We start from the raw sequence: 134,012 nt of genomic DNA on the forward strand, positions 1-134,012 counted from the left end.
AAGAGTAGTCCCCAGTGTGGTGGAGTTCCAGCTCTAAATCTCCACCTCTTCCACATCCTGACAATCTTGGCTGATTTATTCCCCTTTGGTTTTATGATCTGAGGCTTCTCACATTGCTAATACATTACTCATTTTAGCTGTATAGACAGCAGGGTCAAACAAATGACCTATTGGAGCTCAGAAGTGACTGACGGCCATGTAGACCTGACTTCACTCAGAGAGGTCACCTGCTATCTTGCTTTCTTGAGTAAATTTATAACTTTGAAAATTCCAATTTCCACCTCAGTCAACCCCCCCACCCCCAACCCCCAGCACCCACCCTCTGCCTCACCACCACCTCCCCTTGCCCCCACCCTGGAGGCTGGCTAAATTATACTGCCTACTAATTGAACATGCTGCTCCTACAGCTCAGTAATGAGTCAGAGGGATTTGGCTGTGTCTGCTCTTCTGGCTTACCCCTCTCATAAACATTCAGAGTGACAAACTTTTTCTTTGGCTTGGGGTCATAAAGAGGAAAAAAAAAAACTTTAAATTTTTTTTCCAACTTAAGACTTCAGTGAAATATTTTCCACCATCCTCAGCAAGACATAATACTTCTTGTCATGAATAAGTTAATGAGAAAAATATGGATGCCCCCCAGTCTCTCAGGGACCTGCTAGGCATTTTGCCCCTCTGAGGACCAGAAGGGCTCTAAGTCTTTTGGGCTTTCTGAGAAGTCTCTGGTTTGGGTCTGGTCCCAAGGTACTGGAGATTAGTTTGTCTTTCTCTTCAGTGGTCTGCTGTTGCAGTTATCATAAACTTAGACACCCCTCCCCACTGAACTACCCTTAGAACCCCCTGGGAGCTGTCAAATGGGTGAATGGCCCATAGTATGCATGGCCAAGTGTCAACTACCAATTACTTCAATATGGCCCTTTTCATATTTTATTTCATCTCTAGGTCAAAAATGTGCTTACTTAAAGAAGAGCATCCAGACTGTTACCTAGGTATTTAGCTGGTTCTCTACCATCTGGCCACAACCTGCCTTGGCAACCTTATTTTCCACAACCCCTTTCCAGCTCTAAGCAAACAGTACTACCGCTATTGCCTGAACTCTCTTCCTGCCTAAAATGCTCTTCCCTTCAACCAATCTAAATCCTTTCCCTTTAGAGTGAGTTGGGACAACAGGTTACTCATTTGGTGCTTTTCACACTGATATTCTTTAAATATTTACTCAGCGTTTTTTTAGTGTGTGATGGAGGGAGAAGTTAGTTTTTTATTAATAAAAATAATGTAAGGAAACAGATTCACTCTCTAATTCCTTTCCAAGAGCTCAACAGTTCTGAAAAGTCAACAAAAGCTTTCTGTCTTTTAAGTCGTTTTTGTTCTTTCTTTGGCTTTCTTTTATAACTTCCCAAGTCACATAACTTTTTTGGAGGCATATTATGAAGCTTAAAATACAGGTTATTAAAACGATCACTCTCTTCTGGTAGATGATCCCCAGCAAACATTATTTGGGTCAGGAAGTTCATTTGATTATTTGTTCTTTTGATTATAACTAGTTTTAGGTGGTTATTCTGTGGTGGTTTGTGGAGACTAAAGCAACTCCATCTTGGATGCTAATCCATCATGTTGACTTCTGATTAATCCCAGTTCTGTGCATGCCTCGAAGATTTCTATTTCATCTACTGCTCCTTGCATAAGAGGATGTACTTCCTGTAAATCCTGCCTTTGGCTCAAAACAACCTAGATATTATTGTACTTGCCATAAATCCTGTCCTCAGGTGAACTCCCTATGGTATATAAGCCCTGGGTCTGCCAGGTAATAGTTCAGCGACCCACTATCTCCTCTTGTGGCTGTCCAAGACATGGCTTCTGTTTGTAAGTCCTTATTAAATGTTTCTTTCTAAGAAATTGGATTTGTCAGCCTCTTTCTTCAGCCTCTCAGCTTCCTTTAGGGGTAGGTTTGCATATGTCTACTCACAGCAGAACGTGGTTGTACTTCCATGTTTTTATCACAAAACATTCAATGGGAATAGATCAGCACGTTACCTAATATCATACTAACTGCGTCATGTACATGTTAGGACCATACCTTCTTAGGTGGGAGCAGAATCAATTTACATTTTACCAATTTAGTAAGAATGTGAGTGGGCAAAACTGAGTTAAGGGCACCATGTTTATAATTCACTCCAAGGTTTTTTCAGGCTCCTCATGGGACCTTTATAAGTGAGAATCCTTTCTTGGCCTTTGGCTCTGCTAGATGCGCATTGCTCCTAATCTGCATACTTCTTGACAGTCTCACCTCCATTATCTCCCTCACCTTTATGTTCCTACACAAGACTCCAGTATCTTCCACAACTAGAACTTTGCTACTCAAAGTGTGGGCCACAGACTAGTGGCATTAGTATCACCTAGGAGCTTGTGAGAAATACAGACTCTTGGGCCCTGCCACAGAACTTCTGAATCAGAGGTGATTTGTATGCACATTAAAGTTAAAAATCTCTGTTTGGATGAACGGAAGCAGGATGGCGCACTTCCAGGTTCTTCTTCACCAACTTTTCCCGTGCGTGCGAAAATGCAGCCAGCGCCCGGGAAGGTGCAGACCAACCGGGCATGCGCCAGGTGACGTCAATCCGAAGAGACCAAGATTTACCTGGTAGCACCTGCGGAACGCCCCCCGACATGCCCGTGCCCCGCCTATTGCCCTCCCACTCCTAGAAAAGCCGCTCTGGGCCAGCGCGCCACACGGCCTTCCTCAGTCCCTCACTCCTGTCAGGACTGCAGGAACTCCGTCCGAGATCTTCACCGGGTGACTTTCTTGGCCTCCTTTGCCGGAGGCCGACAGACCTCTCCCTACCCACCTACTTCCCTGAAGCTAGGTGACCAAAATAAATGTGCAGTTTTGCTCTTACCCTTGCCTACTCGCTGGTTCTTTTGTGCCCGCTCTGGTGGTCTTAGAAAAACAAATCAATCTCTAAACTAGAACATGCTGTACAATCTGATATGCTTTCTTGTCATTTCTCTTGTGTAACTTGTAGATTTTAGAGAGAAGTCATCAAGTCTTCTGATTCTTTTGTCTTTCCCACAGCACTAAACTGGGCACACACACACACAAAAAAGTGTTAGGGACACTTTCATTGCAAGACCGATCAATTTTTTTAGTCAAATCTAGCCCTGGAATAACAGAAACAAGAGGAAATATTCATTTCTTAGCTCTTGCTGTGCTTCAAACTTTACAAGTTCAAGTTTGAATTTTTTTTTCCAGGAAATAAAAGAGCTATTTTTCCTTCAAGGCCTGTGATTTCTATGATTCTGTAATTGAGCCCCAAAGGCTGTTTTTAATTTGACCTCAAGTGCAATTCACGAAGACAACTTTGACAATACTTATTCCCCTTTGGGTGAAAATACTTCCATTGGAAATCCAGAAACTGACCTATTGAGTAAAATGTTTCTTAATTCACTGTAAAAAGTGTATTTAGAAAAGCAAATAGTCTATGACAGAACATAGAATTGTCCACTATTATGAAATCTGATGAAGAAGAAAAAGTAAACTGACCCCTTCAGAATATTTTAAAATAATAAAACCAATAACACTCAACTTCCTTGGTGGATCTGTCTGCAGCATGTATCAAATGTAACCATGCAAACAGCCTAATCTGCTATCTACCTTCAGAAATCTGGACTTTCAGGGTAAGATTTCAGTTCTAGTTGCATGAGAGCCTCATGGCCTCCTGGGATACTAGAGTTAAGGATCAAGACAAAGAGGAAAGAAAGCTGATAAGCCCCCTTTGGGATTATGTATAAGGAGTTAGGAGTTGTTACTCGGAACTCACTCCAGGGAGGGACAGAGCTGAAAAGTATATGGCTTTCAGATATTTGTCAGTCGTTACAGAAATGCTCTCTGGACTTGAGAGTTTGATGGTGGAGTGATAAGGGCGACTTTTGAAGACCTAAAAAGAGTTGTGGTTAAATCATCCAGGCTGGATAAAAACTATGATAATTTTAGGGGAAAATATTTCCCTTCTTTGAGGGTAAAACAAAACAGAGACCTGCTCCTAAGAGTCGTCCTCAACATGGGTGGGAAGGTGAGCTGGAGCTTTGGAATAAGGATGAAGGCAGCCAATAAGGAGGTCTATGAGTCACTTATGAAAGGGACTGTCATCTGGGGCATGGGTCCCTAATGATACTGGGTGGACTCATCACAGATTCCAATGCCCCAGTAACCCCAAACTTTGCCCAGAGACTGATAAGAAATGATGAACTAAGGGTAATGAACATCCATTCATTCATGAGAGCATCCATTCATTCATGGAAAAAACATACATTCAGCAATGAAAACAAACATTCATTCATGAGATGCCTGCTACACACCAGGCATTGTGCTAGGTGCTAGGGATAGAGAAAAGAATAAGACACCGTCTTTGCCTTTGAAAAGCTCCCAGTCTGGTGGGGGAACCCAGAAAACAAATATCTAGAAGCTAGTGAGCAAGTACTAGTGTAGAAGCATATCCAAGGGATTATGGCACTCCAGGAATGGGATTTTAATTTCTTAGGGAATCATCAGGAAATACTTTCTGATTAATGGTCCCAATTCGTCATCTCTCCATACAGCTATGCCTTTTGTCAGGTGACCTTGCTGTTCTTCCCACAGAGTGTATATTTCCCCCAGTTTGGTTTAGACTTGCCCATGTGACATGTCTTACCCATGCAATGTTAGTGAATATAACTTAAAATGCGGTTGCATGTCTGGACTTGCACTATTGTGCTTCAGATACTGCCATGAGAATAATATGCCCCAACTAACCACAGGTCGCAGGAAGAAGATGAGACACACTTGGAGCTCACTTGAGCCAGCTTAGCTCTTCTGTTGACTGTTAGCCCTCCCTGCCCCAACCTAAAAGACACATGAACAAGCCCAGAAGAAGAGGTAAAGAAAGGGAAGATGAGTTAGGCACATGCAATTATTAAACACTCACTCCATGCAAGGCACTATGTCTCAGGGTCCTAAGCATGAGCACAGTAAGAATAGGACACTAGATCAGAGTATGGCTTATTAATAACAGTATTCACCATAGCTACCATTATTGCCTGCTTCCTTTGGATCAGTCTCTGACACAGTTTGGATGTTATTTTCCTCCAAATCTCATGTTGCAATGTGACCTCCAATGTTGGAGGCAGGCCTAGTGGGAGGCGTTTGGGTCATGGGGGCAAATCCCTTATGAATGGCTTGGTGCTGGTCCCTTGGTAATCAGTGAGTTTTCACTCTATGAGTTCGTGTAAGATCTGATTATTTAAAAGAGCCTGACACCTTCTCCATATCTGTCTTGCATGCTCTCATCACAAGACACATTGGCTCTCCTTTGCCTTCTGCCATGACTGTAAGCTTCTTGAGGTCTCACCACAAGCAGATGCCAGTATCATGCTGCTTGTACAGGCTGCAGAACCATGAACCAAATAAACCTCTTTTCTTTATAAATTACACAGCCTCAGGTATTCCTTTATAACAGTGAAAGCAGACTAACACAGTCCCTCTGCCCAAAATTTGGTATTTTCTCATTTAGCTCTCACAACAACTCTTCAGTAAAGACCACTATCGTCCCTACTTTATAGATGAGAGATCTGATGCTTAGCACATTTTGTGACTTGCCTGGAGTCACACAAAAAACATAATAGCAGGAATTTGAACCCGACTTTCTAACTCCAAAGCCCCAACTATTAACTACTTGGCTACAGACAAATGAGGACGAAGGCCCAAGCTTGTACTTTGCCCAGGCCTCAATATGTCTGTTGGTCCCTGCCAGCCTTGTCCCCACTTGTGTGTGGCCTGGAATCAATGGAGGCTTGGCCTGAAGTGGGAACTCTGTCACCAATAGTGAGGAGGACTGAATGTAGCCTCTTTTTCTATGAGTAGACATGCCAGAGGGAGATCATTATGTGCCAGGCGGTATTCTAAGCATTGTATGTATGTTAACAAATGCCATCTTACCTGTTAACAACTACTCTTTGAGACAGATACAACTATTATTATACCCATTAGTGTTCTCACTTTGTCAATTGGGGTGCCTCAATTATTTTGTTCATTCCAAGTATTGTTATTGATTCCCTAATGTGTGGCTGGCCCTGCCTTGAGCACAGGGCACTGTATAAATAAGACAGATGGAGCCTTTCATGGGGCTTACAGTCAAACATACTTTCTGCCAACCCCATAAGCCTGGTCCCATTTTCTAAGCTCATTCATCATTAACACTACTGCTTGGGAGCCTCATCACCTCCCTGCTCTACTTTTGGACACACCTAAGTTTGCTATGCCCATTTAGATTTAGAGATTTGCCCTGATATACTTTCCCTGGAGAGAGGCACATTTGCTGGCCCCAGAGAGTTTTGTTTCCAGTTCCCACTTCAGCCCTTTTTTGCTTGCTCTTTCCTCATGACCAGGAGTTCCCAAAATACTCTGGGGTGGGGCCCTCTGCAGAGATAGCAGAAGCACACTTTATCGTACTTCCTTTGAAAGTGGTGCTCCTCTTTTACACTATTGGTGGGACTGTAAACTAGTTCAACCATTGTGGAAGACAGTGTAGCCATTCCTCAAGGATCTAGAACTAGAAATACCATTTGACCCAGCCATCCCATTACTAGGTATATATCCGAGGGATTATAAATCATGCTGCTATAAAGACACATGCACACATATGTTTATTGAGGCACTATTCACAATATCAAAGACTTGGAACCAAGCCAAATGTCCACCAGTGATAGACTGGATTAAGAAAATGTGGCACATATACACCATGGAATACTATGCAGCCATAAAAAAGGGATGAGTTCATGTCCTTTGTAGGGACATGGATGAAGCTGGAAACCATCATTCTGAGCAAACTATGGCAAGGACAGAAAACCAAACACCGCATGTTCTCACTCATAGGTGGGAATTGAACAATGAGAACACTTGGACACAGGGTGGGGAACATCACACACCAGGACCTGTTGTGGGGTGGTGGGAGGGGAGAGGGATAGCATTAAGAGATACACCTAATGTAAATGACGAGTTAATGTGTGCAGCACACCAACATGGCACATGTATACATATGTAACAAACCTGCACGTTGTGCACATGTACCCTAGAACTTAAAGTATTTTAAAAAAGCAAGTAACTAATACACATAATTTCTAAAATTATGTAAACTTACTAGTAATCAAATAAAAGTAAATTAAATTAAACATTAAACATATTTTTTAAATATTGAAAAAAAAGAAAGTGGTGTTCCTGAGTGGAACATTCTGCTCCATTTTATTAGTTGAATTCAGCCCTGGAATAAGAGAAAGAAGAGGAAATATTCCTTTCTTAGCTCTTGGTGTGGCTCAATCTTTACAAGTTCAAGTTTGACTTTTTTTTTTTTTTTTTTTTTTTTTTTTACAGGAAGCAAAAGAGCTATTTTTCCTTCAAGGCCTATGATTTCTATGATTCTGTAATTGAGCCCCAAAGGCGGTTCTTAATTTGACCTCAAGCGCAATTCATAAAGACAACTTTGACAATAGTAATTCCCTTTTGGGCAAAAATACTTCCATTGGAAATTCAGAAAGTGACCTACGGAGTAAAATGTTTCTTAATTTACTGTAAAAAGTAATGTTGCACCCAGATTGTATCCGTGTGGGAGGACAAGTTTCCCCCACTTTGAGTTAGCCCACATTCACCATACAGATGGAAGCAAAATAGATTTCTGTTCCACAGGAGAGAAAGTCACTGGCCCCCACCAAATGCCATTTGGAGTGCAAGAAATATGTACATAGACGTATTCTCAGAGGAATCACAATGTATTTAATGTGCCCTCTAGACTAAATTCCCTTAAAGCAGCTGAATTGTGAGGACTTTGTAATGGTGTCCCTTTTGGAAATGGCTGCCTGTCTCTGATTCACAAGACTCCTCAGAATATTTATACGAGTATGGGCTTTCTCAGAGTCCTCGGGAGCCAGGGCTCCAGGTCACATTAACAGAAAAATGTGGCCTGAGCCACAGACTGCTGAATCTAGCTGTTTTCATGAGGAATAATTTAATATTCAAATAAGCAGTAATTAAAGAGCAGCTCTTCCTCGGGCTCTTCACCCTGTCCTCCCTGACCCATCTCGCTGCTAGAGGCAAGCCATGAATCCTGCAATTGTGAGACTGAGTGACCGACTTCATTGCCAGCGCAGTTAAGCCAGGCAACAGAGAAGAAAGTACAATACGGCTCACTGGTTCATAATACCTCATAAATCAAATCGATTTTTCCCATAGTCAAATGGTTATGCCACGTTCCGGTTTCTAGTTAGATTTACGAGTATGTTCTCCTCATGAGAGACATACCATGATGGACTAATTGGCACAGAACACAAAGAAACAAAGAGCACTTAGGAACTAAACTATAAGGAGCATGTTGACCCCAGTCAGGCTTTCTTCCCTGACAAGTTAGTTCTTTTGATTCCCATTTGGGGATGGCTCAGGTCACTAATAGCTTCTCAGTGCCCTCATGAAATCAAGGGAGGGAGAAGGCGCCCAAGTTGTTGGAGCTATCTTCCATGTGATTTTCTTCTTGGAAAGTGGTTTTGGCTGACTCAAGAAAAGTTATTCTGGCCTTCATTGAACAGCCTGGGCCAATCAAGAGAACACAGTCAGTGAGAAGAGAAAATAAGAACATAGAGCAGTGTGGCTTTTAAGCATGAGCTGAGGATTGCTTGCGTAGTGATCCTGTAGGCTAGTCAGTGTCTTCCTCACCTCCGGGAGAGCCCAGTTCTTGCTTCACACAAGTGCTGTGGGGAGCACTGGAACGACACCCAATAGCCTACCTGCCAGGATGAGTCAGTACTAATCCTCATTCTACTTAGAGTTCCCCAGGGATTTTGTGAAGTCAGAGATGTAAAAATGGTTTGGGGGGAGAGGCAGTATAAAAGTAATTTGGAGAAAATAGATACTTGTCTCTCTGAGTTTCTTGAGTGTACATCAAATGCAATCACTACCAACTTGGAGAATTTCTTTAAAACAAGAAGAAAAAGGAAGAGGTTTAGATGCATTTAGTGACATATCAGCATTTGCTCAGGCTTTTATAATCTTGTGTGTCTTATCCTATGTGTTTTACCAAATGCCTTTTGCTTTGTGCTTTTGGCTCCAATTAAAAAAAAAGAAATACAGAAAGCCTGATTTAACCCGATCCTGGGAAGCAATTAATAATGCATTAGGATTGTGACACATTTTGGATTTACAGCAAGGCCACCATCAATCATACGGCTGTACATTTTTGCTAAAGGCTTTTGCAGAGTGAGGCATTCTAATTTAACCAATTTACTACTTTAGGGTTAGTCAGGTAACTGCCTATGCAAAATTTTCACAAAGAGAAGGTTTTGAAGACCTTTGGATAGTCTTCTAGGATGTATCATATATCATGCAGTACACAATAGAATATGACCTGAAACAGTACAGATGACTCAGGGGCAGGGGATTTAAACCCTGGGACAAAGTATAGACTCCTTCCTTCCATTCTTTCTCTACCTTCTAACCACAGCATTTTTATTAACTTAAAATGAGGCTAAAGTAAGCCTCAAACAGCCTTGAAGTAGATTAAAACCAGAAAAGATGGCTGCCTCTTGGAGGGATGTGCCCTGGGGAAGGGCCAGTATCACCAACCTGGCCTTGGGCATGAGTCATGAGGAGATGGCACAATTGCCTGTGCCTCCAACTATTTTTAGCCCCAGCTGATAGAGCTTCCTCCTTCTGCTCCCCTCTGACGTCCCCTGAGTCATTCTAGTGCAAGGGGTCCCAGGCCATTGTCCCCACTGCTCTAGGACTCTCTGTTCAGGCTTCTCTCATAATCAGAGAAATCTTTCCTAAAATCACTTTAAAAATAGGGAAGTTCTTCTATTGGAGTCTATCTTTTTATGGGTGATTTATGCACCTGAAATAGACTCATGTGACCCCAATACCCTTAGAGAAATTAATCACTTAAAACATTATCTTGTTGTTTGTATGTGCAGGGGATATACAACAAGAAAAGTCTGGAAGAACTCATCTGTTTTCCTCCATCTCTAACTTCTGCGTGGCCACCGAAAGGACAAGGTCTAACTGGTTTGTAACTTTTACTGAGCCCACATGACCCCAACTGGATTGAACATTTTCCAGAGGCATACAATAGAAAGAACGATATGTTCATCTGGAAGATTAACAGCTCTGTTTATGCAGTGTTTCTGCGAGAAAGGAGTGTTTGCTCCACTGCATCTCTGTAAATTACCCTCACGTCACAGAAAATAAGCAAATGTTAATGTAGCTGGATGCGTATTTTTTCCTTGTTGTTACATAATCTAGAAAATGCAAAACACCGGAATATAGGGATGTTGCAGGCAAGTCAAAGGAATTTTACAGGATCCCTGAGGGAGTTGTGTATACCTCATAAACAACAGGATGACGAGTCTTTTATTAGAACCAGGGTCTGTGCTCACTGGGCCAGAGAGATGATTGGCTGCCTTGCTGATCCATATCGTCCATGTTTACTCCTACTAGGCTGGAATGCTTCTAGAAGCCAAGATGTGCCTGTAACTTTTCATTAGTTGGTGATATTCTCCAAACCCTCACACATGCATTTTAACTGTTTGTTTTCTTATTTGTTGATCATAATCTTAAGAGAGTTCCTTCTTCCTCTTTTCACTAGAAAATAACCTCCCTTGAGATTTTTTCATTGTCCAAGCTCAGATTCTCCTCTTCTTGGTAAGATAAGCCTGGTGTCAAATGGTGCTAGTTCTCTTCAGCTGCATCTGGCTAACCTGTCAGTCTCTCAAAGGCAGCTCCTGAAACCCATGGCCCTTGCTAGATCTGCCATGCTCCTTGAACAAATGTAGGTTGGAGATTAAGACAGAGGACCAGAGACTCTTGGCATTCCTTCTTCGCTCAGCCACCACATCCCAGGATCTTCCTGGGTAAGTAATTTAAACATTTTGTTCTTCAATTCCTCCACTACCATAGAATTATAATCATAATAGTTACTTGAGAATGAAGTCTTTTGTGATCTTGAAATGAAATCAACCATTGTTAAGTGCAAAGCCATATAAAGTCTCCAACACTTTAGTGACTTTATATTCAGTAAATAGTCTTGGTCAAAATACTCCTAAGAAAAGAAAATATGGATTAAACTGTACCATTAAGGGAACTTTAACATGTTTTTCCCAATTCAAGAAACAAAACTGTCATTGAGGCTAATCTGAATAGTCTCTTCTGCCAAGGTGTCTTGCTTTGGATGAAGGATGCTGGGAGAGGGAAAGGCTGTTGCAAATGACCAAGATGGTCATTTCCACTGTGCAGTTAAAATTTGTACCTTTCATCAGCATCATAAGACAAGGCAAAAAATATAAATAAATAAAATTTGTGCCTTTCAGTGTATGTACATCTGACCTTACACACACAGAAAGAACTAAAAAAAAGTGAGGGTGAGGAATGGGTTAAAGCACAGATTTTAAAAAAATGGCACTTGATTAGTAGTTGTTGATGTTGAGTCAGAGGTTGATTATACTACTTTGTTTATCTTGTATATATTTAAAATGTTCTATAATAAAACACTTGTATAAAAAGATTTTTAAAAGGATGGTCATTTTCATCTTCATGAGTGAAAACTCCTAAAGCGTACACAGAGGATGCACAGGTAGGTCTAAATGAAAAGTGGTGGTGTGGCCAGGCGCAGTGGCTCACGCCTGTAATCCCAGCACTGTGGGAGGTCGAGGAGGGTGGATCACCTTAAGTCAGGAATTCGAGACCAGCCTGGCCAACATGGCGAAATCTCATCTCTACTAAAAATACAAAAAAACTAGCCAGCCGTGGTAGTGGGCATCTGTTATCTCAGCTACTTGGGAGGCTGAGGTAGGAGAATTGCTTGAACTGGGAGGCAGAGGTTGCAGTGAGCTGAGACTGCGCCATTGCACTACAGTCTGGGTGACAGAGTGAGACTCTGTCTCAATAAATAAATAAATAAATAAATAAATAGAAAAGTGATGTTGTACAGCCATTATGGAAAACAGCGTGTTAGCTCTGAAAAAAAATTAAAAGTAGAATTACCTTATGGTCTAACAATTCCACTTCTGGGTATATAACCAAAAGGATTGAAAGGAGGGTCCTAAAGAAAAGTTTATATACTCATGTTCATAGCAACTTTATTCACAATAGCCAAAATGCGGAAGCAACCCAGGTGTTCATTAACGGATGAATGAATAAGCAAAATGTGATGTGACCGTACATTATCATTCAGGGTCATAAAAGAGGGCAATTTTGACACATCCTACAATGTGGGTGAACATTGAGGACATTATGTTAAGTAAAATAAGTCAGACACAAAAGGACAAATACTGTATGATTCCACCTTTCTGAGGTACCTACAATAGTCAGAGTCATAGAGACACAAAATAGAGTGGTGGTCAGAGGCTGGGAAAGGGAGAAATGAGGAGTTGTTAAAGGAGTATAGAGTGTCCATTTTGCAAGATGAAAAGAGTTCTGGAGGTTGGTTGCAGAACAAAGTGAATGTTCTTTTTTTTTTTTTTTTTTTTTTTTTTTTGTGAGACGGAGTGTCACTCTGTCACCCAGGCTGGAGTGCAGTGACCGGATCTCAGCTCACTGCAAGCTCCGCCTCCCGGGTTTACGCCATTCTCCTGCCTCAGCCTCCTGAGCAGCTGGGACTACAGGCGCCCGCCACCTCGCCCGGCTAGTTTTTTGTATTTTTAGTAGAGATGGGGTTTCACCGTGTTAGCCAGGATGGTCTCGATCTCCTGACCTCGCGATCCGCCCGTCTCGGCCTCCCAAAGTGCTGGGATTACAGGCTTGAGCCACCGCGCCCGGCCTAAAGTGAATGTTCTTAATGTTGCTGAACTGTACACTTGAAATAGTTAAGGTGATAAATTTTATGTTGTGTTTATTTCACCACAACATTTATTTTTAATTGAAAAAATGAAAACCATTAGAAATAAATGGAAAGTCATGGTATCAGGGGAGCCTTGGGATTTTCCAGGCCACAGTGCGCATTAAGCACACATCCCGCACAGTCCAAGGCACTGCTCTTTCTCTGGTCTCAGAGCAACATACTAAGGGTTAAAGGCAATTCTTACAAACTGCAGGGAATTTGAGAATTGACCACAGAAGGTGTTTTTGACAGGACAGGCAATCCAGCTTCATCTCAGAAATTCTTGAACGTTCTTAGGTGCCATCCCATGTGATAACCCAGAGTTATCCTCTTCTAATGGAGAAGAAAAAAAGGGAAGTCTTCACTCTAAGAACTGAAGGGATAGACAGTTGACTCTGCTAACGTGCGTGCTAACTATGTGAAGATTGCAGGCCCTGCTGGAAGCCTCAACAGTGCCAGAAAGGGCACTTTGTTTTTTTCACAACTTTATGAGGAGAAGGCACCCAAACAGATGGCTTCCTACTCCGATGGTTGCTAGAGTGAGCTTCTGATTTGTCTTTGGAGAGGCTGAAATGAAATGGAATTCCTTGAAGATCCTCATAAAAAGCAGAAAGTAATATTTTATTACCCTCTTTCCGGACAATTTCCTTTGTTTCCCCCAAAGAGAATCAACTCTGGGGTTGGCTGACAGGTCCTCAGCATTCCCCCACCCACCCCCCAAAAAGCACATAAAGAAATTCTACTAACTTCTCCTAATTAAAAGGAAAATCATACCAAAAGATTTCCAAGTAGGCTGAGCTCTATAAGATGCCCTGGGAGGGGAGTGGGGGTAAAGGTGGGCGGTTCTAATTTCTGTCATTACCACCTTTCTGGGTCCTGGAGGCGGATGACTCTGTAATAGTGTGACACAAACATCAAACAAAACCTTTCCCATGGTTCCTCTAAACACAGTCAAGACAAACTGGAACTCTTGCAAAAGCTTTATATAATTCTAAGGAAAAACAAAAGGAAATAAACACAGATAGTGGTACGAGGTTCACAAAACAGTTTTTTGACCCTAGTTCGGGCCGTGTGTTTCCAGAGCTTTTAGGCCATATTGCTTTTCATGTGCTGTGTTAGAATTTGTGTCCTCAAGCCAAAATTGTCAAGCTCCTGTTTGACTGTTTCTTTTGTTTCCCTTCAACTGTTAAGTTCTGGGGTACATGTGCAGGATGTGCAGATATGTTACATAGGTAAATGTATACCACAGTGATTTGCTACACAAATCAACCCATCACCCAGGAATTAAGCCCAGCATTCGTTAGCTATTCTTCCTGGGGCTCTCCCTTCCCCAGCCCTGGCCACCTGACAGGCCCGTGTGTGTCGTACCCTCCATGTGTCCATGTGTTCTCATCATTCAGCTCCCACTTATAAGTGACAACATGCAGTGTTTGGTTTTCTGTTCCTTTGTTAGCTTGCTGAGAATAATGGCTTCCAGCTCTACTCATGTCCCTGCAAAGGACATGATCTTCTTCCTTTTCATGGCTGCATAGTATTCCATGGTTTCTGTGTTTCTGTTGCATGTGGCTGGTGCCATCATGAAGCCCTGCCACCCAGGGCCTTGGCTAACCTATAAGACATCTGTGTGTGAACTTGACAAAGGTGCCCCCTCTGGACAGATGCAACCCTGTAGGTTCTTGTCTTGAGGAGCAAGGGGCAGCATGGATTTCAGCTTCTACTTACTCCCTCAGCCAGGCACTCTTGTGCAGTGAACAACTTTTCCAATTATATTTGGTGGCCTTCCCCATCACCCAAGACTTTTCAAGATAACTTGATCTTTGTATAATGAAGATCATGCGTACCAAGTTTCCTCTACCTACCTAGGAACTTAGCATTCAGACCTGGCTTCTGATCTAAAGAAATTCTTCTTGTCTAAGTAACTGCCACTGGAAATGACATCCCAGGATTCCACACCTTATAAAGACCTCTTTGCCAGCCTACCAATATGTCTTAGTACAGTGACTATATCATTTATACAATAACCACATTTTTGGAGTCATAAAGGGATTGTTCCTACATTAAGGAGATTTTTTTAAAAAAACAAGTTTAAAGGTCATTGGATAAGAAATAGTTGAACTCAGTTTAGACTTCTAAAGCGCAGATGCCCTTCCAACAACCTGGCTCTTCAGCTGAACAGCATTCACAGTGAGTCGATATGGAGTCCTCATGTTGATTGCCATCCAATCCTGCAAAAGCTCAGAAATATGTTTTTTTGAGCAAAGCAGATAAGCTTTGTGTCTAGGATCAACATACTGATTTTCAGCAAAACATACATCCTGCTGGGTCTTGCTGTACTCACTCTCCACACACTTTGCATAGACTATCTTACAAAAGCAAAGTGTTGTTTCTTTGTAGAAAAGCACACGCTATGCTCTCACTGTGTTTGTGTTGGTGTGTATGTGGTGCTTGGGGTCATCTCTCCTTGCCCAGGCTCTCCTGGAGCTAAAATGGACACTGAGGGACAAAAGAAGCCCGTAATTTAAACTACTTGATCAACGACATAGACAAGGAGTTCTACATTTGCAAACAGGCTGTGCTGTAAAATATTCTCCTATAGAAGCAATGTCATTAGACTGTTCAGGTTTCTAGAGTAGTCTACATCTTCCTCCGGCCGCCAAGAAAACCCCAGCACCCATAATGTACATTTTAATTGGAATTATGTTGGAATATTTTTAGCAGAAAATTTTTAGTGGGAATATTATTAGCATAAATAATCTACAGTTAGTTGGAAACAAAGCTTTTGCAAAGTGTTAAGAAAAAAATTTAAATACATGTTTTTAATGACTTAGAATGCTGAGGTTTGGAGTGAATGCAGGCTTGGAAGCATTTGAAAAAGTAAAGGGTGATTAGGAGTCTTCCACGTTTGCTTAAAGGGCTGTAGAAGTTAATTATAATGATTTTCTCTTTTTTTTTTTTTCTTCACCTTCTGTCTCCCTCATATTGATGCATGACTGGTGTGAAGTGGGTAGAGAGAGAAAAAGGAGGAGAGGGATGGGAAGAATAAAGAGATTATGTGAAGTAACAGAAAAAGACAAAGGAAAGAGAAACAAAGAAGAAGAGTAAGGTGGCTCAAGGTGGAATGAACTGAAATGTACACAGTCTCAAAAACAAGAAAGGAGGTGGCGGGAAAACACTGTTGGCCCTGGTGTAGTATCTGTTACATCAGACCCTCCTTCATGCCAACTCACTGCACTTACTAATCAGAGCAGTCACAGGGGGCGAGCAAGCAAAGGGAAAAGAAAGGAATAACTAACTGATTGTTTACACCTACATGGCTTTCTTGAGTTAGGAGTTTATGGCTGGGGAATCCATTTTTTCCCCTAAACAAGTCAATTGACTGAAAATACAGAGGACAGCAGTTTATCGGTACTAGTTGACATTTATTAAACTCTGATCATGAGCCAAACACTCAGCTAAGTGTGGAACACATTGTTTCCTTGTTTCTTGTGATCACTCTGAGCTTGGTGTTACCACTCTCCTCAGTTAGCAGAAAAGTAAATTAAGGCACAGAGAAAACACAGAGCTGGTTGCAAAGTTACAGAGCTTGTAAATGAAGGAATTGAGTTCAAAGCAGGGAGTCTCAGTCCAAAGTCATATTATACAGTCCACATGGAAATGCTAGATGGCTAATGATGGTTTGTAATCAAAGTGATAAAATAAATTAACACATTTAAAACCGCAACAGTGCTTTTGCAACTCCAACTGCTTAGCTATGTTTTTTGGCGGAGGCAGCTTGAGGATGGTAATTCAAGGTCCATCTCTCACTCTTTTTCTCCCTCCCTCCCTGCTTCGATCAATAAATACCTATTAACCCCCTTTCTCTGTGTTAAGCCCTGTGCTAAGCACCAGGGATATAATGGTGAAAGGGCTCCTGGACCTGCTCTCAAGGAGCTCCCAAAGCAGTAAACAGACTCTTAAAACAGAATTGTTATCTGGACAGGAACCTCAGAGTTGAAGGAAAGGAACCTCACTTAGCTTTGGCGTTGGGGATGAAGGAAGACTTCTATACTTCTATACTTCTGAAGGATGAGAAGGGCTGAGCTGAATGAAGACGGATAGGAAAATGTGTTTGAGGTAGACGAGCCAGTGTGAGCAAAAAACCCAGAGGGCTGATCTATCACTTTTCTTCTGAAACAGAAACTGACCAGTTTCATTTCTTTCAGGTGCTTGTCCCATGCGAGTGGAGTGCTTGGGGTTGGAGGAGAAAAGGGTTACACTTGGCGCACTGGAACCAGCTTCACATTTCTTCCTAATTCTGTCTGCAGTGAGGTCAGGCTGGTAGTTTGAAATTGACTAGGGTGGGAGTATTTATACCATGAAAATTGGCAGCCCTTACAGATCAGGGTTTCGAATTTCCTGGAGAGCTGGTTGTTAAGCATTTACTAACATACTACCGGACACTGGTTCCAGAGACCATAGTACTGCAAATATATGCCTGTGATGTGGCTTTAATTCTGCTTCTCACCTAGAACTGAACATATTTTTCCTGATATTCAGTATCACTCACAGGCAGCTGCTCTTGAGCTGAAAGTGGGATGGAGATCAGCAACAGGATGCCACTGCAATAGTTTCTTCACCCAGGTCTTCTTTGACTGCGAATCTTGCCATGTTCACACATGCTAACATCCTGTGAGTTTTCCCACATTCACAGCTTTTAAAGTCAAACATATGTTAAAAAATAAACTGACACTGTTTCCCTCAGACATTAATACTCGTTAACACGCACCTAGATTCCCACAACTTCATTTTCACACCTGTAATTTGATTTACATGAATAACTAAATCTTTGCTTATATCTACATGAAGTTATCTAGAAGAAACTACCATTTCACTTTCAGAAGCAGATTCCTGTGGCATAGACATCAGCAGTCTACTCAAAATATTATCAGAGATGAATAATACATTCAAGATCTATCTTGCCACAGTGACCTAGTTTCCATGGCAAAGGTCATGGGCTATGATTGTATAGGAAATAAGGACTGGACCAGGGGTAAACCAGGTTTAGCATATGATACTTTGTCATTTCCAGTCATTTGACCTCCTCCCTGTTCCCCCTTTATTGATCAAGTACGGATTTATATGCCCAGAGCAGACTGGGCAAATTCCCTTGTGCCCTGTGGATGGTGTCTCTCTGTGTTCCTGGAAAGAAAGACAGCAAAGATAGATCAAGTCATATCCACATGGTGGGTGGAGCAGGTTAGAATAGAATTGTCTCCATCTGAGAGGTAGAGGAGAAAATTCAACCTAGTACATGGAATGCTGGGAGTTTGTTTCTTTTTCACATTCAATACAGATTTGGATTTTTAAATTTTATCCATATGCTTTTTCAGCAAGAAGAGGAACTTAAGCTTTTTCTTCTGGAATGTATACCAAATATGCTGGAGAATTGCACGAATATCTATACTATTTATTTTTCCTATAGATTTGGATGTTAATGCTTTGATACCTAGGCACTAAAACCATTTCTCAAAACTAATTGGAATGAATTAGTTCCTTTGTAAGAGCCCATCAAGGAACGAAAAGATGAAACAGAGAAATGTGGTTGCATTACCCAACTAATCTAGTAGGACAAGACTCCCTCTTCCAAATCTACTGTTTTTAATCCAAATTAATTTTTTTTTGATCTGTAGTCAACAAGCCACTATTAAAACTAATATAGAGTTGGAGTTAATATCAGTAAATAAAATAGAAGGATTTTTTTTTTTTTGAGACAGGGCTGCTGTTGCCCAGGCTGCTAGAGTGCAGTGGTATGATTTTGGCTCACTGTAGCCTCAATTCCCTGGGCTTAGATGATCCTGTCACCTCAGCTATCCCCATGTCCCAGTAGTTGGGACTACAGGCACATGTCACCATGCCTGGCTAATCTTTGTATTCTTTGTAGAGACAGGGTTTTGCTATGTTGCCAAGGCTGGGATTTTTTTTTTTAAAGAAAATGTTGAAACGTTTACATAAATTAACATTTTTTAACTATAAGTTCTGGGATACATGTGCAGAACGTGCATGTTTGTTACATAGGTATACACGTGCCATGGTGGTTTGCTGCACCTATCAACCTGTCATCTACATTATTTATTTCTCCTAATGCTATGCCTCCTCTATCACCCAACCCCCCGACAGGCCTCAGTGTGTGATGTTCCCCTCCTTGTGTCCATGTGTTCTCATTGTTCATCTCTTCAAAAAAATCAATGAATCCAGGAGCTGTTTTTGTTTGTTTGTTTGTTTGTTTTTTGAAAAGATTAACAAAATGGATGGCTAGCCAGAAAAATAAGGAAGAAATGAGAGAAGAATCAAATAGACACAATAAAAAATGACAAAGGGGATATCACCACAGATCCCACAGAAATATAAACTACCATCAGAGGATACTACAAACACCTCTACAGAATTAACTAGAAAGTCTAGAAGAAATGGATAAATTCCTGGACACATACACCCTCCCAAGACTAAACCAGGAAAACCAGGAAGAAGTCGAATCCCTGAATAGACCAATAACAAGTTCTGAAATTGAGGCAGTAATTAATAGCCTACCAACCAAAAAAAGCTTAGGACCAGATGGATTCACAGCCGAATTCTACCAGAGTCACAAAGAGGAGTTGCTACCATTCCTTCTGAAACTATTCCAAACAATACAAAAAGAGGGACTCCTCCCTAACTCATTTTATGAGGCCAGCATCATCCTGATACTGAAACCTGGCAGAGACACACAAAAAAAGAGCATTTCAGGCCAATATCCCTGATGAACATCGATGTGAAAATCCTCAAAAAAATACTGGCAAACTGAATCCAGCAACACATCAAAAAGATTATCCACCACGATCAAGGCGGCTTCATACCTGGGATGCAAGGCTGGTTTGACATATGCAAATCAATAAACGTAATCCATCACATAAACAGAACCAACGATGGAAACCACATGATTATCTTACTAGATGTAGAAAAAGCCTTCAATAAAATTCAACACCCCTTTATGCCAAAAACTCTCAATAAACTAGGTATTGATGACAAGTCCACAGCCAATGTCATACTGAATGTGCAAAAACTGGAAGCATTCCCTTTGGAAACTGGCACAAGACAAGGATGCCCTCTCCCACTACTCCTATTCAACACAGTGCTGGAAGTTCTGGCCAGGGCAATCAGACAAGAGAAAGAAATAAAGGGTATTCAGATAGGAAGAGAAGAAGTCAAATTGTCCCTATTTGCAGATGACATGATTGTATATTTAGAAAACCCCTTGTCTCAACCCAAAATCTTCTTAAGCTGATAAGCAACTTCAGCAAAGTCTCAGAATACAAAATCAATGTGCAAAAATCACAAACATTCCTATACACCAATAATAGACAAACAGAAAAGCCAAATCATGAGTGAATTCACATTTACAATTGCTACAAAGAGAATAAAATACCTAGGAATACAACTCACAAGGGGTGTGAAGGACCTCTTCAAGGAGAAGTACAAACCACTGCTCAAGGAAATAAAGAGAGGACACAAACAAATGGAAAAACATTCCATGCTCATGGATAGGAAGAATCAATATTGTGAAAATGACCATACTGCCCAAAGTAATTGATAGATTCAATGCTATCCCCATCATACTACTATTGACTTTCTTCACAGAATTAGAAAAAACTACTTTAAATTTCATATGGAACCAAAAAGGAGCCCATATAGCCAAGACAATCCTAAGCAAAAAGAACAAAGCTGGAGGCACCACACACCTGACTTCAAACTATATTGCAAGGCTACAGTAATCAAAACAGCGTGGTACTGGTACCAAAACAGATATATAGACCAATGGAGCAGAACAGAGGCCTCAGAATAATGCCACACATCTACAACCATCTGCTCTTTGACAAACCTGACAAAAACAAGCAATGGGGAAAGGATTCCCTATTTAATACATGGTGTTGGGAAAACTGGCTAGCCATACGCAGGAAACTGAAATTGGACCCCTTCCATACACCTTATACAAAAATTAACACAAGATGGATTAAAGACTTATATGTAAAATCTAACACCATAAAAACCCTATAAGAAAACCTAGGCAATACCACTCAGGACATAGGCATGGGCAAAGACTTTTTTTTTTTTTTTTTTTTTGAGACGGAATCTCACTCTCTCGCCCAGGCTGGAGTGCAGTGGTGCAATCTCGGCTCACTGCAAGCTCCGCCTCCTGGGTTCACACCATTCTCCTGCTTCAGCTTCCCGAGTAGCTGGGACTACAGGCACCCACCACCACGCCTGGCTAATTTTTTTGTGTTTTTAGTAGAGACGGGGTTTCACGGTGTTAGCCAGGATGGTCTCGATCTCCTGACCTCGTGATCTGCCCGCCTCGGCCTCCCAAAGTGCTGGGATTACAGGCGTGAGCCACCATGCCCAGCAGGCAAAGACTTTATGAGTAAAACACCAAAAGCAATGGCAACAAAAGCCAAAATTGAGAAATGGGATCTAATTAAACTAAAGAACTTCTGCACAGCAAAAGAAACTATCATCAGAGTGAACAGGCAACCTACAGAATGGGAGAAAATTTTTGTAATCTATTCATTTGACAAAGGGCTGATATCCAGAATCTACAAGGAACTTAAATAAATTCACAAGAAAAAACAAGCAACCCCATCAAAAAGTGGGTGAAGTATATGAACAGACTCTTCTCAAAAGAAGACATTTATGCGGCCAACAAACACATGAAAAAAACCTCATCATCACTGGTCATTAGAGAAATGCAAATCAAAATCACAATGAAATACCATCTCATGCCAGTCAGAATGGTGATCATTAAAAAGTCAGGAAACAACAGATGCTGGAAAGGATGTGGAGAAATAAGAATGCTTTTACATTGTTGGTGGGAGTGTAAATTAGTTCAACCATTGTGGAAGACAGTGTGGTGATTCCTCAAGTATCTAGAACCAGAAATACCATTTACCCAGCAATCCCATTACTGAGATTTTGGGTATTATCCAAATACCTAAAGAATTATAAGTCATTCTACTATAAAGACACATGTACACGTATGTTTATTGCAGCACTGTTCAATAGCTAAGATGTGGAACCAATCCAAATGCCCATCAATGATAGACCAGATAAAGAAAATGTGGTACATATACACCATGGAATACTATGCAGTTATTAAAAAGGATGAGTTCATGTCCTTTGGAGGGACATGGATGAAGTTGGAAACCATCATTCTCAGCAAACTAACACAGGAACAGAAAACCGAATACCGCATGTTCTCACTAAATTAGCTTTCTAAAAATGCCAATTGCTTGATTCCCACCCCCCAACACATACTTTTTTTTCCATTTAGAAGGCAGTGTAGAGGTGTTGAAAAAGCATAAACCTATGCTCAATTCCCAGCTTCACTACTTTCTGATCATGAGTCATTAAGCATTTCACCGAACCTCTCTATGCCTGCTTTTTTATTTGTAGAATTGGGGTAATAATATCTATTGTCTAGAATTAGTGCAAGGATTCAGGGAGATAATGTATGTACAGTATCTTATCTATAATCACATCTATTAATATATATTTAAAGTTTCTTTTTCAGTGTCCAGGTTGGAAGTTCTAATTTGTAGTAAGGACATTTTTTAAAAATCATGGTTTAAGACCTTATGAATCCCAGCACTCAAGGAAGGCGGATCACGAGGTCTGGATATCAAGACCATCCTGGCTAACACGGTGAAACTCCGTCTCTAATAAAAATGCAGAACATTAGCCAGGTATGCTGGCATGCACCTGTAGTCCCAGCTATTCGGGAGACTGAGGCAAGGAGAACTGCTTGAACCCTGAAGGCGGAGGTTGCAGTGAGCTGAGATCATGCCACTGCACTCCACCCTGGGCGACAGAGCAAAACTCTGTCTCAAAAAAAAAAAAAAAAAAAAAAAAAAGAGACCTTATGGGATGAAGTGGGATGAAGGAGGTAGTGGGAGTAGAGTCCTCTTACCCAATATTCAAGCCCATTTTCTTTTGCTATGCTGTTCATTGGAAGAGTGTGGCCATGTTTTTAGAGATTTATTTTTTTATTTTTTGAAATCTCTCTATTCAAAATATTTTGTATTTTTCCAACAGTTTCTTCTTTTCTTCTTTCCTCTTTTTCTTCCTTCCTTCCTTTCTTTCTTCCTTCCTTTCTCTCTTCCTTCTTAAGGTGACAAAGAATATATTAGAGGTATGAGCCTCTCATCTATCCTAACATTTAACTACTAGTATCTTTTCAAATTCTCTGTAATGTAACTCTGCATGTTACACTTGAAAGTCATAACGAAAAACAACCTCCAGAAATTGAAGTTATCTTTTCCCATTAACCACCCATAGCTAGACCTGATTATATCATTGATTTCAACTGAGCTTTAGAATTTATACCCTCCTAGGATGGCTTGTGCCTTGCAGAAGAGATTCTAGGTGATCAGCTATGTATTTGTAGAATCTTATTTTATGTGAAGCAGATTTTTTTTTTTTTTTTTTTTTGAGACGGAGTCTCGCTCTGTCACCCAGGCTGGAGTGCAGTGGCCGGATCTCAGCTCACTGCAAGCTCCGCCTCCCAAGTTTAAATCATTCTCCTGCCTCAGCCTCCCGAGTAGCTGGGACTACAGGAGCCCGCCACTTCGCCTGGCTAATTTTTTGTATTTTTTAGTAGAGACGGGGTTTCACTGGGTTAGCCAGGATGGTCTCGATCTCCTGACCTCGTGATCCGCCTGTCTTGGCCTCCCAAAGTGCTGGGATTACAGGCTTGAGCCACTGCGCCCGGCCGTGAAGCAGATTTTTAAATAAAAGCATAAACATTTCCATAACTGGAAACATTGTCAATACAAAGTAGTTCTCCAAAATCCACTCAGCAACCATCAGGGATCCTGTCCCATCACATCTTCTTTCTCAAAATTAAATTTAAAATGAATGAAGAGGCAGTTTGGCAAGAGGCCCAGCACCCTTTACTTGCGTCAACTATCCCCCACTCCCCATCAGTTGCTTACAATCTGTCCTCTTGGACACCTGAAGGCCACTCCTGGTGTCAGTCAGCTTGCTGCTGCATAGCTGCCATCCCTCCTGGACTCCTCAAAGCCTCCAAGGGGCCCTGGTCCCCTCTGTCTGCCAGCTGTTGTTGGTTGTGTACCAGTGAAATCTTGCTGGCCCTAGGCTACTGTGACCTATTGGAAGAGCACACTCCCCCAGCCAGCCAGATGAGGTTCAGTCATCCAGCTCCCTCACAGAACTATAAATCCCACTCCTCTTCCCAGTCCTGGGGAACTCTGTCTCAGAGATAGAGGCATGTCCTCCTCACTCCTTGAAACAAAAAGAAGTGGTCATGTTGTAACTTCTACCTCATTGTGCTCCTCTGCTTCTATGGGTTGGGGGGAGGGAAGGTGACAGGGTCTTATCTGTTGCCTAGGCTAGAGTGTGGTGGCATGATCACAGCTTACTGCAGCCTCGACTTCCAGGACTCAAGTGATCCTCCCACCTCAGCCTCCTGAGTAGCCAGGACCACGGGCATGTGCCACTACACTTTTAAAAAGTTTAAAAAACAATTTTATTTTAGAGACACGGTCTCACTATGTTGTCTAGGCTGGTCTCGAACTCCTGGGCTCAAGTGATCTGCCTACCTTGACCTCCCAATAGTACTAAGATTATAGGTGTGAGCCACGGCACCCAGCCCTCCTCTGCTGTTCACTGGAATGATACCAACTCAGCAACGGGGCTCTTGGCTTTATGTAGGTAAGAAGATATTAACAGTTATGCACATCTCTAGTAAGAAATTGAAAATGCCTTTACAATAAGTATAGTTAGTTAGTTAGCATTTTTATCAGTCAAGGTCCTTGAGGAAACAGATGTGACCACTGTTACAGATGGCACACTCAAGGGGTGATTGATGAGAAAAAAATCCTTTTATAGAATTGTGGACAGGGTTAATGGAACCACCAAGGTTGGTGATGCATGCCAGGGACTAACAAAAGTAGGAATCCATTACCACCCAAGGTTTAAAGGGGCAGGGAGAAGCCACCATTACTGGAACCCAGAGAGAGCTCTTGCTGTGGGAGAGGGATTACCATAAAGTCCATAAAGGAGACTGTGACTTGTAGGAAGGTAGGGTGGGGCTGGGATGCATTTCCTGACTACTCTCCTCTAGCCCTCAATTTCCTGTGAGTGCTGCCCCTTGGCACAACTCAATCAGAAACCAGAGTTCTGGTGAGCCCAGGTGCCGCATTACCACAGAGGTCAACCCAGGGCACAGAGAAGGAATGAGAAAGGAGAAACACGGAGCTGGAAGAGCAAACTGAGAAAATAGTCAGCAGAACATCTTTTAATGCAATAGAAAACATGAAATGGATGAATCAACTGAGTAAGTATTAAGCGAAATAAAGGCTGGATCCTGGTCAGTAGAAAAGGTAGAGAAAGAAATGAATTAAGGAGTAAGGGATCCTCTCTTCCTGGCTGCTTCCCAGCATGGAATCCTACAAGTTGCAGAAAACTAAGCCCTCCTTTCATTATACATATATAAGAAGACATGCTTCTCCAAATAACCTCATCTTCCAATCCACAATTTGAAATGCAGATGAAGCAACATACTTCAGGCCTTCAGATGCTTAAAACCAAGCAATCAATTTTCAAATGTAAAGATGATTGTTTTCCGCTTTCTTGCTTTGCTGCTGGGGAAGAGAAGGAAGTGTTTGGCTTCTCTTCTGCTGCATGACAAGTCACTCTAAAACTTGGTATAAAGCAACAATTTATCATTTCTAATGATTATCCGGGTTCATGAGGCTCAGCTCAGGCCACCTTATTCTCCACATCATATAATTGAGGTCACACATGTAGCTGAACTCATCTGGGAGCTTGCTTGGGTGAGAAACACCCAAGGTGGCCTCTCACCCTCTAGGATTTCTCTGCCTGTGGCCTCTCACCACTCAGTAGCTAACATAAACTTCTTTATACCGTGGCAAGAGACTTCCAATGACTTCTCTAAGAGAACATGTCCCCCAGTGTGCAAGCATTTACTAGGTCTCTGCTTGCATCACACTTGCTAATGTCCTGTTGGCCAAAGCAGGTCACATAGTGCCTGGTCAAACTCAGAATCCTTTTGGGAGGGAACTACAAGAAGGCGTAAATATAGGGAAATTCAGGGACCACCAGTGTGCCAATCCACCACCAAATAGTAAAATAATCTGGTCTCTGAAGAACAGGAGGGGTCATCACCAAAGTGAAATGGCACAGAAAGGAATCCAGATATCAAAACTTGCTAAGATCATCCTGTTACCTTAGTTTTATGAAGGCAAATCCATGTTATGCTCAGAAGTTTGTTGCTGCGTGTGGGCATGGAGTAATAATGCAGAACTCTATCCAGGAGAGTCATTACCAGAAAGGTATTGTTACCTGAAAGGGGTCCGGATCCAGACCCCAAGAGAGAGTTCTTGGATCTCACCCAAGAAAGAATTTAGGGCACATCCATAGAGTAAAGTGTCTGATTTCAAGCTATACCAGAAGGCCATAGTCACCAAAACAGCATGGTACTGGTATAAAAATAGGCATGTAGACCAATGGAACAGAATAGTGAACCCAGAAATAAAACTAAATACTTACAGCCAACTGATTTTCGATAAAATAAACCAAAACATAAAATGGGGAAAGGACACCCTAATCAACAAATGGTGCTGGGATAATTGGCAAGCCACATGTAGGAGAATGAAACTGGATCCTCATCTCTCACCTTATAAAAAATATCAACTCAAGAGGGATCAAGGACTTAAATCTAAGACCTGAAACTATAAAAATCCTAGAAGATAACATTGGAAAAACCCTTCTAGATATCGGCTTAGGTAAGGATTTTATGATCAAGAACCCAAAAGCAAATGAAGTAAAACAAAGATAAATAGCTGGGACTTAATCAAACTAAAGTGCATTTGCATGGCAAAAGGAACAGTCAGCAGAGTAAGCAGACAACCCACAGAGTGTGAGAAAATCTTCACAATCTGTATATCTGACCAAGGACTAATCTCCAGAATCTATAATGAACTCAAACAAATTAACGAGAAAAAAACAAATACTCCCATCAAAAAGTAGGCAAAGGACATGAATAGACAGTCTCAAAAGAAGATACACAAATGGCCAACAAACATATGAAAAAATGCCCAACATCACTAATGATCAGGGAAATGCAAATCAAAACCACAATACAGTACCACCTTACTCCTGCAGGAATGGCAATAATAAAAAAATCAAAAAAGTAATAGATGTTGACGTGGATGCAGTGAACAAGGAACACTTCTACACTGCTGGGGGGAATGTAAACTAGTACAGCCACTATGGAAAACAGTGTGGAGATACCTTAAAGAACTAAAAGTAGAACTACCATTTTGATCCAGCAATCCCACTGGGTATCTACCCAGAGGAAAAGAAGTCATTATACAAGAAAGATACTTGCACACACATGTTTACAGCAGCACAATTCGCAGTTGCAAAAATGTGGAACCAACCTGCACGCCCATCAGTTGACAACTGGATAAAGAAATTGTGGTATACATTAACGATGGAATACTACCCAGCCATAAAAACAATGAATGAATGGCATTTGCAGGGACCTGGATGAGACTGGAGACTACTATTCTAAGCGAAGTAACTCAGAAATGGAAAACCAAACATTGTATGTTCTCACTCATAAGTGGGAGCTAAGCTATAAGGATACAAAGGCATAGAATGACACAATGAACTTTGGGGACTCAGGGGGAAAGTGTGGGAAGATGGTGAGGGATAAAAGACTACAAATTGGGTGGAATGTATAGCTCGGGTGATGGGTGCACCACAATCTCACAAATCACCACTAAAGAATCTACTCATGTAACCAAACACCACCTGTTCCTCAATAACCTATGGAAATAAAACATTTAAAACAAAAAAGAAAATAAAGGAATAAAAGAATGGCTACTCCATAGACAGAGCAACCCTAAGGGCTGCTGGTTGCCCATTTTTATGGTTATTTCTTGAAGATGTGCTAAATAAAGGGTGAATTATTCATGCCTCCCCTTTCTAGACAACATAGGGTAACTTCTTGACGTTGCTGTGACGTTTGTATATTGTCATGGCACTGGTGGGAATGTAGCAGTGAGGATGACCAGAGGTCACTCTCATGACCGTCTTGGTTTTGGTGGGTTTTAGATGGCTTCTTTGCTGCGACCTGTTTTATCAGCAAGGTCTTTATGACCTGTATCTTGTGCTGACCTCCTATCTCATCCTGTGACTTAGAATGCCTGACTGTCTGGGAATGCAGCCTAGTAGGCTTCAGTCTTATTTTACCCAGCTCCCTACTCAACATGGAGTTGCTGTGGTTCAAATGCCGCTGACAGTATCAGGGTTGTAGGCTTGCATTTTAGGTTTGAGGAAAGGGAAAGAGGGGTGGGAGTGGGGAGGGGTGGCCTGAGGAAATGGAAAAATAGAGCTTGAGGTCATTTTGCACAGACTCAGGGTTCAATACAGAACTAGTGCCTAGCCTTTCACCTCTTGCCTTGGGCCCAGGAAAATGGAGATTAATGGAAATCAGTTATGCTAAATTTGACAAAATTGAAGGCTTTTATTTAAGAAGTAGGAATCTCCTGAACAGTTTATAATCCTGAGGATTGTGAGTGGATGGGTCCCCAGAAAACAATCCCCCTATTTGTGATGCAATGTCTCTTCCCCTCCCAATCAGGTTAAGGTTAGTGGCTGTGGGTTTTCCTCAGATTTCTCTCAGCTCTGAGTAGGTTCCTGGGTGTGGATGTGGCATGTCAGTCTCATACTGACTCCAACTGCAAACCTTAGTGGGGTCTTAGATGTACAGTAGATAATCCAAGTGCATGCTGCTATAAAGGTATTCTGTCTGCTTGTGAGAGAAAGTGTACTCCGGAGCCCACTTCGGGGACCCTGGTTCTTTCCTCAGTGTCCCCTTCTGTCTTAACATGTCCCAACATGATCTATACTTTCTATTTGCCCTGGAATATCAGATGTGGAGGAAAAAGTGTAAACACGAAAACCATAGCTATGAAGGAAGCAGATTGAAAATCTTCAGATAAGTATCAGGTTTTAAGCATCCAAATGAAGGTTAAATCAAAATAATCCTTTTTTAGGCATTGCCTTTGAGGCCAATTTATGAGCTGCATAAGGAAATCAGTCTTTTTATTTCATGCTTACAAAAACCAAGACTAAAAACAGCATTACCGATCTTGATCACTAACCTTATTTTTTTGAATGACTTTTAACTCTTTTCATTATTCAAATGGAAAGAATGTGACATAGGCACTTAAGGCAACTCTGAAAACTAATTTAAAATATTAATTTGAAAAGTAGTTTGAGTAGAGGTGGCATTATTAGAATAGTTAGAGCCTTATAAATTGCCTAGCTCAATAAGAACACCATATATTTATGTTGTAAGTTCTAGTATGTTTGTATAAATAATTTTTTTCTTTATCTCGAAGTATATTTTATTAAATGACTAAAAGAGCTATGTCAGCCAACCTCTAAACTGACGCAAAATGATCTCTATCTTCTTATATTTACATCCTTGAGTGGGGCTGGACTTAGTGACTTCCTTCTCAGAATACAACAAAGGTAATGGAATATCACTTCTGAGATCAGGTTACAAAAAATCTGACTTCCTTTTTGCTTGTGATCTCTTATACACTTCCTTTCTGTCAGAGACCTTGCTCTTGGAGAAGCCAGCTGCCAGGTTGTAAGTTGCCTTCTGGAGAGGCCCATTTGGCAAGAAACTGAGAGAAGCCTCTCATTAATGGCCAGTGATTACTGGAGCCCCTCAATCCAATAATCTGTGAGAACCCGAATTCTGTCAACAACCATGTGAGTGAGCTTGGAAGCAGACTTTCTTTAGTAGAGCCTTCAGATGAAACGGCAGCCCTGGCCCACACCTTGAATGCAGCCTTGTGAGACATCCTGAGTCAGAAGATCCAGCTAAACCACACCCAGATTTCTGACCCACAGAAAGTATGAGATAATAAATGTTGCTTTAAGCCACTAACTTTTGGGGGTTTTGTTACACAATAGTAGATAATTAACACAAGGTCACTAGTATGACATAAGAGTAGATAATTAACACAAGATCACAGATATGGTATGATCAAGGAAAGAGGCATTTATTTCTACTGTCATCTGCCTATGAAGAACATTATTCCAATATATCCATATAAAATTTAAAATAATAAGATTTTACATAGTTAAGGATTCTAAAATGTGAATGATTAAATCTCGAAAAGGAACTGACTAATCAATGGGAAAGTTTCTTCCAAGACAGTTCTAGTAGAAGTGAGTATGATGGTCACCCACAATACCCATTGTTAGTATCATAGAATGTTAAAATTAATCTTTGGAGTGAATATTGACTTTGATTGCATATTTCCCTTTTTAAATCTCCATTTCCTCTTGAAAGGGAAAGTTGTTTTTTACTGATTTTATCTCATAACATTAAAAGTATTAATTTTCATAAGCAAAATATACTGGAATGGCTTACAGAGAGGGTAGTAATTAAAGCAATTACATAAACAGAATCACATCTCTGCTCAAGTCTTATTTCATGCATGAGCTCATTTCATATCCTTTGAAGACAGCTGCTTTTCCAGGAGTAGCTCTAAACCTGCGTCACTATTGAGAGACGACCAGGTTGGCCAATGGCCAGTAGCTTGTTGATAGGAGACTTTCTCCCCTTTTCTGGCCAGCAAGATCATCTGACTGAAACTGTCTTGTCTGAAAGTGAGGCAGCTGTGGGAAGTCATAGCTATAATTCAGCCTGGAAACAGCTCAGGATGTTTTTTTGCAGATTTGGTGAATGACTGTCCACAGAAGGGAGGTCTCACAATCTGAAGGAGGTGTATTTCTTGGGTTAAGATGTGGAAGAAAGATACAAGTTCAGCTTCTTCTCTCCCATCTTTTCTTTCACTAATGGCTCCTTAAATAAACTGACTTGTTAACGACATAGTGATTTCCCTGAGGGTCTTAGATTTTGTCAAAAACACCCAATTTATAAACCTAAGCCAAGTAAGTTTACATTATGGGGGTGTATGTGTTGGCAGATTATACGTAAAAAAATTGAAATTACAGCCATGAGTTCTCCTTGTACAGTCCACAGCTAAAGTTCAGATTATGCCAATATTTCCATTATAACCCATAATTCTAAGAGTCAAAATGAGAACAAGGAAGAGAATACCCCACAGGGGTCTGAGTATCTCTGAGAAGGGTAGCTTGGTGATTTTCCTGACTCAGACTTGGATGCAAATCTACAAGCAAGTCAGAATAAAGATCAGATTTCAAGAGGACTCAATAGATCTTGAATGAGAGATGAAATTCCTGATTTCTGTTGACGCAAGTCTGGTAATTTGCATTTCTGGCAGTCCACCACCCTGCCAGGCCTTCTGGGACTGTCACTGAGGAAACTTCCACAGTTTTCTATTGAATCTCTTGTATGAGAACTTTTGAGAAGAACTAAGAAATCTATTTTACTGGGGAACTTAAAGACTGCTATGGAATTATTTGGGGCTTCATCAGGGTGAGTAGAATGTCTCAAGACAGCTCTCTGCTGTCCTGAATGTTGATGAATGAGGGTCCTCAACAAATGCCCATCTGATTCAGACCACTGATGCGAACTCTGTGCTGTCTTGAAGTGACTGGCCAACAGCAGGGTGCTTCCTCTCAGACAACCAGCAGCCCCTTCTCAAAGAGCTGTAGCTCTGCTTTGCTGGTAAAGTTCAATGATGATGTATGGATTTACTGCCCTATATGAAGACAGGAGGGGAACATACCACTCAGAGCTGAAGAGTTTAGAGATTATAGGCTATGCTCAATGGCCAGTGGGATAGCACATTGGACTTATGTTCCTAATTCTTAATTCCTTTCTTGCAGTAGAATTATACTACCACATCCTTTGCCATGTGACTTTGCAGTACTTCTCAAGAGAGTAAGCAGATTATATACCCTGATCCACTGACTTTGGCCTTGGTCATGTGACTTGGTTCAGCCAAGGAAATGTAGATAGAAGTGAAAGGGTGTCAGTTCCCAGCTGAAGCCTCAAGAGACATTGTGTATTTCCTCTCACTCCTTTCTTTTGTATTTCTGCCATCAGCCATGAGAATAACATGCTTGGGTAGTTTCTGGTCCCAGATTGAAAAGAAATATGGAGCAAATCTGAACCCAAGTTGAAGTTTGGAGATGAGGTCAGCTGAGCCCAACTGAGTTACAGCTGATCTTCAGATCCTTGAGGTAGAAATAAATGTTCATTGTTATAAACCACCAAGTTTTGAAGTTATTATGGAGAATTATTTCAGCAGAATCCTGACTTATACACCTAGGACCTTCCATCTTCCCATGTTCAGATAATAGGGTTTTCATTCTAGCTGAAAAAGACATTATTTATCATTTACCTCTATCCCTTCATGAGTGTACCAAAGCCCTGGCAGTGAAGTGACAAACCCCTGAGGTACACGTGTTAGATGGCAGAGTCAGGGCCTGGCCCCAAATTTCTATATCTCCATGTCATGATGGAGCAAAAATCCTTACTTTGCTTAGAAAATGCTTTTCCAATCAAGTAATAATGTTCTATATCTGTCTAAACACTAGATATACAGTGTAATAAAATCTAGCCAAGATGATCTATGGATAGATCAAGCTGAGGAACCAAAATGATTATATACTAGTTTTAGAAATTCTTCCCAGGACATTTTCTCATCAGCCTAGACACTATATATATACATTAAACATAAGGCAGGTGTCTAGTTCTTGAATTCCAATGCTGGATGGGCGAGACAGGAAGAAAAACATTCTATTAGAGATTGGATGTTGATCTGGTCTATCCCATAGTCACCCCTTTTATAGCTTCAGTTGCAAAAATAACTGTTAACTCTTTATATCTGTTTTAATGCAGACTTCAAGGGTAAGTTGAAGGCTGTTTTATCACCATTTCCCTAAAGAACTTCTAGAGTAGGCAGGGTTCAATGGAATAAACGTGGTTTTCCTTGTAGGTGGCAGGTTGACACAGATGATCTTTTGCAATTCTTAATGCAATGTCATTAAGAAAACATGTATTACTATTAGGTAATTTGATGTTTCTTCGTTTAAGTAAGTACATGGGCAAAATTCCTAACTGTTTTTAAACACCATCTCTTTACCATAAACGTATCATCGTATAACTTTTTTATTGCTTGACATTTTCCTACAGAGTTTAAAAGAGTTTGGGAAAACAATCCAAAGGACACTCACTTCTTACTCATAAAGATGGCTTAAGGTACCCTTCACAAGGAACTGTGACAATGAGGGGCCTTACAAACTCAGGCTGTAGTTCTCTGAAAAGGACTTGAAGTGGGAGACTGAGTTCCGTTTTCTTGGCTCCATGTCCAGCAGCTTCTCTCCACCTGCCTGTGGAATAGGCAATAAGTGCACCATGGTGGTGGCACATTACAAATTGCAAAAATTTGACTATCTCTCCCTGCCGCACCCCACCAGCATCCCCCAGTCTGGAACTCGGCCCCAAAACTCCATGCTGATGTTGTGAGTGGTTGCCTACCTTTTACTGCATGCACTTCCTCCTAGATGTTCTACAGAGGCCCTGAAAAGTGCAGACATTCTATCCTATGGATGCATCGGTCAGGGTTCTAGCAAAAAACAGTTGACACGCTCAATAAAAGAATAATTAAAGGAGGATTTATTGACAAAAGTTAGCATAGGAGAAACACAAAGGAGAGTGCAGGTATCTGTAACTTGTAGCAACCAACTTGTTACCACTCAGGCTTGACGGCTTGAGAGGAGGGAATGGTTGCTGGAATAGGGAAGGAGCTGGTGAGTCTTTGAGTTGTCATAGAGCCTGCCACCCGGAAAAGGTGGTTGAGGGATGCCTCTAGCCTGAGGCAAAACAGCAAGAAGGGAGCCAGAGGCATAAATACCCAGATCCCAATTTCCTCTGCCTAACTGATCTTCTGCAGATGCTTTTTATGGGTCTTTGTATGCATTGTATAAAGAATAGGAATAAATAGAGGACCCTGGGAGCCACTCCCTTTGCCATTCTTCTTCATTGTTTCCTTACAGTTCTTTCAAATAGGCAGCCCCAGTGCCACACTCTCCATGCAAAAGGAAATTGAGTATAACAAGAAGATTAAAGGCTTGTTTGTTTTTTTAAAAAAGATTCCGGATGGCCATATTCTTTCCTTCATGCAAGCCAAGGGAACATTTCTCAACACTTACCCCTATGCCAACCACAAAGTCCTAAATCTAATTTTCCCCTGAATCCAATTTTTAAAGAAGAGCATATCCAAATGTTACTTAGAAAGTACCACCAAGGTGTCAGCCTGTGGGGTGGCTGGATCACAGACCTTCAGCTTCTCATATCCTTTAATATCTTGTGAGTAGGCCTTAAAGCAAGTAGGAAAAGAGTTTTTTTTAATTTGAAAAATAGGCACAAATGCCAATGCTATCGTAGAATTTGAAAGTTAACAATAGATGACTAATGTACATATGTATTGCTTTAAAAGATAAAACATTTTAAATGAAAATTAACACTTAAATAAAAAATATTCCTGCTTTTTGTATATGATATTGATGGTCTGGCTCTTTAACCTAAGTTAGCCAGCCCAAGAATTGGGATTCTTCAGCAAATAAGCAATCCGGGGTGGTATAACTAGAACTATGTGCAGAGTCTTTTACTGCACACGGGGTGCTTTCTGTTTAATGATTACTCTCCACTGATAGCAGAACTCTCAAGATCACAGGGTATCTTTACTGGCAATGAAGGAAGAAAAGTATTCAGTTTCCCAGAGGATTGTTATACATAGAATTTAAGGAGAAATAAAATGGTGGGTATGTTTTGTATATTATTTGTAATATACAAATAATTAATATAGTCACTTTCAGTTGCGAATGGACATTTTTAGATGATGTCTTAGTCTGTTTGGGCTGTTGTAACAATGTACCATAGACTGGGTGGCTTAGACAGTAGACATATATTCCTCACAGTTCTTTAGGCTGGGAAGTCCAAGATGAAGTGCCAGCTGATTTTGTTCCTGGTACAAGCCCTATTCTGGTTGCAGATAACCATCTTCTCATTATATCCTCACCTAGTGGAAAGATGATGTGTGCTTTTGGGGGGAGTCTCTTTTATAGGGGCATTAATTCCATTTATGAGGGCTTTACCATCATGACTTAATCACCTCCAAAAGGCCCCACCTCCTAAGACCATCATCTGGGAAATTAGAGCTTCAACATATGAACCGGGGGTCAGGGGACCTCAAACATTCAGTCTGTAGCCTATGGAAAATGAAAGGGAAAAAGTACAAATCAAGTTACTCTGCTTAATAACACCTTGTGTATTAAAAAAAAAAAATTCTCCCTGGAAATTTGATGGCTTTTACTGATTAGGCTTTCTTAAATTATTGGGACAGAGTTTCTAAAGTTAAGACAACAAATGAGTGCCTTCAGCTGTCTCAAAATTGGCCTGTGGACAAGGTTAGAAGTAGGTATGCATTTATAAACATATAATCAGATAAGAAGCAGATAGCATGTTTCCTTCATTCAAGAAGCACATTCCTAGGAAGAACTAGGGCACCACATCCCATACGTACTCAGAGAAACAGCTGTGACAATTAAGACTGAGCCAGGCAGAAATGCTTTTGGTGAGGAGTCAGCACCTGGCAATTTACCAGTCTCGGGCTCAGGTTAGAGACCATAATCATTCAAACACATGCCTTGGTTGGTTTCTTGTCCACAAGAATCATGGGCAATAAGATGGCTGGGTGTTATACAAGTGAGATTTCAAATACAGACATTCCTCTAAACTTCAGCTTCAGAGAAGTTGATCCTGCCCTCTGTTCATTCCAGAAAAATGATTCCCCAATAATTATTTGATAGGACTCAGCAAAGCAGCCAGAAGTTTTGACAGGGAGAGATATGAGTGCATTAATATGAAAAATCATGTAGAGACAATATTTAGATAGTTTATAGACTATTTCGGTGTTTCCATTTCTACCTTATTGTTTTGAAATGAATATTTAGCCCAGGAATTTCACAGCATGGTTATGTACTCCCCTACCTTCCCCCCTACCCCCCACCCCCAAGGTTTTTCTCTCACAGACCTGAAGCTCTTGGCAGAAGATCTTCTGAAAATTTGCTTCTGGGAATAATCAAGAGATGTACTTCAGGTACTACCCATATGAAGATTCCCAAAACTGTCTCAGGTTATAATACCAGCCCTCAGACTTCCGTATTTTACAACTCCATGTTATTATTAAGGGCTTTCAGAAAAGTAAAGGAAGCTTGGACTGCAATTTATCAGAAGGTGGCCTTCCTGTCAACAGGGGACCTGCTTGCTACATCTGAAGTTGGGTCATAGGCTGTACAGGACCAGTCTCTGCCCACTCATTCCCCGAGGAATTTTGGAATTATTTGTAACTAAGTAATATGCTTTTCTTGGATAAGGAATCAACTAATTGCTTATTTTCCTTTGCGTTTTGCAAATCTGACTAACGTTGACTCAGGTAGAATATTATAAAGTTATTTATGCTGTGGGTGATAATTACTTGCAAACATACTTATAGTTAGAGTAAAGCTTCAACAAGTTTCTACAACTCAATTATCTAGCCCCGGGTAATGGCTTCTCCTCCTTCTTTTAAAAAATGTTATTAATTGTTCTTAGTTTACTGTTAATAAAGATGGTTTCCTGAGTCTTACCTCTTCAGCTCATTACACAGATCATCAATGTGGAAAATAGAGACAAGGGTAATTTATATTTCTTTGTGAAATGTAAATCTGTGATGGCTTGAATCTTGTCTTTGGAATGATTTATGTGTAGAATACATTGAATAGCACAACATTTGGTAGGAAGGTAATTAAAGAAAATAGTCATTATCTCACCAAGCTCAATAGCTACTTGCTGCTTGCTTTAGATACTCAGTGAAACTTAAAAGTCTGGCAGTTCTTTATTTAAAAAGCTAAAGTTTCTAGAAAAAGAAAATCATCTACAATTTGTGAATGGATTTATTAGTGATTTTTTTTTTTTTTTTTGCCAGTATATGACAGCTACTATTGAACATGCTACAAATTACCTTTGGAAAAGGTACAAACTTTAATCTTGTCTTTTCAAATGTTAATACTAATTAATTAACTTTTCTTTGGGTAATAGAAAACTAGATTTCCCCACCCAAGTTTTGTCCTGTTTCTCAAAATATTTTAAAATTGAGCTTTACCACCAGTAAACGACTGGTGGTAAACAGGTTTATTTGGGAGGTATGTATTACTTGAAACAGTATTTCCAGGGAAAATTACTTGGGAATATATGTGAACATATATTTGACTGTTGAACAGTCAAACCTTTTTTAGGGGGAAAAAGTTTCCACAGGAAACTACCTCTGTAGTAATATAACCTACAGCACACATTTTTTTGTACAATGCTACCCATCGATATTGATTTTCATCTACCTTTTTCCCCACCAACAGGACTTGAAATAGTCTTTCCTAGGAAAATTACTTGGGAATCTATGTGAACAGTCAAACCTATGACATTTTTAAGTTTTATGAAATCTAAATTCACATTCCTTAGATAGAAACCTTAGGGCTTCTTAACATTAATGTTATGCCAGATTTCTTCAGTGTCAAACAAAAACAAAAATATAACTGGAATAAAAAGTGCAGGGTGTGTATGTGTGTTGGTGGGGAGAGAAGGGGGTTAAGGAAACCATTTTGGTGGGAAGGAAAAAGATATTAGAGCTGTTAGCTCTCTTCCTGGCCATGGCAAATCATATATTCCCCAAAGATGTCTGAAACAGTATCTCCCATCTCACACACTCTTCTACAACGTGGTTTTGACACTCCTTCTATCATGGAGGGGTGGCCATGTCCCCTCTCTGTGAAACTCGGTGTGCTTTGTGGCACTATTCAACTGATAAACTACGACAGAGGTCACATGATGAGACTTCTGCGGTTAGTTCATAAAAGGCCACTCAACTTTCCACCTTGCTTACTGTAACGCTAATGCTTGCCATCCTGGGTCTCCCCGTAAACAGTCTAGTCTCCATGCTTTTAGGAAGTCCCACATGGAGGGACTATGTGGAGAGGCCCTGTGACTTCATGAAGAGTGAGAAAAATGGCCATCCAGGTTCTGGTTGCTCCAGTCCCCCACCTATTCCAGCTCTAGTTACTACCTGACTGCAACTGCAGCAAGAAATGTTATGCCAGAACCACCCCAATAGAGCCCTTCCTAAATTCCTGACTTGCAAAAGCTTGGAAAGATAATACAGTGATTGCTGCTTTTATAAAACCAGAATTTTGGGGTGATTTGCTATGCAGCAATAATAACTTGCACACTGACACACTGGCTCGGGATGAGGCACTGAATGGAGTGGGGATGGAGGTGGGGGTGAGGGAGGTTCATCTCTCTGTCTTCCCTATTTTCACCATATTTCCTCAGGGCTCTTCTGCCTCCACACCTAGTTACTGGCCATCGGTTCCCATAAAGGAAAAGAATTCCTAAATTCTGGCATTTTAAAATTAAAAAGGCCCTGCCCTACACTGGCTGGGAGCCTCTTCTCCTAGGTGTAAGGCTGAAGTGATAATATCTCTGTAATCCTCCATGAGGCCTCAAGTTGCAAACAGCCTAAGAGAAGCAGTTGAAGTATGCACATTGTAGTGAGCAGCAGGGGCAACTCAACACAATTTCCTTGAGAAAAAAAAAGCAGCCCCTGCCTTCAAAAGGCTCATGGTCTTATTAGGAGAAATAGATGTGTATATCATTAGTTGCCTTGAGGGGGAGTACTAGATGGGAGTATGTACAAAGTACCATGGGAACATAGAGGAGTTGGGTACAAGACAGCTTGACTGTGTCCTGTCCTGGCCTAGGCAGGTTGCCACAGTTCTCTCTCTTTCCTCCTCCTCCTCCTCCTCCTCCTCTAGCCACTAATCAAATTGCTTGTTCTCTAATACGGAGATCCTCTTCAGAATCTCCAAAAAATTTCAGAGATCTAATATAGAGGCTATGTCTTATTCTCAAGTAATCGGGGCAAATGATGATCAAACATATATTTAGTGCACCAAATAGTCATTTCTCAGCTAAGATCAACTCATTTCTGATTTTTTTTTTCTTTTTTAATCTCCTTTCTCACCACAGGCCAGTCCTATTTCCTGGTGCAGGCAACAATAAATGGTTGTTGAACTGAATTAATCTTAGAGGTAACTAGTGTATTTCCAGAGTTTCATGATCCCTTAGCCATAAAAGACAAGAATATGATTATGAAAATAAGGTTAGAGCTCTCACATCTTAGTTTATATAGAAGGAAATGCAGCAGATGTGACTGATGATGGTAGGGAGAATGGGAGAGAATGTGCTTTGAAAATTAAAATATATTCCAAACTTTTGGGCTAAGAAAGTTAAATACAAATCAGGCCTTTTCGTGCTAAACTTTGTTTGCACTGGGTAAAGTGCAACTTCCTGTTTTGAAGATTAAGTTTTAGTAGGTTCATCAGGTCTCTTGGGGACTCACTCATCTCCTATCAACATAACATTTGAACCATTTTAAATGTAAATTAGGGAAAATATGGATTGGATTTCATTTGCAACACAACCTAAATAAAAGAAAGAAAAAAATAGATTTGGAAGTTATTGCAACCATTTGAGATCTCCACATCCTGGTCAATTTCCATTCTCCTCAACCAGCAGGAGGCCCGCCAGGCCCAGCAGCTGAGCCTTCATTCCTCTGTCAGGACAATGGGCATCAGTTTGACCTCTTGGAATCACTAAAAACAAACACTGAGTTGTGGTTCATCTCCCTGAATTCATTGGGGAGATGCTTCCATGAAACAGTGAAAGAGTTCAAGAACAGAATACTCAGAAAGAACGACAATTCTTTCTTTGGAGTGTAATTAAGAACACTGAGGCATCTAACAAACAACCATTTTCTTGTGCAGTGTTCTCACACTTAAGCATGCACCAAAATCCCCTGGAGGGCTTATTAAAACAGGGACGACTGAGCCCCACGACCAGATTATTTGAGTCCATAGGTCTGAGCTGCGGCCTGAGAATTGGCATTTCTAACAAGCTCCCGGTTGATGCAGATGCTGCTGGTCTGAGGACCACACTGAGAACCACCATTTTGGTGGACAGACACACAATTATAGTCCTTCTTCAAGGGGGGTAGGAAAGCTGCATGTTTTGTATTCATTTATTCACTGACTGATTCAACAGACTGGGCACACAGCCACTCCATACCCACATAATGGGTCGGATATGATTGGTTTACAATGAATGTGCCAAGGTTTCTTAAAACAATTATTTTGGCTTACTCAAGATGACATACCTTCACCCATTCTTGTTTATGCTATAGTAATTTTCTTTTTTCTTTCTTTCTTTATTTTATTTTATTTTTTTTTTTTTTGCCTTTTTAAGAGACTTTTATTTGAGCGGCTCTTACAAAGATTGTTGCAATATGAATGTCATTTGTTTGATAGAAATATCAAGTTGTCTTGTCAAACACACTGAAGTAACCCAAAAATATATTTCAGAGCTTACAGAGCTTAAAAAGAGCAAAGATTATATGCAACCAGACAAAACCTATTTCTGCATTTCCTGTTTCTTTCTCAGACTGCTTTGCTTACCAGACTCTCACTAAACATCTTCAGGAAATGTAGGGATCATTTTGTTTGGAATTTTAAGACACACCAGAACACATAGTATTTATGAAGAAACTTTTACAGATAAATTAATTGAAAAGATACTACCAAGAAATATTATAATTTTGAAATCCCCCTTTCTTGCCAATTGATCAGAATGCAAGATGAGATGCTAACCAAACAGCCCTTTAGCTGTCTTGTATTCCCATACAGTAAATGTGTATTTCAGAAACCTGCTCAACCATTAGCCAAATATCAACATTAGTGAAATGTGAAATGTAACTGCTGTGTAAAAAGTTAGGCTTCTGAAACATTAAAAACATTACATCCTTGGTCTGCCTTTTTACAGAAAGCACATTTGTTCTCCTAGAGCTATTCCTATAGTTCATTAATTTTCTACACGAACATTTTAAAAGGTAGAACAAGAGAACAGTTTTTTATACAGTGGGATTTGCTCTTTAGGGAGAATGAGCACGCTGCATTCCAGTTAACATTTTTGTTTTTTCAAGGTAACAGGAATTGTGTACAAATGACAGTAGATTCTTGCCTCTTTATTTTTATCTAAATAAAAGATAAGATGAATTCTCAAGAAAGAAGAAAAGTTATATACATAAGGGACTATATCTTCCTTCATCGTCTACTTGGAACCAGTAGTTGTGTTGCTGTCATAGAATCAGGAAACAGGTTGTAGTAAGTTGGAAGAGGTACATATGCTGCTGTTATCATTTTACCAGCAAACCACCTACCATGCAATGCATTGACTGCAACAATAGCTGTAGCAATTGATGGGCACTTCACATACACATTGCCCTGAGCTGAATTTCTGTCCACATAAATATTATTAACTCCTCCATGTTTATTACATTCTTCAATCACATCGTCTTTACTCTCTGTATCCCACCCAACTTCTTCTGTTTGAGGGTTAAACATGTTAGAGAGTTGGAAACACTGTGTTGCAAGTGGCTGAACAGAGGCAGCTGCAGCTAAAGTTGAAGCTTCGGTCTGCTGGGAAAGTCTTGTTTGCAAATCTATAACAAAAGAGAATTCTGCCACAGCACCAAATGCCAAAGAGCCACTCATTTGTAGAGCTTGCTGTGCTGCTGATGGAATCTGCAAACCTGTATCCTCTGCAAGTCTTGCCATTAACTGAAGACGACCAGTTGTTCCCAAATCAATTCTAGTCCCTTCCAGTTTGTCACTGTCCAAAAATGAACTAGTACTCGAAGCATCAGCATGTTCTGTAACATGACCAATTTTCATTGGCCTTCCTGCTAGTTCGAATCCATTAAATTGTTACAAAGTGTTTTTGGCACATTCTGAATCAGAAAAGGTAGTAAATCCATATTCCTTGGATTGACCAGTTTCACTGTTTATCATCAGCTGGATACTTTGAATCCTTCCGAAAGGCTCAAGGATTCCACGAAGCGTATCTTCAGTTATGTTAAAGTGTAATGAGTCCACATAAAGCCTCTTAGGCCCAGCACTTCCCTTTTGTACATTGTTTGCCATGGCTGCAGCTCTGTTTTTTTCTGCCTGTGATGCCTGTACTATTGACTGGCACTCCTAAAACTTGTTGGCCAGTTAATCCTATTGCTAGAGGCACTGAGCTAACATCCACGAACTCCACGTAAGCAATTCCTTTGGAACGTCTTGAATTTCTATCAGAAATCATCCTCACGTCTCGAGCCTTTCCTACTGTAGAGAAAAACTCTTCCAAATCCTTTGGTCGAATTCCTGCCGCCAGAGGCATACAGAAGACTATCCTTGCATCTCTTTCCTCAGGAGTTAGATTATCAATAGGTTCCCTCACAGGGCTCTTGTCTTTTCTGAATGGACTTTTGCTTCGGAAACGTCGTCTGCTTAATTTGATACTATGAGGCAACCCAATCTTTCCTCAGATGGCACTGTTAAACTTTGGTCCGGAATAAGGACTTCTGTAGCGGCCTCTAAATCTTCGATCTCTACTTCTGGAACGGCTCCGTCGCCTCTCTGCTTCGATTTCGCTTCCTTTCATGGCTTTTGCTCTTTTTCCTTTCTCTATCTCTACTTCACTTCCGTTCTTTACTTTTGCTTCTCTTTCGTTCACGACTACGACTTCTGCTCTTGCTTTTTTTCCCTCTTTTTGCTACGTTCTTCATGGCCGTTGGCCCTGCTCAACTGGTTCTCAGCCTTCTTGTAAGGAACCTCAAGCATTGCTTCAACATCAGTATCGTCTGCCATTTTCTCTAAACGCCTGTGCCGGCTTTCGGGCGCCTGCGGTGCTCGTGTTCGGGAAGAGACTGCGGCTGCTGCCACCGCCCCCGTCGCCTCTGCTGTTGTTACTGTTAAGTCCCTACGCCCAGGCCGCGGGACTGCCCAACCCGAATATCGGGCTGCGAGGATGGCTACGCCCGAGTGAATCTCAAAAAAACAATGGAATTAGAGAAGCCCACGTGGGACCAGGCGCGGTGGCTGGTGGCTCACGCCTGTAATCCCAGCACTTTGAGAGGCCGAGGCGGGCGGATCACGAGGTCAGGAGTTAGAGACCAGCCTAGCCAATATGATGAAACCCCGTCTCTACCAAAAAATGAAAAAATTAGCCGGGCGTGGTGGCGGGCGCCTGTAGTCCCAGCTACTCGGGAGGTTGAGGCAGGAGAATTGCTGGAATCCGGGAGGCGGAGCTTGCAGTGAGCCGAGATTGCGCCACTGCACTGCAGCCTGGGCGACAAAGCAAGACTCCGTCTCAAAAAAAAAAAAAAAAAAAAAAAAAGAAAAGAAAAGAAAAGAAAAGAAAAGAGAAGCCCACGCGGGAAGAGCAGGACTGCAGCTTTGGCAGCTCAGGATCCACCCCTGTGACAGCGTCGGCAAGCTCCCTGGAATGGCTACCCCTGCTTCACGCTATAGTAATTTTCTTCGCACATTCTTTCTTCAGAGAAAGTTCAGAGGTAAACGTCAGCTAGATTAAATTAAATTTAACATCAGCTAAATTAAATCATCATGCATTAATGGACTCCCAATCAATCAAACCCTACTGCATTTAATGCAACAGTTTTGTATGTTTGAATTTAATTATCTGATGTGAGAGCGCTTTGCTAGTGCTGAATTCTAGTGGTTAAATAATTTTCTCATGAATTCTTATTTACACTCTTAAATGGTCAGCATTAAAATGCAACCAAGGGTCAGTTATTCAAGAGATTACCTTCAAACCAAGAAAAGGCAATGTAGGACTCTACTGTAACAAAAGTATGCTTCTGTCAACACAGAGAGATCACACCAATTCTCATTAAACAGTTACTGCACAGGATAACATAAAATTATAAGGATGAAAAGATTCTTCCTTCTCAGATCTGTACCTTTCCAATCATTTTGACACTCTGGACAGGAGATCTCATATCCACCTACTTTTTTCACGTGTTCAGTCCATAAACACAAGCTTATAGGACAATTGGCTGCCACTCTCTGTGAAAAAAAATCTCATATTTGATACTGATGCTTTGAGAAGGCTTCAGCAATTGAGGTTCGTGTAAAATGTGAAATGTGAGGAGGCAGCCGGAAGTAGTAAAAGGAGCATGGGATATGGAGTCAAGAAGGTTTGAACTGTACCTTTGCAACTAACTTTCTTTACTGACCTTCTCCAACTTTTCACTTCATCTTCTTTAAGAGTAGAAAAAAGAAGAATAGCAATCGTAAGGGCACTTCTTGTGAAGTTTGGAAAAAAATTTAAGCAAAAACTACAGCAAATTATGAAAATTCTATTACAAATTATAATTATTTATAGGATTAAATTTTGTTACACGTGTTAGACCTTGTCAATGAACGTGTTGCTTCTATTATTTTTGATTGAAGATTTTGGACTGTACCTAGCCATATACTGTATTCATATAGGTCTTCTTGGTTTTATTTTCAATGATTACTGTTTGACCATGAAACAAGGTAAATCTCATGTGACCTATACCCAGAAACAACTCCTTGGCCCTAACCTCATTAGAACCATGATTTATGGGATATGTCATCCCAGGTTATATCCAAATGGACCTCAGAGAAGACAACAGGTTACATCTGTTGGCACAACTTACACTAAACAGAAAATTGATGTTATCTATTGATTGGGACCTCCATTCATATGTTTTGGTCTGCTAGGGCTGCCATAAAGCATAACAGACTAGGTGGCTTAAACAACAGAAATCTGTTTTTCCACAGTTCTGGAGGCTGAAAGTCTGAGATCAAATTATTGACAGGGTTGTTTTCTCCTAAGGTCTCTCTCTTTGGCTTGAAGATGGCTACTTTCTCCCTGTGTTCTCATAGGGTCGTTCCTCTGTACATATCTATGTCTAAATCTTCTCTTCTTATAACAGTCCTATTGGATTAAGCACAACCCTAATGACTTTATTTTAGCTTAATTACCATTTTCAAGAACGTATCTCCAAATACAGTCACTTTTTGAGGGACTAGGGGTTAGGATGTCAACATATGAATTTTTGGGGGGACATAATTCAGCCCATGATCCTATATGTACACCTATTACTTCTTATTTATGTTATGGGATGAAGATAAAAATATTCTTATGTGAGTCCTTTTTATACTTAAATGAAGATAGTGTTTTCCAGGCTGAGGTGGGCGGAGGTCAGGAGATCGAGACCATCCTGGCTAATACAGTGAAATCCCATCTCTACTAAAAATACAAAAAATTAGCCAGGTGTGGTGGTGGGCGCCTGCAGTCCCGGCTACTGGGGAGGCTGAGGCAGGAGAATGGCGTGAACCCAGGAGGCGGAGCTTGGAGTGAGCCGAGTGAGCCGAGATCGCACCACTGCACTCCAGCCTGGGCGACAGAGCAAGACTCCATCTCAAAAAAAAAAAAAAAAAAAAAAAAAAAAAAAAAAAAAAAAAAAAAAAGATTGTGTTTTCCATGTATTCTGCAAGTGGTTTTGACCACCAGAGGGCTCCTGTATTTATGCATTGTCATTATAATACAATGACACTTTCAAGATTAAATATAAAGTTGATCATGAAAGTTAAATTCTTGGTATCTGTGTATCTTCAGTGAATCAATCTTTAAGCATCCCAATGCCTAACCTGATGATGATAATGATGATGATGATGACTGCATTTATTGAGTAGCAACTGTGAACCACCCCTGTACCAGGTGCTTTGCATATATGATCTAATTTAATATTCTGAACTTTTCTGTTACAGTCAATGTTTTGTATTATTTCAGTATTATAAATAAAGTATCTATGACTTGGAGAGGTTAAACAACACACAGCTAGCAAGAGGCTAAGTGGAAATTTGAAACACTAGCATCATCGTTAGCACTAGTTTCATCATATAGCCTTTAGAAGACAGTTCCTAATCAGCTTCAAGGGGTTCGTGACCCTCCTGAAATACTACACAAAATATGCAAGTATGTGTACAGTGCAGAGACGAAACATCCAAATTTGTTGTTTTGTTGAGAAGCTCAGCTCCACTCTGAAGTCTAGGAAATGTAGATAGCATGGCAGTCAAGGTTGCTCTAACCTACCCTCCATCTTTTTGTTTTCATTGCTTGATTCATAGTCCCTACAATCCCTCCCCTAAAAGGTTCTCTAATGGATAGATGACTTCTATTACCCCTTTAGTTTTATCAGTTGTTTTGTCCTGAACGTATCTGGCTGAGTTTTCCCTCCATATTATCTAAGACTCCTAGTTGCAAATAACAGAAACACAACTTGCGCCTGGGAAAGGCAGGAGGGGAGCTGGCCCCAGGAACACCCTAGAACCAAGGACTTCAACTCTAGCAGGACCATGATTCATCTTCCACTATAGACGAGCTTTTTCTATCTGATGGTAGCTTGGTGTAAATGTTTTAGGCTTATGTCCTCACAGTCTTGGTGCCAGAGAAGGAAAGAGAGCTCTTCCCTGTCAGCTCTATTTAGAAAAGTCCAGGGAAATGACTGATTAGCCTGGCTAGGAGCATGCGCCCATCCCTTGAGTAATCACTGTTCACAGGAAAGTGGCACTATGGATGTCCAGGTCTCAGTTACATGCTCTCATCTCTGATTAGGTGGGTGGGATAGCATTAAGGGCAGCTCCCTGAAATCACATGGATGAAGTTAGGGAGGAGCAGCCTCCCGAGGAAGAAACATGCTATTACCAGAAAAAGAGGGAAGAGGTGATGGGCCCACGAACTCATCAAAGATCCACCATAGCAATGACTTTAACCACCACAGGCAACCCTTTCTCCTTCCTGCCTCAGAAAAGAGCACAGCAGAGCTGGTGGTTTGCAAGAACCTGAACCTAGAATTAAGTTCCAAGTTGACCTTGGCACCTACATTCTCAGAATTTTTTATTTTGTTTTTTATATAGAATTTTTTATATTGTTATACCTGGCAAAATTGAGCACTATTATGCATTTTAGCATTTTGTTTATTTTGGTACTCCAAAGTGCAGTTGCTAATGATATAGAACACTTTTTGTCCTACGATCTCTCTAAACATACAAACATCTGTTATATATTGATGCAAGTGACTGGTATGGATGGACTTATTTTGTTATTGGTGCATTCTTGAGTCCCTGAAGGTCGCATGTACGCATGCCCATTGAGACCCACTTCTCCAGCTGGTGATTGTGGGTACTTTGCAACAAATCCCTGGACATAAACATTCTTTGGGAAAGAAGTTAGAGGAAAGAGGGGAGACCTCAATGTGGGGTTCTCCTTCTCTTTGTCTTCCAGATCTAAAGTTCTCTCTATTCCTTCTCCTCTTTCCACATCTAGTTTATAATTTCAGATCTTAGCATCTCCTCTGGGAAGTCTTCTTGGGCCCTCTGGGCCTGTATTAGGTCCTCTCCACTATACTTCTGCGGGTAGTGGAGACACTAGAGAAAGGGGTTGGAGAGGAGCTGCTAGAGCTTTCGGTTTTAACTTTGATTGATGCCTCTTGCCTTCCCATATGCTTTTGGTCAAGGTAGCCTTCACTTCAGTTTCTATAAAGACAGAATTAGGTAAACAATAAGGCAACTTTTCTTCAATGTTTACTGTAAGTATACATGAGACAATATTTGTGATTTCATAGGGTGCTAGGCTGTGTGCATGAGGCTCTCAACAAATGCTAACAGGAAATACATGCAGTGGTAGAATAACACAGAAGAATAACCACTTATGAAAAGTTATCATATGTCAACATTGTACTAAGTGCTTTATATGCATTATCTCAGTTGAACCTCATAGCAACCCTAAATGATATACATTATTGTTTTCATTTTACAGACAAAGTAACTGAATGCTCCACATCATTCAGCTAGTAAGTTGCACAGCCAGGACCTGAACTCAGACCTCACTGATTCTAAAACCTTAGCACATAGCAAACTGTTAAGACTTCTAAATAAATTCAAGAACAGTACAGCCTCATTATAAAGCTCTTCACTGTCCTCTGTATTTAGTTACATTTGGAATCTACTCGGCTTGGCCTTCTCCTCTGTGTATTTTGTGATCATTGGAAAATATTTCCCAGTTTAACCCAGGATGCTTATTATTTGGGCCTTTTCTTTTCGCTCTCAGTAGAATTAAAACTCAAGTCTATTGTATCATTATTTACTATCTCATCTTTTCTGCTACAAGTCTTCCAAACACATTCTTGGATGTGTGAGGAAAATAATTAGGTCCAGGCAGACTACAAACTAGCTTGGTTTACAAAAATTTTAAGAACATTACCTTGGATTGGGCACATACACGTGACATGCCATATTCAGTCTGATGATGATCTTCTATGGGAAATGACTGAGTCCACCCTGCCCTGCTACACTTTGTCCTATACCATCCTAGCTGGTCCATGCTCTAGTTTTCAGGGCTGAGAATTAAGTCTCTCCTTTTCCCCGGGGTTCTGAGCTGGTGATCACCCAGCCTTGTCTGCCCCATGCTTGCATCTCCAAAGAAAAAGGGTCAGAAACACTTTACTTTTTAATTTCTTTTTAAAGTGATGGATGCTACATTTCTAATGGCAGCTTTCATCCTTTATGAAAGTACTGAACCACTGAAGTACCGTGATTTCAATAGCAGCTATGTATTTCATTCACAAGATGATCTTTGCCTAAGTCAAAAAGCTTGAATAATTCCCCCCATCTTATTTTCATGATGTTTAAGTTTTGGCTTCCAAGAACTTCAGACAAAATACACAGACAGGGTGGCATATCGTATGGCAAAATGAGCCCCAGGTCATGTATGCCAGAAGTCTGAGAAGAAAAAAGTCAAATGAAAACAAGTGTGTTGGGCCAAATAATAAGAAATAAACAGAAGTGAAGTCAAATCACAAACCAAGCCAGAAAAGAAACAGAAACCCCATTAAGAAAACACACTTAAGGAAATCAACAAAATGCATAGCCAAAGGAACATCAAGAAGGTTGTTCCCAGATGGCCATCTCTCCTGGACAGTCTCCCCTTGGGGATGGAAAATCTTCGGCAGGCAGCCAGACTAGGTGGCTTGAACCCAGAGGAGGGCACTACCCATGCAAGGATCTGGGTCTTGTTGACCTTTGGCAGCTTTTAGTAAGCAGAAGTCAAGGGATTGTTTCCTCAAAGCCCAACTCTTCTTAGGCCGGGCTCAGTCCTGAGGCTCCAAAGTGAAGGGCTGGGGAAATGGGGTATGGGGCAGAGAAATAAGGAGCCTCCTCATTTCCCAGAGAAACCAAGATACCGAGGAGGAAAAACAGTTCGTGTAAAGACCATGTACTTTGTAGTTCCACAAGGCTGGGTCTGAGTCCTACTCCTCACTCATTCTGTGACCTGGGCTGATTCATTTTCCTTCTCCGAATCTCACTTTTCTCATCTGTGAAAGGGGAATGATAAGAGCACTTATCTAGCAAGGTTACAGTGGAAAGAAACGAGATAATATATGTAAAATGCTTAGAATTGTGCTCAGAATGGTATGTTAATGATTTTTAGGAGAACAAGAAAGGGATATGGGGTTAACCAGGGAGTATCAGAAGTTCTACAAGCAATAAGGGAATAGTGGCTTGCCCAGGAATCTCTGCCCTTGTGAACATTTTAGTCACGGTTTTCTTATTCAGACTTTCTTATGAGTGCTACATCTCTCTGACGAGTAAGTCCTTTGGGACCTCCCGGAGAACGAATTTGCCATTCCTAGATACCCTCAGAATTGTCTGGGACAAATTCCCTGTGCAAAGATCAGGTGTGGTGTGAGTTCTCTGTGACTGACCCCAAAGATCCTGGCATCTCTGGAATTTCCTGGGTATCAGGAATTGGGTCCAGGGAACCAGCCACCCAGCATGGCTGGCTGCAAAACAAATACATGCACCAAAGAGAGAATGGAAAACAGCCACCACTCCTGTGGGGTTTCCCTGAGCTTATCTGAACCTTCATGGTCTCTAATGGCTGAATCAACATGCAGCACATGAATATAGGAAAAATAAAGATAAGGTAAAGAAAATAAATATTCACTCTGCCTTAATCTCAGTCAATTTCCAAAGGGTCTATTTGCATTATCTATCTGTCTCAATTGTCTAATGACAGAGGGGACACAGTTCCCTCAAACTGGGTGACTCCATCATTGGTGGAATATCAGAGGTTTTTTCCATAACATTTTTTCTTCCCTTCCTTTTATAGCAACATGGTTGTTATCTTAGCCAAGTTTAGTCTATTCTCTGTCAAGTAGGAATATTACTGCAGGGTGTATGAACAGTTTGGAATCCAAGTTTTTAAAGTTCCACACTGCAGATCCACCTTTTTTGTCTTAGAAGTTGTTGGATAATCAAAAATTATTTTATATTGCACACAATGTGGGTCATATGGACATTTAGCTTCCAGCTATAGCATTCCTAGTAGCTCTTCATGGTAAAATTGTTAGGTAAGTGAATTTTTTTGACCCGTTTATACCTTCTTTTTGGTGTTTATTCCCTATCTAAAGCTTACCTCTTCCTCAGAGCCCCCAAACAGACCCCCCACACTTGCACCCCCTAGCTCAACTAGCCTTTCTCTACCCAACTTCTTTGTACACTCAACAAAAATATGTGGGACCTGAGTTCCAGTCCCTCAATTCCAGGAGGGGTCTTGTTTAGCAAAGTGACAACTAACTAATTTGATCAATGAATCACTGCTAGCATGTGAATATCCATAATGGATACGTGCATAATCTCTCTTGGGGAATAGATTTCCATTTTAACAAGAGTTTTCTGAGGTCTTAATGTCTTAAGTTAACCCAAAGGAGTGGAGAGATGTTTGTATATACATTTGGGGTGCTGACTATTGCCTTCACGATGCTGATTGTTTGCAACCATCAAACATCATAATGTATCTTGAAAAAACATCAGTTAAATCCTTGAATTGGGACAGTGCATGTGGACAGCATCAATGGTAGCCTGGCTATGCTACAGAAATACTCCAGAAGTTTTTGTCTTTTCAAAGATTTGTTGCTGCTATACTGTTGCTGCTATAAGGGTGACCTTGGGGATATCAGCAGAGTCACTATTAGAATCGACAAATTCAACGCTGCCTTTGTCATCAGCTAGCTTTGTGGTCCTGGGAGAGTCTCTTAACCTTTCTGGGCCTTGGTTTCCTCCTTTTAGACTTGGAAGAGTTGGACTAAATAATCTCTAACATCCTAATAAACTTGAAAGTTCTGTAATTTTAAAATCCATCGGTGAAGCCTGCTAGGGTGTTGACTAAGTGTTGAACACTGACGTATTCTCAGTGGGGTTACTTTAGGGCATTTTTATAATATCTCACTGGAGACATTGTTTTCTGTCTGCAGATTGCTATCTTGCCACAGAGGGTTCTTTTGCATTGCTCCAAGTGCTGAGTTACAAACCCATAAACAGTGTCTTAGCAGTTTTATCTCTCCAAGAACAATTGGATGGCCAGTGAGTATTTCTTCTACATGTCTTCAGTGTACTTATTTTAGCGGTACTTGATTCCAATCTGAAGTTTTGGGTTAGAGTATTTGTCTCTATACTTATTTTGGTCAGCAATTTTGTCTCTCCAGTTCAGGAGGTCACATCATTGAACAACTGCATGGGAGGCACTTGAACTGTTTCAAACTTAGTGCCTCCACTTTACTTCTTTTACCCCTCAAACTCCCAAGATAGTCTCCTGACAATTCCAAACATCATTTTATCTCCCAACATGGATCAATGTGATTTAAAATCATTGTTTACTCTAGATATTCCACTTCTGGATATATATCCAACACGACTGAAAGCAGAGTCTCTAAGAGATATTTGCACACCCATGTTTGTAGCAGCATTATTCACAATAGCCAAAAGGTGGAAGCGACCCAAGTGCTTTCTAACAAAATGTGGTATATACATGCAATGGAATATTATTCAGCCTTAAAAAGGGAGGAAATTTTGACATACACAACAACATGGATGCACCTTGAGACATTATGCTAAGTGCAACAAGCCAGTCACAAAGAGACAAATGCTGCATGATTCCACTTACATGAGGTATCGAAAGTAGTTAAACTCTTAGAAACAGAAAGTAGAATGGTGGTTGCCAGTGGCTGGAGGGAGGGGAAAATCAGAGTTGTTTAATGAGTTCAGAGTTTCAGTTTTGCAAGAAGAGAAAGTTCTGGAGATTCGTTGCATAACAATGTGAATATACTTAACACTACTGAACTGTATGCTTAAAATGGTTAGGATGATAAATTGTATGTGTTTTTATCACAATTAAAAGTAAAATAAAATTTAAAAATGTAATTAGTTTCTGCTACTACTTCAGGTTCAACAAATCTACCGCCGGGGCTCACTAGGTTGCTGTTTAGGCAAGCTGCTAAGAGCTGTGTCTGGTCACCTTGTTCCGTCTGTAGCATGTATGTCTATAATAACTCTCCTGGGTAATATATTCTGAATGCCAAGTTGAGCTCATAAGTTAGTGTTAAGTCTCAGCTTCAGAAATCTTGTATTTTTCACTTGTTTACCTCAAGGGAATGCAATTTTGGGTATAAGGCATACCCCAAGAGTGCTATCGATATTCTCTTGCAACTTTAGGCATCATCTCAGGAGCTAAGCAGGTAGCACTTCTATTGGAAACATCAACATAGCAATCACCCAAACAGCCCCCAAGAGACTTAAAGGATGGCATGAGTCTCATACTCTGTTTCATTCACTTTTTCACACATACGTGATGCTTAACAAATGTTGAAGTGTAAAGAGAAATATCTCCCAAGGCCGGCTTCAAGGGTTTGAGATCTGTGTAGTCATACAGGGGTCCACCCTCAGAAGGGCCCTGCACTTTGGTTTTATGTCCTGCTGTCATCTTGAAATTCTTAATAATTTTACTTTTGAACTTACATTTTGTTAGTGAGGGCTGGTTGGACAATGGAGCATGAACATGGGTAGTGGAGACGCGAATGATATATGTGTGTGCTGTTCCTGGCTGCCCCGTTGGCATATAGAGTTTGCAATGCCTCTGAGCACAGAATTTCAGCGGAACCATTGTGTATGTGAATTCACAGAGGCTCACTCAAAGGGTGTTACGGCTACACTTGAGTAGGCAGGGGGGCCATCAGCCCTGAGAAGCCACACTTTCCATTTGAACTGGAACTTGCTTTCCCTTTGAACTTGCTTTGATTTCAGAACTAAGGCAATGCCATTCTAAGAAACATGGAGGACCAAGGAACCCCATCATATTCTTTCTTAGTTGTGTTACTTCCACATGTTAGCCAACCACTGAAAATGGTGCAATAGAAGGAAAGAGAATGACAGAGCAACACATTCCTTTTCCTTTTACTTCTTCCTTACTTCTCAGGAAGCCGAGATTGAGTGTTGATAGAATGTGTACATATGAAGAAGTGAAATAAAAACAGTTGAATTAGTTTTGTGCAGCAATTCCACTCTTTTGGTAAGAACAAAATACACATAAACGTATGAATGATGAAATACAAATTGTGTAATTTTTGGTGTTTCCACATATAGGTCAAATGCTCTTATATTTGCATTTATAACTGGCATCGTGTAATATAAGATGAATGGTAAATTTATGCTAATAATTTAAAATTTTAATTTTTCTTTACTTAGAACAACATTAAAAAGCAAATGAGAAATACCATGACAATTCAAGAGAGAAACTGCAGAAGAAAGGAAAAAGCTTTATATATTTATGCCTTTGATGGCAAATTTTTTTCCTGTTTTTTTGAACAAGAGGACCTGCATTTTCATTTTGCACTGGGCCCTCGGATTATGTAGCTGGCTCTGATGTCCCTGTAGCATTTGGCTAGTTAGATTTCCAGGGAAGTGGTGAGAATTGTAAAAGGGCCTCTGTATTCCAGGGGCCTTTAAATTAAATTCATGTCCCTGGTTCCAAGGACTAAAAAAACCTCAAAGACACAGTCCTTGCAAGTTTGTCTTTTGTTTTTGCTCCTCACCCATACTGAACGTACTGGACGTACGGTCATGCCAGAGGGATTTGAACGAGCCACTCACTTCCAAAAGGTTACATGATAATCAATTTGCTTCTATAATATTAACTAATGGCACCTGTGCTAATAGTTACATGTAAAATTAAGTCTGGAACAGATGGAGTTCTAAGGCCAACTGTTGCCAGTCATGGAAAACCTGCCCTCCTTAAATAGCCTCTGGTGTAATTGTCTGCCTACACTCTGCCCACTTTTCAGGTTTAAATACAAGGCGACATTTGGTATGCATTTCCTGTAATAAAGAACCATGTGATGATTATTCCCAAGATGTTATTTTTAAGACTATTGTTAACTGCGGTCTGTCTTTGGTTTCTCAGTTAAGGAAAAAGCAACTTGACTCAAAGCATCACTTGATTCAAGTTGGGCAACCACAGGGGAGCAAGCTATTGTGACCAAAGTCCCTGAAGGAAAATCAGTGAGGACAAAATAAACCCACACTTTGCAGAGACTGAGGTATGGCATGACTTGGTGACTCCTGGGAGAGATCAAATCTTACAATGCTGTGCAAAACACTGGATATGCAACTAACACATTAGGTTATCTGCTTTTATAACAGTCATAGGTAACTATTTATTATATAGTGATTTGAATATACCACTCGTGGATGGGCAGTCAAGCCTTGATTTTTCTTGCTTTTCTGGTTTCTACTTTTATGATTAAAAATAGCTTGAAAAATCAATCATGTTGAAAGGTAATAGTTTATTTTTCTTTCAACATGAAAAAAGGAAATACAATGTAGATTGAAGCCATTAACTGAAAGAATAAGACACATGTACATTTACATTGAAGAGTTTGTGATCGAAAAGGAGTCTGTCCTCATAAAGTCAGAACATGGCCGAGTTGGATTCATGCTCAAATATTCTGTCTTGTGCCCAAGAGGTTGGCACCAAAATAAGCAACAGAGATGGGTCAGTGGACGCTAATACTTCTGGGGGAATGCTAAGAAATGCCTTAAAGTCTCATGCCCAAATCAAGGGTAAAGCATTAGTAGTAACATGGTTCCTAAAGGGTGAAGAAAGACCCAGACCCAGTTATATTTCCTGGAAGGCTTTGTTTGAATCTACAAAAATGATTAAGATCCATTTACTTAGTCTTGGAGTGAACATTCCGAGATAAGCGTGTTTAATATTAAGTGCAGTTTATTTAAGAAGGTATCTGGCTGAGGTTAAGAGTAAGGCAGGGCCTCTTTTTGTATCTATAAAAACTTTAAAATTCAGCCAATGTTCATAATTAGTGTTAGGTTGAACCATATGAAAATGCGGATGGAGATTTCATATGGTCTAACTTAATACTTAAATATTTATGCTTTTTTTTAAATAAAAAGATACATCTTATATGCAAATACAGAAAATGTGTTTTGACTGTGCTTTCATCCTGCTCTCCCTGGGTTAGTTGTGTGGATTAAGAGAGTCAGTTGTCATCTGTAGTCCTACCCAAGTTTCATTTGGTTCTGTATCACCCTTTCAGGCCATTCCAGTGTGTAGTGATCAGTTGTAGGACACATTGCAAATAATTTATTATTAATGGTAGCTAAAGTTGTGATGTTTGTGGATTTTTTAACTTATTAAAAATAAACCAGTGCAGAATCAAGGTTATGCCTGTAATAATGATATCCTCAACCAATCGCACAACAATAGGCTTTCTTGAGTAGGGGACAAAAGGCTACCCTGGGAGTGATACCCATGGGGCAGGGCCACAGATGTGACCCTTCTATGACAAAAGTCATGGCAGAAAATTACTGGAAACAAATACTCAAAAAGAGCAGTATTCACTTAATAGCAGCTTTCTATATTGGTTATAATGCTGACTTAGAAAGTTGGTTCTCAGGTTTTTGGATCTCAAAAGAAAATTTGAGAACTGATATCAAGTTGTCACTTTTTAATTTTTTCAAATATGGTCATTAGAAATAGAACTTCCATGTATTATAACTACCATTTAAAAAGAGAAGAGACATGTTGACTTTAGAAACAGAGTGATTTTAGTTGTGGGAAAAACATATTGCATTGGCTTCAGTTTTCTCATTTTGCTACAGATTTAGAGAAAAATATCAGACTGGCTGAGGTTCTTGGGCCAGTAGCCCAAGAGAGGCTAATTATCCTTTATAAGGCTAATAATCATCAACAACTGTTAAGCGACTTCTTATTCTAAACATTATGGTGAGAGCTTTATATACACCTTATTTCTGATCTCCAAGTTAGATACTATTATCTTCATTGTATAAATGAGGAAGTTGACACTCAAAGAGAAGTGACTCTTTCAAACCTGAACTTACAAAGTAATGGCAAAGTCTTGTCTTACAGCCTATAGAATTTCTAACGTATGTAATTAATAAAGTGGGTAAAGGATTTAAATGTAATATCCAAAGTCTGGATTTTAAAGTGTTTTTAAGCTGGAGTTTGTTTAGTCACCCATTTTTATGAGACTTTGCAGGCTCCCAGATAAAATTTTAGAGTTGTGCTTGTGAGTCAGAGAAGCCCTCGTCCTGAAGGGAGCCCTGCGAGAAGAGTTTTGTCTTAGATTGGGCTCCTCAATACCTGACATAAGGATTTGTGTGCAAGTGAATTTTTCAGGAGTAAGGAAGTGGAGAAAGTAGGACAGCAGAAGAAAAGAAGCCAATTGAAGTGAGTTCTGAGGCAAAATGCCATAGAGGGTGGCTTTGGAGGGTAAGTTATGCCTCAGAGTTGTCTCAACACAGGGCTTGGGAGCCAGGTTTTCAGATTCCCATACCCATCCGTCATTAGCTAAGAGCTGGTCAGGTAGAATGAGAAGTAGGGGTGGGAGGGACGTGAAGTCTTAGACACTTCTGGCTGTCAACATGTTTGGGCAAAGTCCTTCAGTAGCTGGAGGGTAGTCTTGTGACAAAGAGCTCCAAATGCATTCCATTCTTGGCCAAAAGCACACCACAGCCAGGAGATGGGCATATGACAATGATAAAATGGGGTTGAGAGGATCAGAGTGGGCAGTGTCTACAACACATCTGAATTCAGAAACACCATGAAGAAAAGAGGCAAGAGCACAGCTTGGAGGAGCATTCTACAATTTCCAGGATGCCACAGAACTGGTGACTGTCAATTACATTCTTATAGAAAAACAATAGTCTGTTTTGCTTCATTCCCATCATTATCTCCTTAATTCCAAGTCACTATCATCTCCTACCTGTGCCACTGCAGCAAACCTCATATCAAGCATCTACTTTTGCTCCTCTATGTTCATTCTCTACACAGTAGTCATGGAGATTTTTATAAATACAGTGGTGATGCTTGAGAATGAGAGGTAGTGGAGTTGGAGACACTTTAATCACCACATAATCACCATTAACACCCTCAGTCCACCCTACTATTCTTTGGTAGGTACGGTTGGACATTTTCTCAATTTGCTGTGAAGTGTTATGTAGTTTTACTCCACCTGTAGTAGTTCATTTTCACACTGCTATAAAAATACTAACTGAGACTGCGTAATTTATAAAGGAAAGAGACTTAATTGACTCTCAGTTCTGCATGGCTGGGGAGGCCTCAGGAAACTTACAATCATGTCAGAAGGCAAAGGAAAAGCAAGACACCTTCTTCACAAGGTGGCAGGAGAGAGACAGAGCACAGGGGAAACTGCCACTTTTAAACCACCAGATCTCATGAGAACTTCCCCACTATCATGAGAACAGCATGAGGGAAACCATCCCATAATCCAATCACCTCCCAGCTCCCTGGACCCGATGGGGACTGCAATTTGAGATAAGATGAGATTTGGGTGGGGACACAGAGCCAAATCATATCACCTCCCATCTTTCTCTGAAGATGGTTGTAGGTGTGCGGTCTTATTTCTGAGTTTTCTATTCTGATCCATTGGTCTATATGTCTGTTCTTGTACCAGTACCATGCTGCTTTGGTTACTGTAGCATTTTAGTATAGTTTGAAGTCAAAAAAGCCCAACTCTTATCTAAAGAACATATTGATACTGAATATGGAATCATCTGTAGAGTTGAATGTATCCATTCATTTTCTTTTTCTGGATCACTGAAAGTACACTATTAACATCCTTGAAAAATTTGGGTCCTGAAACCCATTTTTTCCATCCTATTTGGGATCCCAACATAGGAGAATTGTTCTAAATTAATTCAATGGGAATTGATGGTTGTTTGGCTCATAGAAAAAGTTGGTTCAATCTGGGAATCATAAAAATGATTCATACATTTCTTAAACATTTAAATTTAACTCAAAACATGTAAATTTGCATTAGTCTCCCAATCCTTTGATGAAGGGCCAAGGCTTTTTCTTGAGTATATTTTTCTTGAATGTATTTTACAGATGAAACGGAGAACACTGGTTAATCTGGCCAAGCTGTTCAGGAGTGATTGATCAAGAGAACTTTTACTACATGATGCTTGATAGTAAATGATTGTAATTATTAAGAATATTAGCTGCCTCCATCAGTGGATGGCAATAATTGAAGTTAACTCTCTAGCAATGGAACATTCTTCTATATTAGTTGGTCTTATCTTGGTTCATGGATTCTGTTGAAAATCTGATATGTTATAGACCTTCTTATCAGAAAGATGTATACTCACATGTATACATACAAAATTGTAGAGTTTTTTATCCCTGAATCTCATTTGTAGATTATTTATTCATAAACTTTATGTTACAGTATTAAAACACACAGAGTAAAATGTAACTAGGCAGTACACTGGCTTCTCATTTTCTAATCAAGAAAATAAAGCATGTAGTATATTTGTCTAATAAAATTGATTGATCATAAATGCCACTGTCTGGTTCTTGGGAAAAGAAACACTCACAAAAACACACCCACATTTGCTCAGTTCCCTTCAGAGAATGGCAAAAATCATGTCAGTCTGATTCATCTTTCAGGAAGGAAGAGGGAAATACAGTGTAAAACCACAACCCAGGCCACAGTGAGGACTTGGTCCCAGAGAGCAGCAGAGGTTGGGGCCGTTCAAGGGCAGAGTAGTGGCTGTTAGTTGACTAAGGACTGTGTCACCAACCCCCAGATGGGCACAGCTTACTGGTGCCTTGGCAACCATCCACGCAAACTCATTCCATTACTCAGTCCCATCAGATGTAAATTTTTACGGAGTTACAAGCAAGAGACCATTCTCTCATATCTACTTTCAACTCTAGGAGGAGCAAGAATTGCTTTCCTGGCCTTGATTAGCACTCAGGTGGTTGGCGCCAAGAGCCTTCCTCCCTCATCCTGAAGAAGATAAAACTTGAACTCATCATGGTTAGTGCCTACAAGTTGGTGATAAAAGCTGGGTGGGAATCCAGCCCTTCTACTATTCTTCCCATGATCTTGCTACTAAATCCCACTGCTTCGGGCCATGATGATGCATTTGCAGTTTGGCTAATTATAGTAGAATGACTTGAATATAAAAACTTTTCAAGGACTTTTTCATTCTCCTCTTACTGATTCTCCTCACTTGTTCCTCTGTTCAGAAACAGCTTTGAAGCCCCAGACTTAACTTCCAAAATTGATAATATTAATGCTTCTGTTTCCCAGGTTTGACAAATCATTCTGAGTGAGGTTGAGTTTCATTTCTTAAGAGCTGCTACTAACATTGCACAGAGTGCTGTAAACCCAAAGTCAAGTGGTTAGAACTTGAAATCAAGTACAAGGCAGCTTAAAAATGTTGCTAAAGATCACCTCTTCATTTTGCTATCTTTCAATTAAGCACATTGAACTGTGACTCATTCATTTATAGAATAACTTAAAATTGAATAGGTGATTATGTACAAATTAAGGTGACAATTGGTAGGAAGCTTGGTTCTCAAGTACCAATCCTTGAGCTGAATAATGACCTGACTTGGGAGTAGGAGTGGAGGAAAGCCAGGAGGAGAAGAAAAGATTTTTATCTGTGCTTTTGATCACAATGGAAGTAGAATAAAAATGGGGATTGTGGTAGGGAAGATAATGCCCCCTACAAGATGTCCATGTCCTATTCCTTGGAAACTGTGAATACGTTATGTTACATGGCAAAGGGGAATAAAGGTTGCAGATGGAATGAAAGTTGTTAATCAGTTGATCTTAAGATTTGGAGATTGTCTTGGATTATGTGGTCAGCCCTATGTGATTACAGCGGTCCTTAAAAGTGGAAGAAGGAGGCAGAAGGGGGAAGCCAGAGGCAGATGTGACTCTGGAAGAGGTCAGAGTGAAGTGATGTGAGAAATACTGAACCTCCTGTTGCTGGCTTTGAAGATGGAGAAAGGTTTCGTGACCAAGGAATGCAGATGCCTCTATAAGGTGGAAAAGGCAAAGGAAATATTCTCTTCTACAATATCCAGAAGAAATGCAGGCTTGTATATACCTTGATTTTAGCCCAGTGAGACCCGTGTCAGACTTCTAACTTACAAAACTGTAAGATAATACATTGGTGTTCTTTTAAGCGCTAGGTTTGTGATCATCTATAACAGCAGTAAATATAAAAGGAATGCCTAGAGTGATGAAAGTAAGGACTAAGGAGATGGTCCTATTTTAGGTCTGTTTCAGGCAGGCTATTGCCAGCAAGTTAACTGAGGAAGATAGATACATCAAGAGTTGAAGACACACTGGAGAAGGTGATTGTGAAGCAAGGAAGCTGGAAGCAGAGACTCAGGAGAAGCTTTGGAGAGGGGACAAAACCTAAAGATTCAAGGACCCTAATCACAAGTGACCTCAGATTACCAGAAGACAGCTAAACTGAGCTTTGGAAACTAGCAGGTGTGATGACTTTCTGTGTTGCTAATTTCTTTCTCTCTCTTTCACAAAGAACCAACACATAAAATAGAAATAGCCCTGAACTTAATATTTTCTTTCCAAAGAATCACACATGACAAAAAACAAGATACTTTTACAAGAAAAAAAAAAAACAAAAAACAAAAAACATGACTCAACATAAATGAGGAATATCAGTTACACAATGTGGAAGATATGGCTAGTTGTGCCCCCATGTTTGCTTTTCTCGTCTTCCTTCCTAAAGGAATTTTTCAGCTGGTAAGGGCTACCCAGCCTCATTTGCTTAGAGGTATGATCGTATTACTAAGTCCAAGTCAATGGCATGTGAATTCGACTAATATGTAGAAACTTTTAAAGGGAAGATGTCTACCTGTCCCATTTCCTCCTTTCCACTGGCTGGAATGAGGATGGAGTGTGTGCTATCTTTGCCCCTGCAATGAAGACACTACTCTGGGAATATACAAAATTAACTCAAGATGAATTAAAGACAAAAATTAACTCAAAATGGATTAAATATTTAAATGTAAAACCTGAAACTATAAAAACCCTGGAAAACAACCTAGGCAATACCATTCTGGACATAGGAATGGGCAAAGATTTCATGACAAAGTTGCCAAAAGCAAAAATTGACAAATGGGAGCTAATTAAACTAAAGAGCTTCTGCACAGCAAAAGAAACTATGAACAGAGTAAACAGGCAAGCTACAGAATGGGAGAAAATTTTTGCAAACCATCCATGTGACAGAGGTCTAATATCCGGTATTTATAAGGAACTTAAACAAATTTACAAGAAAAAAACAACCCCATTAAAGAGTGGGCAAAGTACATGAACAGACACTTTTCAAAAGAAGACATACATGTAGCCAACAATTATATGAAAAAAAGCTCAACATCACTGATCATTAGAGAAGTGTAAATCAAAACCACTATGAGATGCCATCTCACACCAGTCAGAATGGCTATTACTAAAAAGTCAAAAAATAACATGCTGGTGAGGTTGCGGAGAAAAAGGAATGCTTTTACATGGTTGGTGGGAGTGTAAATTAATTCAACCATTGTGGAAGACAGTGCAGTGATTCCTCAAAGACCTAAAAGTAGAAATACCATTGACCCAGCTATCCCATTACTGGGTATATACTCAAAGGAATATAAATAAGTCTATTATAAAGATACATGCACATGTATATTCACTGCAGCACTGTTTACAATAGCAAAAACATGGAATCAACTTAAATGTCCATCAATGATAAACTGGATAAAGAAAATGTGGTACATATACACCTTGGAATACTGTGTAGCCATAAAAAAAAGAACAAGATCATGTCCTTTGCAGGAACATGGATGGAGCCTGAGGCTATTATCTTTGGCAAACTAACGCAGGAAAAAAAAAAAAAATCAAACACCACATGTTCTCAAAGTGGGAGCTAAAAGATGAGAATGCATGGACACATAGAGAGGAACAATACACCCTGGGGCCTATCAAAGCGTGCAGGTAGGGAGGAGAAAGAGGATAAAGAAAACTAACTAATGGGCACTAGGTTTAATACCTGAGTAATGAAATAATCTGGTGGGAGGAGCAAGATGGCCGAATAGGAACAGCTTCAGTCTCCATCTCCCAGCGCGGGCGACACAGAAGACCGGTGATTTCTGCATTTTCAACTGAGGTACTGGGGTCATCTCACTCGGGAGTGCCGGACAGTCGGTGCTGGTCAGCTGCTGCAGCCTGACCAGCGAGAGCTGAAGCAGGGCGAGGCATCGCCTCACCTGGGAAGCGCGAGGGGGAAGGGAGTCCCTTTTCCTAGCCAGGGGAACTGAGACACACAACACCTGGAAAATCGGGTAACTCCCACCCCAATACTGCGCTGTAACACCGGCACACCGGAGATTATATCCCACACCTGAAATAATCTGTACAACAAACCCCCATGACACAAGTTTACCTATATAAAAAACCTGCACATGTACCCTTGAACTTAAAAGTTAAATAAAAAAAGAAAAATCTCTTCTTTCTAATTTTATTATAATTTTTAATTGATAAATCATAATGATATACATTTAGGTGGGGTACAGTGTGATGTTTTGATATATGTATACAATGTGCAATGATTAAATAAAGCTAATTAACATGTTCATCTCTTTACTTGACTTTTTAATGCTTTTATTATTTTATTTGTAATACACTTTTGTAACATATATGAACTTAAGTTCATTTAATATATTGTTACATTCAGTCATTAATCTTAATTTAACTTTAGAAAACAGATTGACATAATTATAATTTGAATGTCTTTATTTTTTCATTTGTTTTTATTTATTATTATTATTATTTTTTGAGATGGAGCCTTGCTCTTGTCGCCCAGGTTGAAGTGCAGTGGCACGATCTTAGCTCACTGCAACCTCCGCTTCCCAGGTTCAAGCAATTCTCCTGTCTCAGCCTCCCAGGTAGCTGGGATTACAGGCACCTGCCACCATGCCTGGCTAATATTTTTTGTATGTTTTTAGTAGAGACGGGATTTTGCCATGTTGGCCAGGCTGGTCTCAAACTCTTGACCTCGTGATCCACCCACCTCGGCCTCCCAAAGTGCTGGGGTTACAGGCGTGAGCCACTGCACCCTGCCTATTTTATTTATTATTATTATTTCAATAGTTTTTGGGGAAACAGGTGGTGCTTGGTTACATGAATAAGTTCTTTAAGTGGAATTTCTGATATTTATTGTGGTGATGTGAAATGTACTCCCTTAGTTATTTTGAAATATACAATACATTATTATTGACTATAGTTATCCTGCTGTGAGATAGATCTCAAAACTTAATCCTCCTTTCTAAATGAAACTTTGTACCCTTTTTCGAACAACTACCCATTTCCCTCCCTCTCCCTTCTCCTCCTTCCCCTTGGCTTCTGATAACCACCACTCTACTCATTACTTCACTGAGTTAGATTTTTTAGATTTCATATATGAGTAAGATCATGTGGTATTTGTCTTTCTGTGCCTGGCTTATTTCACTTAGCATAATGTCCTCCAGTTTCATCTACATTATTGTAAATGAAATAATTTTCTTTCTTTATGGCTGAATAATATTCCATTGTGCATATACGCCACATTTTTTTAATCGCTTCATCCACTGATGGACAATTACGTTGTTTCCATACCTTGGCTATTGTGAATAATGCTGCAATAAACATGGGGGTGCAGATTTCCCTTCGACATATCCATTTCGGTTCCTTTATATGTAACCAGAAGTGGGATTGCTGGATCATATGATAGTTCTATTTTTTGTTTTATCAGGAACTTTGATACCATTTTCCATAATGGTTGTATTAATTTACATTCTTACCACCAATGTGTAAGAGTTCCATTTTCTCTGTATCCTCGCTAACACTTATCTTTCATATTTTTTATAATAGCCATTTTAACAGGTATGAGATGATACTGTGGTTTTAATTTGCATTCCCTAATGATTAGTGATGTTGAGCATTTTATCATAAACTTGTTACTCACATGTAAGCCTTCTCTTGAAAAATATCTGTTCTTGTCTGGTCTGTCTTAGTCCATTTTGTGCTGCTATAGCAGAATATCTGAGACTAGGTAATTTATAAAGAACATACATTTATTGACTCAAGGTTCTGGAGGCTGGAAAGTTCAAGATCAAGGGGCTGCATCTGGTGAAGGCCTTCTTGCTGCATCATAACTTGGCAGAAGGCATCACATGGTGAGACAGAGAGCAAGAGAGAACTAAATTTGCTTTTATAACCAACCTATCTCAAGATAACAACATTAATCCCTTTATTGGGGCTGAGTCATCATGACCTAATCACCTCTTAAATGTCCTACCTCTCAACGCTGTTGCACTGGGGACTCAGTTCCAACATACGAACTTTGGGGGCCAAATCAAACCATAGCAAGTCCTTTGCCCATTTAAAAAAAAAAAATCAGGTTATTTGTCTCTTGCCATTGAGTTGTATGAATGCTTTAGATATTTTGTATATTAAACCTTTATCAGATGTATGGTTTGCAAATATTTTCTCCCACTCAAGGGTTGTCTTATCACTTTGTCAATTGTGGCCTTTGCTGTGCAGAAGCTGTTTAGTTTGATGCAGTTTCATTTGCCTATTTTCACTTTTGTTCCCTGTGCTTTTGGGGACCTATACAAAAAAATCACTGCCCAGATCAATGTATTGAAGCTTTTCACCTATGTTTTCTGCTAGTAGCTTTACAGTTTCAGGTCTTATATTAAAGTCTTTAATCCATTTTGAGCTGATTTTTGCATATGATGTGAGATGAGCATCCACTTTCATTCTTCTGCATGTGAATATCCAGTTTACCCTATACCATTTTTTGAAGACTGTCCTTTCTTTATTGTGTGTTTTGGCATCTTTGTCAAAAATAATTTGACTATAAAGTTGTGGGTTTGTTTCTGGGCTTTCTATCATCTTCCATTGGTTGATGTGTCTGTTTTTATGCCTGCACCATGTTCTAATTACAATAACTGTTTTGATTACAATAACTTTATAGTATATTTTGAATCCAGGGAGTGTGATGCCTCCAGCTTTGTTCCTTTTGCCCAAGACTGTTTTGGCTATTCAGTCTTTTGTGGTTTCTATGAATTTAAGGATTGTTTTTTCTTTTTCTGTGAAAAATGACATTGGAATTTTGATAGGGATTGCATTGAATCTAGATACTTTGAGCACTATGGACATTTTAACAACACTAATTCTTCCAGTCCATGAACACAGGGTGTCTTTTCATTTATTTGTGTTTTCTTCAGTTTTTAAAATCAATTTTTTATAGTTTTCCATCTTTCACCTCCTTGTTTAAATGTGTACCTAAGATTTTATTTTATTTTTGTTGCAATTATAAATGGTGTTGTTTTGTTAATTACTTTTTTGAATAGTTCATTATAAGTGTATAGAAATGTTAATGATTTTTGCATATTTATTTTGAATCCTTCAACTTCACTGAATTCATTTATTAGTTCTAACAGTTTTTGATAGTCTTTAGGGTTTTCTATATATAAGATCATGCTATCAGTAAATGGAGACAATTTGAATCAGTAAATATTTTGTAACATTTACAATGCTCCCCTCTTTTGTAATTTTGGACATTTGAGGATGATGTGCAAAGCTTATTGAAAAGAAGATTCTAATTGTGATTGCGGTAACTGTCCCAATAGTGACCTTGAATAATCAATGCTTTCTCCTGGTATTCTTGCTCTATGAAGTCCCTTTCCACAGTGACCCTGGGCTTCATCATATGACTTGTATTGGCCAATGGAACATTCTCAAGCTCAACACAGCAGAGGCTTGATAAACCTTTGCACACTGAGGCTTTCCTGCTTGGAAAGTTCACTCTAAGAAGCCAGTGAACCACCATGTAAAAGACCTGACTGTTCTGAGATCACGATGCCATCAGGAAGCTGGTAGGAGAATAAGAGCGAGCCACGTGGAGAAGAACCAAGGTATTCTGGCTGCATTAAAAAGAATAATGGCCCACTGAAGATGTTCACATCCTAATTCCTGGAACCTGTGAATATTTTATATTACATGTTAATTTTGTGCAGCATTTCTGCTGTTCTGGTAAGCAGAAAATACATATACATTTAACAAGCTGTGAAATGTGAATTAATATGGTGATTTCACATATGAGTTAGATGCTGCTATATGTGCATTTAAAACTGCTATTGCACAATATAAAAAGTAAAATTTATATAATAATTTAGAATTTCTGAAAATTTAGAATGACATCGAATTGCAAATAAAAAATGCTATGGCAACTCAAGAGAGACACCACACAAGAAAGTAACTTTAGTGACATCCTCAAAAAAGTGAGATCCCCCACCTTTTTGAACAAAGGGCCTCACATTTTCTTTTTGCACTGGGCCTTGCAAATTATGTAGCCAGTCCTGATGTAACAGAATTAAGATTGCAGGTGGGATTGGGGTTGCTAATCAGCAGACTTGAGATGGAGAGGTGATCCTGGATTATTTTTGTGGACCCAGTGTAGGATAAGGACTGTTATAAGGGAAAGAGAGAGACAGGAGACTCTGTCAGAACCAGCCAGACGGCTTAATGAGAAAGACTTGACCAGCCACTACTGGCTTTGAAAATGGAAGGAGGTCATGAGCCAAGGAATTTGAGCAGCCTCTCTCTCCTGCGGAAGGGAAGGCCACCTTGCTGACACCTTGATTTTAGACCAGAATCATCTGTGTCAGATTTCTGACCTCCAGAACTGTTAGGTGATAAATTTGTGTTTTTTAAGCCACAAAATTTGTGATAACTTGTTACAGCAGGATTAGAGAATTAATATGAGTCAACACTCCAGCTCACCCATGAGCTAAATGTAGTTGACATCCTATTGATCAGAAAAACACCCAGTCGATCCACAGAATCTTGAGAATTTCAAAATTGTTGTTGTCATGGGGGAAAGTCTCTGATTTAAAAAAATGTATATATATCTACATGACAGGCCTTTTGTCTGCAAGCAACAGAAAAGCCCATGAGCTATTTTAGATGAAAACCAAGAATACTTGGGGAGAATTTATTATAACAATACAGAAGTGTCTCAGAAACCAGGAAATGAAGGCAGGATACAAGAGTGTCATGAACTAGGACCTGAAAAGCCATCAGAAGCACAGCAGGTCTTCCCTGCCCCTCTAGGGCCACATGCTCTCTTGAACCTACTGTAATCTATGTATTTGCTTCATTCGTCTCCCTCCCCTTATCCCCCCTCTCTCTCCAGAGTGACTTCCTCTGCTTCTTTAGGCATTCATGGTCAAATAAGATATTTCCAGCCCAACCTTTCCTTAGTTTGCAATCTAAGCTCCCAGCACACTGACCTCTGAGCTTCAATTCGAAATTCCTTGGAGAAAGAAAGTAGTCCTGGTGGGCCAATTATGCAGGCCTGGTCCGATCATTAGTGGCCAAGAGGCTAGCGTCAACTAGTACAAACATGGCCAATGAGGTCTGTGTGTGTTTGTGTGTGTGTGTGTGTGTGTGTGTATGTGTGCGCATGCACTCATGTTGACATTTTGAGGCAAGAAGACACACTACCAATGTTTTTATAACCCGGTTCTTTGAGGCAACAATAATTTCTTTGGCCTGGGCGATATGACTTTGAGGAAAGTCAGAAGAGCAGGACAGGTGGTTCCTGACGCCAAAGCAGGAATTCTGGGAGTACAGAGCCAGATACTCCTCCAGGGAAAGCCTGAGTCAGAGCATGGGCTCCTGGGATGCTGCTTCCTGGAACTCTCACACCCCACCCACTCACACTCAGATCGGGGAAGTCCAGACTGTTGGGACATTTGGGACATGGGCATTCAGGAAACTGTACGTGTTGTGTGGGTGGTGAAGAAATAGACGTGCTGTCTGGGTTTAATCTGTCTGTAGACAACATGCCCCTTTATGCTTCTCCACCTTTCCTGATGCATGCCTCCATTGGAGAAATCTAAAATCCCACACCCTCTTAATTGTGATTACATCACCAAAGTAGATTAATGAGAAGTGTGACTAAAATAAAATCTGTAATTAAAATATTGACAATTCATTTTTAAATAAACATGTCTCCAGAAGCTTCTGATATATGTCTCTGGGAGAAGGAAATGCATTTTCCTCTGTTCCACACCTGTTTTATCCCACCTCTGGTTTAGAATAACTGATTTCAATCCTAAATCAGTCAATTCCATTCCATAGATATTCTTACCAGTGTTAATTATTATTAAATCAACAATTTTAGAATCTAAGAAAGATTCATAAGGACGTATTTACTTGAAATGAAGAAATAGCCTTGGGCCATTTCATTTTATTAAATTGCTATTGTGTTAAACATCTTTATATCTGCTGTAAAAAAGTCAGCTGTTTTACATGTGCTCACATACTGTGTCATACTTTCTGAAGTATATAGCAAATGTAATTTGTGCAAATGAATAAAATCTCAAACTCTGTGGCTAGCTGATCTATACATAGCCGGGATAAGTTTTCCTAGTGTGGCACTCCTGACTACAAACTGAGTAGTATTGAAGAGTCATTCGTACTATGTCTTTATTACTCTAACATCTCATCATTCATTTACAATTGGCTATACTAAGGCCACCTATTGTTGTCTTGAGACTTATCAAAAGACCTCATCAGAAATCACGTTTCTACTTGAAGGGTAAGTTTTCAACAAATATCAAAAGAAAGTTTACGTGCGAAAGCCTTTTTTTTCTTTGAGGAGGAGTTAAAATAAAAATGGATTGGAGTTTTATTTGCATGGAAATATCTAGAGTAGTATTTTCCAAAATGTGCCCTGTGTGATGTTATAAGGTGTGATGCAGAGAATGGGTAGTGAGGATCCTTGTATGAACAAAAGCTTTACTGCAAGACCACTGCCTTAGTCAGGGTTCTCCAGAGAAAAAGAACCAATAGGACACACACACACACACACACACACACACACACAAGGAGATTTATTATAAGGAATTGACTCCTGCAATTATGAAGGCTGAGATGTCCCATAAGATGGAGACCCAGGAAAGCTGTTGGTGTAATTCCAGTAAGTCCAAAGTTCTGAGAACTAGGGGAGCCAGTGATGTAAATCCCTGTCTGAGAGCAAGAGAAGATGAGATGAGATGTCCCAGCTCTTGCAATGTGACAGGAAAGGGGTGGGTTCCTCCTTCAGCTGTGTGTTCTTTTCAGGCCCTCAGGGGATTGGGTAATGCCCATGCACACAGGAGACTGAGTTCACCAATTCAAATACTAATCTCATCCTGAAACCTCTTCATAGACACACCCAGAAACAGTGTTTAATCTGGGCACTACCATGGCCCCAGTCAAGCTGACCATAAAATTAACCATCACAGCCACTCAGAGCTTTTAATATGCTAGTGCAGAGAAGGCATCACCAAGAAGATACATGGCCACTGCTTCAAAACAAATTGGATCACAAAAGTCCTTTTTTCAGGACCTCGTTGGGAGACTATAATTCTTTACAATGTATTTTTGAAGAAGCTCATCTATTGTACGGTGGCTTTTTAAAAATTGAGGTGAAATTCACATCACATGAAATTAACGATTTTAACGTGAACAATCCAGTGGCATGTAGTGTAATGTTGTGCAGCCACCACCTTGATCTAGTTCCAAAGCATTTTCATGACCCCAAAATAAAACCCCGTACCCATTAAGCAACCACTCTTCTTTTCTATCTCCCCTAAGCCCCTGGCAACCACCAATCTGCTTTCTGTCTGTACGGGTTTAGTTTCGTATGGTAGTTGTTTTTTTTTTTTTTTTTTTTTTAAATACACTTTATTTTTTAGAGCGGTATTAGGTTCACAGAAAAACTGAGTGGAAAGTACAGAGAGTTCCCATATACTTCTCGCTCCCACACATGTACAACCTCCCCCACTATCAGCATCCAGTACCAGAGTGGTACATTTGTTACAATCCTGTGTTGGATTTTTAATGGGACATTTTAAAAGGTTCTTCAAAGCCTTGTTTTTATAACTGAGATAGTTTATGTAGGCAGAGTATCCATGGCAAATTTCTAAAGAATTGTTCTATAGTTCTACTTTTAGCATTATTACTTTCTGTCCCCCAAATGATATCTACATGAGCTTTTTTCCCCTACCCCTCTACATCATCACATTCCACTTTATGACTGTGATGACGGACTGAATGAATGTTTCTTTACAGGTGCTAAGGTAACCCTTTGGAGTTGGGTCCCTCTCTTCTCTCCAAGGTTGACATTATGACTTTCATGAAAGTAAAATACATTATTAAGCATACATAACATCTTTTCACCTCCCTGAAACACAAAACCTATTTCTTGGGCTGAATAATAAATGTGTTGTAGGAGAAGAGTAATTGATTAGTTTTTAAATGTAGCCTTCAATCTTTGAGTGAAATGCTAAACTTCAGGCCATTGTTTTTTAAACCTTAAATTAGCTGCTAATTTTAAAATTTGAAATTAATTGAATGACCATTCAGTGATTAACAAATATTTGATGGTTAACAAATATTCAGTGATTATTTGTTAACCATCTCCAGGTCTTCTAGCTTTAGAAGAAAACCTTAAATGTAAGGAAAAAAAAGATAGTTAGCTGTCTTTGTCGGGGAGATGATGCATAATACTGAATAAATTTCCTTAGGCTTAAAACATGCAACTTCATTTGATTTTCTACTACAGTTTTCCAAAACTCTTTTCCATAACTGGTTATCTCTAGTTACCATCTTGCCTTGTAAAAGAAACTTAATTATAGTTAAGTCCACATAAATTTAGTCAATCCAAGGTTTTGTCGCTTACTTCAAAGTGTTCCCTTTCTGCCTTTGTCTCTCAGGGTGGTAGCCAAGTTCCAGTGGGCTTGGCATAGAGCAAGTTTTAGGGAAGGAGCTTCAGCAGAGAAGCCAGTATGGACCTGCTCCCACTGGTCTCTGCATGTCATTGGCATTTGTGCTTGCTGGTACCTGTCCAGACATTTCCATCTGTTTTTTGACCAATGGTCTCTGCTGGTCTCTTGTCTCATCCTTATGTGAACTTAGAATACTCAAGTTCCATCATTGTTCTCTTGGCTCTCTTGGCTGTACCTATGCTTAGGGAGACCTGAGTTGCTTTTTCTGCCATGCTGGAGCACATGGAGGCTCTTGGAGTCTTAGGTTTTTCTGCCTGGACATCCCCAACCTTTATGAGTCATTGTCATCTGTGTGTCGTCACTACACAGCAGAAGGTATGGGGAGCTTGCTTGCTATAGTTTTCTCCACCTGGAAAGGGAGCACGTGTTCCAGTCCTCATCTCTTATCCACTACAGAAGCCCCTTCCCTTGCTGACTCTTCTTCCCTCTGCCCAGCCCAGGTCTTCGTTATCTCCTCTGCAAGCCAATCATACACTCCATTCCTTTTGTTTAGCATAAACTTTGTGTTCTTAGTCTCCTTGGCATTTAAAACTGAAAAAAGACTAGAATCTTGGAATTTAAACCCGTTTGCTCTCAACCTATTGTCTCTGTCACTAATTTAAAAGCCTATGTTGAAGTCCATAAACCAAAACTGAGTACATTTGCTTTCTTTATTCTGCTGTAACAATTCTTTCTTCCCTTAATTGATGATAACTATGACTGGAAGGGGAGAAGAGCAGTGTGTACAAGGAAGAGCAAGGAAAAGATCCTCAGGTCACATTTTAAATTGTTTACCTCTCTCTCTCACTCTGTCTTTCAGAAAGTGTAAGAATTTCTCCCTATAAGAATTAACTAAGTATAAGAATTAACTAAGGCTACATTACAAGAATTAACTAAGGCTACATTACAAGAAATGTCACAGAGCAATATTTGATTATTGACTAAAATGGTATAAAACTCTTCAGTCAGTGGCAGATAAGATCAATATGGGATGGCCTGAGGAGTTGTCAAAGAGGAGGGGGCATTGATTGATCTGTAATATGTAAATCAGTAGAAAGAAACATGTAATGGATTCCACATTGAACTACAGAAATGGGAATACACAAGGCGTGTCCATGGAGGGGATGTTTATAATTTTAGAAGGATGGCGGTAGCAATGTGGTGTTAAGGGTTTCAAGGGGGAAATGGCCAACCATTAAAAGCTATAGAGAAGTGAAAGTAAATACCAACTGAGAAAAGACTATTGCATTAGTTTGAAAGCTCCCACGTGTTGTCCTTGGGCGGGCATCCCTAACTGCTTATTTCAGAGTTTATGGACTTCTCAATAGAGCTGACATGTAGTACAATGGAAATTATAGGAGTGGGCAGAGAAAGGTAAAAATGCTGGAGTCATATCGGAAAATGGTCACTGATCCAAAAAACTTCCAGAAAACACTTCCACCTCCCATGGGTACTGGTCGCCACAGCTCTGTATCTCTAACCATATACCTGGAAATGGGGGCTGTAAGATTCTGAATAAGCATGCAAATGAGAAGCAGTAAAAATATTAGCATCCTATTACAAACTGGCAAGGTAGCATGTTCAGAATCAACCATACTTTAAACCATGCTTATAACTGGCAGTTTTATTAGCTGTGCTCAACCATTATTTATTGGTATTCTAGACTGGCTCTCAAGGCTACATATCTACAGTAGAAGTGCACAAAAGGATTAGCAGAGAATCTAGCTGCAATATTACATTTTAAATTGTGTAGCATATTCATAATATTCTTAGATTAGTTTTTTTTCTTTATAAAGAATTCCTTTCTGTTCAACTTATTTGAAAAGTGACTTGCACTGGATTATTTTTGAAAATGAGCTTTAGTTCAACTAGAATGAATGTCTTGAAGCCATTTTAGTCTCATCTTTGTACTGTATATAAAGTGAATACAGAAATCTGCTCAAAATCATGAGTTATAAAAATCTATAGCTTTAAAGTGCCCAGTCTATTTTAATTTACTCACTGAATGATCAGTTTGGTATGTGATAGAATCTTAAATAACATTGATTTTGAAGTAACTGCATGGTGGATATTTGCTGCTAACTAAATAAGCATTTTTGGAACTTGGTGATAGGAATAAAACCTTGCTTTGAGTCAGAGGACATCATTAAAGCTGAGTCAAGTGCCTGCCTGCCCAAGAGTTGGATAACCACTCCATGGGGTTATTGGGAGATACACCTCAGAGCAAGACAAGAAGTGAGTCCTCAGTGACAGAAAGGGGGTGCTATGTGTAATTGAATGTGTGAATCTTACTGATTAAAGGATGACTTTGGGGACACACAGAGAATAAATATATGGATGAAGGTGAAAACCTTCATCCGTATACTGCCATGGAGTCAGTTTTTCTGCTTGATTTTTTTATATTAAGAAGAGAGAAGGGTAAAAAAAAAAAAAAAAAAAAAAAAAAAAAAAAAGAGCTGAGTTGGTGACTGCCACACTGTCATGTATATCATCAAGATTAGGCAGGGTCATAGAAGTTTTAGAGGCACCAAGGAAAACAAGAGCTTCTAGGAAGGGGGAAAGAGCTGTAAAAATTGTACAGAGAATGAGTATCATGAAGCATACTCTTACCAAAATTAACAATAAATTCTGAAAGGAGGTTTTTCTATTCTCACCACCTGACTTTCTGGCTTCACGCATCTGTGATTGAAAATACTTTCTATAATGGAAGACTTTATTAAGAAATCCAGTTAATAATGAAGGACAGTGATGGTTTGGCTCTGTGTTCCCACCCAAATCTCATCTCAAATTGTAATCCTCATAATCCCCACGTGTCAAGGGAGGGACCTGTTGGGAGGTGATTGGATCATGGGGGTGGTTTCCCCCATGCTGTTCTCGTGACATTTAGTGAGTTCTCATGAGATCTCATGGTTTTATAAGTGTTTGACAGTTCCTTCTTCGAATGTTCTGTTTCTCTCTCCTGCCGCCTTGTGAAGAAGGTGCCTGCTTCCCCCTTGCCTTCCACCATGATTATAAGTTTCCTGAAGCCTCCCCAGCCATGTAGAACTGTGAGTCAATTAAGGCTGTTTCCTTAATAAATTGCCCAGTATCAGGTATTCTTTATAGCAGTGTGAAAACGAACTAATACAAACAACACACATTCGGTACTGAGGACTCATTACTCTTCTCCACACCTGCTCAAAGAATTGACAGAAGAGTCAGAGTGGGTTCTGATGTCTGTCACTAATGCCTCCTCATAGAACTGACTCAACCTCATTTAACTCTTGGTTTCTGGAACCAGCTCAGTTCTTCCCTGCCTTAGGCCTGCATGCCTACTGCCTTTCTACTTGGGATGCTTCCCACTCTTCACAGGTCTGTTCCTTCTGTGCTTCCCCAGGGCAGCCTTTCCTGAGTATTTGATCTGGGCAGTTCACAATTTGTAATTATGTATTTGTTTGTTTGCTTATCTGCCCCTTATTCCCTTGATGGCAGGTATATTAATTTGCTTGGGATGCTGCAACAAAGTACCATAGACTGGGTGACTTGAACAACAAAGATTTATTGTCTCACAGTTCTGAAGGCTGGACGTCTGAGATCAAGGTGTCAGCAGGGTTGGTTCCTTGTGGGGCCTCTCTCCTTGGCTTGTAGGTCTTCTCCCTGTGGCCTCACATCATCTTCCCTCTTTGTGTGTTAGTGTCCAAGTTTCCCCATGTTATAAGCATACCAGTCATATTGGATTAGGGCCCACCCTCGTGACTTCATTTTAACTTAATTGCCTCTGTAAAGACTCTATCTCCAAATACAGTCACATTCTGAGGTTCTGGGGATTAGAACTTCAACACACAGATTGAGGGGGCACAATTCATTCCATAATGGAGTTGGATAATTTTCTCACCATTCATTGTATGGTTGCTCAGCACCTAGAACAGTGTCTTACACATAATGGACCTTCAACAAATGTTAGTTGAGTTAATGAATTACCTACTCTTCCTAGTTGTTTCAGGAGTGAATACTCCTGTAGGAGTAGCACAGACCCTTCACTGCAGTTTTTGCATGCTAGGAAATTCTCTTATTGCTTCAGGACTCTTAGTGGATGTACATATTACTTGATACAGATCTTGCATCTTTCCTGAAAAGACTTAAGCTGACTATTAGAGTACAAGATGACAAGGTTCTAAAATGGAACAATCACATGTCACATAGATTCATATCCTTCTTTACAGAAATGAACTTATGTTGTCTCCAACCTTTCTAGTTTACATGCTTCATAGGGTCCATCAGATAAAAACAGGTCAACTTCTCAGGACTATCGTGACTGTCATCCATTGTTGTTGTCGGGAATGGAGAAGAATCTCTCCTGGGTGTTCTTCTGAAGGAGACACTGCGCATCATGACAAACACATGTTGATAACATATTTTCAGTAAGACATATCAAGAGGTCTACAAGACTGCTTGTTTCTCTTTTTTGACTTTTTAAAAGTTAATTATGACTTATTTATAATTTCTTGTTATAAAACAGCACATATTCATTCAAGAAAATCTGAAATATACAGGTAAGCAGAAAATACATTAAAAATAGTCTAAAATTCCAGAACCTAGAGAAAACCACTGTGGACATTCTGCTGTGTATATTTCTTGCCTTTTATTATGTATGAATATAATTTTTAGCAAAGGATTCAAACTACATATTATTTTCCAATGTTTATAAATTAAACTACATATTATGCATATTTCCTCATGTTAATTAAATATTCTTTTACAAATATTTTAATAGCTTCTATGTATCTCATTAAATAAAGGCATTTATTTATTGAGCCAATTCTTTGTTGTTGGATATTTAGTTTGTTTCCAAAATTGGCTACTATAAGAAATGATGTAATGGACCTATTTATAGATGCATCTTTGGGAAAATTTATAATTATTTCCTTAGGACAAATTCTCAGAAGATCAAAGGTCAAATTTGAAAGTTTTTGATATGAATGATAACTTTTCCATACAGAACGCCATGAAATGTATACTCTGGACAACTGTGTTTGAGGATAACAGTTGCTTCCACACTTACCAACACTTGGTATATCATAGTCTTATTTAATTCTTGTCAGTTTGATACACAAAAAGTGATGTACACTCCATCTTTATTTTAGTGTGCATTTTATTACTAAGGAAGTTAAAGTTTCTTAAAAATAAAATAATTGGCTCTGCAATTTTGTGAATTACTCCTTATAGCCTTTGCCAATTTTAATTTTATTATTTTTTTATTTGTGAAAGCTCTTTATTAAATGTATATTTTTTGCTTCATATGTAGTAATGATATTTTCCCTTAAAGTTCACGTGTTGGAAACTTAATCCCCACTATGTTGGGAGACAGGACCTTTAAGAGGTGGTTAGGTCATGAGGGCTCCACCCTCATGAATACATTAATATTGTTATTGCTGAAATTGGTCAGTTATTGTGAAAGTGAGCTTGTTCTAAAAGCAAGGTTTGGCCCCCCTCTCGCTCTCTTGCACTCTCTTGTGCTTGCTTGCTCTTCTGCCATCTGCCATGAGATGAAGCAGCAAGAAGACTCTCACCAGATACAGACCCCTCAACCTTGAACTTCCCAGTCTCCAGAACTGTAAGAAAAAAATTCCTTTAAAAAAAATAAATTACATAGTTGATGGTATTTTGTTATAGCAACACAAAACAAACTAAGACAATGATGTTGCTCTGGATGTCATGATTAGAAAAGCCAATCCAACTCTTAGGTTACATAAATGTGTATCTATATCTCTTCTGAAATGTTCTTGATTTTTTCTTAAAATTTAATTTTTAGCCCAGCTGAAATTTATTTTGGAATATGAGGTTAATTTTCACACAAATATTTAGTCACATTCTATAATAAATATTATTTTAGAGGCTACAACTATCTTACACTAAATCCTTAAATATTCTTGTTAATTAAATGTCTGTTCTTGGCTTTATATTTTTGTTACTTTGATTTGTTTATCTATTCCTGCACCAGTACCACACTGTTCAAATTATCACAGCTTTATGAGACATTTCAACACTTGATTTCATCCTTTCTCATTTGTCTTTTTAGAATTTTCTTGGTTCTTCTTGCACATTTCTTCCTTTGGATAAACTTTAAAAGCATTTTGTCAAGCTGCAAAAATGTTCAGTTGGTATCGGATTAGATTAGCAACATATTACATTTATAAAGCAAGCTGGGAAGAATTTCTACTTTAACAATAATATGTTTCTTTTATTGAGAAACATTGTGTCTTTCTCTATTTTAAATTTTTGTTTTTAGTGTTTTGGGGTTTTCTTTGCATAGTATTGAACATTTATTGTTAATATCATTTGTAAAATGTCACTTTTGTTCACTTTGTGTATGAAGTAATATTTAGTTGTAAATATATGAAAGCTATTGACGCTTGTATCTTTATGTTATCTGCCACTTTCAAGTAGTTATAACATTCCATGGATGATTTTCTTAAAGTTCCAAAGTAGGTTTAAAAAACTGAAAATATGTTCTTTTTGTCCTCTTTTCACTGTTGATACCTCATTTTTTTTCTTGTTTTGCTGTGTTGTTCAGAATGCACAATAAATGAAAAAGAGTAATTGTGATTTCAGGCACCCTTATCTTATTCCTTATCACTCCTCAGAATGATGTGGGTTGTTGCTTTGCAAAATATACCACTTATCATGTTAAGAAAGTTTCTTTCATCCAGTTTGCCACATAAACTTTATTTATAATTATTGGATATTTTATTTTATCATTTATTAATTAATTAATTCTATGGAAATTCTGGCTTTTCTTCCTTGATATGATAAATTATGTTAGTAGATTTAAAAATATTAAATAACTTTTGCACTCCTGATATAAGCTCTTTTTTGTGGTATGTTATTCTTTTATTTTCATTCTGGACTCAGTTTGCCAATGCTATGTTTAGAATTTTTATTTCTATATATTCACCATTTAATAAGGTTTCTCTCTGAGTGTTTAATTTTTATCAGGTTTTGATATTGTGGTTTTGCTAACTTCATGAAATGAATTGGAAACTTTCCATCATTTTCTCTACTTTGGAATTATTTAAATCGTATTGGAATATTATAAAAATGAAAATAACCCAGTAATTCTTCTTCCACAAGTCTTGTAATTTATTCCATGGTTTCTGGTCTATTCTAATATTTTACTTTTTCTTGAACCAGTTTGTAAGGCTGTTTCTCAGAAAAGTGCTTCTGGAACGTTGATGTGCACACATGTCTCCTAGGGATCTCACTAATATATAGATTCTGATTCAGTAGGACTATACCATGAGAGGGAATCCAAGTATCCCACTCTCTAGTGTTTTACCTTAATTAGAGAAAAACATTAGAATAGCTACAGAGGTGGAGCATCCAAGGTCTTCTCCAGAAGTAGACTAGATTTGAGGATTCATGTTTATGTGATTTTATTGAAAAAGTGCTCCCATAAAAATCTGGCAAGATAGCCTGTACAACATGGTGAGACCCTGTCTCTACAAAAATTAAAAAATATATATATAGCCAAACATAGTGGCCATATTGGAGTACAGCAGGTGGAAGGAGTGCTTGAGCCCAGGAGGTTGAGGCTGCAGTGGGCCATGTTTGAATCACTGCAGTCCAGCCTGGGCAACAGAGTGAGACCTCTAAAAATAAAAAATAAAAAAATCTGGCAAGGGAGTGAGGCAAGCAGGATAGAGAAGGGGAAAAGTCAAGCATGGGTGGAAGTACAGATGACATCTTAGCCTCAGCCTGATCTTGCAGGGAGCCCTGAGGGTTAAATTATAACTCAGAGTTTATACTGATGGGGACAAAAGACCTGGGCTTCATTCTCCTGTACCCATCAATCATTGGCTAAAGACTGTGGGTCCAGTAGTGGGTAGACGTGAGATAAACTCCCAGGTACTTCCTGTTCTAGTGCCTGTGAAAAAAGTGGCTCCAGTAGCCTGTGATTAATCCTCCCCCAAATAGTTGCAGAAGTTGGGGGAGGGTACGTGCTGTTAAAAGGGATTCAAGATGTATTAGTCAGGTTCTCCAGAAATATAGAACCAATAGAATATATATATGTGTATATACATGTGTGTGTGTGTGTGTGTGTGTGTGTATAGAGAGAGAGAGAGAGCTATGAGGGGATTTATTACAAAAATTGGCCCATGTGATTATGAAGGCTGAGAAGTCTCATGGCAGGCTGTCTGCAAGCTGGAGACCCTGGGAACTGGTAGAGTGGCTCAATTCAAGTCCGAAGGTTTCAGAACCAGGAAAGCTAATGATGTAACCTTTGGTTACATCATTACAACAGTGGGAACCTGGGGATCCACTGGTGTAAGTCCTGGAGTCCAGAGGCCATGAAGCCCAGAGTTCTGATGTCCGAGAACAGGAGGGAAAGAGTGTATCCTAGCTCCTGCAGATAAATTGGACACATTTGTCTTTTCTCTGTTTTGTTCTCTTTGGGCTCCTAGCTGATTGGATGGTACTGGCCCACACTGAGAGTGGATCTTCCCCACTTAGTCCACTCAGACTCATACATTAATATCTGGAAACACCCTCACAGACACACCCAAAAATAATGCTTTAGGTATTTCTTAATCCAGTCAAGTTGACACCTAACATTAACCATCACTGATAACTTCCGACAGTCAGTCCCTCTATGTTGGAATACTTTTGTAGAAGATTGATGGCCTGGGAGTAGGGTTGACATCTGAATTCATTTTGCAAAAAGCATAACAAGAGTATATGACTGAATAGGAAGTCATATCACCTCTGCTTTAAGGTGAGACATGGAAAAACTATGGACCAGGCTAAGATTCTCCTAGAAAATTGCTTTGCATTTACTACAGTGCATATACACATGGGACATAAAAGCTTGAAGCTCTATTCCAGATGATATAACAAAAATATCTTTAGCTTGGAATTTTTCAAGGCTTTATACCATTAAATATATCTCAGTAATTGACTCAAAGTAAGTTATTTCCAACAGTGCAAGGTGACTAAATAAAATAATGTATATGGAAATTTTATCTATATATTAGTTTGTAACTCTGTCTCTCTCGTTACATTCACCCTTGAAAACCCAGCTATCACTTTGTGAAGAAGTCCATGCTATGGAGGGAGGACATATGTGGGTGTTTCAGCTGACAGTCCCAGCTAGGCCCCAAGCCAACGGTCAGTATCAGCCTCAGATATGTGAGTGAATGAGTCTTCAGAGGATTGCAGCCTCCAACCTCTGATCTGCCCCAGCTAAAGCTCCAGGCATTGTGGTATGGAGACAAACTGTTTCTTCTATGTCTTGAATTTCTGATCCACTAAATCCATGAGATAATAAATGATTGTTGACATTTTCAACCACTAAGTATAGGGTTGATTTGCTAACTGAGACATGCACAGTAATATTTCCCCACTAATTAAGACACCATTGTTATATACTAAACTTCAAAATATACATAGCTTGATTTATAAACCCTCATATTTCATTGATCTGTTTAGTAGTATCTATTGAGGAAGGTTTTCTTTTGTATTAGTATATACATAGGTAATGCTATGGTAAAATACAAAACTCCAAAACTCTGTAGCTTAATACAATAAAGACTTATTTCACAGTCACACACATTCCACCATGGGTCAATCAACTCTCCGGGCCAGTTCTGTATCATGTAGAGATTCACTGACATAGGCTGTTTTCATGTTGCGATGCCACAATAATCATATATGGCCTTCATGTCACTGAAGCATGAGAAGAGAGAGCTGGAGAGTTTAAGCCCATGATCTTAAACACTGATTAAGAAGTGATACCTTTCCTGCCCATTGGCCAGAACTGGTTCCATGGTCCAATCCACAGCAAGGGGGTTGAGCAATGTGGAGGAAAACATGGAAACTGAGTGAGCAGTAAGTGTTCTTGCCATGTCTTCATTATTCATTGTTTATTTTTCTAGAAATTTCTTAGATATTCTCATCCATATATTGGCCCTGAAAAACTTTATAATCCAATGTACTGAGTTTTAATTATTTTTATTTTTTAGAAAAACAGATCTTTTTTCTATTATTATACTTTAAGTTCTAGGGTACATGTGCACAATGTGCAGGTTTGTTACATATATATACATGTGCCATGTTGGTGTGCTGCACCCATTAACTCGTCGTTTACATTAGGTATTTCTCCTCATGCTCTCTCTCCCCCTTCCCTCCACCCCACAACAGGCCCTGGTGTGTGTGATGTTCCCCACCCTGTGTCCAAGTGTTATCGTTGTTCAATTCCCATCTATGAGAGCATGCGGTGTTTGGTTTTCTGTCCTTGCGATAGTTTGCTCAGAATGATGGTTTCCAGTTTCTTCCATATCCCTACAAAGGACATGAACTCATCCTTTTTTATGGCTGCATAGTATTCCATGGTGTATATGTGCCACATTTTCTTAATCCAGTCTGTCATTGATGGACATTTGGGTTGGTTCCAAGTCTTTGCTATTGTGAACAGTGCAGCAATAAACATACGTGTGCATGTGTCTTTATAGTAGCATGATTTATAATCCTTTGAGTATATATCCAGTAATGGGATGGCTGGGTCAAATGGTATTTCTAGTTCTAGATCCTTGAGGAATCACCACACTGTCTTCCACAACAGTTGAACTAGTTTACAGTCCCACTAACAGGGAAAAAGTGTTCCTATTTCTCCACATCCTCTCTAGCACCAAAACAGATCCTTTTGTTTGGGGAAGAGGGGCAGAAAATAAGGTAAAACAAAGAGGAACCCAAATGATTCCCTGTTTCACATTGTTGGACATTTTTATTTGTTCCACCATCCTTATCAGCCAAGACCCTTTTGATTCCTGATTAAGTATTATAAATCATGATTTAATGCCTCATTCATTTACCTTAGGCCATAACCGATTACTGGCTCTAGACTCAAAAGCTGAGGAAAGGGCAATTACATTTTCAGATTTCCTTGATAATTTCTCCTTAGAGCAATAAAGAATATAAAAGTGATCTGTATGGGAATAACTATATCTGAAGCATCATTGTTGCCTACTTGAAACATTGGTCTGAGAAACCTAAACTTGAAGCAGAAAATAGACATATCATGTGAGGGGAATGTCCAATAATTTAAGAGTTCTGTAGTTTGGAAGGAGGAAAGAGTAAAATATAGCCATATTAAAGATAGAAGAAAATGTTGTGTTCAAAAGAAAACAAGCCTTGCTCAAAAAGCTTTGAAATAATTATATAATTTTAATTGAAATCTCTGGAAGAGTAGGCAAAATATGTGTTTTTGTCAATTTCTTGTTTAGTTGGCAGGGAATTCTCCTTAGAGGAGTGAGGAGAAAGCTGTGCTTTTAATATTGTGCCTTCATCATCTTTTGTGTCTGTGTCTGTAGAAATAGTCCCCCATTGCCTTGGAACATGATGCTTCAGGTCCATCTCAAGCCTGCCTTATGCAGTAAATCGCAGGTATCATTTTGAGATTACATTGTGCTTGAATATTTCTTTTTTTCTTCGTGTGAGCAACCAAGAGTCTGCCTGGAATAGAAGTGAGCACTAGGCCTGCTCCAGACTTCTAAATATTGACACAATCTGGGCAGAAGACAGTGTGCAGCCCCTTTCCCTTTCATATTCGCTCCTAAGATGATCCAGTTTCATGACTTTCAAAGGTATCTACATGCTGGTGACTCCAAAATTTGTATCTGCAGTCCAGATCTCTCCCCTGAACTCCAGGTGCTGTCCATTTCTCTATTTTTGTGTCTATTAGGCATTTCCAAAGCAGAACTCTTGGTTCCACCTGCACCCCGACTGTACACTTCTTCAATCTTCCTTATTTCTGTCAATGACAACATGATTAAATCAGTTGTTCAGGATAACAGCCTATATATCCTCCTTGATTCCCCCTTTCCCTCTCAAATTCTGAAGCCAACCCATCACCAAGTTCCTTAGGAAATCTATATTGAGAGTATTTCCAGAATCCAACTACATTTCACCACTCCACCACTACCAACTGAATTCAGGTTTTTACTAAGAGGAACTGTTAATTTGTCCATGAATTATTTCCTGCAGAGAGAAAATTGGCCTCTTGCAAATCTCCATAGAAACTGGCCAAGGGCAGTACTTAAGGCAATCAATCTTGGTCAACCATGAGGCTTGGACCTCAGCCCTCCAAGCATGCCGGAATAGGGGCCGATGCTTCTCCAGCCATGAACGCAGATGTGGCAAATCTTGCTGTTAGCTTTCTGTGTCATACAGCCACAGCATGGAGCTTGGATTCTCCCCCAACTTTCATAACACTAGAAGAGAAGTTGGCAGGATAGGGGTGGGACAAGGTTTTGTTATATCAAATTGTTATTATATCCTGGTCCCCAGTCACACCAGAGGCAAGACTGGCAAGATAGAGATGGAGCATGGTTCTACTATGTAATACTGTTATTACATCCTGGCCCTTCATCATATCAGAATAGAGCCTGGCTCTTCCTTAAATTATTCAGCATAAAAGCTCCATGTCCCAACAATTATGTCTCTTTTCCACATCTGACCTTTGGGGAGCTACCCCAGTGGGTGAGGTACAATGGGAAACTCACAGATCTGAAATAAATGCTGCTCCAGCAGGTCTGCTCTGTTTGTCATCAGAACATTTGCCCTTCTTGCCCAATAGATGTTCCAGTATGTCTAAATCAGAGCTCTTGGCTCTGCCTCCCACACGTACTGTACGTACTCCCTGATCTTCCCTATTTTAGTTACATGGGAACTCCAATTAATCACTACTTGTTCACACCAAAAACCCAAGTGCTATCACCAATTCCTTTTCCTCACCCAGGCCATAAATTCAATTCATCAACAAGTTCTGCAAAAGCTCTACTTTCAAAATATAGTCAGAATTCCATCATGTTTCACTGCATTGGCCTCCTAACCAGACTGCCTGTTTCCACAAAAGACCCAGGGTGATCTTTTATGAACATGAACCAGGTCAGGTCATCCTCTAGTTCAAAACTCCCCAGTGGCTTCCTATCACATTAGAATGCACTGAAAATGCCTTACAATACCCAGAGACTTGACATGATCTGACCCTTGACTCATTTTCTTCTACTCTTGCTCTTCTTATTCACTCTACTGCAGCCATAGTGGCCTCCTATTTATGCTCCCCTCCCAAGGCTGTCTCCTTTGCCTGGAGTTGTCTTCTTCCAGCCCTTGCATGACCTCTCTTATTTCACCCCTATTCCTGCTCAAATACCACCTCCTCCTAGGGGCATTTCCTGATCACCCAACATAAAATAGCACTCCCTTTCACTCCTTATCTCCTTATCATTCTGGATTTTCTTCCTTGCGCTTATAATGACCTGAGAGTTTATTGTATATTTGTTTATGAGCTTGTTGTCTGTCTCTTTAATGGAATGTCAGTTTCATGAGAGCTGGAACCTTGTCTATCTTCTTTGCTATTCTAACCTTAAGGCCTAAAACAGGGCTTGACACTGCTCAAAAATTATTTGTTGAATAAATGAATAAATGGGACTGAGAAAAGGTTGGAAAATCATTTCTCAGATACCTGGGAAAATCAAGGGGCATTTCTGAAAATCTTACTATTCATCAACTAAGTAAGAAAAGATAGGGTTTTCTGTATTTAATTGGTGCTTAATAAATGCAGATTGAATAAACGAATGAATAAAATGAAGCTGCTTCTATTTATTGCACAGAAAAACTGTGGACTACCTTTAAGTATTTTTTTCATTTTTTAATAAAGACTATTTATATACTTTGTAAATAAAGGATAAATACAGATATGTTGAAGGAACAGAATAGTTAAAAAGTTATAGCAGTTACCAGATTTCAGAACTGTCTTTCTCAGTAGTTTTGATAATACTTTCTAATATATTTCAAAAATGTGTAGTAATATACTTTTTAATATTTCCTTCAAGTAAATGCTTATACACACAATTGGAGTCAGCAGGAAACATTCTGTAGTATGTTGTCATGCTACAGTAAAAAATATTCAGTTATTTTCCTAAACGATAAATAAATAATTCTTAAAATAGTTATTTCTGACCACCGTTTTACTGATGTGGACACGATGGGAACACTGTTCATTGAAATGAAAGACAAACTCTTCGACTTACACTCTAAATTTACTAGTTCTTTTTTTGTTTGTTTGTTTAATTAACATAGTGCAGAGGGGAAACCAGGGGCAAATGGAAGCACATCTCAGAGGAAACTCTGAGAGTATGAGGTATAGCAAATTCCTGGCTGTCACCCAGCTGCTGGGCCACAAGTTCAGCAATATGGCTTTCTCAAGGGCACATGAATTGGGTGCATCTTCATATTTACGTTCTGGCCTTTCTCTTTCCTTTATAATATTTCTTGGGTTTTTGCTTGTTTTCTTTTCTTACAAATCTTTATAAGTTATTGTCATGAGAGAAGGAATTGATGCCTGCCAGAGAAAGGACTCTAATGAGTATTTTGTTTGTTGGTTGGTTTTTAGAGACAGGGTCTCTATCACCCAGGCTGGAGTGTGGTGGCATGATCTTAGCTCACTGTAACCTTGAACTCCTGGGCTCAAGTAATCCTCCCGCCTTAGCCTCCTGAGTAGCTACAGGCATGTGCCACCATGCCCAGCTATTTTTTTTTTTTTTTTTTTTTTGTAGAAATGGAGTCTCACTATGTTGCCCAAGCTGGTCTCAAACTCCTGGCCTCAAGCAGTCCACCCACCTCAGCCTCCCATCTGAAGGGTTTGTTTTGTCTTGTTTTGCTTCAAATTTTGACGTTTATTTTAGATATAGGAGATACATGTGCAGATTTGTTACATGGGTATGTTGCACACAGGTAGTGAGCACAGTACCCAATAGGTAGTTTTTCAACCCACAGCCTCTTCCTCCCTCCCCCATCTAGCAGTGTGCAGTGTCTATTGTTCCCATGTTTACATCCATGTGTACTCAGTGTTTAGCTCCCACTTATAAGTGAGAACATGTGGTATTTAGTTTTCTGTTCCTGCATTAGTTTGCTTAGGATCATGGCCTCCAGTTCTATCTATGTTGCTACAAAGGACATGATTTCATTCTTTTTTATAGCTGTGTAGTATTCCATGGTATATCTGTACCACATTTTCTTTATCCAATCAACCATTGATAGGTACCTAGGTTGATGCCATGTCTTTGCTATTGTGAATAGCACAACGATGACCATATGAGTGCATGTGTCTTTTTGGTAGAATGATCTAGTTTCCTTTGGGTATATATCCACTGATGAGATTTGCTGGGCCAAATGGTAGTTCTGTTTTCAGTTCTTTGAGAAATATCCAGACTACTTTTCCCAGTGGCTGAACTAATTTACATTCCCACCTACAATGTGTAAGTATTCCCTTTTCTCCACAGCCTTGCCAGCATGTGTTGTTTTTTGACTTTTTAGTAATAGCCATTATTATTATTATTATTATTATTATTATTATTATTATTGAGATGGAGTTTCGCTCTTGTTGCCCAGGCTGGAGTGCAATGGTGTGATCTCGGCTCACTGCAACCTCCGCCTCCCAGGTTCAAGCGATTCTCCTGCCTCAGCCTCCCTAGTAGCTGGGATTACAGATATGCACCACCACGCCCGGATATGTATATATATATTTTTTTGTATTTTTAGTAGAGATGGGGTTTCTCCATGTTGGTCAGGCTGCTCTCAAACTCCCGACCTCAGGTGATCCGCCCGCCTTGGCCTCCCAAAGTGCTGGGATTACAGGCATGAGCCACTGTGTCTGGCCAGTAATAGCCATTTTGACTGGTATAAGATGATAGCTCATGGTGGTTTTGATTCGCATTTCTCTAATGAGTAGTGATGTTCAGCGTTTTTTTCATATGCTTGCTAGCTGTGTGTATATCTTCTTTTGAAAAGTGTCCGTTCATGTCCTTTGCCCATTTTTAATGGGATTATTTGTTTTATGCTTGTTGATTTGTTTAAGTTCCTTATAGATTCTGGATATTAGACTTTTGTTGAATACATAGTTTGCAAAAAATTTCTCTCATTCTGTAGGTTGTCTGTTTACTCTATTGATACTTTCTTTTGTTGTGCAGAAGTTGTTTAGTTTAATTAGGTCCCACTTGTCAATTATTGTCTTTGTTGCAATTGAAGCCTTTTATTTTTTCTAGCCTCAAACCACCAAATATGTTTTTTTAAGATTAAGTTTGAATTGAAAAAGTCATCCATAAATTTGGGGCAAAGAAACTGTTCAATATGTGAAAAAATTATTTTGAGAATAATAAATAAGTGTCAAGTATGATGACCGGTATGATTTTCTTTTCTGCTGGGGGAAGATCAAGAAATATAATTTTTCTCTGAGTATCCAGTCAATGACTACATTTTTAATTTTGTTTCAAAAGTGTACCTTAATTATAAGCTATCTGTACAAACTCTAACAATAATTGCTTTTATGTGACATTGACCTTAAGTAAGATTAAAATGAACCTTACAGGAATTTGTTGAGCTGCTAATGAAAATAGTGATCCTGAAACATGCAAAGTTAATTAACAATGTATTTCTAAGTGAATTTCATATTTTATACAAAAGTAGGAGAATATTTCTTAATCCTGTAAAGTTTTAAGAATTTGAGCAAATAAGATTTGACAGTAGAGTCTATTATTTTATAGCAAGAACATAAGAAATTGAAGTTCAAATATGACCGAAACAGTTCTGTCTCATTCTATGGAGCAAGTTATTACTTCCTAGTCGGCCAGTAGTTTTGTAGGCATTATAATATGGGAGTCAAAGACCTTGGGTCTGTTTACAGATGGAACTAGGTTCACTATTTCCATAGGTGCTCTACAGCAAGGCCGTGGTCTAACAACAACACAGAGCAATAATGTCTGAAATCAAAAGAAGTGGCAGTTCGATGTCTCAAATAGCTTTCACACTGAGCCTCTTAAATTGGTTTTCTTTACCCATAAAACAGATGAAGTAACTGAGGCTGTAAGAAGTTAATAACTTTCCCAAAATTGCAGAGCTAAATAAGTTTCCAGGCTGGGGCGACTGTGATATAATTGAGTTAAGGATACAAAAAATTGTAGCAGCATTATAGTAGCAGATGATCAGCCTGACTGTTACCAGTGAAAGATGCCAATGGGATACTTAAATGGAGATTTTTTCAGGAGAAAGTGAAATCCGCATTCTGTGGAGTTCAGGAAGCGGGTCAAAAGAAATTGACATCCAACAAACATTTGAATGGTGAATCGAATAAACCATCAGGTGTGTGTGAGTGGAGAAGAGAATTGAGGCCTTGGAGGAAAGGAATGCCAGGGTAGGAATGGATCCTATAACATAATGAAGACTAAGGGAAGAAAGAACTTTAAGGAAGAGTTGCTTAATTGTGTCAGATAGTATTGAGAGGTCCTTTGGGGTAAAAATAAGACCTTTGAAATAAAATGGACATCCGGGATCTTTTCCTAGCATGGAGGCCCCCAGAAGTTTGGCAGCGTACTAAGTGATGATTTTAATAACCATGTTTCTCACCTAAATGAGGAAGGGCTAATTTTAGAACCATAGTGAAACAAGATGACACACTTTATTACAGGATTTTTTCCCACTTAAAGACAAGTCTTTTTTTCTCAAATGTTCTTTGGACCTACTTGAATCCTTACATTTTTAATTTTGTGTATAAAATATTTTTTCATTATCTTTATGCAGTAACTCACAGATAATTTATTTAAAAAGCAATGAGTTAGATAATAATCTTAACTTTTCTATTACATAACAATGTTGCTCATAAAATGATTTTTACAAAGTTCAAAAGGTGCTTAAATTTAGAGCCAAGTCTTTTTTCTTTTGTCATCTTTTTATAAACCAAAGAGTGCGCCTTATTTATGCCTTTGATGAGATGTACAGTATGTTGTAAAAAAAGATGTTCTCTCAGTGCTCTGAGGAAGCTCATAAAATGGTGGAAAAGATGCCAAAAGAAATTATTCATTAAAATTACTGCATATCTAGTGGCTCATTGGCTTGAATTTACACTATGAAATTGTTTATTAACTGATTGACTATGTACGTGTATAATAGCTAAACACTGGGTACACTTATGATGGGTAAAAACTGCTCTTTGGTGTCATCTGACGTTCTTGGCTTTTGTTTATTTCCCTAAGGTTGTCTCTTTAATCAGGTAACATTTAGGGGGAGGGGAGAGAACATGCCATGTTGTGTGTGTGTGTGTGTGTGTGTGTTTTAAATAGACTTCATTTTTTAGAGCAGGTTTGGGTTCACAGCGAAATTGGGTGGAAAGTAAAGAGAGTTGCCATGTATCCTCTGTCTCCATACCCACAAAATCTCCCCAACTATTGATATCCTGTACCAGAGTGGTACATTTGTTATAGTCAGTGAACCTACACTGATACATCATTATCACCCAGAGTCCATCGTTTTCATTAGGGTTCACTCTTCATGTTGTAAATTCTATGGATTTGGGCAAATGTATAATAACAGGCATTCACCATTACAGTATCACACAAATAGTTTCACTGCTCTAAAAATTCCTCTGTGCTGCATCTATTTATCTCTCTCCCTAACCCCTGGCAACCACTGATCTTTTGACTGTCTTCATAGTTTTGCCTTTTCCAGAATGTCATATAGTTGGAATCATACAGTATGTGACCTTTTCAGATTGGCTTCTTTCACTTAGTAATATGCATTTAAATTTCCTCCATGTCTTTTCATGGCTTGATAGCTCTTTTTTTGTGCGAAATAATATTCCATTGTCTAAATGTACTACAGTTTATTTATTCATTCACCTATGGAAGGACGTCTTAGTTGCTTCCAAGTATTGACAATTATGAATAAAGCTGCTATAAACATCTGTGTGCGGACATACACGTGTGTGGAAGTAAGTTTTTAACTCATTTGGTTAAATACCAAGGAATGTGAGTGCTGGATTCTATGATAAGACTTTGTTTAGTGTTGTAGGAAACTACCAGAATGCTTTCCAAAGTGGTTGTGCCATTTTGCATTTCCACCAGCAACAGATGGGAGTTACTGCTTCTCCACATCCTCGCCAGCATTGGGTGGTGTGGTGTTGTCGATGTTTTGAAGTTTGGACATTTTAATAGGTGTGTAGGAGCATCTAATTGCTGTTTTAATTTGCAATTCCCTAATGACATATGATGTGGAACATCTTTCCATATGCTTATTTGCCATCTGTATATCTCCTTTGGTGAGATGTCTGTTCAAGTATTTTGCTCATTTTTAAAATTAGGTTGTTTGTTTTCTTACTGTTGAGTTTAAGAGTTCTTTGTGTATTTTCAATATCAGTCCTTTATCCAATGTGTCTTTTGCAAACATTTTCTCCCAGTCAGTGGCTTTTCTTCTCATTCTCTTGACATTATATTTAACAGAGGAGAAGTTTTTTAATTTTAGTAAGGTCAAGCTTATCAGTTACGTCTTTCATGGATAGTGCCCTTGGTGTTGTAAAGGGAGCTTTTAAAAATACCAAATACCCAACCCCCCTTTTAGAAACTTTATTTTAATTAGCCTGGGTGAGGCCTGAGCCTCAGCATTCTTTAAACTCTCCATTCAATCCTAAAATTTAAAAGTACAAGTCTAAAGACATGGAGACCTTTCTCTAGTTTCAGGCAGTAGCTTTCTATGATTAAAAGCAAAAACAAAGCTACTATTTGTTTTGCTGGTGACAGTCTACTTTTCTGGCTTTCCTCCTACCTCTTTGACTTCTTCTTTACAGTCTTACTCAGTGTAGGGGAGATCCAGGGCTCCTCCTAGTCTACCATTTCTTCTTCAGCTAGAGTCTGATTCTGGGTGATCTCAGTCAAATAGCTTTAAATACACTCCATAGGTTGACAACCTCCAAATGTATAGCTCCAGCTCTGAAACTGGCCCTGGAATTCAGACCTGTGTATCAACCTGTCTTCTTCACATTTCAACTTGGATGTCTTACAAGAATGTCAGACTGAACCTGTTTCAAATGGAGTTGATGCATACAGCTCCACCCCTCACCAAACCTGTGCTTCCCTCCCTCCACCATGGGTCAGGAATCACCCTTGATTTTTCTCCTTTTTTTAACTACCACGTCCAATGCAGAGGAAATCTTATATGTTCTCCCAAATATATCTGAAATCTGTTCACTTCACTCTATCTCCACTACTTCAACCTTGGTGCAAGCTACCACCTTCTCTTGTCTAGGAGATTTCAGTGACTTCTCTCCTGCCACACTTTGCTCCTTTCCACCTCCTTATCTGCACATGATCCATCTTGACATATGAGCCAAAGTAAGCTTCCTGATTGAAGAGACAGACAAAGAGCAAACTCTTCTCTCTTTCCCTCTAGACTCTCAATCTCAACGTGATTTCTAGAGTTCCACCAGCCATCTGGTGCCCATGAATTGACCTGCCAGAGGAAAACAGAAGCCAACAGTGCTGAGTATGATGGAAGTGGAAGGAGCTTGGGTTTTTGATGATATCATGGAGCCACTATACCAGCCCTAGAAACTGCCCACTTCCAGATCGAGCACCATAAATGTCCTTATGTTTTAAGCTATTGATACTCAAGGTTTTGTCATTTGCCTTTAATGTGTCCTTGTGGACATACTCCTACACCACAACTGTAGAAACTTTGTCTGTCTTATTCAATGCCAGAGCCCCTGGGATGAGAACAACTCGGGCAGTTAGGAGGCACTCAAAGAAATTTCTTTTTCTGTATTTCAAAGTTTATTTCAAATTATTTACTATGGCTTTGTGATAATGACATTTAAATAGTCATGCTTTCTGAAAAACAGTTTTTTCATAAAAGAATATTTGTTGAATGAACGCCTGGATGAAAGAAAGCACCTGTTTTCAGCCCTGCTGGGCTACTTATCTTTGCTCCTCTGCTTTAGTCTCCTTGCACATATATAACCTCTCCTTTGTCTGTCTGGCTTGCCATTCTATCCTCTCCTTTTTAACCCCACTTGGCACCAGATCCCTGACCTTCACTCTGCTCATCACACCCTCCTGGCTTACGGTAGCCTAAATTTAAGCCTAGACAAAATGTGTGGCTGCAAATCACTTCGAAAACTCACTTTTGTCCTCTAGTTCCCACTCTGTGCCTTCGAAGTCCAGGTCCAGTGGCGTTCTCCTGGATGCACCACTTCCTCTTATTGTACCTTTTGCTTTTCTTGTGGCACTTATCATGCTCTACCTTGCAGTGTCTTCACAAGTGAACATTTCTCTCTTCCCTATAATATCATAAACATTTTTAAGAACTGGATCCATGTCCTACTTTTATGTGTCTCCCCAACAAATAGCAGAGCGTTACTCTGCAGGTGCTGCTCAGGGAGTTTCTGTTGAACAGGGGCAGCAGAGCGTAGTAGGTAAGCCATGGTCTTTGGAGACAAAAAAGCCAGAGTTCATACCTACCATTTGCCTGCTGTTTCAAGCACAGGCAAGCCACCTAATTTTTCAGAGCCTCAGTTTTTCCATTTGTAAAATAGAGACAATAATGGTATCTACTTTATAGAGTTGTATATCTCTTTGAAAGAGATAATACATATAGAATATTTGGCACAGAGGCTGACAGAGAGTAAACACCCATTAAGTAGCTGCTATTACTATTAACAGGTATTTTTGAATGAATGAATACGATCATATTCATGGGACAACAGAAATTAGCAATCTCACTTGATAATTATAAACTGTGCCTCGTAGATTATGCTGGTATATTGGGAGTACACAAATGCACATACACCATGGATCTTGTTATATACCCACAAAGGAACTTCCTACTTTTGAAATACTATAGCAGAGACTAGAGCAGACTGACAATGAATCCGAAGCCATTTATTTGTTTGGGAAAGTAACTAGGAAGAAGTGGACACTGTGTTTCCATCTGTATGTTAATGATGTTAGTTTGCCTAAATTTGGAAAATGTAGTATTCAGGTTAGGGTTCCTGGTTGCCAACCTCAAAAAGTGTCTCTAGCTAATTAAAGGAGAAAGGAATGTATTGGCAGAATCTTGGTGGGGGTGGGGATGGGGTGCAATTCACAGAATCACCAGGAAAGCTAGAGCCCCAGGCTCATGAAATGGTGGCAAACACAGATGCAACCAAAGAGACCAAACTACTAAGGATGCAGTCACAGGCCCTGTATCCCCAGATTACTAACTGTCACATTGCTGGACTCTGTAGCTCCCCACACCAGCTGCTGCAACCTCTGGGATCTCGATTCCCGTGGAACCACAAAATCGGCATGCCTTGGTCATTCCTCCCAGATGGCTCATCTGGTGAACCAGGCTTGGTTACACCTGGCTCCTCCAGCTGTCCTAAGGAGGGGAGGGGAAACACCTGCTTCTTCGGATTCTGCAACAAGAACTCGGGTCCTATCTCCCACCTGCTTTGGGATGACCCATCCCCCCAGGGGTGTTTGAATGCTGGATGACTCCTGTAAATATCCACCAGGGCTACCAAGAAAGAGAAACCCAACCTGAAACAAGACCAGAAATAAAAGGCTGAGAAGTGATCCCTTGAAAGATTTCTCAGCCAGCTGATAGACATCTCCTTCTGCAAACTCTTCTCTCCCTTAATGTGTAGGAAATAACAGCAGGGGTCCTTTCATCCCTTTGGCAAAGTTAAAGGGAGCCCTCTTTCTCAGCAACATTAATGATGGCCAGTAAAGAAACTACACGTGCCACAGTGACCTTTCTAAAAAGCACGGTGATGAGATGAAAACAGTTGCTGTTGCCAGCTATCTATTGACAAGCTTAGAAATGGGTTCTCCGGAGCCCAATGTGGGGAGGCAAAGCCTTCCTCTTGAATGGGGCAGCAGATGGTATTCTTTGCCACTCCTGACAAAGTAACGGCTGGAAGAAGCAGTGGGACTCCATCTGGGAGAGATCTTGTCTTCTGTGGCCAAGCAGTCAATGTGTTTGCAATCTTTACACTTTCTGTGGTGTTCTTTCAGAAGGGCAGATTGTAGAACGCTGGAAAATTCTGCCCAGGAACTGGGCAGAATTTATGCAACCCTGACAACCTGAAGGCAAAAGATGGCAGGGTGGAGTGGCAAGCATATGTTGAGAAAGCCACAGATTATTTCTTGGGAGAAATGAAAAGGTGGATGGATGTCAAGCTCTGATATTTGAAAATGTTGGTGGCCAAAGAGTTTATTCCCCCTCCCAATTTGACCCACAAAATTAGGCCAGAAAATGTATTCCTGACTGTTTCCATGGCTCTTACTCAGCTACAAGTCATTTCCCCTTTCAGATGATTTCCAGTTTTAAGGCCCAATTTCCATTTGCTTTTCGATCTTCTGCTTTTAAGACATTTAGCCAATATCATCATCAGCCAAGTGCCAGGTTTTCTTTCAAGAATTGAATTTGTCATTTATCCATGATCTTCACAGGTGGATTCTGTTTGTGACTGGCTGATCCAAGGTAGACGGGGTATTTTTTTTTTCCAGGTGGAGTATAGGAAAAGGGATTTCTGGCAATAAAACTGAAAGTTTTAAGACACCTCTTGTAAATATCAGTGACCGGAGTAAAGGTCCCATGGAAAAGTAACAAGGTGAAAGTAAATGTATTAATGAATAACAAATGGTTTGATACAGAGTTGAACAAGACAGTTTCAGCATCAACAATTATATGAAGCTCCCAAGAAAAATTTCTTTTTGAGTTTTATAATGTATTATTTTTTCCATGAAATATATATTTTTTTAATTCTCAGTTTAATTCTTCATCAGTAGTATTAACAAAACAAATTATTCTGGGTCCAAGTTTACCTGACATAAAATAATTATTAAATGTTCTTTGTATTTTCTTCCAAAATTCCTGACGGTTTTCTGTCTTAATTTTAAGCTTTTAAAGGGCAAGAATTATGAAATATTTGCCTTTGTAGTCCCACAGGTCATAACACAGCATGATTCAGCTGCAGGTACTTAACTCACACACATAGTTACCTTTGTCACTTTTCTACTAGTTGTTGTGTAATAGGTTAGCCTTATCTATTAGTCTCTCCTTCATATAGCTCAAGGAGTCACGGAATATACGTTCTCATTGTTTCTAAATCAGACCTAAAGTTTTATTCTAAATGATGCAGATGAAGGCGCTTATTAAAGTGCCATTGTGAATTTAATCATGTATATGCTGCTAAAAATCATTTAATGGATGAACAACCCGGAAAAAAAGAACTCTCACCACCCACACACATCGTGATAAAATAGGGCAGCGTTTTGCACTTGCTTCAACAGCATCGCCTGAGAAAAAAATTTCTGGTTCCCATCTTTCCCCTCTCTTACTTAGAATTTCAACTTCATCACAGTCAGCTGCCGAATCGTTCAACAGAATGCCACTCTGCCTTTGTATTTCCAAAACTATGCGTCTCTATTGCGGACGGCACATCTTTATGGCAGCCACATGCTTGCAAAAGAATTAAATTCAGAATATTCATTTGGCCTCTTATTAGTTCCATAATACCATTAAAAAGGAAAGAAAGAAAGAAACTTCCTAGCCCTTGTTCTGCTACGCTGTTCCCATCGTAAGATGCTCCGTGGAAGGGAGCCGAGCGGTGGGCAGCGGCTGAGTCCCCGATAACGAGCGCCTCACATTTCCGTGGCATTCCCATTTGCTAGTGCGCTGCTGCGGCCGCACGCCTGATTGATATATGACTGCAATGGCACTTTTCCATTTGACATTCTCTCTCTCTCTCTCTCCCTCTCTCTCTCTCTCTCTCTCCCTCTCTCTCTCTCCGTGTCGCTTAAACAACAGTCCTAACTTTTGTGTGTTGCAAATATAAAAGGCAAGCCATGTGACAGAGGGACAGAAGAACAAAAGCATTTGGAAGTAACAGGACCTCTTTCTAGCTCTCAGAAAAGTCTGAGAAGAAAGGAGCCCTGCGTTCCCCTAAGGTAAGCAGGAAAACAAGCGCTGCCGGCTTGCCTAGGAAATCGCTTCTTTCCAAACCGAGCATTTCATCCTCCTCTCAGACAAAGAGACAACCTTTAAATACCACTTAAATTTGCATTACTTTAATTTGCATTAATCTGTAGCATGCTAGCATTGTGTTTCTTAAATGAACGGGTCTTTGAAGTCTGTGACAGAGCAGGGAGCTTCCTAGAAAAGCTTGAAAATATCTTTTGGTTTGACTTAAAGAGATTTTGCTTTTCAAACTCTCTGCGTAGTTAGATATAACTTTGTGATGGTTCTTATAGTTGACCCCGTGAAAGGGGGCTGCGAAGTAGCAACTCGCCAACATGGATTCATGGAGCCCAGTATCTTCCCCAGCACCCTCATCCCACTTACAATGGGGGCACTATTAACGCAGGCAAGACTGCGAGTTTAAAAGCGCACTGTTTACTTTTATTACTACTTATGTATGCTGCTGATCTCCTGCCAGGGCTCTGCCGGAGTGCTCAGAATGACTTCAAACAATAGGCAACATTTATTTCTAGCTTTCTGTGTCACGCTTTGCAGGAATCCTGCTCCCCTGTATTCTTCTTTCAGCGTGCAGGTCTTCGCTTCCATAGATGCATTCGGGAGCACCGGGAGGAGATGAGGATGGATTTACTGTATGATTTTGATTGGGCAAAAAGTCTGAGGAAATGCATGCTGTTTGCCTTGGACTTATTGCAGGGGGTTATTTTTAGTCATCAGCTCGTCCCTGCAGCATGATGTTCAAGGAGTGACGGGGAAAGGATGCTCCCACCAGTACAGGGACCAGGACCTGTAGGAATGACTCCTACCTGAGGAATATTCTGAGGTTTCTTTCAAACTTTGGAATACAAGTTCTCTCTTTAAATGAACAATTGAGCTGTAGGAGGCCTGGGCATAACTCTTTCTTGGGGGACGGGAAGTTTGATTGTGTACAGAATGTTAATGACTCAGAACGCCCAGTAACTGAGGCTCATTGTAATAGACAAACCCAGATAAGCCTCCATGAGAGGCAGACTCCCATCTTTACTGAGATTCAGGTGCCGGAAAGGAAGCTATTTGGCAAGATGGGAGTCCCTTGTACAGTTCTTTGTAACTCATTAATAACAGATATGGCTGCTGTGAAACATGTCTCTTTTCATTTCTAATATTAGTGTATTTTAATTACAAGGAGCTGGCATTGGCAAATTACCCCAACACATAAGATTAAATACCAGGTGCATTTGAAAACATAGAGATGCCTGAAATGCGGGGTTGCTGTGGGTGTCAACCAAATACAGCGGGGACTGCACAATGCTTCTCAATGAGCGTTTAAACCAGATTCAAATATCTGCTCATTTTCTTCTCATCAGTCTTGCTAATTCAAGGAAACTTTACGGTCCTGTTTGCCAGTTTTCATTGCAAATCGGGACATAGTTTATGCAAAACTTTTCTGATTTTCTCTGATAACTAGCCTAATAAGCATCGCTGAATGAAAATCTGATATTTGAATGGGTTAATTTACAACTTTGGGGTATTCATTATTCAAGAAAGCCATAAAAGACTATGGATTCCATTGCTATAAAATTTTATTGTAATTAAAAAAAAAAACTGCTGTCTGCAAAGCATTTAGCTGAATCAAAACAATTTTCTTAAACTATTATTCAGATCATTACATGAGAGTATTTGAACACAAAATGCAATGTTTTGCATCATTTATTTAAAAATACATTTGGTTCAGGTAACGGGAGAACTGGCTGAGGCCTTCTTACGACCGTGTACCAAGCAGCTGACACCCACAGATGGAAGTGTGCCTGTGGAGTTTTCAATCTTAATTCGAGTTCCAATGACACTGTCAAGGGAAAAATAAATCATTTTTCAATACATTTAACAATTTCCAACTCATTTATTTTCCTGGGCCCTTGAAAAATGTGGTGAGTTCCTTGGAATTATAGCCACCAATGGTGGCCAGCAATCTTTACTCTATTTTAAGAACTCACAATTCAAGTGCTATTATTCTCTGGTTAATTATTTATTTCATCAATTTTAAAATAAATATTTATTAAGCATTTTCTAGATACCCAGTGCTATGCTAGTCCTGATGGATGCAAAGGTGAATGAGACATTGTCCCATACTCTAATTCTCAGTCCATATGCCATCTCTAGTTAGATTTTGGAACTGAAATGGGCATTGCCAATGGGTAAAGTGGCCAATAACTTCCTTGTTCTAAAGAATTATTTAAAACAGCTACTGGTTTCCAGATTTACTTGAAATGATTCTTGCTCATCAGCGGGTTTTCTTTCCATTTATGATTAAGGGGTTCCCCTTTGGCCTTTTTCACCAGATCCTGGGTACACGTCATTTGCACAGCTAACACGGCCTAGATCTTTCCAGCCTGGGTAGAAGAATTCCGGAAAAAGACAGTAGTTTATCCTTTCTCTGCTCTCCTGAGCACTCTTTGGAAAGGACCATATGCTGTCTCTACTGGGGATGGGTGTGAGTCACCTACTCAGTAGCTAACATCAGGGCCACTTGATGAATCATTGAATTAGAAACATGCATATGGAGGAAGATGCAGTCACTATCCCTCACCACTTACTTGTCCCACCCCCAATATCAAAACCAATGACCTCTGGGCCTGGCCTAAATTCAAGAGGTCCCTGGGAAGAAGCTGTTGGAAACTCTTCCCCAAACCCAGGTCTCCATCATAGCCACACAGTGTTGCTTTCAAATCACCCAGTATGGTGTTTTATCACGCGGTTAGGTTACTGGGGAAGAAAACCCTGAAAACAGCATCACCAGGGTCCTTGACTTGGTCCTTATCAGCAGATAATCCCCCGTGGTTGGATTAAAATGCCTCTGACTCCCTGGGGTGCCTGACTCACCCTAGCCAGCCCTCAGCTTCTTGGCCAGCGGCCTTCGAGCCCATCCTCACCTCTTCCCATGACAGTCAGAGACTGCTTCTTTGCCCAGGCTCTCTTCAGCGGCCAGTGGGAGCAGAGGGGATGGGAAGCCAGGTGGACAGACTGTGAAGTGCTAAGGCAGAGCAGGGAAGCAGGGCTGTGAGAGCGGGTGGGTGAGCTCCAGGGCCTGGGTTGCTATGGCCTGTCCTGATTGTGATCAGCTGTCATTTCCTCTTCGTGTATGACACTGTGGAACATATTAAAATTTCTCCGGGATGGTATGTTTGGAATTCCTCTGATGCCCCACCTCACCAACTTACCCGGACAATAAAAGCAAGGTTGTAAGCCTTTGAACAGCTGGCTGGCTATATATTTCCCTTCTTTCTTTCGCATAATCTAATTCAGAAAAGAATCCAGCTAGACTGGCAGTGCCATGTCTGGGTACTAGTTTCCTGCAAGTCCTTCCTCCGCCACCTCCTCCCGCCAGTCCTGGAATCTTCCTGGGTGGCATGTGGCTTTTCTTTTCTTTTGCTCACCACCGCTCCCAGCCCGCCCCCTTTTCCCTTCGCCTGAGCTCCTTCCATTGTCAGCTGGCTCTTTGCTCTGCCTGTTTTCCAGACAGCTTGGGTCCTGTTCCATCCGGGGAGAACAGCCCATGAGATCTCCCCATCTCCATAGTATTCCCAGGATGTCATTCTTGGCACCAGCTCTGCCGGGCTGATAGGATTGGGGGGCTTTTTGTAGTCCCGAGCCTGAAACCACTCACAGAGAGGAGCAGCCACATGGCTTAGCTGCCCTTTGGGCTGCCGAGTGCAGGACTGGAGTGACCGGGTTGGCAGGGACCAGCATACCATCACAGTGACCCGAACATCTCCGGCAAAGGCCTTGGGGTGGGAGCGCTATGGGAATGCCTGGATGCACTTCGGCCTACATTAAGAGAAATGTGGTTATTCTCTGATTCGGGGGAGAGACAAGTGGTTTGAAACAAAGCTCTCTGGATCCTTGGCCCCTGCCCTGCCCCTTTCCCCGTCTGTCCTTCCCACATCCCTCCCTCCCCAAACAGAAAGGAAGAGAGACAGGACTTCTAATTTGGCCAGCAGAGACCCGAATGTCTTTATGAAACCCGTTTAGTGAAAGAAAGAGGGGAGAAATATATTCTGGGTTGATCCGAACTAAAAAATGCATGGGGCTTTGGAGATGGGGCGGGGGGGCGGGGCGGGGAGATTTTTTCTTTCTTTCTTTCTGTCTCTTAACAGCAGAACAACAGTTTCGTTGATGAGTTGCAAATGGAAGGAAGTGGACCTCTCAATTAGAGATTCCCATTTAAGAGCCTCAATGTAAACGTCCCTGTGACATCCTTAAAAGATGCTGCTAATGTCCCTGGGACCAAAAGGTATTAAAGAGCAAGCTACCAGGAAGCTTCCTATTCCTTTTCTTTTTCTGGGGGCTTTGGTCGTCTTTTCCAAATTAGCTAAAGTTCATTAAAAGACCCAAAAGGAAAAATTTAAAGCAGCTGAATTAAAATGAGTCTTTCCCTGTTAGCCTGACAAGAAGTAAAAAAGAGAGGAAGAAAGAAAGGGAAAAAAAGAGAAGAAAGAACCAATTCCCCTCCGCTACCACTTCTTGGGTTTTAATATGAATTATTCCATACAAGTCCCTAGGCTAGAGATCTATTTAAAGACGCCTGGCAGCATGAAGGGAGAGGGTAAAAATACAACCACTCTTTTGTCCATCAAAGGTTTTCTTTGGGAGGACATTAAGAGCATTCCTGTTTTCTTGTCTGCCCCTGCCAGTGGCAATGTTCCAACTGGTAGTACCCACTCCTCGCCCATCAGGTCAGCAATCATGAACTTCTGTGTTTAATTTCAGGAGAAAACAAAGGGTGGGAAATCCTTCCGAAACCCCTATGTGTGTGCAGCAGGGTAGGGTAGGCTGGAACTGCAATTAGTACTCACTTGGCTGTGCAGGTTGCATGCTGCAAATTCGCACACCCACACAGTTGAGTTTTTGAGGAAGATTGTGCCGATGGCATTATTTCTGATGCCAGCTTCCCTTGCATCTGCAAAGCTTTTTTCTTGTGTCTCCAGCAGTCATTTGCTTGTCACCATTCATGTGTACTGTCCCCTTCATCAGAGGTTCTCAGAGCCTGATGGTCAAGGATATGTCACTAGAGTCATACCCCCAGACTCATTTTCAACAGTAAGAACGTGAAACCCTGGATAGAGTTTGCAATCTGAAACAACTACTTTCTTGTTAGGAAGACTGCTGACTCAGAAAATTCAAAGAATGGGTAACTTCAGTTGGCGACATATCCCCAGTGCTGATAATCAGGAATTCATCCAGTTGGGGTCCATTTCACCCTCATGGCAAAATCTGAACACAAACATTGACTAGTAGCTTTAAACTGGGTATAAGATTTGCAATAGATAACATTTTGGTCTTTTCTCTTTTTTTTTTTTTTCCACAAAAGCTAAGAATTTTTCAGACAATTTGCTCTCTTCCAAGGCCTGGCTCAATCTCAACTTTTTCTTTTAAGCCATGATCCAACCAATTGCAGTATCCTTTAAAAATGAAAGGGCAACAGGTTAAGACACTCAAGCAAGTTGATGAGCTGTCAGAAAATACTCAACGGTGGCCTTTCTACAGTGCCACAAACCAACAACAGCCCTAAACGTGGAGTCCTCTTCCATCCTTTCATCAGTAGGGAATAAAAATAGGGAGACGGCAGGTCATGGGAGAAGTAACAAAAGAGAAGTAAGAAGGATTATTTTTGATGTTCAAAATCTGCCCCTGCCCTTTCAATATTTTCAAATATCACAATTTCAGAAAGGGAAGGATCCCTTTATTTCACCTACTCTCCCTCCCAGGAAGGCGTTTGAAGTTGCTGTCTTTACCTGAAAAGGAGGTCAACTCCTCAAGGGAAAAAACATCCCCTATCTTCAACTCGAAGTAAAATGGAGGTACACACATTTGTACCTAATTGTGTGGGTACACGTATAATTTGTATCCACAAACTATGATGGATGTAAAGAATCAAAGAAATCCAATCCTTAATCAAAGTCCAAGTTTTCTTTAAAACTTGAGAGGATATTTTAGGACTCGTTACATTTCTGTGATTTCACTCCCCTCCCCCAAATTATGAAAAATTACTCCTTTTCAGAATTTAAATTTTTCTTTTGAGGTTTGGAATCCAAAGGCAGCAGAATAGTATTGTTACAGGAAAGCTGGCAATCAAAAGACATAGCTGCAGCATGCATGGTTTAAGCAAAGCAAGACAGTCAGAAAACCACCACCCCAACAAGTTCAGGGTTATCAGCAATATAGGGACATGTATTTTTATGCGATTTTTATGATAACCTTGCCCCTTTGACATATGTCTGAGTCTCGGAGCATTCCGGATTGCAATGGGATTGAATTCAGTATTCAAATCCCACCATTGGGCAGAAAAGGCAAATTGAATGGGGAATGGAAACACTGAGTTGCTCCTATTGTTTATGCCCCATTCCTAACTAAGGGCTCTACAGCTGTTAGGTGAGATCACTACCCACCATTCCAAAATGTTGTTGCGGGTGAGGAGGTTCAAACGCAGCTTTGGAAACACTTTGCTGCACTCTTTGAAGAAAAGCCAACATGCTCATTTGGCTCTAGGGTAAAAGGGAGCCTGTACCCTGAGCTAACATTGGTCACCTCTCTTCTCCTGAGGCCATGCCACAGCCAGCAGTACAGCAGAACAAGTGTTTAGTTATTTCAGTACAAGTGTCCCCAGAACACCTGGCACCTTTTCTTTTCCACAGGGAGAATGTACATTCATGCATTTTGGCAAGACTGAGTCCTCTGAGTTGGGTGTCTCAGAACTCTCCTATTTTATTTCCAAAGGGTCTTATGTAAGGTGAACAGTGGAGTGTGTCTCATTCCTCATATAAAATCAGCTTCCTGGGAGGGAGTGGGTGAAATGAAGGGATTCTTCCCTGACTGAAATTGCGCTCTTTGAAAAAATTGAAAGGGCAGTGGCAGATTTTGAACTTCAAAATGAATCCTTCCTCCTCCTCCTCCTCTTTTGTTACTTCTCCCATGACCTGCTCTCTGCCTACTTTAATTCCCCATTGAGAAAGGATAGAAGCGGACTCTGTGTTTAGGACTACTGTTGATTTATGGCACTATAGAGAGGCCACCCCTAAGCATTTTCTGACAGCTCATCCCCATCTCAGTCACAGCTTTTAGTTGGGTAGCTGGATTTACAGAAATAATCAAATCCCTGGAGGAAAAGACTTCAACAGAAAAGTACCTCCTGACACTTGGGTACCTGACCTGGTCATTTCCAATTTATGCAAGGTTTGTATTCTAAAAGTCAATTAGTTATGTCAACTGTTAAAAACTCAGAATGAGTCTTTCCATTCTTCAGAATGAGTCTTTTCTGAGTATCTGTGGGCCACAGAAGCCCAGAGATACTCAACACAGAATCCAAGTGCCATACCCAGTGGTCAACTCTTTTAGACTTAAGTCCCAGCCCAGGGCTTCTGGAATGTACCTCCCCTAGCAGAGAAGCTCTGTAGTAGATATTTTACCAAGCACAGGGCCTTGCTCTTGACCCCAAGACTACTGATTCTACTTGCAGACAAGACAACTTTTCTAATCAATCTTTCTCTTCTATCCTGAACCAGAGTATCACAGATCGTCTCATTAGAGCATGAGGATCTGTGGCTCAAGCTCAGTTAAGAAATAAGGGTCTTTCAAAAGAAAGGTGCAAGAGGGTGGAACTCAGTCTATATTGTCATTATCAAATGCAAGAAGTCTAATTCTAGCATGATCTACTATTATTAGCTTTTCTTCTCTCCCCATTTATGCTTTGGTGGATACTAGACAGAAATGCCACAAATTTTAAGACAGTTCTAAGAGAAATAGTAACTGGCTAAATTTCCTCACTAACTACTTCAAATTATTATTATTATTACTGTTAACTTTTGTTTTTTGAGACAGGGTCTCACTCTGATGCCCAGACTGGAGTGCAGTGATGTGATCACAGCTCACTGCAGGCTCAACCACCCATGCTTAGGTGATCCTCCCACCTCAACCTCCCAAGTAGCTGGGATGACAAGCATGTACCACCATGCCTGGCTAATATTTTTTAATTATTTTTGTAGAGATGAAGTCTCCCTATGTTACCTAGGATGATCTCGAACTCCTGGGCTCAAGTGATCCTCCCAACACTGCCTTTTAAAGTGCTGGGATTACTGGCATGAGCCGCTGCACCCGGCCCACTTCCTATGATTAACAGGATATTATTAATTTATAAACTATTTAGTACATTGCAAGCATTCAGTCAAATGGTTATTAATGGCTGTTTATATTTCAGGCCACCAGTATAGCTTCATCAAGGGGCAAATACTTATAGTTTGGGCTTCAATGTTGGTTCAGGCACCACCTTAGAACTTTTCTGCAATCATTAACTCCTTGAGTAAGAAGGGAACTCTTTTTGTAGGATTGCTTTGGGGAATATGTAGCCCCAAGGCAGGGGCTATACTCTGAGAAACTTGGATAGAGTTAGAGACTGTTAGAAATGGATAGACACATAAAAGCATTTAGACCAATCTGTTCATTTTGCAGGTGAGGAAACTGAGTCCTAGAAAAGGCAAGTGACTTACTCAAGATCACACAGCCGATGATGGGAGGGTAGGACTCAGGGCTTGAGGATCTTCAGATCAGCCATCCTTATACCAGATCAGGCAACAGTGGAATGCTCTGTAGATTTCAGAATGCAGTGAAATGTTATCCCATATTTCTTTCAAATCAGTATCGGGACACGGAACACTAACAACATAGGCGAGCAATGGGTCTAAGGAGGAAAAGATGAAAGCTGTAGGTAAGTGGGAGTTTGGATGACAATGAGATGTTTTTCTGGAGTTCCTGACAATGCCTGAAACAAAAAAAATCAGGATTTTAAGCTTCAGTCAGGTTCAAGGTCGAGTCCTCCCACTCCAGTCCCTCCTCAGACAGTAAAACTATTCAAGTCAAGGACATACATACAGGTGGGGGCACTTGACAGTTGGCTCATCTCCCCACCCTCCAAATTATTCATATTTCTAGTCCTTCAGTTTAGCACTACTATTTACCCCAGGACTGTAATTCATTGCCTCTTTACCTGGCCATATTCCTCCATCCCTTTTGTTTCTCCCATCTCTTTTCTTTCTCCATCACCCCCACTGCTGAGCTTGGCCACACTTGGCTAGTAGTGCAGGTTGAGAGAACACAGAGTCCTATCACAGACTGGAGGACTATTATTTAATCAAAAGAATGTTGTCTTCTTTCTCCTAAGGTAGCACTCTGGGGACAGTCATTGCTGTCTTTATTCCCTCACCCCCCACCACCCCTGCACTGTAGAACAGACACATGAAATGTGCCTATCTCTGAGATGAAAGGAGCAAGAACTGCTTCCTCCCCACTGACCTTGTGCCTGCCCATTCTTGGAGATACCTGGAGTTGGCAGGCTGGAGGCCTAGCAGCGTTTGCAATCAGTGCCGCTGCCTCTGGGTCAGCCCAGGCTTGGCTCCTTGGCTGCTACTGATGTGCTGCCAGATAGGAATATTAAAAACCATTCATTGAGCGCACAGGATGCTTTATAAAATCCAACATGCTGTTTACAGTTTATAAATTAACTGCCTTGGGAAGAGGCATTTGACTTATTCTCCAAGGCATCTAGTTGACTAGATCCAACTGGAATCCTTTGAGTTCCTGGGAAGGGGCTACTTAACACTTCACACTTGCTGAATTAGACCTAGGGTTTCTTGCTTTTCTGATCCTAGTACTGTATGAAGTTTTATCTAGGGTTATCTAGCAAGCTTTCTTCCGCTTATAAATCTTTGATGTTTTTGCAATTTCTTTGATAGAGGCTCTATGTTCTACCATCTTCACTTTATTTATGCCTCATACCATAATTTTTTAAAAAATTACAATAAATATCAAGTAATTCTGGCTGATATACTGACTCCATTCCAAGGTCATTATATTTTATTTGCTTTAGTTGTTCTTCTTAGAAATGATGCAGTAGATATTGGATACAAATTAGATGTTCAGAGAGTTTATCAATGTGTCTAAAAAATCATCCAGGAAAACAACAGGCCAAAACTCTTTGCCTGCAGAGTTAGTGAGCTAGAAGAGGGATCGAGGATAGGAGCTATATTTTTCCCCTGACCCTATCTCTTATCTGCTGCAGCAAAAGGAGACACATAGTAGGTGCTCAATAAATACACGTTAAAAAATATTTGTTGAAAGAAGCCACAGAAGGGAATATCAGTATACATTAGTATTGAAAACAGCACAGGGGGAAATATGGATACTGAAGCACCACCCTCCTGTGCCTGGCAAGCAAGGCAAGAATAAGGCCATTCTTGGCACATGCCACTTGTCTTAGCCTGTTGCTGAGATAACTTGTGTGAAACCAGCACTTTACCCTCTGCCAGCCAGAAGGTCAGCCCAAGAGTGAGCTGATCTGTGGGCACAACACCATCTCTCACCCAGGAGGCTGGGCCCACTGTAAGCTCTGCTATATTATTTCGCTGAGGATGACAGGTGGGGAAATCTGGGCACCAGTTGTTCTTTTCCACTGGTATCATTTGGAAGGTAGCTCCAAAGTCGGGCACGCCAGCCTACGTGCTTCTCCTGCCGGCAAAGGCTCCACATTGGAGCTATTAGAATGTGGGCTCTGTACGTCGGCCAAGTCCATGTCTCAGAGACTGCATCCAGAGCATAGAGTGGCCACAGGCTACTGAATTCAGCAAGAGAGTCATTCTCTTGTTCAATCTATTATTGCCTGGGCCAAGGTTCTAAGTCTTCATAGGCAGCATTTGATTTTATGACACATGGCTTAAAAAATTAAGGCAAACTGGAATTAATTTAGTTTTGAGAAAACAACGGAAGCTGCTACAAGGCAGAGGTAATCCTAGGCTGCCAGAAAGTGGTGATCTCAGTGGTGTACATTTTCTTAATTCCTGATTTTCCTCTTTGTGAGGTCTTCTTCCCACTCCCATACTTTGCACATTCTCACCTATGCACATCCTGAGCAACACAATGTTGACAACTTGACTGAGCATTGCTCTTTTCTTGAGCTTCATTTTTATTTCTTCTTCAATACAACAGTGTTGGTTCATTCAATTTGAACACTTAAGGCAAAAAAAAAAAAAAAAGAAAGAAAAGAAAAAAAATCCCAGGTTGTGTTTTCAGAATCTTACCTTTTTGTTTTGAGGGTTCTGTGAGTTTTGTGGCATATTTATATTGTTGCTTACATTCTTATTTCAGAATTTAAGATAAAAACTGGACAACAAGTGTCACATTTTCTGAGTGTGTTGAAATAAAAAATCTATTTCTCAGAATTAATGGTAAAGCAACATTTCCTGTCAATCTTTTATTCTTTAATATTACGTCTGGGTTCAGCTCACCATCTCTAAAGAAAGTCAGATGATCAAGTTACATTGTATGTGACATTAACTATCTGTTTATCTGTGTAAATGTCATAATATCTGCTTGCAAAGTGTTTTATTCGTTTTTAGGAAAAATTTTTAAACTGTGCTTGCAATTCAGGATGGTGCTACTAGGTGGCAGTAATGTACAAGAACTATGTGGTTGCCCTGGAAGAGTATTTGACTAAGAGACTAGCATGTCTTCCCGTAATTATAAGAAATAACAATATAATATTTTTAAAATACTCAAACTAGCACAAACAGGAAACATCCATTAACTTAGTTACCAGATTTAAGCTGAGCTTTTAAAAGAAAAAGGCTTTTTTTTCCTTTTTTTTGAGACGGAGTCTCGCTCTGTAGCCCAGGCTGGAGTGCAGTGGCACAATCTCGGCTCACTGCAAGCTCCACCTCCCGGGTTCACACCATTCTCCTGCCTCAGCCTCCAGAGTAGCTGGGACTACAGGTGCCCGCCACCACGCCTGGCTAATTTTTTGTATTTTTAGTAGAGACGGGGTTTCATCATGTTAGCCAGGATGGTCTTGATCTCCTGACCTCGTGATCCGCCCGCCTCGGCCTCCCAAAGTGCTGAGATTACAGGCGTGAGCCACCGTGCACGGCCGAAAGCCTTGTTTTTTTTTTTTTTTTAATGAAATTTTAAATAAAGTATACATTCACAAGCTCAAACATCTGAAATACAAAAGATATATGGTGAAAAGTCTTTCTCTCATGCCTGTCCCTCAACTACCACAAGTAACTAATTTTGTTAGTTTCTTGGGTATCCTTTCAGAGTTTTGCTAGACAAATATGTGTTTTTATCTCTCCGCATTTTAACACAAATCAGTACATAGAGTTTCTGCATCCTTCCATATATAGTTGGTCAGTATATTGTTGTGTGAATATTTTAGAATATAATTAACCAGTCGCCTATTAATGGATATTTTATGCTGTTTCCAATTTTATGCTATTTCAGCCATGTGCTCATGTCATTTCACATGTAGGATAATTCACAGAAGTGGAATTGCTGGGTCTAAATTATATACATTTGCATTTTTAAAAGGTATTGCCAAATTGGCCTTTACAGAGTTTGGACCCATTTATACTGAACTTTCTCCAAAATGGGCTTGTTTTCCCACAGCCTTGCCAGTAGGGTGCATGATCAGACTTTGGAATCCTTGTTAATCCGATTGGCTGAACAATGTATTTCAAAGTACTTTAATTTTCATTCTCTTAAATGAGACTTTTATTCTCTTCTATCTTTAAGGGCCCTTTATATTTCCTATTTCTGTGAAGAAAGTGGAAATGCCAATAAATACACCCATGCATACATATATGTAGGGTTTTGTTATTGATGTAGCTTGTTTTTGCCATCATGCTATACATGATTTTCTTTAATTTGCTTTGCTCATTTAACCATACCTCCTGGCCATGGCTCTGAAGAGAAGTTGCTGGCAGTGCAGAAAGAGGGCCAGGACTGGAATGTCTGCTTCTCTCTTCATCCTTTTTTCATTGACTCCTGGGGGAAATATCTGTAGACCGAAGCAGTAAAATCTAATCAATTCTCTTTCTGACACTAATTAAGGCTTCAAAGAGACAGATAACCACTTGGGATAATTTAGTCGCACTGAAACTTGGGAAATGGTCAGTAATATTTCATCCACTGAATGTGGACCCCAAGAAAGTTCTGGCTCTTTGAGTTGATGTCTTGGCAATTTTCAAGGTAACGTGTATAGGAAAAGCTAGATTATGTAGATGAAAAGAAAACAAACATGCTCTTCTGCATCCTTTGCAGATTTGAAACTTTGGGCACAGGTTTGATTTATTTCAATGAGATATTGCTCTTAGCATGCACATAAAGTGGTGCAAAGTTGTACTGGAATATGGTCTCCTCAACTTTCGTCTCACTGTATACATATGGAGATGATAGTAACTGAATCCATAGTTACCAAGTGGTGGCATTTTAGAATACGAAGGGACAGCAGATGCCATCTCTGTCAACTCCTTCCCTCTACAGATGAGGAAACTTGGGCTAGAGGAGGTTGAATGACTTCTGTAAGGCTTCCCCAGCTAGTTAATGGCAGTGCCAGGACTCAAGTCCAGGAGGGTCCCCTCATTACTGGTCCTTGCCCTTCCTGCAGTTTATAGGACTTCCCTGAGGCACATGTGCTGAGGCTTTGCTATTGCCAGAGATTCTCTGCTCTGAAACAGCCCTATCTCACACACCCCTTTCCACTTAGGATCCCCTGCCTCACACTTCCAAGACAGCTGATTGAGGCTAAATGGGTCTGACGCCATTCTATTAGTGCAAAATAAATTGGCTTATGCCAACTTGAACTCCTAATCTTGATTTTATCAACACTTTGCCCTGTTTATTCAGACTGTTCATGAGTAGGAAGTTAAGGAAAACGTTGCCTATGAACAAAATGATCAAACTTTTATCTGAAATACCTTTGAAAGTTTTCCCGAAGCTTTAATTATCATGTTCCTTTTGTTTTGGATGTAATATCAGGCCCTCCCAATTTTCCTAAATGTTTGAAAATATTTTTGATACTTTCTGTCTTCTGTTGTGATTAAAAAAGAAAGAAAGAGAGAAAGAAAGCACCAGTGTTGGCCATGCCTGGGGAGTTAATGAGGTAATCTGGAGAGATCTCTGGACCCCAGTCCCTTGTCCAAGAGGTATGGTCAAAAGAACAAAGCAAATTTCAGAAAAACTGGTATAACATGATCCTATTTTAATGGTAAGTCTGTTCCAACAACTGCTTTCTTTTTCGAATTACACCATGTGCCCAGGCTACAAAGGCTCTACAGAAATGTGACTCTGTTGGCAAATACACATGTGATACCTTAACCTTGCTGGAGGCCAGTTAGCATAATGTGTATTTCAGATGCAGTTTGTCATCAGTGTTGGGTGGTATGGGGCTTAAAACAAAAACAGGATGAGCCTAGAGCACAGAAGTGGAAAATTAGGTGGGTGGGTGAGTATGGACTTGGAAATGGAAAATGTGCTTCCCTGTGGGACGTGGCTTGTGTTCATTAGTGCTGACCTGCCTCCTCTCTAACCCTGTAAGCTGACGTTGACACCAAAGCTCGCTGAGAAACTGAATAGACCCTCCTGCCCCCACCAACCAAGGACAAGGATGAGACCACCCAATTCGGTTACGTTGTTGCCAGAACAATGTTTAATCTTTAACATGGGTTCAAACTATTCTTACCCCTAGGAACTTGGAATTCAGCAATTAAAGTCAACATGTGCTTCCATTAAACCATTGTGTCCACCTCCAAATGGTTATAAATATGTAGCATAAGCTATGGGAGTTGGGGTGGGATGGATGACAGCCTCTGCTAATGACACTCTAGAAACCAATATTCTCCTCTCAAAATAACACGGGAAAATTCTACTTAATACCTCCTGGGTTCCATTAGTGGTTCTGGGTAAATAATTCCGGGGAAAATAATTTCTGTTTTCATTCCAGCTGTGCAGCAGATACTGTGATGATGGATTGCAAGTGCAAAGAGTAAGACAAAACTCCAGCACATAAGGGACAATGACAACCAGAAAGCTTCAGCCCGATCCTGCCCTTTCCTTGGACGGGACTGGATCCTAGGAGGTGAAGCCATTTCCAATTTTTTGTCCTCTGCCTCCCTCTGCTGTTCTTCTGGAGAAGTTTTTCCTTACAACAATGAGAAAACATGTACTAGCTGCATCCTTCTCTATGCTCTCCCTGCTGGTGATAATGGGAGATACAGACAGTAAAACGGACAGCTCCTTCATAATGGACTCGGACCCTCGACGCTGCATGAGGCATCACTATGTGGATTCTATCAGCCACCCATTGTACAAGTGTAGCTCAAAGGTAAGATCAAGGTCTCTGTGAGGAGAGCATTTCCCTCAGAAACAGGCGAGGAGCCATATTTCTTTGTCAGGGGATGGAGAACTATGATCATAGCCCAAACTTAAATGATGTGGCTGGCCCACAGGGCTTGTGGGAGAATGAGGCTTTTAGAATTTCCCCCCATGCTTTGCACTGTTGTCAGTAAAACTGCCTAATCAATCATGTGCATACCCATCCAGTGGGACAGGTGTCCTTTGCCCCTGGCTGTGACGTTTATGAGTGATAGTGTGCTTTTCCAAAAAAAAAGATGGAGTCTACAAGTTATCGTAACTCTCTACCTCCATCATCAATAAAGAGGAAGAGAATGCAAAGAATGTGATTGAGCAGTGGAACATACTTCTTGGAAGGGTCTTTAAAGAATTTTTTAAATAACTGGCTGGTGAAATAACTGGCTTTGTGGTCTGAGCCTTTCTTCAGGTGCTACATTTCTGTTAAAATGATTTCATCTTTTTTTTTTTTTTTCCTTTTTGTGGACAACGGGGTCTCGCTATATTACCCAGGCAGGTCTCGAACTCCTGGGCTCAAGATATCCTCCCGCCTCTGCCTCCCTGAGAGCTGGGATTACAGGCGTGAGCCACCGCGCCCGGCTGATAAAATGATTTCAAAAGATAAGGTGGCAATATGATCATTTATCATTTTTATATTGCTTATCCAAATCGTTCTCGTTTGGTAAAGGATGCATGTTTGTTGCAGAGGCAATCCATGCCTCAGTGGTCTGCAAAGGAATATCAAGCTGAAAAGGCCACCAAGAGTGGCCAGCAACATGGACCACCCAGAAGGGAGGCACATTGTAGGGTGGAACATGTGAGATCTCACGACGGTCACTGCCCCTAAACAGGCACATGAATGAAATTCGTCCACACTTGGTAAATAAGAATTTGTTTAGCCCAACCTCAGAGATTTGTACATTTAGTTTTGAGACGAAAATCCTTAAACATGCTCATATGGCAAGTATTTTTTGAAATTACCAGTATAATTAGAATTTTTTATAATATCAGTCACTAGAATTAAGACCATATAAGCCAATCCCTCCACTCACCATTCAAAGACATTATGACTCTTGTATGCCTTGAAAATTTCCATTAATTTCTCTGATTATAGTTCAGTGATGATGATTCATTTTAGTTTAGGAGGATCAGAATTCGGGTTAAATCATTTTAACCATTATATTAATAAGGTCTATGACTGTCGGAAAAAAATAGAGATTTTCCACTTAATAAAAACTTTCTGGCTCTTATTTGTGCTTGTAGAACCAAAAAAAATGAAGTAAATAGATTAACGTAAATTTTTGCAGGGCCACAATTCCTTCTTAGGAAAAGGAAACTCAAAGAAATGGAGAAAAAACATGAGAAGTGCAGCAATTACTAGCTTCTCCTTCCCTCCCTCTTCAGAAACAGACAGCACTAATATTTAGTGATTTTATTCCATGGATAATTTCTTTCTCTACTGAGTTGTCTTCCATAATCATGATTCTTTTTTTAAAAAAGGAATTAAAATTATTTCAAAGAAAGTGTCACTATGATAGAAAGGAACAAAGAAATAGGAGCATCTACAAAAACTAGAAAACAATCTGGAAAAATTGGATGAAATGATGGAGGAGTACCTTGGCAACAATCACACTAATCTAGCGAAGGTCAAAGAAGAGACATCATGAACTCAAACTGAAGAAATTCACATGTGAATTCTGAGCATGAGTCTTAGAAACAGACTTTAGTGTACTGTTATTCACCTTTGTTTCTTCCAGAATGCCATGGCAAATAACAGCGCAAAATTGTGATAGTAGGAGAAATGTTTGTAATTTCATGGGAACAATCTGTTTTCAAACATCCCAAACTATCCCAAATATAGCAATAGTTTTATGTAAATGGTGCTTGCAATTATAAACTTTTCTTCCCTGGCCATAAAATATGCCTGGCAGAATCTCAACTACCCAGACCTTTTCTAGGTTAGATTTTTCTCTATGTATCCAGGAGCAAAACTGTTTTCATTTGGAAATGTTCTATAATTCTTAACTCTTACATTCTCAGGCTGATCTTCTCTCTAACGTGTCTCACTTAATGAAATTGTTTGCCTTTAGAAACTTGGATAAAACATTTAGCCTGTGTCTAGAAAAGAGGCAACGACAATCTACCCTAGCTTCTTTTTACAAAGAAAATACTAGGGTAGATTTTTTGTCTCTATAAAAATTTTCCCTGACATCATGTTCAAGGGTCATTATTTACTAAATGTGTGCCTATTGTTTGCCTGCCAATTGTTAATGCTTCCTGACTCACATTTATCCATTATCTGGTCTTGTAAAGACAAGGAAGGGAGAATGTGACCCAGGCTCAGGGAAGGGAGTATACGTGCTTGCACACCTAATATGTATCAGGCACCTCATACTGTATAGTCACTGCCAAGAAACCTGTGATGGCAGGCATTATTATTCCCATTATCCTGGTAAGGAAAACTGAAGCCCAAAGTAATTAGATTGCTTGGTACCACATAGCCAGGGAGTGGCAATGTCTGCCTCACAGTATTCATCTTCCTACTACTTGGATCTTCATATTGGAGGAACATAAGTAGAATGTAGGAGCCATCACATAGAAGTTCAGGCTCTACTTCCGATCTGCTGGCAGTAATAATTTATACTCAGCAATGTTTCTAGAAAAAATAAATAGTAGTGAAAGCCTTTCTGGGAGCTTTCAATGAGACTGTTCATCCCAGCCCTGAACTTGCAGCTGGCCAGTCCTAGGTCCCAGCTGCCCATCTCCTAGCAATTTAGGAAAGGACTGAGAAGGAGTCAGGCAGAAAAGACTGGCCACAGTGGCCCACTAAGGAGGACAGTGTGGCCACAGATTAGGATGTGCCTGATAGTTTTAAGTGGTGGCACCTCCTGAGATTGGGTACAAAAGATCCTGGGAGTAGCAGGCTCATTTAAAATCTTCATGGGAGACTAAGTTTCTCTAAAATTTGGAGTAAAGGCTGTAGAGCAAACAGGCAAAAGACCAGTTGATAGTGGAAACAGACTGCCTGGGGGAATCTCTATGAAAACTGAGGCATACTGAGCTTTGAAGTGAGAGAGACCTGGTTTCCAATTCCAGCTCCATGGCTTGCCGAATAAGTGACTTTGAGGAAGTTCAGTAACTTCCTTCTTTGTGCCTCAGTTTCTTCCCATGCAAAATACAGCTGTCTACCTGAGGGTATGGGTATGGGTGTTGGTGATTTGTAAAGCATCCAGCAGTGTCCAGCACATAATAGCCATTTAGTGAGCTGAGTGAGTAGATGATATTATGATCTTGATGATGACGTTATAAACTAAGCAGGTGTTTAGACTCAATTTTCTATTTCAGTCACAACTGAGACCTCAATAACTGCAGGGATCTCCTACAGCCTTAAAAGATTAGGAAAATGAACCTTATTGTAGTTCTTGTTAAGCACAGGGTGGGGCAGAAGAGCAAAGTAAATGTAAGCCACTGTGCTGGGTGCTAACAGGGAGGACAAAAGTAAAAGAGAAACAGCCCCGATGTCTGGCTAACCTCCCTTCCCAGGTGAGTGGAGGAAGGAGGGGCTGGAGGGGGGTGAGCTTTGGTCTTGAGCCAGGGAGGGGATTTCAGGAAGGGAGGGTGGGAAAGCAAACTGGCAGGGAAGACCTGGAAAGTCTCAGGAGTGGGGGATGCTGGCCCCAGGCCGGGACGTGGAACCGGGGCATGGAACCAAGGCATGATTGTCTGAACTGGCAATGGCCACAGGAGCAGGTGGGGACCCGGAAGAGCCACAACAAAGGATAAGGAGGAAGAGGTTTGGGAGACAAAACCTAGGGAAAAAAGGACCTGGTATGCTAAGGGCTGAGTCCTAACAGCTTCCTAACAGGATCCCCAAGCCCTCTTCTCCTGCTACCCACAAAGCTCATGGTGTGATAGGAGAAATGGAGGGAGTCAGGAATATTGTGTTTATAATACAATAGACTACTTGAGAGATATAATTTGATTTTTTAAAAAGGAACAAATTTATACCGAGTGCCTACCATGTCCAGGTGCTGTGGAAGGTGCTGGAGACTGTAAAGTGGAAAGAAAGAAAAAAGAGACAATTTTTTTTTGCCTTCATAATGCTCACAGGTAAATAGGGAGAGAGGAAGGAGAGGTGTTCAGTGCACAAAGGTCTGTCTGTATCTGTTTGACTCATGACCTGAGTGAAGGGACCAGACTAGTTGGAGTGAGCTGAGTTCCCATCCACCCTTTCAAAGCCCCCACCATCTCTCTGCTGCTTTGTTCCCTGGTTGCAATTTTCTTGGTGCCCTCAGCCCGGCACAGATCTTTTGGAGGTTGACCTGGGTCCCTGAAGATGAGCTGAGTTATTGAGGCTGCCTGTGGGAAAAGAATGGGAGAAGAAGCATGGGTGGATCTTGTTCCTGAGGAGAAAGGGGGTGCTTCAAGAGGTGCCATGGAAATAAGGGTGCATAGTGTTCACTGCTGCGAAAAAGGCAAAATATGTTTCCATTCTCTTGGAGTAAAATCGCAAAAATGCTCTTCTAGAATGGGACGGGTGGGTCTTTATTCTGATGCTAATGGTGGCATCTGGTCAGTCAAGGCTCTTGGAAGATTCAGCTCGGCATAAGCTTGGGGATGGTGAAGCTAATGTCCCAAGAAGTCCACAAGAAAAAGTTAGACTTGTATGTCTATGGATATGGTCAGGGGTTCCTGAGGCAAATCAATGTAGATAAGGAAGTGTGTGAGTTGGCACATGCCTCAGGAAAACATGGTATGAGGAGGCAGGTATTATAGTGGTTTGGGTCAGGGGTTTGATTTCAGATAGACCTTGATTTGATTCCAGCTCTGCATTTTACCACCTATGTGAGTTTGAGCAAGTTCCCGGAACTCTCTAAAGCTTGAGTTTCCTTATCCGTCCTAACAGTTTAGATCATAACAGTACTTTCTTGTAGTATTGTTATACGAATAAAATAACTCACATTGTAAGTGCTCAATAAATGTTCTTATTAGCGAAATGATGGTTATCTAGCGATCCATGTAGAGCAGAGCCCTCAAACTTGAATGGGTCCAGAGACCTGCTACTCAGTGTGGGCATCAGCCCAGTAGGACTGACATCAACTAGAATCTGATGGGAAATGCAGCATCTCAGCCTCCAGCCCAGAACTACTCAATCAGTCCTTGCCTTTTAACAAGATCCTAGATGATTCACACTCACATTCCAGTCTGAGAAGTTCTGATCTGGAAGAGATCAGGAGATGTTCAAGTGCTGAAACACAGGTAAGACATGGCAGAGGCTAAAATGTGAAGTACTGAGAGTAGACCAGGAGAGCAGACGGTTATTCCTTCCATCCCTTAAGGATCTTATCTTTCAAACTTCTGCTTTACCACTTCAACACACAAAACAGAGATAGATTTCCTTCTAGGAGTGTGTGTGTGTGTGTGTGTGTGTGTGTGTGTGTGTGTTGAGAACATCAAGGGTCCAATAATTGCTTCATAGTCTATTCTTCCAGGAAAGGGCATTTGAATTTGGCTACAGAGGATAGATAGGTGGGATTTTGTTAGGCCGAGCAAGGTAGAAAGGACATATTTGGGAGACAGAAGACATAAGCAAAGGCAAGAGGCAGGAGAATTCAGGGCACTTTCTTGGACTCCTAAGTAATTAAATTTGACTGGAGTAGGGAGTGTGTAGTAGAGTGATGAGAACAGTTGTAAGTAAGACTGGAAATGCATCTGAAACCTGGGTCATGAGGGCCTTGACTCTTCTTCAAGATTTTGGATTTTATTCTGAACTACTGAAGGCATTTATTGTACATGTCTGTGCATTCTTCTTGCACAAACAGTCCAGCTCCCGAGGAAGAGGGGCCCAGCCCATTGGAGGTGGCCCCACGTCCTTCAGTGCCTGGAGTTCTTGTGCTTCAGAGTGGGCTGGGGGTGGAGCTGGACATCCTGAAAACTTTTAGTGAGATTGCAATCAGATTAGCTCATTTACAAATGGCCCTACGCTGTTGACTTAGTCATTTTATGGACAGTGCTAATGGCCCGATCAGTTAGGCCTACGTTTGGTTCACCTGTATATACATCATTTGAATATTATGTCCCATATCATTGTTGGCCCTTCTGAGTTAAGTTTGTTGGCACAGGATTACTTTGTCCATCCAGACTGAAACTGCACCTCTGAAGACTCCATTATGGAAGGTGACTCTGTGAATAACTGTTTAATCAACCTAATAGATGATCTAGATGAGAGATTAGCAAATTTAACATTACTCCAAGGTGTGGTGTCAAGCAACTCTTCCCACATACAGGCAGATGGCAGGAGAACAGACTAAGGAAGATCTTAGACTCTCTCTCTCATTAGAGAAATGGGGGTGGGAATTAGGGACTGGCCTGTGTACTACTGACCTATGGCATAATCTCTCAAAACCCGTTTCAGAGCCAGGCACAGTGGTGCATGCCTGTAGTCCTGGATACTCAGGAGGCTGAGGCAGGAGTTTAAGGTTGTAGTGTGCTATGATCATGCCTATGAATAACCACTGCACTGCAGCCTGGACAACATAGCAAGACTGTCTCTAAAAACAATACAAAACAAACAAAACCATTTCTGATAGTTTACTTTGCCTGTCAAAATGAAGAGCAGATAGGATGGAATCAAAAGCTTTAAAAAAATCAAAACAGCTTACAGCTGCTATTTTCTCTCTGCCTCTGTGATCATTCAGAGAAAATAAATTCACTGGTCTAGTCCAACTTATTCTTCCCTAAGCCCTGCTGTTTTTTTTTTTCTTTCTTTCTTTCTAGTATCTCATATTGCCTTGGTGGTTGCTAAGCGATTGTTGGATTTAGCCCCAGCATATTCTCAGATAACTATGCCAATAATCTATAATTACCAGAATTCATCTTTTCTCCCTTTTGGAAAGATGGACTGGCTATTTTCTTCTTGTAAACCTTGGGTGTTTAATTCTGCACTACAAGATGATGTCAGAGATAATAGCTGGTGAGTTATTAATAATAACTGCTAATTCCTATGATATTGTAAGGTAAATGTCAAAAGGTTTCATGCATATATATGTATCTTTTAATCTTTCCTTTGAACAGTTTCACTTTTTATGATCCTGCTGTTGGTTCTGGAATTATACGACAATTTTTTTCTTTTCTTTTCCTTTTTCTTTTCTTTTCTGACAGGGCCTTGCTCTGTCACTCATGCTGGAGTGCAGTGGCTTGATCATAGCTTTCTGCAGCTTGTAATTCCTGGGTTCAAGTGATCCTCCTGCCTCAGCATCCAAAGTAGCTGGAACTACAGGCGCACATCACCATGCCTGGCTAACTTTTTATTTTTTTGTAGAGACATGGTCTTGTTATGTTGCCCAGGCTGGTCTCAAACTCCTGGGCTCAAGTGATCCTCCCTCCTCAGACTCCAAAGTGTTGGGATTACAGGCATGAGACAATATACCTGGCCCAGGATTTTTTTTTTTTCTCCGTCACTTACCATGAAATTCACCAAGCAAAACCTCTTACATAACCATGGACAAATAATCTCAGGTTCTCCACTCCCCTCCCCACCTTGATATTAAGATTATGTAGCTTAATGAGTCAAGCTGTTCCATCCTACCCACCCATGACTCCAACTCCCAGGATACCAGGATTTATGTATGAGATACATAAGTGATCCTTTTGTCCATTCCGTTAAGCTGTATGCAAATTGTGTTCACTTATGTCCATTTTTCTGGGGATTACTTTGGTAGTTTTCATCAGATTCTTAAAGGTGTCTGTTTGCTAAAACCAGATTAAGAGCTACTATAAAGAACACATAGCCTCTGTTATTCCAGCCCAATCTTTGGAAATAGAGATGATCAGAATGGGTACATCCTAATATTTGCCCCAAATGACTGAAGATGCAGATGCAATTACACAAATCCCAGGCTCCTTCAATGCATAAACCCAGAAGTGTGATTTCAGGGCCCCAAACATGCCCTGTCTCTACTTCATTCTCTTGTCCCAAATTGCAGCACCCAGAATATTTCTTCGTAAGCATTACTCAGGCTATCCTATTTTCTTCTTCAGAAATTATATTCCTGTTCTTTAGCTATTTCCTGCACAAATCAATTTCTTTCTGTTTTTTTTTTTTTTTGTAGTCATTTTAATTTACTTCTTGGCTTCAATTTGGATTGACTTTCTGCATTTTGCTACTGGTAGAATTGCAATACATTGGGCCAGTGGCAGACCACTACCTGTCAGGAGAAATTTCTTTTGTTCTTTGGTTTTTACTTGTACATCACAGTGATGGGTGTCATTCAGTGGTTCTAAACCCTCAGTACACTTAGAAATCACCTAAGAAGCTTTGAAAACCATGAAAGCCTGGGCCCTATCCCCAAGGACTTTAATTCAATCGGTCTGAAAGGGGCCTGGGTGTTGCAACATGCATTGAGTCACCGGTCTAATCTAGCAGGAATTGGCAAGGAGTGTGAGGGTCTTTCAAAGGATGCTGTTTTACCTGGCTAAGCTTGTGGCTTACAGAGTAACCACCTCCTCTTCTTTCCCCAGATGGTGCTCCTGGCCAGGTGCGAGGGGCACTGCAGCCAGGCATCGCGCTCCGAGCCTTTGGTGTCGTTCAGCACTGTCCTCAAGCAACCCTTCCGTTCCTCCTGTCACTGCTGCCGACCCCAGACTTCCAAGCTGAAGGCGTTGCGGCTGCGATGCTCAGGGGGCATGCGACTCACTGCCACCTACCGGTACATCCTCTCCTGTCACTGCGAGGAATGCAATTCCTGAGGCCCGCTGCTGTGTGTGGCTTCTGGATGGGACAACTGTAGAAGCAGTTCCACCAGCCAGGGAAAGACTGGCAAGAAAAGAGTTAAGGCAAAAAAGGATGCAACAATTCTCCCGGGACTCTGCATATTCTAGTAATAAAGACTCTACATGCTTGTTGACAGAGAGAGATGCTCTGGGAACTTCTTTGCAGTTCCCATCTCCTTTCTCTGGTACAATTTCTTTTGGTTGATTTTCAGATTCAGACATTTTCCCCCTTGGATCTCAATGCTGTTTGGGTTTCCAACAATTCAGCATTAGTGGGAAAAAGTGGGCCCTCATACACAAGCATGTCAGGTTGTCAGTGTCTGGTGCATATTGAGGAAGAATTTACTTTGGAAAGTAGAAAAGCCCAGCTCTTTCTGGGACATCTTCTGTTATTGTTGATTTTTTTTAACCTTGTCATTTTGGTCTAAGGTTGCCATTGCTGCTAAAGGTTACTGATTTCAAATTCCAGATAGCAAGCATGTGGATATGTTTAGCTAGGTTTACTCACAGCCAGCGAACTGACATTAAAATAACTAACAAACAGATTCTTTTATGTGATGCTGGAACTCTTGACAGCTATAATTATTATTCAGAAATGGCTTTTTGGAAGTAAAAGCGGCATAAAGAATTTGTCACAGGAAGGCTGTCTCAGATAAATTATGGTAAAATTTTGTAAGGGAGCAGACTTTTAAAGACTTGCACAAATACGGATCCTGCACGGACTCTGGAAAAGGCATATATGTACTAGTGGCATGGAGAATGCACCGTACTCATGCATGCAAATTAGACAACAAAGTATGAATCTATTTGTGGGTGTGCTATAGCTTTAGCCGTGTCGCGGGCATCATTCTCTAATATCCACTTGTCCATGTGAAATGTGTTGCCAAAATGGTGGCCTGGCTTGTCTTCTGAACATTTGGTTCAAATGCGTTTTGGTCCTGGAGGCTCAAATTTTGAGTTATTTCCATGTTTTGAAATAAAAAGAGAGTATCTTCAAAATTTTGACTGTTTAAGTGTTTTTTTCCTACTTGATATCCTACTATCATGTGGACTAGAACATACATGTAGCTAGTACTTGAGCATCTCCTATGATGTGGTAAAAGGGTCAAAAAAAAAAAAGAGAGAGAGAGAGAAATGGGGTTCCAGAATACATGGTGGGAACATTTTTTGAAATCAATGTACCAAGGTGTTGAGGGCTTATTAAATTTGATTATGAGTTTTAGATTTTAGCCCATTGAATAAACACAAAATCTAATGCATTTTGGCTTCCTTGGAAGCTATGGAATGAAACAGAGGAGTCCCCTCCTTTTTAATCTCTTTACTTTTCTCAGAAGAAAATAAATATCCATAAGTGAAGTTGGAAGAACCAGCAGAAGGACAAAATAGTTAACAACCTTTCTGTGCCATTGACTGTCCAGTGCTCAGGATCCAATGATATTACTGGGCATTACAAGAATACTCATGATGTTGGCACAATGCTATGTCCATCTTAGGCATCTCAATACAAACCCAGACTTGGCAATTCAGTTTCCAGGGCAACCTTGTCCTGGTTAACCAGAGATGATATTAACTCCCCTACTGTTAGTACAGCCAACCTGTGAATTACTTTTCCAGTAGAGATAATGGTTTTGAACACTCTTTGGCACAGCTTTCACACATTCTTAAGAAAGCCAGCTGGGTTAAATTTGTATTCATGGCTTTGAAACAGAATGAAACTAATGCTATTAAATCTTGACCTTGATCTTAACCTCTGTGGTGACACAGCCAGCCAGTCTGCTAAATTGGAGGTTCTCCTCATTCTGAAGGCAAATGCGAAATGGCAATTTGGACCATTACATGAAGAATTTTGCCATAAATGGAATTAAATTTAATACTGAAAGTTAAATGGTTATAATTTTTAACTGATAATGAAAGTATTAACTGTTGGTCACATTTATGGCTGTTCTTTCATGTTGCTAATCAAAAAGTGAAAAATAATACTTCCAGCCTTAAAAAGTATTTTCTTGGCTTTAAAAACTCAATTTTCTTTGAGAATCTATAATCTATACCCTAAACTCTAGTCTTTATTTCCTTCCTACCAGTTTGGGACTACAGGGGGCAGTTATATGACTCATATCTTCCAAATTCTCTGGAAGCCATAGAAAATAGTACCTTCAAATCCCATTACATGGTCTACTGTCAAAGTTTCCCCCATGGAAATGAGCAGAATATGCTTGGAGCATTAAAGAATCACAGGGCAGTGACCTTGGAAGAACTGTTAGAAAGCATACATCCTCTTCTCTCCTTAAATACATGGGCAAATGGAGGCCTGTAGAAAACAAGGAACTGGCTGAAAGTCACAGACACTCTTGGATTTGGAACTCGAACCTACGCTTCCTGCTCCTCACAACCCTGACTGCTTTAATTTCCTTCCCGCCACCAGTGAAAGGAGCCTGGGCCGGGCGCGGTGGCTCAAGCCTGTAATCCCAGCACTTTGGGAGGCCGAGACGGGCGGATCACGAGGTCAGGAGATGGAGATCATCCTGGCTAACCCGGTGAAACCCCGTCTCTACTAAAAAATACAAAAAACTAGCCAGGCGAGGTGGTGGGCACCTGTAGTCCCAGCTACTCGGGAGGCTGAGGCTGGAGAACGGCGTAAACTCGGGAGGCGGAGCTTGCAGTGAGCAAGATCCGGCCACTGCACTCCAGCCTGGGTGACACAGCAAGACTCCGTCTCAAAAAAAAAAAAAAAAAGAAAGGAGCCTGGCTCCTTTCAGGATCTTAGGGTGTGGCGAGACAGGGTAAAGTTTAATTGGGGAATAGCAAGGCTGAGAAAGGGGAAAAATAGTTATATTTTCCCTAAAGACCTAAAAATAGCGTTGGGAACTGAGAGAGTTCAAACATTACTGGATATTAAGTTACTATGGAATTTGTTTTCTATCTTTTAAAAATTAAACATAGCCTTATTTTGGTGTCTACCCCTAAGGATTGAGAGAGAACCAAATGAAAACATTGATCAGTTAAAAACATTACTCCTGGAATGCCTAAGAAATGTTCATTTGCTTCTCCATTTACTATGTATGAGAAAATTAAAATATGTTATAATTTTAGTAGCTTACATCTTAGAAATCTGTCTGATAATCTATAATGGTGGAGGGCAAGCCTCCTGTAGACTGATCTTGCCCTCATCATTTTTTAAGCATTTAATAATAATGAGCTAGTACTGCAGTGGAAGATAGAGAGGTTTATGAACTTAATCGATTTTCTTGAGATTCCAGTTTTACAGACCCATACCTTAAATCTTAATACACATAAGTTCCTGAACTACCCCCAGAAGCTCAAAATGAAGGACAAATCAACCTTTCTAGGTCCTAAGGAAATAGTGGTTGATTTTCTTCTAAACTCCTGTGTTTGCTAGTCCACCCAACACATTATTTTGTGTTAGGTAGAGCAGGTCGCTTACACGTTATGACTGGGAAACTGAGTAAGTTGATTTCTTCATTGTGACCTTGAATGACTTAAGGTATGGGTTTGCTTTTGTTCACTTCTTTGGGCACCATTGAAACCTACACACTTGAGCAAGAGAGCTGCCCAAGATGAAATACCAAATGTGTTAGGGCTGAGAGGTGGGTAGGGGTGAGAAGGCTTAGATCAGAAAGGGAAGCCATATCCTGCTGATGCTGCACTCGTCATGACTCCACGGTACAGATACCTCCTAGTGGACAGACACACCTGTTCTCTTCAGAAGCTAGAATAGTGGAGAGACTTGAATCTGGGAAGAGTTCTTCCCATCACTGCATCATTACACTCTGGGAGGAGCTCTTTTCTTAGTGATGCCTGTTTCAACGCACAAAAAGGTACTCACAACACCTGCTGAAGGACCGCATTTCATGAGAAATTGACATCACATGCCAACAAATCAATGTTAGAGCCTTTTGTTTTTCTGTAAGTCTTCATTGCATTAATTTTTGGTATATTCTACCATAAATCTGTGAGAGCATAAGCCTTTTCTTTTATTCAATTATAAATGTAATTTGAAATGTCTCATTGATTAAAGTCATCCTGTGCCCTCTGCCATCTTCTCATGTGGGGCACAGAACATTTTAAATTTGATGACTATGGCAAACATAGAGATGCACCAGCCAGATCTCCCTTCAAAAGGGGTTGCCTCAACTGTCAACCCCTTCAGGAATGGCCTCAGCTGCAGGAGTCACCTTGCCCAAGGACATGCTCTTTCTGAATGGCTCATATCCAGTGACCGATGAAGGCCAGGGTATAAAGGCCTGGCTATCTTGGCCCAATGAAGGACAACTCTAATGAGCACTCCTCTTTCTACCTAAGCTAGCTTCCCCACTTGTTTTCTATGGATGCTGATCCCTAATAAATATCCTGCACCACAAACTTTAACTTAGTATGTGACTCTTGAGAACCAAGCCTGCAACAGTAACTTTTATATATTTATTGGTCTGTAAAAGGAAAGAAATTCACTCATTTTGGATCTAAGCCATCTAGTCTCATTGTGTGGCTCATAATATTTAAAGGTTCAAATCAATGTTTCTGCTTCCTTTAAATGCATGGTTTAAGAATATGTGACAGTGTCTCCTATGTGTCAGCTAGAATACTAAATGCTGGAGATATTGAGATCAAAAAGTCATATCCTTGCTTTTCAGAGGTGCACAGGCTGAGAGAGTGAGAGATGACTATAGTAAGTGCGCTAATGACATATAGAGGTAATCCACAAAGAGATAATCTGGTGTTCTTGGTTTGAAAGCAACCGTTTTAACACAAGGCGATATGACTTTTAATAATAACACTAGCATTTGTATAGCACTTCCACAGACAGTATCTCACTTGGTTCTCAAAAGATTCTATATCTTTATGGAATAAGTTAATTATTACAAAAGTTTCACAGAAAAGAAACCTGAGGTCATTTTCTGACCTCAAAGTCTATGTTTTCTTTGTTGTTCCAAAAACTATCTTTTTCTTTTTTCTAAAGCATGTGGACTAAGAAAAGGACCACCAAACCATCTTGTGTAGGTATCTGTCAATTGTCATTAGCAAACTATGATCCCAGAATGCGAGGAGCTTGTTGACATAAAGTATACAGAGTCTGACCCAACAGACCTTTACAACCTACTCTAATGTGAATTTCTGAAGAAAATAAATATATTCAAAAATTGTATGTGAAACAAAGCCATGCTTGCGAATTTAAAACTCTGTCAGAGGCCGGGTGTGGTGCTGCAGTCTCAGCTACCTGGGAGGCTGAGATGGGAGGATAGCTTGAGCCCAAGAGTTCAAGGCCAGCCTGGGCGAAATAGCAAGTCTGAAAAAAAACAAAACAAAGCAACAACAACAACAAAAAACCCTCTATCATCATTGCTATCCTTGATTAATAGCATATAATGGAGCAGACATTGTGTTTAGCTTTTTCCCTGCTTTCTCTCATTTAATCTTCCCCAAAGTCCTTGAGGTTAATATTACCCACACTTTACAGATGGTATGAATAAGTGCTTATGATTCATAATCACTCTGGCTTTTTAAAAATATTCCAGAGTTCTTCATTATCTTCAAAATGATCACCAACACTAATACTGCCATCATCAACATAAAGTGTAGATAAAGTATCTGTGCATCCATACATGCTCTGGAAATGAATTTAAAGAGGCAAGTTCTATCCTTGTAAGATCTGACATTATAAACCCTGCTATGGTTTTAAATAACTAAATTCTTAACAATGTGTTCTCTTCAATCATTAAATTCTTAACAATGTGTTCTCTTCAATCATTGGTCTGCCCTAGCAGTGTGGTTTTATTTCCCATGATCCTAATATATCAAATTATTTCCCCTTTCGCATTGGGACAGTCTCCTTCTCTTTCCCTTAGTAGGTTTCACAACTCCGTTTGCAATTCATAACTCTTTAGGTAACCATTGTTGGAAGAAGCCACAAGGAACCACAGCACTAACAAAATCGCTGATTTGAGAAGGAACGTGGAAGGCATGTAGTCCAACTCTCTCACTTTATAGAGGTTTTTGATCCTCTGTCTCCTGACTTCCCAACTGATGTTCACCCTACTGGCCAATATTGTTTGTGATTTTTCTTGCATGACACTTTTCCACGGACCACCCGAAACTATTCTTTACTGTTGTTGAAACCAACACATTGTGAATTTCTCTGACTCTTTGTCCACTATTACTTGCCAGTTCATAGTTGTCTTCATTGTAAAGAGCATGAACTCTGGGTCTAGATTGCCAGAGTTTACAGGTTCCTGCTCTGCTGTTTATTAACCACGTGAGTTTGAGCAAACTATTTAGCCTCTGTGTGCCTCAAATTCCACATCTGTAAGGCAAGAAAAAGGACAATATGTATATACTGTGCTTCATGGTGCCATTTTGAGGACTAAATGAGTTAACACATGATGAGAAATAGAGAAATAGAGCCATGCCTGGAACCTGGTAAGCACTCATGAGTATTAGTTGCCATTGTCATTATGGAGTCATAGTTTGAACAAGTTGTAACTTGTCAAATGCAACTTTGCCTAAGGTGAATGTTATTCTGACTGTCCCCCCACCGCCACCACCATTTTTTTCCAGCAAAAATTATGCATTCTTGACATTTCTTGTTATACTACTCTACAACAAAAATTTTCATTTTCTAAGGTTATAGCACTAAATTCACAGAAAAAAATAGAGCTGGCTGTTATTTTATAGCTTAATTTTTAGCTTGTGTGTTCTTCCTTCAAATTCTGGGCTGGTGCAGTGGCTCACACCTGTAATCCCAACACTTTGGGAGGCTGAGGTGGGTGGATCACTTGAGGTCAGGAGTTCAAGACCGGCCTGGCTAACATAATGAAACCCCGTCCCTACTAAAAATACAAAAATCAGCCAGGCATGGTGGTGTGTGCCTGTGATATCAACTACTCAGGAGGCTGAGGCAGAAGAATCACTTGAGCCCGGGAGGCGGAGTTTGCAGTGAGCCAAGATCGCATCATTGCACTCCAGCCTGGGTGACAGAGCAAGACTCTGTCTCAAAAAACAACAAAAATCAAAACAAATTACATTCAGAGTAGTGGCAGAAAACACCTATGAGATTATTTTATGTGCCCACCTACATGTCTAAATCAGGCTTAGATTAGAACAACTAAAGCAACGAAATGTGCGAGTTTCTGAACATTTTTCTCAGGAAGTTATTTTACTCTTAAGTAAATGTATGGCCTTCTCTTCCTCTCATTACCCAATTATTCTCGAAAACACTGTGCTCCACCACACGGCCCCCCAACCTCAGCCTTAACGATTCCTCTTTAACGTGTGAGTTAGCCCATTCTGAAGTATGTTCTAGTAGTAGTCTGATGGAAGAACCACAAGAAGGTAAATCCTCCGGTCAATTTTACATTTAAGAACACCAGAGAGTCAGGGACTGTATGTTCCACCTCAAGAAGGGGAGGATTTAAATACATAGTACAAGTTAATACATTTAAATTATTGATTGCTTACATTAGTTTCTATTTTTCCAAAATAGTACAACTACTGATTCGTATAATTTCTACATTTTCTAAAAACAGCACAATTATTAATTAGCACAGTTTAATATATCTTAATCATTTGTCTCTTACACTAATTCCCATTTTTCCAAAACAGCAGTCATTCATCCAGAGCCAGAAATTTTGCAGCAAGTCTTAAATTTGAATAAAGGGTAGAATATCAAATTAAAAGTGGAAATTTTTATATTACCTAAGACAGTGCTGCCTAATAGAAATGTAATGTGAACTATATATACATATCATTTAAAACTTCCTTTTAGCCACATTTAAAAAAATAGGGAGAAACAGATGAAATTAGTGTTAGCATATTTTACTTAATACACTGTGTCCCAAAAGTGATCATTTCAACATGTAATCAATAAGAAAAATTATTAATGAGACACTTTACATTCTTGTTTATACCAAGTCTTTCAAGACTGGTGTGTATTTTATGCTTACAGGGCATATCAATTGGAACTATAGCTTCTTTTTGAGATTTCATGGGCATACTGAAATCACTGGGAACAAAAGGCCAATGGGGTGAGCAAGTCTAAGAACAAGAGCAAAGAGGATGGGACTGCAGACTGAATGAACCAGCTTAGCACTTAGCAAGCAACAGTTACTTGGACATTTCAGAGACTTTATTGCCAGCATACCTCTGCCCAGCAATCCCCTCAGAGTCAGGAAATCTGAATGCACCTCTGGCTCCACCAGTAAGCAAATGCATGATTCCAAGTGAACCACTTTTACGCTTTCTGTTTCTCAGTTTCTTAGGCTAGATTGTGAATATCTGTTCCTGTTTTATTTTCACCACTAAGAAATCGTATATTTTACTTCTTGGGTTTCTCTGTTTTGCCTTATCTTCTTTTCAAGGGTTGTGCCTGGGTGATGTTTTATATATGTGATTAAAAATGGGAGTATTCTAGTAATCTCATTAAAATGCTAGTTTGACCAATATCGGAACACAGTTAACTCTATTATTTTACATGCAGTAGCATTGCTGATAATGAATCATTTATTTTGAGAATTTAAAATATTAAATATGGCACATTTTATGGAAATGGGTCTCATTTTTCCTTTTCTTTTCCTCCTAGCTCACTCTTCCTCCCTCTTCCCTTCTAACAAAGGCTCCAAGCAGCAGATGGATGGGAAGGGATTGGGGGTTGCTCAGTGGTGGGTGGGTCAGCTTTACCCTTTGCTTTTGTGCATTGAAGCCCTGGATGTATGCCAGGGGTATTCGACTAAAAAAGAAAGAGAGATACAAGCATTTAGGCAGAGTGCTCATCCATAATTAAGTTGCTTAGTTGCAGGGCCATCAAAGGAAAACTTCAAATACCCTGATAGCAAAAGCCACCTGTGTGGAAAGCAGAGAAGCAGGATCACGCAGGGGAAATGCAGAGCCATGGCAGATACTAGGAAACAGTGGGCAGAGAAGACATTTTGAAAGACAAAGGCAAGGCCCCAGGCTGTGAGTCAGAGGAAACTGGCAAGAGTTTGTTGAATCTAGACTCGGAATCTATTGCTGGGGCCTATTTTCATAAGCGAGAGCCTTCAGCCTTTCTTTGTGCAGTGTGTTGCCTTAAACAGGACTGTCTGCTTTTAAGATAAGAAGTCAATGACATCCCTCATAGAATCTTTACTTTGTATCAAGGATGGTGCTAGACAGGATAGATAGACTAATTTAATCTTCTCAACCATTTTTTAAAGATGTATTTATTTGTAGACAGTCTCACTCTGTTACCCAGCTTGGAATGCAACGGTGCAATCATAGCTCACTGCAGCCTCAAGCTCCCGGGTTCAAGAGGTCCTCCTTCCTCAACCTCCCAAGTAGCTGGGACTACAGGTCCACACCACCATGCCCGGCTATTTTTTAAATTTTGTAGAGACAGACTCTCGCTATGTTGCCCAGCCTGGTCTTGAACTCCTGGCCTCAAGTGATCCTCCCACCTCAACCTCCCAAAGTGCTGGGATTACACACCTGAACCACTGTGCTGAGACTAACAACTTTTTAGTTAACCACGTCTTACAGACAAGGAAACCAAAGCCTAGAGAAGTCGTATGATTTTCCCCAAGTCTCACAGCCAGTAAAGGATGGGGGTAAACTTCGACCACAGATCTCTGTGTCTACTAAGCTTAAGATTCCTTGTTGTTTTCATCCACCTTCCCTCCTCACACCTACCTGTGTTTGACCTTTATACAAGACACTTTCCCATTGGGTGACTACATCAAAGTACCTGGTCAGTATCAAAGGTAAATTTGTTCCAAAAACCACATGCCACCCAAGTCTTTTATAAAACCAGTGTGTATTTCTAAAATGTCTTTGGGAGCACATGAGCTTCCAGGTACTCTGGGGACTCCAGCAAAACACCAGGGCCCCAATAAACTTAAAACTTCCCGAGGAAATTTTAAGTCAGAATTCCCTTGACCTTGAATCCAAATAATTTGAGTGAAAGTTGGCTGGGGTTAAGAATTGTATAACAAAGACTTGCCTGGGTCGTTTTATTTTGCTCCCCGCCATGATATGAAACAGAGGTAATGGACCGGGCCATCTATATAATCTTCCCAAAACCCAAGGCCACACAGATGGCAGAATAGGAGGGGCCCCTAAAGATAATGGCCTTGCTTTAGAAATGAAAGGCTCAAAGAGGTTAAAGTCACAAACCTAGTACACAGCAATGCAGGACTGGAGCCTCAATTGCTCAAGGCCAAGCTAATGGTTATTATTGGATGTCTGCCCCATTCTTCTTCCCATCCCCGACCCTCTGACTCCTGCACTCATAGCCAAGTTTAGACGAGGCTCAATTGCAGAGTGAATTTCTTGAGCTGAAGAATGACAGGGCACCTACCCAAGAAAGCGGGCCAACACAGCTTCCGATATACATGGACTACGCTTTTACCTCTTTCAAACAGGCAAGGGCTACAGACCACATGCACTTCCCCAGGAATACAACCTAAGTCACAGACACATAGTATACAATAGGGGCCTACTGTGTCATTCCAGGTAGGCAAAAGTTTTCAGAGTGTCAGTCTCCCAAATAATTATATCATCAGAGCAAAAAGCATTTTGAGCAACATGCACATTGACTGTCAAGACATTTGGTATGAAGCCTTTAGATGGTGCTAATGGTCTACTATAACACAAAATCTGCAAGTACTCCTTTATACTTGAAATCAAAGAGCTGGATGAGACCTCAAGGGCTAGCTATATTTCAAACATCCTGTGCCCAGTCAGGGAAACCCATTCATAGATTTGGAGGCATCTTGACAAAAATAAATTTCTGGGGCTTTGGTTGCCACAGCAAAGTTTTGGTGATGCTAAATGTACCATGTTATCCTGGGCAGGTCTCGTGCAATCCATGCCATCAGTCAATACTTTAAACATGAATACACATCCTCTGGATTCAGATTTATCTTGTGTCTTTGTGTATTGACTGGAGCTTGTGGCAATCTTAGTTAAAAATGTCTGATTGTGTTGCTGGATTGTGTGTTGGAACCATTCATTTTGTGGGACAGTTTTCTTCAGGAAAGCCTCATTCATTCAATTAAGAAAGAACTGATAAAACTCTAGCATCATTTTTTTTTTTTTTTATTGCTCTGAAAAGAGGGTTGGGGAAGAGCACATCACACTACAGCAACATTTCTACTACAGGCTTTTATGTCTTCTTTCTTTTCTTCTCCACACATTGTGAGTTCTTGAGACTCCATCAGTCTCAGAGTCCTGCCAAAACAGACAATGCTTTGCTATCCAATTTTTCTTTGCCAATGCAGCAGGTGACAGGCTGTGTCACAGTTGCATCGAGAAGCCCTGGACATTGATAAGGTTTTCTCTGCAGGAAGGAAAATAACTTCTTGTCCATTCACATGGATGGCTCTGTACATGTGGGAGCTGACATAGGTTTCCAAAGTGAGATGTCACGCCTAATATAGATACATGGTGCTTATGGGAATGTGTGCTTGCATGTATATGTATCTCCACTCCAATTAGAAGAATGGCTCAGGAGCAAGAAGGGGGCAAAAGTCAGGATGGAGGTGAAGTTCCCATCCAGGACACTGAACGAGAAAAAGGTTTGGGAGGATCATGGTACCATTATTATAATGTCTGGGTTTCCATTATAGTGGAAAAAATATTTTTTCCAGAAAGATCATGTTGGGGTAGAATTAGATTCAAAGGGATAGAAATCTTCAGGAGATAGATTTCAATTCAAATCCAATGGTATTTTTCAGGTTTTAAAAATTTAAAAAAATCTGACTTACAGAAGAGTTGCAAAAAAGTACAAAGGACACCCATATGCTATTCACCTAGATTCCTCAATTGTTAATATTTTGCCATGTTTTCTTTCTCTCTCTCTCTCTATATATATATGTATATATAAAATTACTATTTGATAGTAAACAGCATTATAATATCCCTTTGTTTTATATATATATGTGTGTTACTATTTGACAGTAAACAGCGTTATTTACATATATAAATATATAATGCACGCACACATTCCCACTATATATATAAAATACACATATATTATATATGTTACTATTTGACAGTAAACAGAATTATAATATTCCTTTATTCTTAGATATTTCATCATGCATTTCCTAAGAACAAGGACATTCTCTTACATAACCAGGATAAATGATACTAAAATTTCAGCAATTGTCTCACTGATGCACTTGTAACCGTATTTTTCCCTCTGATCCAGGATCCACTAGGATACATTACTGGTGATGTTAATAAATATGAACTGTTTAAGATTTAGGATTTTCAAAACTGAAAAAGGCTATATCACAAATCAAATTTCAAGAATCAGCACAGCAAATATATCATATGGGAAACACCAGCTTGATGTGTGCGGCAGAGTAAATGACCTATTTAAATAAATAACCAAAAACTTTATGGTTAGGACTTTTTGTGTGCTGTGTAGGAAATTTTGTCTGTTCCAAAGTTACGAAGATGTCCTCCTATGTCTTCTTCTGGAAGCTTATGGCTCCAGGCTTTACATTCAGGTTTATGATCCATTCTGAATAAATTTTTGTCAATGGTATAGAGGTAGAAGTTCTTTTTGTTAATTCTATCCAATTGCTCTGGTTCCATTTGTTTAAAACATTACAGTCCTGCTAATCTTCGGAAATCTTGCCTACATGAAGAAATTTGACCAAAGAGTTGCACCCTGATACAGAGCTGGGTGGAGAGGGCGCTGCGTTGAGAGGGTGTGGTCATATGACGGGGAGACGGATTGTATTCTTTTGGCTTGAATGTCAGTCATTGGAAATTAGTCCTGGGGATCTGAGATGTGACTTGTAGTCTTCCTCCTGAATTTCAGAAAATCACAAGAGACTTGCTTGCTGTTTCAGAAAACTCCCATCAATGACCTGGTTAAACGGTAAATTACCACTCAGGGGAGGTTGTTCCTGCCCTAAAAGCTGCAACCGAGTCTAGCAATGCCCTAAGGCAGTAAGTACATGGATCAGAATTTCAGGGTGGATTCAACCTGAAAACTAAAGGATGCTGTGAGAGTGTTTTTCAGGGAAAGGGGACAAATTTAGTTGGAATGTGGAGTTTCCAAAGAAGAGACATTCAGGCTGAGACTTGAAGGATGAGCAAGAGAGAGCCAGGTGAAGAAGAGGGTTTGGATGGTGCCAAACACATGCAGGAGGTGGAGGAGCTGGCATCCAGCTGGCAGCCAAACAGACTGGGAAGTGAGAAGTTGGGCAGGGGATGGAGGAGCATAAGCATGACATGGCAAAGCAGGCAGGGGCTGACTTGCCTTGCCAAGGAAATTTGGGGTGTGCTAGGGATTTCCTTTTTGTTTTTTTATTATACTTTAAGTGCTAGGATACATGTGCACAACGTGCAGGTTTGTTACATATGTATACATGTGCCATGTTGGTGTGCTGTACACATTAACTCGTCATTTGCATTAGGTATATCTCCTAATGCTATCCCTCCCCCCTCCCCACAATAGGACCCGGTGTGTGATGTTCCCCTTCCTGTGTCCAAGTGATCTCATTGTTCAATTCCCACCTATGAGTGAGAACATGCGGTATTTGGTTTTCTGTTCTTGCGATAGTTTGCTGAGAATGATGGTTTCCAGCTGCATCCATGTCCCTACAAAGGACACAAATTCATCCTTTTTTATGGCTGCATAGTATTCCATGGTGTATATGTGCCACATTTTCTTAATCCAGTCTGTCACTGATGGACATTTGGGTTGATTCCAAGTCTTTGCTATTGTGAATAGACGTGCATTGTGAAGACTTTGAAAGATTTTAAGGGTCAATGACTTTTCTGTTCAAAATGTTTTTGTGCATAGAAAAATGTTCTTATAAGTACTTGTATCTTACCATTTATGTTTTTCCACTTTTACTGAGGTACAACTGACAAATAAAATTTTATAAATGTAGGGTGTCCAACAGGATGATTTGATATATGTATATATTGTGAAATAATTACCGCAATCAAGTTAGTTAACACATCTATTACCTCACGTGATTACTTTTTTTTTTTTGTATGTGTGTGGTGAGAGCATTCAAGACCTGTTCTCTTAGGAAATTTCATGTGTACAATGAAGTATTATTAACTGTAGTCACCATGCTGTATATAAGAGTCACAGAACTTATTCATCTTATAACTGAAAGTTTATATCCTTCGACCAACGTCTCCCTGGTTCCCCACCCCACAGGCTCTGGCAACCAGTATTCTACTCTCTGCTTCTAAGTGCTTGACTTTTTTTTTTT

General features: G+C 40.2%; 1 protein-coding gene and 1 pseudogene across 2 annotated transcripts; one reads left to right on the forward strand and one right to left on the reverse strand.

Annotated features, from left to right (window-relative positions):
- Positions 1–41,109: 41,109 nt before the first annotated feature.
- LOC111536418 lies at positions 41,110–42,737 on the reverse strand (annotated as a pseudogene).
- Positions 42,738–53,846: 11,109 nt separating this feature from the next.
- NDP (norrin cystine knot growth factor NDP) lies at positions 53,847–120,780 on the forward strand. 2 transcript variants are annotated; one of them, XM_023202815.1, is made up of 4 exons: positions 53,847–53,915; positions 54,217–54,352; positions 110,603–110,983; positions 119,530–120,780. In XM_023202815.1, the coding sequence occupies exons 3-4, from the start codon at positions 110,810–110,812 to the stop codon at positions 119,755–119,757; spliced, it is 402 nt and encodes a 133-aa protein (XP_023058583.1). In that variant the 5' UTR covers positions 53,847–53,915; positions 54,217–54,352; positions 110,603–110,809; the 3' UTR covers positions 119,758–120,780. The 2 variants fall into 2 exon arrangements, with proteins under 2 accessions (XP_023058583.1, XP_023058582.1); XM_023202814.1 differs by lacking the exons at positions 53,847–53,915; positions 54,217–54,352 and adding an exon at positions 95,352–95,774.
- The last annotated feature ends 13,232 nt before the right edge of the window (positions 120,781–134,012 follow it).

Source organism: Piliocolobus tephrosceles, chromosome 12 (assembly GCF_002776525.5).
Source record: "Piliocolobus tephrosceles isolate RC106 chromosome 12, ASM277652v3, whole genome shotgun sequence".
In the NCBI taxonomy this organism is placed as follows: Eukaryota; Metazoa; Chordata; class Mammalia; order Primates; family Cercopithecidae; genus Piliocolobus; species Piliocolobus tephrosceles.

What these genes read in the sequence shown, in the direction of transcription:
- NDP (XM_023202815.1), top strand. Translation starts at nt 110,810, where the DNA reads ATGAGAAAACATGTACTAGCTGCATCCTTCTCTATGCTCTCCCTGCTG. An exon ending in TGTACAAGTGTAGCTCAAAG is followed by an intron (nt 110,984 to 119,529) that starts GTAAGATCAAGG and finishes TTCTTTCCCCAG; the next exon opens with ATGGTGCTCCTGGCCAGGTG.